Here is a 140,693-nt window from a genome sequence, read left to right on the forward strand (position 1 = left end):
TTAGAATCAAGATTGCATTGATCAAGCAAAATGTTCAAGCACACTAAATGTAAGGATAGAATCTAATTTCAAAAGTTCTTCACGCAGTCTCGAAGGTGATGATCCAACAATTAACATTTGAGCGCATAATTATGAGGTTGTGGGTTCCAATCATGTTTGGGGTGTTCTTGTAAGTTTGGCCTTTTGCCCACTCGAGCACTCGGTTGGGACTTCCTCCTTGATTGGGTTATTGAGGAGGCCAGTCTAGTGTGATTAAGCTTTGCGATTCGTCTGCTGGGAAAAAGCAAAAAGGATCCCCCTTGTGGGCATTCGGAGACGTGTCTTATCCAAGGTTTAAAAAAGCGATGTACACCGAGTAGGATAGGCAGCGAATTGCAAACAGAGATAACCACTTTAGTGTGAAAAAGGTGTGGATTTTCACCTTTTGTCACTCTAGCAGCGTTCAGATGAAAATGACAATCCATGTGATCCTTCTGATCTGCACAAGATAGAGAAGCGTGAGTAGTAACATAAGTCACATCAACTCAAAGCCCACGTTGGGCATGGAATTTGCCCGACAAGAACATGCACATGCATGCTGCAGAGAAGGGCATGGGGTTCCTGAGAGTGTTGGAATACAGTACACAACACTCAACAGACTGATACTGATCTCACTGTGCTATCACAAAAAGGTCAACCGCCCTACACCGATGATTGATGGGCGGTGAAAGATTCTTAATTTGTTCATCAATCTCTCTCTCTCTCATGCGGCAGCAGCAGATTACGTAAAATTGTGTGCTCCCGTGGTCCGGGTTCAGCAAGGAGGGTATCACACATACACACAGAGGCTCTCTCTCTCTCTCTCTCTCTCTCTCATATGCGGCAGCAGCAGCAGCTTACGTATATTTGTGTCCGTGGCCAGCCGGGCCCAGCAAGGAGGTTATCACACACACACACACACACACACAGAGGCTCTCTCTCTCTCTCTCTCTCTCTCTCTCGGACTGTGCTTTTCATTTGCTCAAGTGGGTCTCGCATGTGCGTCAACCACCAACCCCCTTCAACCAAAACAAACCATGATCAGCTGCACGATGCCGCAGCTACCCACAGTTGCCTGAGCTGCGTACTATCCTTTGAAACTTCTCAATGGAGTGACCAGCTGACCAGAAGCAGTGACCAGAGCAGTCATTTGTTGTGAAGACATCTCTCTGATTTGCAGGCAACAGCAGGAGCAGCACAACTCAGGAAAAGAATATCATTAATAGGACTGACATCAGTGTTAAGAGGTACAATTTCTGAGAATATAGCAGTAGCAGAGCAGAGCTGACGTATTGTTTTGAACAACTAACGGAACAACACTCCAGCAAGCCAGCAAAACATGGCCTGGAAGGCTTTGGATCGTGCATTTCAAGGGGTTGGTCACAGGACGTATCCTTTCTTTGGAATTAACTATAATCGGTTTTTGCTTAATGTGAGCTTCAGCGGTAGGTGTGCTTGATTACAGTAACATTTAGGCTTTCCTTAGCGTTTTCATTATCAGTGGCATAGACGTCTGGAGAATCGAAAATTCAAAAGCAGTGGCAACGACACAATCTGGCTGCTTCAATTCCAAGCATTCATACGTTGTTTTGCATGTACACCTCTCAACAACAAACTAGTTTTGAAATACCAGTCTCTTTACTAAGCAACAATTTGTTCTGTATTTTATTTATTTTGTGATTCTCCTCTCTCTTCAACAAGGCTAACTTTTAATAAATCCACTCATAATTAGTAGTTTGCAGTATGTGGCAGCCCTTTTAATGCATTCATTACTTCATTATTATGCCAAAGGGTTTCTGCTGGTTCACCTTGTAACAAAAGCCATCCAACCTTTAAAAACTTAGCCCATTTAGCTATCTACCTTCCTACAATTTTCTTATTACATTGGCTTGCGACAGCTTGGTTATACAGTGTCATCGTGTGACAGCATCCTGGCATCCTAACTTAACTTCAGCCTTCATTGTCTTTTGTGGCTTGTCCAGACTCAAACAACAAAGAATGGTGTCTTCCAATACCATATCCACTACTGGCTCGGAAAAAGGACTCCTCAGGTGAGTGCTTCACCACACAGGTCGTACTGGTAACGTGGGATGTGAACATTACAAACTTCATTAGATTACTTCATTTGCTACTCATTAATGATCCTCTCAAACTTGCAAGTTTGTGTTTGTTTGAGTAAAGTATTGAATATGTTGATGCATCAGAAAGAGGCAACAGCAGCAGCTGTCAAGGCTGTGGAATTATGCATGAGCCTTGGAGCTCAAGGATTGCAATATAAAGAAGTGCAAGGCTTTGAAACAGACAGGTTTCTCTCTTATTTCTATCCTTGCTTCGTTGCATTCGAGGAAAATGACCTTCCATTGACTGTCAGAGGTCCACATGATGCACGGTTGTTCATGTGCAAAGGGCGACATGTGGTCCGCGTCAAAGAGGTAGGATGATAGCCTGCAGTGCAATGGCTCACTAATCCTTAACATGGATCTGTGTTCATTCTACTCAAGGCACTTTTGAATGTGTTCTGCAGGTTCTATTTGCTCGATCTTCACTTACACATGACAGTGTGTTTATACTTGTTACTCTTTCTAAGATCTTCCAATTCAATGGTTCCAACACAGACGACTATGAGCGGGCAAAAGCTTTGGATGTTGTCCAGTACTTGAACATGAATATTCTTAGAGAGAAGCGTCCCATTGCGATAGTTGGTAATTATAACCTTCAAAAGTAGCCTTTGCCATGTTATACATTCACACATTGAGTAGACATGCAACTTTCTGTGCGTTGGGTTCTTCAGAGGATGGCAGATTGGTGTCTGATGATAATGGAGATTTCTGGGGTCTTTTTGGTGGATATGCTCCTCTTTTCCGGAGAATGGATGATGATCAAGGCAGCTTTGAAACTGAAACTAGTGAACCAATGCTCTTTTGGTAAGAAGTTTCCATTGTAGCAAACAGATTTGTTTATGCAAGTTACTGCTTTTCAAACGGCTTTAAACATAAGAACATGCAGAAACAGAGTTCCAAAAACTTGTTTTATCAATTTTAAAACCTTTGCCCTACGATGCAATTGTCAAGTATCCATGAAACCCAGGCAAAAGAAGTGGGAAGAAAGTCTTTGCAGAAGCAAAAACTGTGTTCAAACAAATGTTATGTGCTCCAAAGTGGTGATGAATGGTTTACATGGGCTGGCCTGGATGCATCTCTTGAAGAAAGAAAACAAGCGGTTTTAATTGCAGAGGTAAGGAGACATCTTCACAGACTAGGGTGCAAATTTCAGAAGTCATGGCAAACTCGTGGCTTCCATCCTAAATAGCTGTTCCATACAGGAGATGATTGCAAACTGCAAGCACCCACATCGAGCTCATCTTACTTGTACCATAGAGAACCTGGAGCCTCCAGAATTCAGGTCAAAATTTGAAGCTTGGCCAGCTCCTACTACTGAGCAGGCAAGGGTTGGAGGTATGTATGCAGTGAATGGTTTCATAGGGCATCGACAACTATACACAGATGCTAAAGCTCTAGTTTGGTGCACCACAGCTGTATTGAGGCACAAAGGTCTTAATGTCCAAGGCTTGACCAAGGAAAGCCAGGCAAAGAAGCAAAATCTCCTTCTAAACAACGATGGCAAGCTTCAGGTCAAGTCTAACACACATGAAACAAAATCATGTGATTGACGAGTTCACTTTATTAATCTACTCTATGCAATCCAGGTTTGGTGTGTACATGGGCTGATGAAAGACAGTATCCCTCCAAGAGAACATGGAAAATTTTACAGCAATAATGCCTACGTCATACTATACTCGTATTTAGAAGACAAAAGCAACAATCATCTTGTGTTCTCATGGTTTGGACGCCAAGTTACTATGGTAATTTCACTTTACCAAAAAATGTCTGACAAAGCCTAAAGATAACATACACAAGCAAATACCAACATGAAAATCTAATGATGAATGTGTACTAGTCCCCATAACAATCATTATTTGCAACAGGACACAAGAAAAACAACCCTGCAACATACCAATGTTATGGCAAGCTCTTTGCAAGGGAAAAAAATTGAGGTGAGATATCCTCGCTTGATCTACCTTCTACTGCATTTGAGAGAAATATTGTGTGGTGTTATACGTCCTGTGCAACAAATTTTCCCTTCAGACTCGTCCAAGACAACCCCTACCATTATTTACATGTCAAGCAGCCATCATTTCAATTTGGGATGTCTGTCTGATAACTGATGTTTGAAATGGGCTTCAGCTAGCTGAAGTGAAGTAGTCTCTCAAATCATCATCCATCTCAAAACTGAACATTCTTACCTCATCCCTGTGACAAATTATTACCTTCTTTTATCTTCAGTATTACCGAAGCTTGGTCACCTTGGCATTCATAAGGTTTCCTGAATTTACACAAGACAACTGTGATGAAGACCCTCACTTCTTAGTGTATACAACATGAAGTGTTTATCATGACAAACCAATGTCAGCTGCATAATGCACCTGTACAATGTATGTAATGCATCCCCACATGATTAACTTTTCAACAAGCTGAAAGATATTGCTAGCTTCCTATACAAGATGCATTTGAACTGCTTGCACACGATCACACATCCATAAAGATTATGACTAATTTTCTCTATAGTCAAAATGACAGGTTCATATATTTGAAGGGAAGGAACCAAATTTGTTCCTCTCGCTATTCGAGTATCTATTCATTATGAAGGTAGCCATCAATATTCAAGTGCATACCTTTTAATAAGTGCAAATGACTTTTGTGTCACTATACATCCTTGAAACATTTTTCATTTCAATTGCAATTGCAGGGTGATGAATCGACTGAAAGCACAAGGTTGTTTCAAGTACAGCAATCAGGTCCCAGCAACTGGCAGGCAATTCAAGTACCCCTGGTAACAAGAACTGGCAGATTATATGTCACAATCTGTTATCAATACTGAACAGAAACTGGGGGTTAAAAGAAAGCATATTGTGTAGTCTAATGTAGTTACAGAGATCATTCAGAATCTTTAGAATTTGCATAGACAGCATTGCCACCCAATTTACATAGAGCAAATGCCATCAGCTGCCAGACATACCTTTTACTCATCTTTGCTTTGTGTTTGTTGCATCACAACCATTTACAAATGCAAACATATGGTTAGTCTTGTTTTGAAAAAAATGATAAAACACTCACCCATGCTTTCTCCCTCCCACATTCTCCTTTTTGTCGTAATAGTAGTTGCTGTAGAATAAAATAGTCAGCTGTACCTCCTGGCAACATGTATGCCATGGACCCTTGTATGTCCCATGTGAATAACAGCAGTAAACCTCAAAACGAGGCTCCTCCATCATTTTAGTGGAACCTGAATCCATAGCACATCTTTTCTTTGGAAATCAGGCTGCTCCCAAGGAAAGAAGTTTCCATAGGAGCAATACCTAAAGACTTGCTGCATGCAAGGGCATTCCCAATGAGACTAAACAAAGGTATCCTTGTGAACTAAACGTGCCATAAATCCTCCAACAGAAAAATGAATTGGGAACCTACTTCTCTTCCAGAGGACCTCTAGGAATTTAAGTAAACATCAAATTTTTGGGCTTCACACCCTGCTGAGTTACAGCCTGAGAACAACATCATATAGGCCACTAGGTGAGACTTGAATAAGATGCAAACTAGTCTCCATTAGAGTGTTCTGTTAGATAAAAAAGCCTCCATTCAAGTATCAAATATGCAGAGTCTTCAACTAATCTTCTTTGCTAATCCTAGCAGCATCTCCCACCAAGAGTCTCCACAGAGACATTTCACCCCAGAAGGGCATCTTAGAAATCTAAGTACTCATCAATGTATAGCAAGATTCCACATGCAGGTCACCTAGACATGTAGTACTTCAAACTACCCTTAGCCAAATTTGCCTCAGTCAATTGGCAACGCATGGTGAACAAATGATATTCGAACACCAACCAAGTAAGCTACTATGCCACAATACGAGCAATAAAACACTATGATATACTCTACAGCCATTAATTTCTATTTTAAGCAGAAACGGCAAGGGGATCATGCACATTGCAAACAGATGAAGCAACTTGTCCTACTAAGTGGGATCATGCAAACAAAAAGCCTACAAAGGAACTTGTCCCAGATGACATCTGTAGGTATCATAGAAGCCACTTGTCACAACAATAAGCTACTGCGATCAGTATGACCATGAGGTGCCCTTGTCAGGAGGCCACCAATCTGACATTTTCTAGACCAACATATTTTCCCTAATAATGAATTGTGGACTCCATAACTGAAGCAATTTGTCTTGCCATTGCTATGACCACAGCTCTGCATGAGCACATCTTTGTAGCTTTCTTTATGATGCATCTTTTGTCTTCAACCAGCCTATGGTATACATTTTTATTTCTAAGAAAAGAAAATCCTATTATTAACACATTGGAGAAAATCCACCTGATTCAGTAAAATACAAATGGCAAGGAACTCTATAAAGAGTACCTAAATACATCACAAATACAATGGTTGTGTGAACAACCAATCTGGTGGGCTATAATGCCAAACCATCCAAGGGGCAATCCCAGGTCTGCAAGAAGGTCTCCCTACTCCTCATCCTCTCAAAGCCACCCTCCATCCTCTCTCAGCTCCTGCGGAGAGTGTGCATGATCTCTGTCTAAATCCTCCAAAGACTGTTTTTGAAGGTCTGTATCATGGCTTCACCTCATAGTCCAAATGTACCAAGCTATATTACCAGCAATCGCTACTACAATAGTGTTCTTCGGTCCACTTGTTAGCCTACCTACGTTAGTTATGTCAGTCTTATTGTGAACTCTTGTCAGAGTTTGACAAAGACATAGCTCTTGCAGTTTAGGTGCATTTTCTTTATTTGTCAGCTTCCTATCTGCATTCCTTTTGGAGCTCAACTGTGGATGTGCAAAAGTTCAAGGAGGAGTGAGCGTGAGAGTGTGATGGCTGGTGAGAGAGAGAGCAGAGTGAAAGTAATATCTGATATGAGTGTACCAACGATATGTTGGTACACAAAGAATAAAGTGTATTTATACTTAGGGCACGTAAGGGTGCATTCACATGTACAGCTAAATAATGTGCGTGTACTATACATGGAAGGTTAAATGGGTCTTTATCCCAACAACCTCCCACTTAAAGGTCCAAAGTGAACCTCTAACCGACTCCCACTAGTCATATGCAATGCTCATGTTGAGCTTTGCTTAGACTTTTAGTGAGAACATCTGCAGGGTTGTCTTGTGTTTTGATCTTGGTCAATGTGATTTGACCATCTTCCAAAATTTGTCTGATAAAGTGATATCGCACATCTATATGTTTTGTATGTGAATGATACATGGCATTTTTAGCTAGATACACAGCACTCTAGCTATCACATCCCAAAACTGCAGTACCCATAGACATGTTGAGTTCCTCTACAAGTCTACTCAACCATATAGCTTCCTTAGAAGCTTCAGTAGCTGATATGTATTCAGCTTCAATGGCACTCAGTGCAACGATGTTCTGCAACCTGGAACACCAAGAAATAGCCCCACCAGCAACTGTAAAGATATACCCACCAGTGGACCTCTGAGTGTCCAAGTTACATGCCATGTCTGCATCACAATAACCATGCAAACTAAGTGCACCCTACCCATAGCAAATACACTTTCTTTGTGTACCCTTGAGATATCTAAGAATACACTTGACAGTCTCCCAACGTGTTTTGCTAGGATTTGACATAAACTTGCTAACAACTCCCACTGTATGAGCAATGTCTAGATAAGTAACAATCATAGCATACATAAGAGAGCCACAAGCTGATGCATAGGGGACTCCTTTCACAGCATTTGCTTCCACGTCATCTTTTGGGCTGTTAGCTTTACTAAGCTTAAGATCAATTTCCCGATGTGTTTTGCCAGGATTTGACATAAACCTGCTAACAACTCCCACTGCATGAGCAATGTCTAGACAAGTAGCAACCATAGCATACATAAGAGAGCCACAAGTTGATGCATAGGGGACTCCCTTCACAGCATTTGCTTCCACGTCATCTTTTGGGCTATTAGCTTCACTAAGCTTAAGATAAGGAGGTAAGGGTACCCCAAAAGGCTTAGCTTCAGCCGTGTTAAATCTGTCCAATACATTTTCAATATACTTTTCTTGAGATAAAAACAGCAATTTCTGCATTCTATCTCTGCGAATCCTCATGTCCAAAATATGGTATGCATTCCCCAAATCTTTCATGGAGAAAACTAATTTCAACTGATTTTTGAGAGCATCCAAGCTAGTCTTTCTTTTCCTAGCTAGCAACATATCATCCACATACAAAAAAAATATGATGGGGCTGCAATTTGTATCCTTTTTCATGTACAAACAATGATTTGCATGGCTGCATGTAAACCCATGAGATAGCATAAAAGTGTCAAACTTTTTGTGCCACTGCCGTGGTGCTTGCTTCAGCCCATACAGGTTGCGTTTTGTTTTTTTTTTTTGTAAATAAAGTGTGGCTAATTATATTAATTCAAAAGAAACCTGAATACAAGAAAGTGCTCATGCTCAACAAACTAGCTGGAGCTGATGCAGAGTCACAGATATATCAAGTGTACAAGACTCTCAGAGTGGTCTAGGGGGGATGGGAGCAAGAAGCCATGGAGGATGTATCACCATCTGGTGCTGCCTGCCTGCATCGTGAAAAACAAGTCTTGGCTGCCCCAAGTGTGCATGGCTGCATTTTAGTTTACACACCATATGTTCTTTTCCAGGAACTACAAAGCCCTCACACTGTTTCATGTAGATTTCCTCATCAATGTCACCATGCAAGAAAGCTATTTTTACATCCATTTGGTACAACTCTAAGTCCAATACAGCAATGAGAGCAAAAAGCACACGTAGAGTAGTCATCTCCACAACAGGTGAGAAGACCTCTTGGAAGTCAATCCTTTCCTTCTGTGCATACCCTTTGGCAACCAGTCTTGCCTTGTACTTGGGTTTCCCATCAATTGTCTTTACTTTGTCCGCCCATTTGTTTGGAAGAGCCTTCCTTCCCTTGGGCAATGACACAAGATCCCAAGTATCATTTGCATATAGAGATTTAATCTCTTCCTGCATAGCTAGCTCCCACTTACTCCTGAATTTACATGACTTGGACTCTTTGTATGTAAGAGACTCGCCCTCATCTGTAAGCATCACATAATGCAAGGAGGGGTCAAACCTATGTGGTTGCTTTCTTACCCGTGGAGACCTACATACCCAATGATCAACATTTTCAGGAATTGGGTCTACATCTGGAGGTATATTATTTTCAGCATTTATTGGCTGTTGTAAACCATTTTCAGCATGGTGTTCATGCTGTACAGCACATTCATTTTCATTACCAGCACCTCCATTTTCATAATCAGCAAGTCTATCTTGTTGTCCATGACCTCCTTGTGCTCCTATTTGCTGTCCATCATCATCTGGCTCAAAAATAACCGGCTGATCATCAATTTCAGCCTATGGTGCAGCACCATGAGGCTCATTTTCTGAAGTAATAGGTGGCTGCAAACTTTGAGATTTGACCTTTTTCATATCTTCATTTGAGGCTAAAGTACCTTTCAGTAATTTTGCCTCATTAAACACAACATTACGACTGCAAATAATTTTCTTGGACTAAGGTAACCACACTTTGTAGCCAAATTCACCCTCATCACCATAGCCCATGAAGATGCCTTTGGTGGATTTTGGGTCAAGTTTGTTCCTCAGCTCATCTCTAACGTGCACAAAAGCATCACATCCAAATATGCGTAAATGGTTATATGAGGCCGATTTGCCAAACCAAACCTCCTCAGGGATGCTATTATTTAAGGACCTGTTTGGAGAGCGGTTGCAAATGTGAACCATGGTTTTGAGTGCCTCTCCCCAAAATTCATGAGGGAGATTAGCAGTGGACAGCATGCACTGCACTCTTTCACATAAAGTCCTATTATATCTCTCAGCCACCCCATTTGAAGAAGGGTTGTAAGGGGCTGTAAGCTCCCTCTTAATACCATGCAAGTCACAAAAGAACTTGAATTCAATTGATGTGAACTCACCCCCTTTATCCGTTCTCAAGCATTTCAGCTTTTCACCTGTCTGAGTGGTTACAAATACATGAAAAGTTTTAAAAACAGCAAACACTTGACTTTTCTTTTTCACAGGCATACTACATACATCAGAATGCACTTAGTCCAAGACATTGAACTTACGAGAGACACCAAAGTAAAAGGAAATTTTTCTTTGCTTTCCAAACTGACACTCATTACAAAAGTCAAGTTTAGATCCTTTTCCATCAACCCTCTTCAGAGAGGTAAGGACATCAAGTCCTTTCTGGCTCATATGGCCTAATCTCTTATGCCATAACTCCAAGTGACTGCAAATTTCAGCAATTGCAAGAAACTTGCCATTCAAGGCTTTACAGTGCAAACAATACAAAGTGCCCTTCTTGGTTCCTTTTACAATCAGCATGGAACCCTTTTTCATTTTCCACAGACCACCACTAAACAGTGTGGTGTAGCCATGCAAGTCAAGCTGACCAACAAATAGTGAACTCTTTTTAATGCCAAGCACATATCTAACATATTTCAACACAAGCTCTTGACCATTGTCTAAAGACAAGTGTACATTGCCAATTCCATCAATGCTGCAAGCATGGTTATTTCCAAGATACACCTTTCCATAACTACCTGCATTGAACATAGCAAAACACTCCAAGCAAGGAGTTACATGGAAAGAGGTACTAGAGTCTACAATCCAAGTCTGAGTGACACCATTATCAACTAACAAAAGTACATCAATCACATCAGCCTTGGTAATCTGCATATCCTACATGTGACATACAAGGGCATCATAATCAATTGCACATAATACATCAGCCTCTGTATTTGAAAGCTCCTCTATGATCACACTAGAGGCCACATTGGCCTTTTCCTTGCCTTTGGCTGCCTTAGATGCATCTGTCTTATCCTCCTTTTTATCTCCTATATTCTTCTTTCTCTCTTGTTCCTTCTTGTAATACCTGCAATCAGGTTTCTTGTGGCCCTTCCCAATCAAAGTGATAACAAGTAATGTCACTCTTTTCCTTTTCTTTGCTCTTGCTCATGTTTCTCTATCTTGCATTTGCATTTTTCTTTTCAGCCCTACCTCTTACATTATAAGCTGAGTTGTTGCCTTCTCCACTAGACACACATCTAATTTTTTCATTCAAGATTGAGCCTCTCACCCCATCATATGAGAGATTGGGATTATTGCTGAGAAAAACCACCAAGGTCTCCCAAAAGTTAGGCAATGTCATGATCAAAAAGATCGCCCTCAATTTATCATCAAAGTCCAAATTTGCATCCTTGAGCTGATTTAAAATCCTTGTAAATGCACTCAAGTGCTCAGCTACAGGCTTTGACTCATCCAATCGCATATTTACCAGCTTGCGCATTAAATGCACCTGATTAACAGGTGTGGTGATCTCATAGGTAGTTTTTAGCTTCTCCCATATTGCATAACCTGTATCTGAACCCTTAATGTCTATCAAAATGTCATCAGTGACACCCATCTTAATGCATCAGACATTAGTGTGGGTTTATCTTCCTGCAAAGCATCCTCACAATCCTTTAGGAACAAAATGCCCTGCATATGGTTTTTCCAAAGGTCAAAGCCATGACCATCAAACCGTTTGATTTCCATCAAACTCTTGATGTCTGAACTAGAAGAAGTTGCAGCCATTTTATCACGAATACAAGAGTAAATGCCCCCGAAATACAAAAGCACAAGCTGAACCAGCAAACACACTGCTGTCCTTCCTCAAACAGTAATAAATCTCTGCTATTTGTACATGAACCAGCCACCACATAAGTAAAAATGCAGAAATTTACCAAATTCTGCACAAACCCCCAAAATTCCAGGCCCAAAATTGCATAAATATAAGCCAATCTGACCCAACTGAGCAAAATTTTATCAATACATGAAAAGCCCCAATTTTTTGGAATCCAATGTCAAGAAATTTTACTCAAAAGAGCAAAATTTTGATAAATTTGGTAAACTCCCCAATTTAATTAAGGTCAACATACGCAATGTCTGCAATTTTGGACTTGAATATCACTGCCAGGCATAGACGAGGTCAAATCTGGGAAAAGCCCCAAATTTTCAGGCTCGAATTTGCACAAATCTAAGATTTGTGCCTCTAATGCGTGAACCCTCGCCAAGACAAGTGGTAATTGAAAAGATTAAAGAAAAAAAATTATTTTAAAAAAAACTAACCAGGCAGGGTTTCCGTTGACCCTGCCCCGTCATGTGACGGCTGTCATGCCTGGTCATCACCTACTGGCGCCTGGTCGCCACCTGCCAGCGCCTGGTCCTCGTGACGAATTGCCGACTAGTGACCACGATGGTCCTTGCTGCGTGCGTCGTCTGCCAACTTGTGCCCTGTCGCTCGATTGTTGCAACAACTGCTGCCCTGTTGCTTGGTCACACACAACGAACTTGGTTGGGTGGCTAACACCTATTGACTGTCATGTGCAATTCATTTGCAGCCCCGCTCTGAGCTAACAGCCCAAGACTCTTGCTCGGCTAACTTCCTTTTGCCTCGAGGTGTTTGCGAGCTACCTTTGATCACAGGAAGTGTGCACTCTATGCTCTGATACCAGTTGCTAGAGCTCAGCTGTGGATGTGCAGAAGTTCAAGGAGGAGTGAGCATGAGAGTGTGATGGCTGGTGTGAGAGAGAGTAGAGTGAAAGTACTATCTGATACGAGTGTACCAACGATATGTTGGTACACAAAGAATAAAATGTATTTATACTTAGGACATGTAAGGGTGCATTCACATGTACAGCTAAATAATGTGCGTGTACTATACACGGAAGGCTAAACGGGCCTTTATCCCAACACATTCCTAGGCTAGTTCTACTTTCCACAGTCTACCTACACCTACAAGACATTGTCATTGTCAACTAGGATTTGTCCACAGTCTCCCCTACTTTATCTAGCATTTTTCTTCAGTGACCAGCATTAAATGTTGGTTGGCCATCTTTTTTGGCACCTACTAGTGCAGGTCAGCCAGATTTAGGCATTTATTGCTATTTATAGCCAATCCCCCCCACTTGGCAGACACACACACTCTTCAATCTTCAGTCTTCTGTTTGCAAGTGCACACTCCGACACTCCAACTCTCCATGCTCGGTGCTGCCATCGTCATCAGCCTAATTTGGTACACTCATTGACGCTTTGGGCTGCATGCAAGGATTGATCAGTCCATCATCATCGTATCAACATTCTTCTTCAATCAATACAGTATTCTTCCTTCATCTTCTGATTCCTCTCTCTGTCTCTCTGTCTCTCTCTCTCTCTCTCTCTCTCTCTCTACATACATACATACATACATACATACATACATACATACATATATATGTGTGTGTGTGTGTGTGTGTGTGTGTGTGTGTTCGTGTTTCTCTTTCGTTGAGCACTCTCACATGGTATCATTGCCTAAGTGAGAACAAAATCTAGAGATTTCTTGCAAAAGAGCAAGTTTTCATTGCAAAGGAGCAACCCAATTCTTCAAAATGCAGATTTTCAGTCTACATTTATAGTGCATACAAGTGGTCCAGAGCCTAATCGACCCTTCTGGAGACCAAGTGATATCATCTAGGACTAGTCGACCTTGTCCAAACATCAGGTGGCTCTAGCTTTTTGCATTTTGCAACAAACGCAAATTTGCGTTTTGACAGCGGCACTTTCTAGTACAGACTCTAACTCTCTGGCATAGGCAACAACCCCCTAGTGCAGGCGACAACTTCCTTTGATAAACACAGCTTTTTGGGTGATTGCAGGATCAAAGATGTCTTTTACCAGTTCATGAGCTTTGATGAGTCAGAGGAGAAGATTCTTTCTAGACACTCTTTAGAGAAGCGATGCAATTATTGTGATTATAGTCGGCAAGAGGAGTCCCCTATTCACACCCGTTCCCCTTCTATTCATCTATCATAGAAGGCTCCATCTAAAGTGAAGATGCCATCCTTGATACCCTCGATGCAAGTGCCTGACTTACCTTCATTACCCAAAGAAGACCAACTCAATTGTTCGAACTATTTGTTGTGGTCATGTAAGGTGGAGTACATACTCAACACCTTCGATCTTTGGGCTCTTATTTCAAATTCCATCCCCCATCCTAAGGAGGATCCAATAGATGGGACTTCTATGGACCAAGCAGCCTTGTGGGATTGGCTCAACTCTCAAGCCCGATCCTTTCTCTTTATGAGTTTGCAGGATTCTGTCCTTATGTATGTTCACAAGTTGAAGAATGCAAGGGAAGTGTGGAAGAAGCTTGCATCTTTGTATCAACACAAGACATTTGTCCACAAGATTTTCCTTGAGAAGAAGTTGCAAATGCTCCATCTTAATGATTCCTCCTCTATGAAGGAGCACGTCACGAAGACGGAGGACATGAGAGGTGAGTTTGCCTCTCTTGGTCGAATGATATCCTTTGAAGACATGCCTATGATCCTTCTCACTCAGCTGCCATCTCCTTAGTTGGGTGTCTTCTACTCCAACCTTATCACATCAAGGACTCCGGAGACACTGTTATGGAAAGAGCTTTCATCACTTGTCTTAGAGTATGACGAGCAACTCAAAGAGGTTGGGGCCAATGGTTTTTGCTCCACCAAAGGCATTTACTACGGGTACAGGTGGAGGGAAGAAGAAGGCGGCATGGGCCAAGGACAAGAAGAAAGAGGACAAGAAGGATGAGAAGAAGGAGAAGAAGCCCAAGTGCCCACACTATGGAAAGGGCACTCATCCCAAAGCGAAGTGTTGGCAAAAGTACCCCCATTTGAAGCCAAAGGAGAAGGATTTGAAGAATATGAAGGATATCTTAGTGATGACAGTGGGACTTGGTATGTGTATTTACAGAGGAGGACACAGCCCTTGCTGCTTCCACTCAGGAGAAACCTTGGCTTACTGATAGTGAGGTCTCTTCTCACATGACCTACATACAGGATTGGCTTCAGGATTTGAGTGCTAGAGGGGGCACAATAACCATTGGTGGCAACTCTTATCATTTCCGTTCAAGGAGTGGGAACTATTCCTTTGTTGCCAGACAAGCAATCTTCTTCGGCCAAAGTTTGCTATGTCCAAAATTAAGGTTTTAAACTATTGTCTATTCATAGTCTTACACGACTTGGTATGTGTGTGGTATTTATATAGGATGCGGTGATAGTGGAGGACGCTTCTACAGGTGCCGTTCTCTGGACAAGATCTCAAGAGGGTGGGCTTTACACGCTCACAGCCTTAGCCAAGAGGTCTTCCCACAAGCTTGGACTGCTTTGGCATGCTCGTTATGGTCATCTAAATTTTAACACTTTATATCAAGCTTCCCGAAAGAAGATGGTGGAGGGACTTCCTGATTTCCCTCCTATTCACACTTTGTGTCCTAGCTCTTGCAAGGCAAGCAACGTAAACAGCCTCATCCCCAGGTTGCCACCCGAAGAGCTTTTACTCCACTTGACTTGGTTCATACTAACCTTTGCGGACGTATGGGCACAACCTCCCTTGGGAAGGCCAAGTATTTGATGTTGGTTATAGACAACTTTAGTTGTTATGTGTGGCCTTATTTTCTGGAGCACAAAAGCGAGGCATACTCCCATTTCTGCAAGTGGGAGATATTTGTGGAGACAAACTACCTTCAAAGTTCGTGGCGTATAAGCAGATCATGATGAAGAGTTTACTTCTAACCTCTTTTCTCAAATTTGCAAGGATCACAACATTCGGGTGGAGTATATCCATCCGAACACACCTTCAGAGAATGGTGTGGTGGAGTGTATGAATCGGACCATGCTAGAGATGGCGCGATCAATGTTGCAACATCAGGGTCTTCCTCATACCCTTTGGGCAGAGGCGATGACTACTACGATTCGCATATGCAATCGTTCCCCGACTTCTGCATTATAGGACATGACTCCCTACGAGGCTTTCTTTGGTTGAAAGCCCTCCCTATCTCACATCCGCATCTTTGGATGTGATGCGTTTATCCGTGTGGACAAGAAGATGAAGCTTAACTCAAAGTCTTGGAATCTCATATTCTTTGGCTATAGCACTATCATGAAGGGCTATTGACTCTACGACTCGACAACACAAAAGCTTGAGGTGAGCAAGGATGTGATCTTTGGACCTTCAAGAATCCTATTGATGGTTCTATTCCAGGTGAGTCTTCATCATCAACTGATCCTCCCCCGTTTTTTGTTCCTCTACTTCCTTTCAAGTTGCCTCTTAGCACCCCTTCTTCCTCTTCAACTCCTCCCTCCTCCTCCATCCTCTACTTCGGCTTTCCTACCACCTTTGATGGATGCGACTAATACTACTACTTCACCGCATACTTCCACCCCTTTAGCCTCCCCTCCGAAGTCTTCTAGGGCTGATCAATCATCAAAGGCGGAGGCTTCTTCAAACGAGGAGGATTTGCCTTGGTGAGAGAGAGTTCCTTTCATAGACAGGTACATTGCAAGTACCGAAGGCCACTCAATCTCCTTCGCAACAAGATGAGTCTATTTAGATTCCTCATTGGTAGCAGCAACACATGCAAGATTCAGGTGTTTCTCACTTTTTTGCTTCTCCTACAAGTCCATGCAGATCAGCTTGCTTACAGACCCAACAAACTAGTTCACTTTGTGTCAACTATTGTCTTATGTCAAATTCCCTATGCCAGTGAGCTCCACTATAGTTGAGGAGCTCTTACACAGGATATTTGGCATCACGCCATGTAGAAGAAGCTCAATTCCCCTAAGCGTATTCAAACTTGGGAATTGGTTTTGCGTCCCCCAAAGCAGAAGGTGATAGGTGTGAAGTGGGTCCATAAGACCAAGTACCTTGCAGATGATACCTTGGACAAGCACAAAGCTAGGCTTGTAGCCAAGGGTTTTGCACAAAGTGCAAAGTGCAGGTTTAGACTATTTTGAAACTTTTGCACCTACTGCTCGGATGTCTACTATTCGGCTTATTTTGGCTCTTACAGTCCTTTGCCGCCAGCTTGTTTATCAGATGGACATAAAGTCTACTCTCTTGAATGGTATCCTTGAAGAGGAGATTTATGTTTCATAGCGTCCAGGTTTCTTGTGCAAGGGAAGGAGAACCATGTCTACAGATTGCGAAAGTCACTTCATGGCCTAAAGCAGGCTCCTTGTGCTTGGTATCGGAGAATTGATCGCTTCTTTCTACACAGTGGCTTCCATCAATCAGCTCATGACCCTAACCTATACTTCAAGGTTGAGGGTGACAAGTGTGTTTCGTATCGTGAGATTTTACGACAGGAGTTTGACATGACAAATCTTGGGATCCTACATTTCTTCCTTGGCTTGGAGATCTATCAAATGGCACATGGCAATTTTATTTAGCACATGTATATTTCCGAGCTTCTCTTAGAGTTTGATATGGCCAATTGTCAGCCTATTTCTTGCCCCATGGACCCAAAGTCCAAGCTTTTGGCAGCCAAAGCTCCCCTTACCACCTGTTACAAGTGTCTTATTGGCTCCCTCATCTAGCTTATTCACACTCGGCCAAATGTTTCTTTTGTTGTGGCATTGCAATCTTCTTTCATGAAGACTCCCACTCAAGAGCATTGAAGAGCGGCTTTACACATTCTTCGTTATTTACAAAGGACTTGATCCTATGCAATCATGTATGGAGAGGGGGTTACTCTCTTTGGTTGGAGTGATTCTGACTTGGCAGGTGATATGGATTCACGTCGATCTACTACAGGTTATGCCTTCTCCCTTGGATCGGGAATTATCTTGTAGAGCAGCAAGAAGTAGCCTATTGTGGCCCGTTCTTCTATAGAGGCAAAGTATTGTGCATTATATTCTATAGCTATGGAGGCGGTTTGGCTTCACCATATGTTGGTAGAGATTGGCTTTTCTCAATCTGGACCTACGGAGCTACGTGTGGACAACCAGAGTGCTCTAGCTCTGGCAAAGGACCTTGTGTTTCATGCTCTCACGAAGCACATTGAGATTTAGTATCACTATATTCGAGAGCGGATCGTGGATTCCAAGTTAGTGATGGCCTACTGTCCCACGAAGAACAATGCTGCTTATCTCTTCACGAAGCCTTTGCCCCAAGCTTCTATGCTTTATCACGTGAGGTTGTTAGATCTTCGAACACTTCCATGGTTTAAGAGGGGACATTAGCCTACCTATGTTAGTTATGTTAGTTTGTCATCTCCTGGTTGTAAACTCCTGTCAGGGTCTCATGAAGACATAGAAGCTCTACTAGTTTAGGTGCATTTTCTTTATTTGTCAACTTCTTGTGTGCATTCCTAGGTAGTTTCTACTTTCCACAATCTACCTACACCCATCAAACATTGTCATTGCCATCTGGAATCTTTCTGAGGTCTCCTCTATTTTTTTTGGCATTTTTCTTCAGTAACCAGCGTTAAGTGTTGGTTGGCCAACTGTTTTGGCACCTAATGGTGCAAGTCGGCTACATTTGGTCACTTATGGCTATTTATAGCTAGCCCCCACTATTTGCAGATACACTCTCTCTTTAGTCTTCATTCTTTCCTTTTGCAAGTGCACACTCCGACTCTCCGTGCTTTATGCTACCATTGTCATCAACCTAATCTGGTGCCCTCACTAACACTTTGGGCTACATGCACGGACTGATCAGTCCATCATTGTATCAGCATTCTTCTTCAGTCAATGCAGTATTCTTCCTTCATCTCCTACTTCCTCTATGTGTGTGTGTGTGTGTGTCTTCTGTTGCGCACTCTCACACCACTGTGCCTGCCAAGTGGTCCGGAGTGGGGATTCTACTTAGATGTTGTCCAAATGAAGAAAGAAAGGCTACCTTGAACATCCTCATAGCCACATGCTAGTCCTCTATCTGTGACCCAAGCTACAATCCCCCATGTGACCATTGTCTGTGTTGTGTTGTGGAATATCATTCTAAGGGCTCTCCTCCATACCTCTTGAGCTCTGAGATAGTCCCATAGGCAATATCTCTGTGTCTCCTCTGGCTCCTCACATCTTGTGCATCCCACTTGGTCCCTACCATATTCAAGCCAAGTGCCAATTGCTAAGTTCCTATGGGCTAATAGCCATAAGAAAAGGGATATCTTCCTAGGCCTAAATCCATCATCTAGCTTGCTTTCAAAGTTTTGGCCAAAGAAGCAATGGCTAGTAAAAATTGGCATCTTAGTGTATTTGCACCAACTAGAATTCTAAAATACCAGTTTGAATTTTGTTATACCCTAAAAAATACTAGCAGATTTTTTGACTATTTTAGTTATAACACTAGCTTTTCATATCGAATTCGGAACATCAAAACCGATTGCTTTGGAAACTTACTTTTTATTTTTAAGGCCACACTACATGGCTTATATCCCTCCACATCCACTCTCCTCAATCCCCTTGTAATTCCTAGAGAGGCATCCTCTGATAAGCCCAATATCTCTATCCATCTAACAAGCAAATGGCTAGGTTTGGACCAATGTCCCACTTCCTCTCGCAATGTGCCACTACTCGAACCCTCAATGTGGAGCATCCTCTGAACTTTGTCTAGTCCAAGTCCTCTCACTAAAGATGGCTATCCTCCTTGATCATAAAAGTAAATATCCTATCTCACTTAGTTGCAATGGCTACTGGAAGGATGTCCCCTCTGGAGAAGATACTAACCAAGATCTAAGAAGTGTCTATATCCATCCTCCAATCAAGAGATAGTCCCTCTGTCTTACAGCCTTAATCATCATAGCTTTGGGTCCCTTATGACCTTGTAGCTTCTACCTCTAAATCACATACAATAGCTCTTGACTTGAGAACCAATCTCCCATTGAGGCAGCACTCTATATAGAGAGCCTCCCGTAGGATAGATAAGTCCTTTTGTCCAAGAGTGTGGCCTGACTCTAATCTCAAATAGTGATTGTAGAGAAAAAGCTCCCTCTTCTTCTCTTCTGCTAGAGTTGATGGTGATAAAGGACAAATAAAACATCTCCATGCTCTGATAATTGCAGCTGCAAATCTAACCGCAAAGCTCATTCCTATGTCTCTAGTTCTAATCTCCTAAAATATCTAGTGAATGTTGGGTTGCCATGGTCCTCCATGTGTAGGTGTAATAGTTTGAAGCCTCCCTATCAAAAGTTCTTCCCAAGGCTCCTCTCTTGGAAGAAGACCCCTTAAAATGATCTTAGCCAATAATGCTTTGCTTTGGCTATCTAGGTCTATGATTCCTAAGACGCTAGATTTGAGCTATATAATGACATCCAAAGCCACCTTTGCTCTAGTTGGTCTCCCATACTATGATAGTCGACTGATGTCAACCACCTCCAATGTAGAGCAAAGCTTGGACTTTATATATGCTATGGTCATAGAATTTGATTCTGTAATGAAAAGATCATCTCTACATAAAGTAGTAGATAGTTGATTCCCTCTAAAGTGTTTAACATATAAGTTCAAGTCATAAGGGGTCGAACAATAGTCATAAGTTCTAAAGAACTCATCCATCCTATGAAACCAAGATCACAATGCTTACTTCTGTGAGAGTGTGCAAATGGAAGAGGAACACAAACACGGAGAGAAAAGAAGAAGAGAAACACCATAGGAATGGAAGAGAAGTCTACATTGAATTTGGAAAGAAAGCTGAATACAATGATGGATTGATCAATCCCTGCACGTAGCCCAAAGTGTCAATGAGGGCACCGGATCAGGCTGAAGATGATGGCAGCATTGGAAATGGAGATGAAGTATGCAACCTGCAAAAGACAAAAAGAAGATGATTTGCTTCAGCCAAGTGTGGGTTATATATGGCCAGCTGCCCCCAAATCTGGCCTACTACAAACAACCAGTAAAAATATGCAGTCTGCTAGCTCAAAAACTGGTCAACCAGCCCAAATCGGAAGTGACTGGTCACAATCGATTATCTAGTACCGCATAACCTCCGGTAGGGCAAGGAAAGGTGGGTGCTTATGCATTGTGAACACACTGACTTTGACTTAGAAAGAAATTCACACAAAACTGGTGGAAAAGATAGTCAGAGCTCCAATGTCTTTGTCAGACTTTGACAAAGCTCACAACTAGGAGGCGACAAACTAACTCAATAAAATGGTAGGCTAAGACCCCCTCTCAAATCGTAGGAGTGTCTAAAGACCCAACAATCTCATATGAGAGAGCATAGAAGTGTGTGGAAGAGGCTTTATGAAGAGATCCATTGCATTGTCCTTTGTGGGATAGTAGGCCATTGCTAACTCACGATCCACAATCCGCTCCCCAATAAAGTTGTTACAACTTTATAGAAACAGAATTTATATCCTTTTTCATTAATTTGTCTATATAATGATTTATTAAATTTATTTCCTTTGCACTAATTATATATAAAGAAAAGTGCGTTGGAGTTGGCCACTGATGAGTGGTCATCACAGGTTATGGTGGACCCACGCTGTGGGTTAGAGAAAAGATAGTTCACACTTCCACCTATATGGCCCGATTGGGCGCCTGTGACCAAGGATTGATGCCTTGAAGTGTGGGCTAGATCCGCCAGAACAGACAGTTACAATCAACAAGATGGCATGATCATGAAATGCTTATACAATGTGCATGTGTGGGCTGAAAGCTTGAAATGCACATTTCTTTACATAGGAAAGTCACATGAAGATTCTGATACCGTTTTTGCGATGTACACGGAAAAAGTTTTCATATGACATCCATATTGGGGGGTCCCTAAATTTTAGGAGCCTCGAATTAGCCTAAAAATGCTAGTTCTAAAAAATAGGGATGTCATTCTAAAAATAGCAAATTCTGTACCCTGACTGTGCTTACTAAATTTGGTTGTTTCTATTCTTGACAGTATTCAGCCCAAAAAGGAAGGCCATAGAGAAGAAACAAGTGTCAAGACACTTGTCACACAAGTTTCCAAGTGTCCCACCACTTGTCACATCTCATGACATGTGGCTGGACACTTGTCTTGTACTACTCCACTTTCCCCTTTTGTACTAGCTCTTCCTTCTTCTATAAATAAGAGCTCGTTTTTCTTCATTCAGTATCATTTTTCTTTGCTGTAAACTCATATACAGCACCCACAGATAGCCAGAAACTGGCCCATCCATCCCCATCATCATCCCCCACTTCTCCATTATCAAATTCCTCCATATTCCCTCTTCTATCACTGTTGTTTTACAGGACAGCAAGCCTGTAAATTCATTACAGCACCTCTTTCTCGAGCTCTTTCTTCCATTTTAGCAACAAGAAGTAAGCCCTATCCATGTACTGCTGATCAACGATGAAGAAAGGCTGATTTCTCCTCTTTCTTCTCTCATATTGTAAAGAAATCAGTTCTTATCATTGCATAATAGATAATGCAAGTGTGTTTGTACATCTTTGCATAATCTTGTGAGAGTGAGAATTACTTCTCCTCACTCTCAGGTTGATTGTAACTGAGCTCTTCCCTAAGGGACTTGGGTTGAGCAGAAATACGTTCCTTCGGGGGGGGGGGGGAGGAGGAGAGGGGGGTTGCCCATCTTCAACTCTCAATCTTGTCTCCATTACTTTTACATTTTCATGGCTGTAATTTTGTGAGTAATTTTCATTTTTAGCTTAAGTGTTCATTCTCTTTTATATTAAATCTCGAAAACAAGCGAAAATCATAATTGTTAAGCATACTACATTGTTCGGGGCGTTTACAGTGGTATCAGAGCTTTGGCTCGGTCCTCACCCCAACACTAATAGTGCTTACAATTATAAGTTTGTTTATTTTTAGCCCTTGTATTGAGTGCTTGAGCATATTTTTCTTAGAGTCTCAATGGATCAATCGAGTGCTATCCTTCAAGCCATTCAAAGTCTTAGAGAGGAGAATCAGCAAATTCGTGAGCAACTTCTCAAACTAGAAAAAGTTGAGAATCCCAAAGAATTCAAGGAAAGAAGCCCATCTGCTTCAAGGAGACAAAGCCATACCAATAAAAGGAGCCGATCAAGAAGTCCAACTACTTCTAAGTGGCAATTCCATTCTACTTCAAGACAAAGAAAGAGATCGCGTTGAAGCTCATCCTCTTCTTCAAAGTCATCTGGCACCTACTCTGATGGACCCTCTTCTAGTGACGAAGAGTCACACCCTTCTCGTGGAAGACCTCATCATCGTCAAAGGCGTCGACATTCTTCACCCTCGTCTCCATCTTCATCCCCATCAAGCACTTCATCATCTTCAACCTCAAGATCCATGCATGGACGAAGACATAAGAAGAAGAAGAAGACTAAGTCACTATCTCAACTTGAAAAGAAGATCAAGTTCAGTATGTATGATGGTTCTCGAAATCCTGATCTTCTTCTGAAGTTTATTCATCAATTTCAAATTTTGTATGGTTGTGACAAGTATAAAGAAAAAGAAAAGATTAAGTTGGCAGCTTTACATTTGACCGGCTTAGCCCATACTTGGTGGACGGGGTTGGAATATGATCATGCTGCCCCAAAATCATGGCGGTGCTTTGTTCACATGATACAAAGCCAATTTCTTCCTGTTAATTTCAAAAGAGATGTAAAAATGGAATAGGATCGGCTTTGGCAAAGGAAAAATAAGTCACTTGGTGACTATACCAAGAGATTTTGGGATCTACTTTTGAAGGTCCAGCATTTCAAAAAGATCAACAGTTCGGAAAAGCTTAGGAAGTTTCAAGGAGGTTTGCATTTTAAACTTCGTACTGCTCTTAATCATTATCATTGTTCTAGTCTCAGGGAACTCATTGACCATGCTGAGACATGGGAAATGGAGCACAATGGCAACAAATCATTCCAAAAGAATGATAAGAAGAGAGTAGCTAATGATGAGGAGTATTCAGCCCCAAATGAAGGACAAAAACAGCAGCAAAAGCAGCCATCAAATCAAAAGAAGATGAAGCCCTATGCACCTCCTAATGCTTCTCAATTTCGCTCCAATCTATACCCACAAGCAAAGCAACTTTCCGAAGAAGAAAAGCAGTGCTTCATGAAAGAAGGGAAGTGCTTTAAATGTGGACAAACAGGCCACATAGCGAAGCAATGTCCAAACAAAGGACAAAGCAAGGTTTCTGACAACAAGCCTAAGTCGCCAGTGAAAATCAATGCTATCAGTGATGTAATTGCAAACACAACTCACACTCCAGAGATGCGCAAATTATTAAAAGCTTGGGGACAGTTGCAAGGTAAGCAAGCACTATTCTTGATAGATCCTGGGGCGAATGAAAATGTCATTTCCTGGCAATTAGCTAAAGAGCTTGGATTAAAGAATGAAGAGATGGACACTCCGGCAGAAGTTCGCCAAGCTTTAAATGCCGATGAAGGTGACATAGTGAAGACTGTGACACCCTACATTGGCAAGCTCAAGTTTCAAATTCAAGGCTACGATGTGATTCTTGGCATGCCCTGGAATCATAGAGTAGATTCAACCATCTTCTCTCAAAAAAAGAAGGTAGAACTCACCCACAAAGGCAAGAAGTACGAGATCCAAGCTGGAGTTTCTAGAGACACCATACCTATGGTAAGCCATATGCAAGTCTCTAGAGCAATTAAGGATTGTGTTCAATGTTGTTTTCTTTATGTCACTGATGTAAAAGATAATATGAATGCTAAAAACCAAGAGCGGTTTCAGCTCTTGGAAAAGTATAAAGATTGTTTTTCGGAAGATCTTCCTTATTAGCTTCCCCCAGAAAGGCCAGAAGACCATCATATTGATATTATTCCGGGCAGTTCTCCTCCTAATATAGCACCATACCGTGTGAGTCGTCCTCAACAAGAAGAAATCAGAAAGCAAGTCGAAGACCTACTCAACCGTGGGCTAATTAGGCTAAGTAGCTCACCATTTTGTTCACCGGTTCTTCTTGTTCAAAAGAAAGATGGCACATTCAGGATGCGCATTGATTATCGAGCCCTCAGCAAAATCACTGTGAAGAATCGGTTTCCTATTCCCAGAATTAACGACATTTTGGATCGTCTAGGAGGCTCAAAGGTTTTCAGCCGCATTGATCTAAAGAGTGGTTATCATCAAATTAGGGTAATACCACAAGATGTACACAAAACTGCTTTCCGCACTTCATACGGTCTTTATGAATTCTTGGTGGTTCCTTTCGGATTAACGAATGCACCAGCCATCTTTAATCGAATGATGGAGCACATCTTTAGAGAGCATCGACAATATGTCGGTACTTTCTTTGATGATATTCTTGTCTTTAGCAAGAATGAAGAGGAGCATCATCCGCACTTGGAGATTGTTCTACAATTACTTCAACAAAATCAACTCTTGGTAAATGGTAAAAAGTGTGAATTTTTCATGCATAAAATAAATTACCTTGGGCATGTCATTTCTTCTGAAGGAATTCAGATGGATCCTGAAAAGATCAAGATAATCCAAGAATGGCCTCATCTTCATGATGTGCATGAGGTGCGATCGTTTCTTGGCTTATGCTCTTATTACCGCCGCTTCATCAAGCATTTTGCACATATGGCTTCTCCACTTCATGACCTTACAAAGAAGAAGACATCTTTCCAATGGAAGGAAAAAGAGAAAGCGGCCTTCACAAGGCTGAAAACAGCTCTTACTTTTGGACCTGTTCTTATCATTCCAGATTTGGTAAAACCATTTGTGGTGGAAGCAGATGCTTGCGGTGATTGTATTGATGCAGTGCTAAATCAAGAAGGCCATGCTGTAGCCTTTGAAAGCCGCCGTCTAAATGATGTGGAGAAAAGGTATGACATTTATGAAAAGGAGCTCTTAGCAGTGGTTTATGCTTTGAAGATATGGAAACATTATCTTCTAGGCAATGAATTCCTTATTAAAACTGATCATCAGAGCTTGAAGTATTTCAAGACTCAAAAGCATTTGCAGGAGAAACATGCAAGATGGAAAAATTTATTGTCTATGTTTCATTTTCAAATTATGTACACTCCAGGAAAACAAAATGTAGTTGCTAATGCACTTTCTAGAGTGCCTCGCATTGCAACTATTACAGTGGCTCATCATGAAGATTTTTAAATGATGAAGAATACTTATGATGAAGATACTGATTTTGCAGCAATTTGGTCAAATTTACAGCAAGGAGGTTCTCATCCAGGTTATTCCATCAAAGACGGTTACCTTCTCATGAACAATCGCCTTTGTGTCACTCCTCTTGTTCGACAAAAGGTGCTTAAAGAAAGTCATGAACCCCCTTATGCAAGGCATAGGGGGAGGGCAACCACTCTAAGTGCAATTGAGCGCTACTTTTATTGGCCAACATTACGAAGAGATACACATAACTTCATTGAGGCTTGTCTAGTATGCCAAAAATCCAAGTATGATAGGTAGAAGACTCTAGGATTGTTGCAACCTCTTCCAGTGCCCAAAGATCCATGGGAATCTATCACAATGGATTTCATCTCAGGTATTCCAAGAACACCTCAAGGTCATGATATGATTTGGGCCATAATTGATCGATTCAACAAGCAATCACATTTTATTCCATGTCATAAAACATTGAAATTCGCATAAGTTGCAAGACTTTTCATTCAACATATCTTCAGATAACATGGTATGCCTTCGGAGATCATTTCAGATAGAGACTCCAAATTCACAAGTAACTTTTGGCGTGCTTTATTTGAGAATTTGAGAACCACTTTAAAGTTCTCCTCAGCTTTTCATCCTCAAACTGACGGCCAAACAGAGGTGATGAATCTCACTCTTTTGGATATGTTGAAAGCTTATGTTAGTGAACATAAGTCACAATGGGATAAATATCTTCCATTATTGGAGTTTGCTTACAACAATACAGTGCACTCATCCACAGGGAAAGCTCCAAATGAAATAGTACAGGGTAAAGTGATTCCTCCTCCAATTATTCGCACTAAAGATAAGATTTTTGCTGGCTGATGAGTTTGCTTCAGATTTAAAAACAGCAATGGATCAAGTTCGAGCCACTATCAAAGTTGCCCAAGAGTGACAAAAGAAGCAAATAGATAAACGAAGAAGACCTTTGGCTTTTGAAAAATGTCAATATGTCTTGCTAAAGTTTGATAAAAGTAGACTCAAACAAGGTTCCGGTCAAAATTCATCTTTTCCAAAGCTCTCCAGTAGATACTTTGGACCCTTCAAAGTGATTGAGAAAATAAATGAAGTTTCTTGTCGACTTGAGCTTCCTGCTCATTAGAAAATACACAATGCTTTTTATGTAAGTTTGCTAAAACCTTACATAGGACCAGAACCAAAGGAACCCATTACTGAAGATCCCCCAGAAGTTGAAGAAACAGAGCAACTCTTGGAACCTGAACAGATTTTGTTCACAAGGATCGAACCACGAGAAGTGGCCTCGTGACACGAAAATTCTTACTAAAATTCAAAAATCTACCCACAACAGATGCACAGTGGATAGATGAAAAATTCATAAAGGATTACCCAGACATTCTTCAGCCGTATCAAGAAGCTTTTCAGCTGAGGACAACTGAATAAAAGCCAGAGGACTGTTACAACTCTATAGAAACAGAATTTGTATCCTTTTTCATTAATTTGTCTATATAATGATTTATTAAATTTGTTTCCTTTGCACTAATTATATATAAAGAAAAGTGCATTGGAGCTGGCCACCACTAATGAGTGGTCACAGGTTATGGTGGACCCACGCGGTGAGTTAGAGAAAAGATAGTTCACACTTCCACCTATATGGCCCGATTGGGCACCTGTGACCAGAACTCACGCATATCAGGGTTAGACTCGCACACAGAAAGGATTGATGCCTTGAAGTGTGGGCTAGATCCGCCAGAACAGACAATTACAATCAACAAGATGGCATGATCATGAAATGCTTGTACAATGTGCATGTGTGGGCTGAAAGCTTGAAATGCACATTTCTTTGCATAGGAAAGTCACATAAAGATTCTGATACCGTTTTTGCGATATACACGGAAAAAGCTTTCATATGACATCCATATTGAGGGTCCCTAAATTTTAGGAGGTCCCCAAATTTTAGGAGCCTCGAATTAGCCTAAAAATGCTAGTCCTAAAAAATAGGGATGTCATTCTAAAAATAGCAATTTCTGTACCCTGACTGTGCTTACTAAATTTGGTTGTTTCTATTCTTGACAGTATTCAGCCCAAAAAGGAAGGCTATAGAGAAGAGACAAGTGTCAAGACACTTGTCACACAAGTTTCCAAGTATTCCACCACTTGTCACATCTCATGACATGTGGCTGGACACTTGTCTTGTGCTACTCCACTTTCCCCTTTTGTACTAGCTCTTCCCTCTCCTATAAATAAGAGCTCGTTTTTCTTCATTCAGCATCATTTGTCTTTGCTGTAAACTCATGTACAGAACCCACAGATAGCCAAAAACTGGCCCATCCATCCCCATCATCATCCCCCACTTCTCCATTATCAAATTCCTCCATATTCCTTCTTCTATCACTGCTGTTTTACAGGACAGCAAGCCTGTAAATTCATTAGAGCACCTCCTTCTCAAGCTCTTTCTTCCATTTTAGCAACAAGAAGCAAGCCCTATCCATGTACTGCTGATCAACGATGGAGAAAGGCTGATTTCTCCTCTTTCTTCTCTCATATTGTAAAGAAATCAGTTCTTATCATTGCATAATAGATAATGCATGTGTGTTTGTACATCTTTGCATGATCTTGTGAGAGTGAGAATTACTTCTCCTCACTCTCAGGTTGATTGTAACTGAGCTCTTCCCTAAGGGACTTGGATCGAGCAAAAATACGTTCCTTCGGGGGGGGATTACCCATCTTCAACCCTCAATCTTGTCTCCATTACTTTTACATTTTCATGGCTGTAATTTTATGAGTAATTTTAATTTTTAGCTTAAGTGTTCATTCTCTTTTATATTAAATCTCGAAAACAAGCGAAAATCATAATTGTTAAGCATACTACGTTGTTCGGGGCGTTTACAAAAGTGATATTGATCCTTTATGTGCTTCGTGCAAGCATGAAACACAAGGTTCTTCACCAAAGCTAAGGCACTTTGGTCATCCACATACAACTATGTGGATCCTATCTATTGAAAGTCAATCTCCGCCAATTAACAACCGGAGCCAAACTACCTCCTGAGATGTAGAACAAAGTGCACAATACTCGGCCTCTAAAGTAGTTCTCCAATGAGATTGAGGAGGAGTCTTCATAAAAGAAGACGACAATGCCACCACAAAAGAGATGTCTGGCCTAGTATGGATGAGCCAGATTAATGAGCCAAAAAGACACATGTACCTGGTAGCATCAAGAAGGGGATCTCCAATAGTAACCAACTTGGACTCATGCTCCATGGGATAAGCCATACCAAACTTCAAAAGCAGCTTGGAGATATACCTATGTTGGGAAATAAAAATACCCTATGCCATCTGATAGATCTCCAAAACCAAGAAAGAAGTGAAGGATCCCAAGGTCCATCATGTCAAACTCCTGCCACAAGACCTCTCGATTCCAAGCAACCTCTCGTGAGTCACTTCCTGTGATAATCAAGTCATTCACATACAAGATGACTAAGATACGCTTGTCATTCATCACAACCTCATAATAAAGATCGGGGTCGTGATCTGATAGATGAAAGCTGCTCTGTAAGAAGAATTGATCAATCTTCTAGTACCAAGCCCTAAGCTTACTTCACGCCATAGAAAACCTTCCCGAATTTGTAGACGTAATCCTCCTTCCCTTGCATAAGAAAGCTAGGAGACTGTGAAATATAAATCTCCTCAAATATGTGGTTCAAGAAGGCAAGCTTTACATCCATTTGAAAAATAGGAAATGGTGATGGGCTATAAGAGCCAAAATAGCCTGAATAGTAGACATGTGGACTCTAGGTGGAAAATCTCTCTGAATAATCCAAACCTACTTGTCATTGGTTGCAACAGGTCTATGACTCACATAAAGCGGTAGTTCCTTCAATCAACACCTGGACTTTACATACACACACATAAACAAAGACCTCTCTCCCTCGCTCAACACCAGATTGGCCCCGAAGACCGGCGTCCCTCTCGGTATTTCTTTATCAATTAAAATATAGAAAATTACAAAAAAATTGTAACATTTCAAAATACATAACCTGTGAACAGTTGGTTTTCATCTCTTCTAATTAAATCCCAGCCGCATAGGAATAGTACAACATGTCCAAATCAACATCCCTTATTGTCCAGCATGTGCAGAATTCACTGTTCTTGCTGTCCAGCATGTGCAGAATTCATTGTTCTTATGATTCAGCATGTGCAGAGTTCACTGTTCTTATTCAGCATGAATAGAGTTCACTGTTCTTACGATTCAGCATGTGCAGAGTTCACTATTCTTATTCAGCATGAGCAGAGTTCACTGTTTTTTCAATTCAGCATATGCAGAGTTCACTATTCTCATTCAGCATGAACAGAGTTCACTGTTCTTATTCAGCATGTACAGAGAAAAACACAGAATTGTACCTTCGATGAAATCAATCCATCATGCAAAGCATTTCTTCTGAGAATAGAGAGAGAGATGATCAGAGGGAGCAAGGTCTACCTCCGTGCTTGAGTCAGAGACGTAGAAGTACTCTCCATGGCTGGTTTTCTTGCAGCAATCTGCCCTCAGCTTCTCAAAACTTCATTCTCCCATCTGCCTCTTATGCCTATTACGTTTTTTTTAATGCTCTCTCTCTCTCTCTCTCTCTTTTGAGAATTTGTGCCACATGGCATACATGTAACAATTTTTCCGTTTAAACCTTCCGGTCTAAAATTCTCCATGATCGGTGCAAAATTTAACATTGGCACAAACCAGAGAATTAATCCTCGTGTAAAAACGAAGACAATGACATGAACAAATTCTGGGGTCCAAAAATAGTAACCCCCTAAATTTTAGGGATGGTGACCCCTGCATTCTTTTGAGTTGTTCTGTGCAACTTATATCATTGCGACCACATCAAAAGTGTAATGTGGCTCAGTTACAGTGACTTTTATTCCGTGAGCATTCTCACATGTGCATCTTCTATCTTAGCCAGGCTCATTGTCCTGCACCATCTCCAATGGCTAAGCACACAGTCCCAAACCACTAGCATTCTATTTTTCAATGCCCATTCAATATGGTACTCGTCCTAAGGCTCAGACAAACCATTAGTCCAATTTGTCCCAATGGCTGCCTCTTCTGGCCATGCAAAGATCCCGCTTATTCCAAGAAAACTCTGGGGATAAAAAGCAACGACGACAAAAGAAAAGAAAAATAAAATATTTATATAAATAAATAAGAAAAGCAACTGTAAAAAGTATCACCACTTGGTGACATTGGTTTTGGCAGCAAGCCTAACTTTACACTTGTCCAAGAAGCCATTAGCCAGATAATGAGTCTTAAAGACCCACTTCACATCAATCACTTTTTGCTCTCATAGATGCAAAACCAACTCTCAAGTCTAATTACGCTTGATCGTATCAAGCTCCTCTTACATAGTATGGCGGCAAACCTCTAATACAAGAGCCTCATCAATTATAATAGACTCATGATTCTTAAGAATCCATGACATGAAAGCATAGTTCACACAAAGTGAACTATCCCACTAGGCCTATAGCTTAGCTAAAATACGTGGGCCGAAAGGGATCACAAGAAAGTAAGTCACTCCTGCATCCTCCATGGGCTATCAATATTACTAAGGAATTGTGATAGACTATTAAGAGACCTCTAGTACTTGCAATGCATCTTTTTGACATCCCCTTAGACGATGAGGGCTCCTTGCTCAAATTTTCCAGAAGACACCTAAGGAAATGGGGAAGGAGTAGAAATACTCAATAAAGAAGAAATAGAAAAAAACATCAAGGGTAGAATAGGAGTGGAAGGAGGGAGGAGGGGATGGAGAGAATCAAAGACGAAGAAGTAGTCCCGATAGATAACCGGGAAGGGGTGGAGTGGATGGCAAGGGGATGAAACCAGCTTTTCTTTCTCGAAGAGGGTGATAATGGCCTAATTAATCAACAATTATAGAAAGCATAAAATTCACATAAACTGAAAATGAAAATATTACCAATTAATCTTAGACGATGGACAGCTAACTAACTCCAAAAACTACTATCTCATGGTATTTCTTTATCTTTTATTGCAAATGGGTGGAGTACACTAAGATTCAATCTGCTCCACTCTCCAAGTGCATCTTGCTATCATAAATGACCAGCGAGCCTTCAAACCAATTTACCACTCTTGGTTTGCCCGAAGGATTGGCCTTCAATTGTACTCCTTGGGTAACAAATTCAACAACAAATGTTTACCAGCTCAATGGCCACTTGAATCTCTTGAAATTGCATGGGTTTTAATAACTGAAATTCAAGTCTCTAAGACTTCAATTTTTAAGCTGGCTTCCTAAGGTGGCTATCAAACCCTAATTTTTGCTCTATAAATTAAGGTTTACAATAGAGATTCACCAAAATCTTCATCTCCAATAGTAATTGAATCTATTGGGATTGTTGAAAAAGGATGAGAAAAGGCTAGAGGATAAAAGAAAATGTTGAGGAGAGAAAAAATTCAAACTTCCAGAACAAGAAAATGAAAAAAATCAACTACCGTCTCTAGACAACCATGAAAGCTATCTCCATTGATGGAACACAACAAATATGATATTGCTCAGCTGAAACAACCCTCAAACTGCTATCACCGTCTACATAGTCTCTTTCGGACATGTCATTAGCTCATAAAGGGTCTTCTATTGGTGGTTGGAAACAACCTATCAACTATTGTACAAATAATGGCAGCCTCCTCTCTCTCTTACTCTCTCTTCCACAGCTTGCACAAGGCTGGAATGACTCTCTTAGCCTCCAAAAACGTTTTTCCCACTTACATGCGCAAGTTTTGCCAAGTGGCAACTTTTGGAGACAATGCTGAAGTAGGAGACTTGTTGCAGATATACACCACCATAGCAACCGTCTTACCCCAAAGACAGTAAGATAGATTTCGATGCTCCAACATTGGTTGGACAATCTCAAGCATGGTCCAATTCCACCACACCATTCTTTGATAGTGTATTCAAATTAAAACACTCCATCGAAAAGCCATGATCCTTCTAAAGCTTAGAAAAAACATTAGAAAAAAACTTATCATAGTCAACTCATACACCTCTACTAACTTCTTCCGAGAAGAAGAAGCCTTGCATATAGAGTTGAAGTTCAAGTACCCATAATAGCATTCCAAAGTATCCCAAGCTTATGTAAAGTCCATGTAACAAGGGCAGTGAGATTATAAAGCCCACCCTCCTCAGTACCTATCCAAAGAATAGAACTTGTAGAAGAATCCTCAAAGGTCACATGCTTCTGGGTAAAGACCACATGAGTACCTAGTTGTGTCCAAACCATGGACAAAAAGAAGATAAGTCCAAATCCGATACATAGAGGACTTTGCCACTAAAGCTTGACAATAGCTTTCAAATCAAGGCTTTTGTTTCTTCAAAGAGTACCTAGCTCTATTACCATGTAAAGAAAAACTCAAGTACTAAAGATAAACGCAAGTGTTCGATAAAACACAAAGTGATAACAATAGAACTCAAGGTGACGAGTACTTTAAAGACAATGATGAATGAATGAATAATGGTATGATGCTCAATCCAATAAATACACTATGTAAGAGTAAGTACGAGACCTGGAACTTCCATGTCTCATAATAGACTAGAGTAGAGACAAGTTGGACAGTGTCGTACTTTGAATGGATCCTGAATTGCAACAGGTGCCAAGAGGCCTTTGGAAGTAATTAGCAGCTGTAAGCGCATAGCTGGAGTCTAGATCGGGCTGATCGGATGTAGTGGCAGCAATGTGACCTGAACAATGATGAAAATGCCAAGGCAACAACTGAAAACGCAAGGCGGACAGCTGGCGACTGCTCCTAGACAAGCAAGACGAGCTGAGTGGTAGTAGACTGCTCTAAACACAGCTATCTGCTGCACTTCTGGTGACTGTTTGGCAATGGAGTAGTGCAGGCTGAAAAGGGCGGTAGCTGGTTGCAGCAAATGCAAGGCTCAGCAGCACATGAACAAGGTGGAGAAGATGGCGACAGGCGCTAGGAAGGATGCCTCAGATGAAGAGCTGGCTGCACCACGAACTGAAGTATCCACCAAGGGAGGGGTGTAGCCAACAGTGGAGATTGGATGCCAGCAATCTACAAAACAACGATTGGTTGACGTGGTTAGGGAGACTTCTTTTTATAGATGTCGATCCTCCCAAAGCTTGGGTGCTGGCTGGCTTACTCGACATAAACACTCTCCCGATCTCTCATAAAGTCGGACAATTTTTTTGTTTCATGGCTCTTTTAAAGAGATAATTAAGGTTTTTAAGTTTGTAATGCACCTTTGTTAATCACCTTTTTAGATTAACAATTTAGTCTCTTCTCTAGATGGGGCATCCTTCTAGTGGTCATTTTAACTATCCACAGACCAGAAATTCACTTTGAAGATTTGAGGAGGATGGTCATCTAAGGCAAGGGGACTTGGACCTGACAAAGTTTACATGATGCTCCAAGCAAAGGATAAAAGTAGTGGAACGCTACAAGAGGAAGTGATACATTGACCCAAACCTTGCCACATGTTTGTTAAATGGATGGAGATATGAAGAAGGTTCCCCCTCTATTGGCTCAATATCCCTCAAAGTGCATGAAAGGAAGGGGTAGAAGAAGAAGCCATTGGAGGAGGGGGGAGACAAAGAACAAGGAGGTGGGGTGTTGAAGAGGAAGGGGTGCTAAGAGATAACCTTGAAGGTGGAGATGGTTCCAAAGGTGGAGGATGGGGTGGAGTCAAAAAAGATCCACCTAAAGAAGAAGCATCGCCGAGGGAGAGTCAGAGGTCATATCCTTATCAAACACATCATCCTGACTCACCACCATTTTGCTAGTCTCGAGATCATAGAGCTTATAGCCTTTGGTTAAATAAATATCAACTAGCAAAGATGTGGTTCTTGGAATTGGCATCAAGTTTTGCCATGTTTCTTGTTGACATGTACATAAACATCTCATCCCAGATTCCCAAGATGCAAAAGTGGACAAGAATGGCTTCTTGGAATTAGCATCAAGTTTTGCCATGTTTCTTGTTGACATGTACATAGACATCACATCCAAAGATGCAAAAGTGGACAAGAATGGCTTCTTGCCAAAGAAAGCTTGATAGGGTGTCATATCATGCAATGCAAGGTGACCAATTGCAGATATGAACCATTGTAAAAACTATCTCTATCCAAAGAGTGTGAGAAATCCCTCAGTGCATCGTCCAATTTTGTTGCTCCACTACACCCATTTTTCAATGGTGTGATTGTATAAGAGAACTCCATCTTGATCCCATGTTGCCTACAAAACCTATCAAACTTCTTCAAGGTAAACTTACCTCTAAGATTGGCTCACCTTAAAGATAGTATGTTTCTCCACAAACACCTTCTACTCACAAAAGTTGAAAAATGCTTCATTTAAACTCTTGAAAATAAGGCCACACATATTTGGAGAAGTTATCGAGGACAAGCATAAGATACTTGGCTTTGCCCAAGGAGGCTATTCTCATAGGGTTGCACAAGTCAGCATGGACCAACTCTAAGGGTGTAGATGTGTCTAGTAGTCACCTTAGAAAAAGGCTCGTGATGTTGTTCGGCCCTCAAACACTAGGGCATAAGGTGGAAGCAATTGAAGGGAAGTCTAATAAGCCCTTGTTGATACCTCCCTCAATGCCAAGCACATGCCATCAAAGTTTATATGCTAGGGCCAAGCATGACAAAGTAACGGAAAAGCTAAAAAATAAGCTATTGCCAGGGTCATGAGCTTGTATATCCCACTCTCCTAGATACCTACCCAAATCACATCTCTAGTGGTCAAATCCTCCACAGTCACTACCTCATGGGTGAAGACCACACAAATCCCCATCTATGTAAGTCCATGAACAAAAAGTTGGTTGAAATTTAAGTCTAGAACATAAAGAACTTCAGCTATAGAAACCTGTTTGCTGGGAATAAGTGGGATCTTGCCATTCCTCGAATTGGCATCGATGAAGTGTCACCAATGGTGATATTGCACCTTTGTCATGTAGGACTTGGCTCCAATCTTAACGGTAAGTTGTATGGGATGATACATCACTATCCACAAGCCAAGGCTTCCCCATAGAGGAATAATCAAGAGCAAAGTCTTCCATCCCATAGAGATGAATGAAGATGGACTCTATAGTTGTGGCTAGTGTAGCCTTCAAGTCTTTGGCACCATTATTCGCTCCAGGCCAAAGATAAGGTACTTCTTCTAATATTTCTCTTTGTGGTGTGTCCTTTCCCACAATGTGGGCACCCTTGGACTTCTTGTCGTTAACTCTTCCTTACGTTATTGCCTTTCTACTACTTATGATCACCATCCCCTTAAGATGTCCTTAGCTACAAAAGTGTGGCTAGTGGTTCCAGCTTTGTCAATACTAGTCTCTTTACATTATGCATTCTACATCAAAATCATAGGCATGAGCTCCTTCCATGTGATGGTGTTACAAACTCCAAGGGTGAGAAGGTTGGTATAGAAAACATCATACTTCGAAGCAAAAGGTGTGTCAAGAGGCTAAGTATCTAGTCCATGTACAAATGTAGCATGACATTATCTTCTAATGGTCTATTATGAGTTAAGGCAAGGGCATGAAACAAAGTTGGAGCAATGTAACTGGTGTCATACTCAAATGTCTTTATAGAGCAATGATGTTCGATGTTGGTCATGATTTGGCAGCCCACTCATTCACACTATGTTTATGATGTAGGCCATCATTGTAAGAACAACGACTTAGATTATGCTAGATGGTTAAGATTGGCAAGATCCTCAAGTGTTGTCTCAATGCAGCTATGTTTGAAGGAGGTAATCATGTGTCATTTTAAAGCTCATTAGCAACAACAAGGCCTTAGTGAATATGAATTCAAATTTCTCCCATGAGTAAGGTAGAGATTTCACATCTTCTGCATTGCTCTCATCTATGAGGCCTTAGTGAATATGAATTCAAATTTCTCCTATGAGTAAGGTAGAGATTTCACATCTTCTACATTGCTCTCATCTAAGAGGCCTAAGTGAAGTCGTTTATAGTTATGAGCAAACAAAGTGAAGGTGTTACCAAGCCTTCGAATACCTGTGACTATGTTGGTATTAATATCCATGGCTATGTAGGCAACTAATTTTAAGAGAGATTGTATCTTATAAGAGGGTTGTAGGCATGGTTGGCTTCATTAGGCTAGTTTGGTTGATAAGAATAGCTGGTTGGATTTTGTCCATAGTTTGAGTAGGAGCAAGTATGATGTTAGAGTCATTGGGCTAGTTTGGTTGATAAGAAAGAGTAAGTATGCCATTAGAGTTAGATGAGTTTCCTGTAAACACCTTTGTGGGTTGGTTTGAGAGTTTAGACTGGACACAGCACTTGCAATTGTTGGATTTACCACACAAATAGTGGACAAATGGTGTGATTATGGGGCAATTTGAACTAAATGGGAGAGTAATCTATGGCTCCTTGCAATTCACTTGATAGAGTTTAGAGTATGGACTCTTTGTGAGATCAATCAGTTATGACAAAATCATTTCCTTCCTTTTGTAGACTAGTTGAGGTGTAGTGCTCATTCCTAGTCGTTGCGAGACTGCCCTTTCTAATTGTGAAAATTGGATTCATCTATCATTCGATGGTTGGGGTGTTGTGAATGTGGTACATGAGACCTTCGGCAATCATATCCATTTGTTACATGTATAGTAACCCTATGCCTTGAGTAGGGACTTAGGAACCCATCTAGCTTGGTTATGTCTGCGATGTTAACATCACCTTCTTGCTCAGTGGTGGAGAGCTAATTTTCATGAGTGGTTAGTATGAGGACCTCTCCCTTTTATGTGGTGCCTTGGGAGTCTACTTTTGGTGGGGTGTAAGGATGATTGGTATGCATTGGGCTACTTGAGCCTAAAGTAATCCTTTGAGGAGAATATTACTCCCCTCCATGGGAGATGCATTGAAAGATATTGAAGGCATTGGTGGTGTTGCTTTCGTGGGTGAAGCAAGATCACCCTTGCAAAAATTTGTAATAATCTTGATGTTGGGTAGCTCTAGGTGAATGTGTTACATTTTGAAATTGACGACACACTTGGTTTGTTGTTTAAATAGGTGGCCCAACAGTACCTCATCTAGAAACTCCTTCGGTGTTAGGTAGCATGTAAAAGATAGCTGTTAAAATTTCAGTCTTAATGATCGATATGATTTGGCCCAACAGTTTGTAAGGAATATCTCCATATGGATTCACCTTTGCAATTGTTGGAGTTAGCACAAGTTGCCCAATGCTCATCTAGTCAGTGTATGTCATGACGCTACAGAGGCAACACCTTCATCAATCAGGGCATTGATTGTGTGTGCCTTTTTTTCTGTCAACTTGATCCTAAGGTAAGTAGCAGAGCTAAGTGATTCTAACAACCCTTATGGTAATAAACGATAGTGCCATTGGGGGTTCATGCAGTGGATGCACCTGTGGATAGAATCTTTTGACTCGATTGTCACTGAAAAAACGTATGCCTTCTCCCTCAAGCATCTCAAGTTCCACACTTTTTGTTCTACTAATGGATTATATGTGGAAAGACCTTGGGACCCTAAACTTTAGTTTTTATTTATGGTCCTTAATGGAACAAAGTAATACTAAGTCACCCTTTTGGAAATCTCTTTGTTTGGCATACTTGTGATCAAACCAAGCCTTCTCATAGATAAGAGCATGCATTGCTAGCAATATGGTTTTGGATAATCATTTGAACTTCCCTAGGCAGTTGGTCCAACCTTCTTGACCTTCCATCTCTTGTGCACATCCGCTCTTAAACTTGGGGCAAATAATTCAACTAGCATAATGGTATTAGTGCCATATATCAACTTAAATGGAGTTTTACCAATTGCAATCTTGTAGGCTACACGATACACCCAAAATGTTGCCATAAGTTTGTTGTCCTAGTCACTTTGAGAAGCTGAGACCATCTTGGTTACCACATTGATTAGGGTCTTGTTTGTGGCCTTAGCTTGTTGGCCATTCACTTGAGGTAGTAGAGAAAAGGTTTTCGATGGATGATCATAAAGGTGGACAATAGGTGTGTGATCACCTCATTAATGAAGTGTGCCTCGATCACTCATAATCTCAATGGAGCAGCCAAATCAAGAGATCATATACTCTCATAATAATTTTGCTACATCATTTTTTTGCATGGCTTTAGCCTCAACCCACTTGGTTAGGTAATTAACTGTTGCAACAATAATAATGTATTTAGCCTATGAATATTGAGTTGCAGAACTTATAGGCCTAATGAGATCTATTCCCCATTTTTTAAAGGGTTGTTGTGCTATTATTGGTATAAGCTCCATCTTGTCCTTTCTAATTTGCACTTTCATATGTTGGCATTCATCATAGTGTTTCACAAACTTAGCAACAACACAAAAAAGGATGGGTCACCACAACTGAGATTACATGTTGGGCCATGGAATCTCTACCAAAATGACCTCCTACAACCCCTCCATGTGCTTTAGCTAAAACTTTATGCATCTCATGCTCATAGATACGCTATATCAGCAAGCCATCTTGGCCTAGCTGGTACAAGTGCCCAATACTAAAAGCTAAGAGGATTGCACTTTTATTATGAGAGGAACAAATCAAACCTTTTCAATTGGGTGATCCGATATCTCTTTTTCTAAAATCTCAATAACATCATCCATCCAATGAGCAAGGTCTACTTTAAAGAGATCGCCTTCTCTAGAAATTGTAAATAGGTGTGCATCCAAGAGATTATCTCTGATGCCTTTCCCTATAGGGTCTCCATTAGGCACTCGAGACAAATGATTGTCCATGTAGTGATGTTTTTATTTCCTCACAACAATTGAGAAATCACATTCAAGAAGGAGAAACAACCACCTAGCTATGTGTTCTGTAGTGTTGCATGGCTTGTTTACAAGGTATACTAGGGCCTAATGGTCCACGTAAAAAGTAAACAATGTTGCTAATAAATAATTGTAAATTTTATTTATGGAAAATACCATTGCCAATCGCTCCCTCTCTATGGTAGAGTAGTCCCTCTTAATATCTATGAGTTGGTGGCTAGCAAAGCTCATGGGATAGTCTAGATTGCGTTCCTCATGCTAGCACAAAACTGCCCCCAAAATAAGCTTTGAAGCACCAATGTGCACATGAAAGGTCATCTTCCTATCTAGGGTTTGTAAAATTTGTGTTGTTGTCAAAGCCTTTTCTAGTGCCCTGTAGGTGCATTAACATTCAACAATCCATTTGAAAACAATCAATAGTTTGTACAAAGGTCAAGCAATCAATACATAATTTAGCACAAACCTTTAATAATATCCCATATGGCTAAGGAAACATTGAACTCTCTTGTAAGTTCGTTGGAGGTGGCAATTTGACAATAATTTTAACTTTGAAAAGATTATTGCAGTGAGATTCTTAGAAACTATGTGCCCTAGAATAAATCATGTTTATTTAACCTATAATTGGCATCTCAAGGGGTTCATGGAGAGACTATACTACCTACAACATTCAAAGATAGCCCAAAGGTTTTCTAGGTATTCTATCCAATTTGTGTATACACAAAGATTGTCCGTGAACACCTCCAACAATTTCTGGAGCATGTCCTTGAAGATGTTGCACATGAGTCATTGGAGTATGGTAGCAACATTGATCATACCAAAGGGCATCACTATATATGCAAATACTCCCCAGTCAATTTCAAAAACCATCTTGTACCCATTGTTCGAATGAACTTGCATGGTTATAGCATGAAAATCCATCAAGGAAATTATAGGCCTCTTTTCCTGCAACTCTCTCCAACATGTGCTCAATGTACAGTAGTGGATAATTATCTCTCTTTGGTGTGGCATTAACTTTTTTATAGTTCATGGAGACTATGATTTTTCCATTCTTCTTCAGCACGATGATGATACGAGAAACTTAGTTCATGTACTCAATTTCATAAATGAATTAGGTGTTTAGGAGTTTGTCTTGCGATCTCCTCTTTGACAATGTGAGCATGCTTAGGATTCATTGCATAAGGGCATTGTTTAACTCTAGCATCGCATCTAGCACCATGGGGATGTTGTGGGTGACTATGCTAGGATCTATCCCTTTAAGCTCCTCAAGTGACCAATCAAACACATCCTTCGCATAAGGGACTTATAAGATTAGTCTTCCTAGTTGACAACCTTAGTAAGGTTGTCAACTATGAAGACTGGTCTAGGATTTTCACCTTCTTTATTTAAATGGACTTCCTTTACTTTGGCCAATCCTTTGATTGGCTTGCTGGTTTTTCCTTGCCATTTTGCACCTAGCAACACCGCCATTCGATCTCCTTTTTTAAACTTTGTGAAGCATTTATGGATGTCTTGCAGCTTTTTCTATTTCTCAACATCAGAGATCTATGTAGTCTTTTTTCTCCCTTCCTTTTGCCTTTTGCACCACAAATGGACTAGATGATCCCCTTTAGTGCCTTGAGTCTTAGATAATGAAGGAATTTTAGGGTCACTCTTAGAGCTAGTGTTTGATTCAAAGTCAAAAGTTAGAGTTTTCACTAAATAAGGATGTTTCTCTAGGTAGTCGTAGCTCAGAAGTGGTCCCAATTTCATATGACACTACTGATTTATCTTTGTTGAGTTTGGCTTGCTCATAATCTACCACTTCTAGATATTCCAGCCATGTCTTGTCACAATCCATTCTGACTACTCCATCGATGGTGGGCAATGCTTGCATTTCCTTGGGTTTGGAGTCAACAATAATTTTCTCTATTGCTTGCCCACAGTCAATGCCATAGTTGATCATTTCAAGCTCTAGCTAAGGCTTCTCCCTCTCTGATTCATAGTCAGTGTAGGTGCTCTCTCATATCTTCTACATCTGAAAACTCATCATTAGTCATTGCTTGTTTGTTTGAATCAGGACTCCTCTCAATAAGTGCCTAGTTGTAGGATAGGTTTAGATTGTGTATCTTCGTGAACTTCCAAGAGCTCCTCAAGGAGTTTTATGATTGCATTAGAAATTCCAAAATTATGATGAGTTCTGTTTTCTTTCTAGGTCATGCCATACGTTATATGCATGCTTCTTGTCATCATACAAATCAAGATTGATGATAAGTTTTCGCCCTATGTTTTTGTTGCTTCTTTTTTTCCTTCCATATTGCCTTCATCAGTTAGTCATCCAAGAAGGGCAAGTAGATAGTAGCAAGGATATGCATCCAATCTCAATCTTAGCACTTGGTATTCCTCAAGTTTTGTCCAGTGGTCATGCCTTGGCTGATCTTTAACTCTAGCGCCCCTTGGCTTTAAATGAAATGTGTCTAGCATGGAATTTCCTTTTGACCCCATGTAAGTAGGAGAAGTGGGAAAACTCATAGTTGACAAGTCATGTAGCTCCTACTTCCACTATTGGTTTAGCATCCCTAGAGATGTGCTTGTGACTCCTTCACCTAGCTTCTCATCTTGTTTATTATGTTTTAACATTGGGGTATTCTCCAACTTTGGTACTCCCCTTCTCTTTTGTTTTCAAAGTAGATATTTCCACTTTCGCTTCAAGAATGTGCTTACCTTTCATCATCATTGTGGCACTAGTGGTTTTGAGCATTAGTTTTTCTTCAGCTCTCTTCTTTCTTTTCCTCTCGTTCCTTTTGCCCAATGGATGAGGCATCTAAGTTACTAGGTCCAAGCATTAAAATACTAGCATACTTTGTTTGAGGTCTAGTCATAACATTCAGGAGAATTAGCATGGCATAATCATCGGGTGTTTTGATGCTAAAGAGTTAGAGTGGCACTGATGATATAATTACTTAGATAGTGAAGAGGGAGATTGTATCCAAAGTTGAATATGTGTTACTATGGGCCTTTTCAGTTGTCGAAGAAGATCAATGATGTTGCATATAGGTTGAAATTTCCTCCATACTGGTGGATACATAATATGAGCTTCTTGAGGCCTTTTCATGGTGATATGCCAAATGATACATCTACTATTGAAGTTTAGCCTATGTTTGAGGAGCTAGATGACATTTTGGCACCTTAGTAGATGTTGGCACATAAGGAGCAAAAGACTAGAGGTAAAGTTTCGAGGAGGCATTTGGTGAAGTTTCAATGGTGAAGTTTCAAAACTATTCATCATCGACACTAAATGGATAGAAGAGGGTGACTTGGCAAACCATCTTTAGTTGTTGCAGCCTTACCTTCTTGAGGCTTTCCAATAGAGTCAATTTTAAATCCCGCTCAGCTAGGCTCACTAGAGCAAGGGTCAAGAGCATTACCTAATGCTCAATGGAGAGGTAGCACTTCCACTCCTCCAATGATGGATAGCTCTAGTGTATAGTGGACCTCAAATGTATTCATCAAATATCCAAGGTACTGTTTGACTAATAGTATATCTGTCATGAGATCACTATTCAATGTATTAGTCATTCTTTATATATGGTATGTAGATTGATATGGTTTTTTACCTATAGCTCCGAAACCATACATTTGCATCAGCTTATAATCATTAGAGATTGATTATTAATTGTGTTGGTTTTTAGTGGATGATCATGAATTAACAATGGTATTTAGTTGGTTTTCATGGACAACATAGTGTTATTTGATGTCATTGATAATTTAATCAAGGTTACGCTTAGTTTATGCTTTACTATGGTTGATTAGTCAAAACACTTGTGATATTTTAGTGATAGATGCATTCCATGAGGTTCTGGTAGTAATGTAGATTCTCTTTATACATTATGTTTTGGTTATGCTAGATAGAAATTTTTAGCATGGTTACGCAATAGTGGCCCATGTTGTTTTATTATGATGCATTATGAAAATTCGAGTGTTGTATCTTTGCTTTTGGCACATTGAAGTACAATCAAGTATGATTGCAATGATTTCAAGGGGGAGATCTATCTCTCGGGGACGTGAATCTTTTATACTTTGCTTAGCATTTGGCTTAAACATTAATTGAATGTGCACATGTCATGTGTAAGTTAGTTGATCACATTGATGGGCCTAAGACCCCAAGACATTAGTGGATGTCAAAGGCAAAAGTTGTAATAAGTTATATTGGTTAGGTATTAGTGGTGACTTGGGATCGATTTGGGCCTAGGGTATTTAATTTGCCATTAAATATTAATGGTGAGATTAGAAACTAGGTATTAATTAATTAATGGTAATTACATAGAGCTAATTAATACCTAAGTTCACTAGCAAGTCAAATTGGCCTAACCAATTTAATTATGGATGGACACATTTAATTTTCTAGGTATGGACAAAGGCTAAATTTAATTTTCAAATTTACTATTTTTAAAAAGAAATAAAATGATTCAAGAATCCATTTGGAAGGCTATCACTTGGCAAAGTCTTCCCATACAAGTGAAGAGAAGGATGGTGGAGGCTAGTTGAGTCTCATTCTAGCATTGTGGAGGTTGAGAGAAAAAGAGGAGAGGCTCCTACTATGGTAGGGGCCTATTTGGGAGCAGAACCAAGATGTGATTTTAGCCCATGGCAACCACCAAAAGGCCTAAGGATAGTAGGCAACAGTCTATAGAACCCAAGAATAGGAATACAATCACATTTTAGCAAGAAGCAACAACATTTTGGAGTCCCTAAACTATAGGCAACTATGGTTGATCAGGAGGTAGATCATCGATAATTCAACCATTTCTTGGCAATAGAAATCTAAACTTTCTCTTTCCTCATCCTTCTATCTCATTCTCCAACCATTTTCCAAAGTTCTATAGTAAATTTTACCCATATAATAATTGGAAGTGTTGAATTGAAGAATTTATTTATCTAAACTCTAATTTATAAGTAGAAATTAGTGTTTACTAACTACCTCAATTCCCATGCTTTAGAAGATGGAATGTTTGTGCTAAAATTTGAAAAAATTCAAGGAATGCAAGAGGTCTAGCCAATCACACTTGGATTTGATGCTACATTTGTCATCTAAGTGTAAAGTGAAGGTCGATACCTTGTAAAAAAAAAAGTGGCAACTTGCTTTGAAGGCTTGTTATCCACTCTAGGCAAAGAGAAACTTTGCAAAACAAGGAAATTGGAGCCAAATATTAGTGTATGTCATCCAATTGTAATAGAAGTAAAAGAAATACCGCATGGGAAACTAGTTTTTGGGGCCAAATTAGATGTCTACTGTCCCTAATTAATCTCGATAACATTAGTACTTTAGTATATGTGAAATTTCATGATTGTTGTAATTAGTGCTTAATTAGGTTATTTATCACCCTTTTGAAGAAGGAAGGCTAGTTTTAGCCATGCACATTCATGCCTACCCTTGTCTCAATTGCATACAAGGCAAGCAACATAACCTTCCTCACATAAGATATCTTGCCAAGCCATTTTCACTTGCACACAAAGATGGCAATTAAGTTGAGCTTCTTTGAAGTACTTACCTCACCCTCGTCAATACCCGCCTCAATAAGTCGACTCATTGGGAGAATAGTACATGATGGACATGATATAACATCCACAAAGAGAAAATAAAAGCCTACCAAAAGAGTTCCAAGAAAAAAAGAAATAGATTAAAAAATTGGAGGATTCGTTTAATCATTTGCAAAAGAGAGAAGAAATCACAAACTCGACTAACCATGCACAAACTACCAAATCAAAAATATAAAGTTTAGTATAAGAAGTCATCTCTCAAACTGAAGAGAAATAGCACAATAATGGATTGCCAAGGACATCAATGTAGGAAGTCTAAAAGAGGTTTGCAATAAGGTTGAAGTCCTAGAGGAAGAGGAAATAGACAATGACATTTATGTTCCAAAACACGAAATTTTGCAAAGAAAGGTATAGCAAGAAATCCCATTCATTGATATTAAAGATCTAGTAATCATGATTAAAGAAACATAGGGTGTCTTGAGGTACATAACCATATAAGAAAAAAATAAGGTGATGAAACAAACCCACTCATTACAAGGCACTAACTAATATATGAATGGCCAATGAGCTCACACTCACAAAACTAAAGAACATGAACGATGAACTAACCACAAAGTACGTGAAATAACGAGCGAGGAAAATGGATAGTTTAAAGATGAGATAGGCCATCATTATAGAGTTCTAAACACCCAAAGTGGAAAACATTTAAGCATCTACGAGTTTCTAGGTGGAAATCCTAATATATTATAGATTTTCCATCCAAGTGATACAGGGTGAGTTTAGTTTGATGTTCTATTTTATATGCACATCTTGATTATACCTCTTAGCACATGAAAATGAAACTACAACAATGATGTATCAGATTCGTCCTTTATGTCACTTTACTCTCTCTCTCTCTCTCTCTCTCTCTCTCTCTCTCTCTCTCATGTATCAGATTCGTCCTTTATGTCACTTTACTCTCTCTCTCTCTCTCTCTCTCTCTCTCTCTCTCTCTCCATATCTATTTGTTTGTGAAAAAAATAGAATTAATGCATTGAAATATTTACATCAAGCCTCCTAGCCAACCAAGCACGATCAAAGACAAGAACCAAAAACTCATGATGCCAAAAGGCTATGAAAACACAATGCTACATGAACAAAATAAGGGGATCGTGAAGTGGAAAAAATAGGGGTGGCCACACCATTTAGCTCTACTATTACACAAGCTAAACTTTATTTGGTTTCTCAACGACCCATCTCTTATCCTCAACCATTTTATGCTAATTTTGATTGACTAACCATTATAGAAAATCCTTCAATTTTACAAAATCCCAATCCAACCACAAGGATAAGGGTTGAAAAACAAGCAACAAACAATGCCTCCAAAGCCAATCCTCTAAGGTCAAATAAAGCAACCTAACCTCAAGGCACCTTACAACATTGACGAATATGACAAAAAAATAAGCCCTAGATTGACATGAACTAACATCTTGAATAGCCTTCAAGCCCAAGCTTGCCATTTGATTGAACTTATCCCTGTGCATGTGCTTGTTAGGCCAATTGAGCAACTTGGATGTCACAAAAACCTCAACTTTTAAGGAATTAGCTTCCTTTTTAAAATCAAGAGCTACCAAACAATGAAGTAAAGAATCTCTTGCCAAAAGGCAATCAAGTGGATAAGAAGAAAAGACTTTAAAGTTTTAAATGGCCGTAACAAATTCTAAACATTCCACCATGAGACATGAAAAGCACTTCACCCTTGTGAAATGCTAGTATCCTCTAAAAACCTGGCAATGTCTATCCAAAGACGTGTAAGAGGGTAAACCGCAAGGCTATCATATGAATTTTGATATCCAATGAGGCAACACCTCCTAGTATAGTAACTTACTAACTTGTTGCCAAGATTCCCATAGTTCGCCCAACCAATTTCCTTGCTTTTTCCAAAGCATAATGTTGATGGGCTGCACTAATTCTCACAATGACAAAGAAGTAAAGGCTGATCATGATTGTTACCACAACTTTCAGTTGCACATGTAGAGGCCAACCCTAGGATTCTCACACACAAGCTTATTATAAATATATGAAGACCTCCAATCAAGCAAGCACAAGAGCCACATTCCAATGGTATAACCCAAATGCTGAGTTTTATATATATATATATATTGATTGTGTGTGTTCTTTGCTTCTATTTTAGGCACTCACACTTGAAAGCATTTCCATTTCTCTCGTTGCAATGTGGTATATAAAGCTATACAGCTCCACAGCACAACACCCAGCACAATATTAAACTAGTCCAAGTTAAAGTTAAACACCGTACATACCTTTACACCAACTCTTATTCTCATCAAACCTTTTACATATTTAATGTTGGCATATTTATGTTGATTTTGCGTTTGCATATAGATACGTCGAAGGTATGAACAAATTATTACTCAATATCTACAGGTACCAACATCTTTAAACTCAAGTGGCTGCTTTGTTTTGCAAAGGAGTAACAGCTTTTTTACATGGTATGGCAAATTCAGCACATTGGGAAACCAACAAGCAACACAAAACATGATACAACACATGAAAGTAAGCCTTCTTGCAATGATATAGCTAGCCTCTCAAAAACAGAGCAGTGATATGTGATATTTGTTAATTTAAATACTTGTAACTTTGGTGCACTGAATTAACTCTAAGACAAGCATACCATCTAACTGGTGAACAATGCAACCATTTTGAAAACTATGCAGCTTCCAGGCTAATAGTCACAGTTGTCTCCCTCACCAAAAGACCGTCCCTAAAGCAATATCAAGATGCATCCATTTTTCCGAGACCGAGGGTCCTCACAATAGTCAGTGGTCAAGCAAGCCCTGGCCTATTAGACATCCACCCAAGTCTCACACCTTCACATAGAAACAATTGCCTCGTTCAAATCAGTCTCCAAAAGCTCATCCACACATGCCCTACCTTTCTTTGAATCCCTAGTTGTCTTTCCTTCTCATGAAAGAATTGTTTCGGAAAGGTAGGGCATTTCTGTGATGACCATTCTGCAGATAAAAGGCAAGATCCATATGCCAGCTAAGAACTCATCCCATAAATAAATCAACACTTGTATTCCAAAAAGCTTTGTCCAAACTTTTATAGTCAAGAGAATGCGAATCCCAGACCTTTTCTGATGCATCTACAGATTTATTGAATGAAATTTTTATTTGCTGTCAGCCTGGTATGCCATCAACCACTTTGAAAGAGGGATCTGAATCGCAAATGTTCTGGGATGCATTAGGTGGCAACAAGTTTTACCCTAGTCATGCTGAGCCTAAAGAAACTGCCAAAGATCCACAACTTTTCTGCTGTACCATGGCCAAAGGTAACATCAATGTATGTGGCATATCTTTGATTAAACTCTGTCAATGAGTAGTTGACAGTTGTTTAGATTCACATGAACTTTTCATCAGTAAGAACATGTCACTCAACAGTGCACTTGAAATCTTCAGAGATGTCACTGGCCACTTCTTGTAAGCTGACAATTGTTGCATTTTGCATGTTCAACCTCTCGCTGGTTCCCAATAACCTGCAGGCCAAGTGAAGGTAAAGTACACAGAGATTACCGAAAATTAAGGATTTTAGACTTACAATGGGTTGGCTGGACTTTCTCTTGTAGCACTTTGCAAATTTGGTCTGACAGGCCACATGTGATAGGTGAAAGAAGTGTTCAACTTCACTCAAGAAGATTTACTCAGTGATGAAATCTTGATACTAGACTGCCACAGTGATGTTTTTGTTTGGGTTGGCAAAGATGTTACAGCGACAAACAAACTAAAGGCATTTGAATATGGGCAGGTCAAATGTGTCACCTTGACTAAAATCCTGTTTACTGTCATTAATAAGTTTAATTCGGCACTGACATCAGTTGTAAATAGCAGCAATACTTAGAACAATCTACAAAATATGCTGATCATTCAATGGAGACTCCCATATATAAAATACTGGAAGGAAGCGAGCCTCCCTTTTTCACATCACATTTCTCGTGGAATTCTTCACGCACAATGGTGAGCAACCTTCTACGCCTTGGTCTCTACCCTCTGTTTCCTGACAACTTCAGCTTCTACTCAATTTGCTTAAGACTGGCATGATATTGTATGTATATTTTATGAAGGATTCAGGTGCACCAAGCATCAATTGGGCAAAATAGGATATACTGAATACTCAACTCCCTTAGGATGCTTCTTATCAATCTATGAATAGCAAATTTTAAGTTGGTTGCATTGCAGAATGATTCATAGATACCAAGACTATTGTACTTGAAGAGCTAAAAAATGTTTAGACTCTTCAGCATGTCATGAAACCATAGCAGCGAAAATTTGATCATTAAATCATGTTTTGTCTCTATTTATCAAGCCTTTTGAGACAAATAAGAAGAAAAATATTGATTGACTAACTCATTCAGCTCACCTTGAACATGCAGTGTCACCTTAACCCTTTCCAGAGGAAGTTTCAAGCATTGGAGAAACTACCAGAAGATGCCAAAGATGTACGAATAAGTATGCCTTTGAGTTAAAATGTTCATTATCGGCTAGTGCTAACATTTCTGGAAAAAGTTACAGGAAGACAGACCAAGAAGCTGGTCACATATGTCAGAAGAAAAATGCCAACCTGTTCTGGAAAGGGTGCAGTTAAGTCTGAGTTCAAACGGAGCATTCAAGCCTCCACAACCGTTGGAAAGAATACGAACGCCTAGAAAGAAACCAGGGCACGGACATTTAAGTGGCAAATCAGCAGCCCTGTCTGCGCTATCTAAGCAATTTGAGCTTCAAAATGGAGGGGGAGCACCACCAAATACTCCCATTGTGAAGTTCTCTGCCCATCCATTGAAGAATAAAGAGACAAAGAGAGAAGGACCGCCATGTGAAACACCACTATCGTCAAGAACTCCACGTTCTGCAGTATCACCGGCTATTGCGACCTTAACTTCTGTTTTTGAATCATACAGTGACAGGTTTGCCTTTGCATGGCCAGGTAATCAGGTTCAAAAGCTCCTTGAAATAGATACTCGCACGAACTTCTAGAACCATCACATCTGTGCACTTGGTTTACTGCATAGTTTCTAATGCCTAGTTGCCCCGTTACATTAGTATCAGTAATTCATCAAGCACACCTGCTCCTCCTTCCAGCCCTACTTTGAACGATCAACCGTAATGAATACATGCCTCTGTTTTTTCCCAAAAAATCTAATGCATTAATGTGTTAATGCTGCAGTGAAAGTTACCTGATAGATATGGTGATTCCAGGTACGAAGTCACGGTATGCAGAGATGAGAAGGGACTGCGACCTCGACAGTCCTTCGAGCTTTCCAGAAATCAGTGAGGCGGAGGAGAACGAAAGCCCTGAGAAACCGGATCAGCCTGCAGGTAGAGATAATGCCGCTAGCAGCTGCAGCATTGACACAGAGGACGTGAAAAAGGACCATGTTCGTGCTGATACGATGCGCCAGGACGAAGACAGTGAGCGCAGAACTTATCCTTACGAGCGCTTGAAGGTGTCCTCTGCCGATCCCGTGCTCCATATCGACAGCACAAAGCGAGAGGTTGGCCAATGTCTTCCCTTTCTTCGTTTTTGGCAAAGTTATAATGCTCTCACCTAATGCCAAGTCTCTAGCCTACGTATGGACTTCCTCTCTAGCCTTCCTTTAGAGCAAGGACACACCTATGTCATCATGTTATGACAACTTCTATGTGTGGCTTCTGGCTAAAGCTAGTTCACCTTTGATGCACTGAGTCAATAACTTGCGAACCCTCCTTTTGAGTAAGGAGAGAGAACACATTGAGTAGTAGAGAGAATGTCCCGAGCCAAAAAGGGAAGGAGTATTGAGCTAGGAAAGAGAATGTATTGACCAATCATGTGATGCCATATGTGCAAAATACAACCCCATAACTGAGTATAACTCTTACTAGTTCTAATATTCAGGTCGACAAAGTGAAAATCAATTATCCACACAAGTGATAACTTGATTATGTGGACTTTCACAGGTAAATTTTATCTAAGCATGACTCAACTCTTAGCTTAGGGTAGAGGACCCAATAAAATGAAAGCTACTTAAAGCTGGGTCATATTTCAATCAAGATGGATAAAAGTCAAATCTCTTATGCTAGAGCTTGAGCATCCATGGCAGCCATTCTCTCCAACAAATATTTGGCCAAGCAATGCTTCAAGTCGAACACGTGAAGAAAGATATTTAAAATCATGCTATAAGAAAAGAATAAGTTTTGACAACCACCTCTAATAAGAACATTTTCTTTTTCAAGGTGACCACTATCACAAAAGAAAAAATTATCATCCTTATGGCTCCTATTTTTAAAACTAGCTCCCCTATCCTAGTGTAATTCTAGGATGAACACACACTTAGAAATACTAAATTTTCTCAGATAGAATATCTTTAATAGGATTTTGCAATCTGTGGGTGTTGGAGGTACAGGCACCTATGCCTATGCTGTCCATGTATTCACTACACATACAGTACTCGCACACATGTACACTACAGGTGGCAATGCCCATCATTGTCACTTTATTCTTTATTCTTTCAATGATAAATAGAATAAGAGAGGTCGGGTCACACATTGTAACTGTTGGAGTATCGCCTCTCTCTCTCTCTCTCTCTCTCTCTCTCTCTCTCTCTCTCTCTCTCTAGCTCACACCTCGGTGCTTCCGCTTGCTTGTGCTCTCACTTGGGCTTCTCTCTTCAACTAGCGTTAGAGCTATCATTGAGAAGCTTCACCCGCCATTGCTTCAGCGTGTGACATTACCTACAACTCACTGCCTCAAGGCAACCATGGTTTTGGTTTCCCCTTCTCAAGGTGTTAACCCTTAGACGAACAAGGTGGAAAATCCGAAAAATCTAAAGCAGAAGACAAGGCTAAGGCAAAAGTGAAACAGAAGACGAAGGCACGCCAAGAAAAATATGGAAACACAAGAAGTGCAAAAAAGTCCTAAATCAAAGAGAAAGGCACACAAAAAAAAAGCACAAGTCAATACTTTTGTAAAAGAGCGCAAGGTGCACCATGATTTATTTTAATAGCGTCGAGCTCTCACCTGTGCAAATTGTAAAAGTAGATGGCCAATAGGAAGGAAGCTAGGGAGATAGGAGGACAATGGGAAAAAGAGCCTAGTTGGCCATGTAAAAAAGGGAATAAAGGAAGGACCGCCCAAAAGGGATTTAGGGTTTTGTATATAAAGTTGAAAAGTGAATGAGAAGCTAATTCTTGTGTATGGCCAAAAGTAGCTCTATTTTTCTTCTTCTTCTTCTTCTTGCTTGCTTGCTTGAGCTTGTGCTTGTGCTTGAGAGAGGGAGTGTGAGTGTGTGAGTGTGTGAGGGTGAGGGACCATGGTGGAGAAGCTCTCCATCTTCTCCTCTCTTCTTCTCTTCTCTTCTTTTCTCTTCTCTTCTCTTCTCTTCTCTTCTCTTCTCTTGCTTGCGGTAATAGAGCTTTGAGCGTGGAGCTTGAGGATCGAGCTTGCTTGAAGCTTGCACTTGGATCGTGGAGCTACCGAAGTGCTCGGGAGAAGAGACTACTTGATCTAGCATGGAGGTAAGCTCACTACACTTGTATAGAGAGATAGCACATCGGCTATGTGAGAGGTAGCCAGTAGTGCTTTGCTTGAAACGCTTGAACAATAGGCAGTCCATGGGTCTTGGTAGTTGAGCGTGAGCTCACCCTTACATTTTCATTCTGTTTGCCGAGACCAAGGGATTCAAGCCTTGAGTGCTTGTGCACTCCGAATCGAGCATTGAAGTAGAGTTTTCCCCAAACCGATACTTGAGGTAGATAAGTAGGAAGCGAGGGAGTTTAAAGAGGTATTTGATCTTCTTAGCAAGTAAGTTTTTGGTTTTTTGGATTTGGAAAAGCATGTTGGAGTAGTGCAAGAATTTGCTTTGTGATTTGAATGTATTAGGGCAGGAAAAAACAAAGAAAAAAGAAGGAAAACAAACATTCGGGTTTTTGCTATCATAACAGGGCAAGAAGGTTTGATTTGTTTGTTGATTTGCATTTTGGAGTTTATTTGCTATTCTAGGTATCTACAACTCTTCCCCTCTACCCATAGCTTTGATTTGGAGGTGTGTGTAATAGGTCAGACCTAAATCGTGTGATTCGAGTGACTTATTGTTGCATCGACCAAAATTGCCCTGCATTCAGCCCTTCCAAGTGACGACAAGTCTGGGCCAAGTCCTAGAATCGGCCCTTAGCCCTCTTATGTTCGGCCATTCGGTCCACCGCCATTCAGATACTTAGGACTTGGCATTGGCCGAATCAACCATTTAGCCCATCTTACTCAGATACATGAAAATTCGGCCCTCGACTTGCAGACTTGGCCCAATCCCACTCGGACAATTTGACATTCAGCCCAGCTAAATTCACCATTCTAACCAACTTTGCATTCAGCCCCTGACTCGGCCTTCGGCCGTTTGACCTGAACCCAATCGGAGATGAACCACTTGGCCCTCGGCCCGATCGATTCGGCCCACTACCTTTAGCCATTCGGCCCTTGGACACCATATTCAGACTAGCCGAATTTGACATTTGGACCATTTACATTCGACCCTTTCTCATTTGGCCCTCGGCCATTCAGATGGGCCGAATCAGACATTTGGCCCCTGCAATTTAGACCTGCTAGGCCAAATTTGGATTTTTTCCAAATTTTAACATGTAGAACTTGAAACCAACCCAAAGACCATATAGAGTCAAAAGCACATCATAGATCTATCATTGGACTAAAATATGGACGGTCCTTCAAATCGCGCATGGTGTTTAACGTAATGGCCTTGTGGGCTAGGGAGACAATCCCCCTCGGACCCGCACAGAGGGGGCTCTCCCCCCTCCGCACCTCCCCCAAATAGGCTGGAGAGAAAACACGCATCGTGTTAGGTCCTCCAAATTAGATCCTAGTGTAGTAATGACTCCACACAAGCATAATTTCTCACTTGCAAAACAGCAACCAAAATCCCATACCCGAACAAAAACAAGCAGAGACCCTAGAATCTTAATGGGCCAATCTAACCAACAAGGGCAAAAAGGCCACACCATAAAAACACGTATGTGTTGCATTTGGATTGCATCTAGTCAAGGTAGAATGCAACAATATCAAGCTACAATTCTGAGGATGACTAGACATGACAGTCCTCCTGATGATAGATGCACCTTGAACAATACTGCACAAATGACCCAAAAGATTAATAGACAATCCACATCTGGTTGTGCAATTGGGGACTCGAGGACATGCATTAGAAGGCTTGAATTGATAAGCCAAGACCTAGAAGATGAAGACATAGTACCACCTGCTTATCTTAGGGTCAAACTCACCACAAAAACAAAGCATAGTGTCGATGCTCTCATTGATGAAGGAGCAGATTATAATATCTTGACCTATGAAGCATGGACTCTACTAGGCCAACTAGAGCTCACACCGACTAATGCAACTCTTAGTCCTTGTAGGGGACACCCACAAGCACTTATAGGGAAGTGCGAAATCCTTGTAACTATTGAAACGGAAAGCTTGCATATCCTATTCCATGTTCCTCCAAGTAGTGCTAATTGTGGAAAGGAAACCCTCCTAGGAAGACCCTTCAAAAGGGTGACAAAGTGTTAGGCCAATTATGTAGCACAAAGGATACACTTGACACTACCGGGTGTGAGGATAATCACAACCTTTAGTAAAGGTGACCTCATCAAACTTTGAGGGAAAGACAAGGAACATTCTGACATACCAGGCAAGCCTAGTAATGAGAGTAAGGACTTGTTGAAAGAGTTGATACAAGCGCATATTAAACTAAGAGAACTAGTGAGTGAGGCCATGCTTGAAACAAGAAGGTTAGGAGACAATGCCAAGGATAAGGCTTTGGACTTACAATATCGTAGAAGACCACAAAAGAAGCCCAAGCTTTATAGATGAAGGTACAATGGAGAGCCAGCACAACGTTGCAATGGATATCCAAAGCATTGCTACGTGCTCAAGGGTATTATGCAAGTAACCGATGGATTTGGGTACCAAAGCCCCTTGCTAAACCACCTTTGTCAGTTGAAGGCCAAACCATATCAAAAGCGAAGAAGCGTAGGAGGAAATCCAAATGAAAATCCAAGTCTCGAGTCAACAACATTGGAGTGATTAATCCCCTCACGATTGAAATCAAGAAACCAAACATGATTATTCGAAAGGTAGATCTTCAGCCTAGCATGCCTAACAAGCGGATGCCAGATATAACCGTTGAGTGTACACAAAAGCCACTAGTACCCAAGGAGCCTTTGACTTCCCAAGAGGGTAGTGAGCACCATAGGTACAATGTTGCTCATGATAAGGCTAATTTCTCAAAAAAGTAAATGGTAGAATTGTCTAATAGCCATGAGCAAATCTTTCAGCCAGTGCCAAGTCCACCTAGGAGTCCCAAATCTCCTACACCCTCTTTCCCTAAATGGACACAAGAAGCACAACAACAGTCGTCAAGTGTAGCTTCTCAATTCCAATCTCTATCTCCATCTGAGCTTCCAAATGTCCAAGATGCAAGACATGACACTAGCCTTAGCTCTCAGCCTAAGGATATGCTTGTGCAATCCACCTTAACTAGTTCTGCACAAGTGAATGTGCAAAGGGCAGCAAAAGACATAACCACTTCTAATCTGCTTAAGGACTTGACACCGCAGTTTATCAACAGTAGCTAGTCCACTGAACTGGCTGTGGCTACTTCCAATCAGGAATCACAGCAGTCACAGCCTTTGGCTGTGACCAGGCTGCCCCTTGCGGAATGTCTCCTTAGCAATTCACCTATGGAAGAGATGTCGCAACCAACATCCTTGATACCTCCAACACTTCCAAATCACCTAAAGCCTAGGCTTGAGGAGAAATCTCTCAAATATTTGGCCAAAAAGATAGCGCATTTGACTAATGAATCGGAGATGAAGTGCCTAACGAAGCTTGATCACAAGTTGACAGCCATCACACGTGCATACGTTCACGTGGACATTGGAAGACCAACACCAGAGCACACAAAGCTCATAGTCGAACCCTTGGGCAACAACATGTTTGCTCCCGCTATGTAGATGTCGCTAAAGAAGTCATAAAGGATATCCCAAAAGGCACAATTAGGGAATTGCCTTGATACCCTCACTCTATACTGCTCAATGCAAGACAAATAAGGAAAAGCTGAAAGCAATCAAACAAAAAGGTAAAGGACAAGGTAACTTTTGTGCAGAAATGGTACTCCAACCAAAGTTTGGCAACCAAAATTGGCCATCAACTAATTACACTCACTGAGCAAAGAAAAGCCCTTTGGACATCAATACATGATCCCACGTACATTGCCCCAACCTCATTAAGAGTGTTGGCAATGGTCCATGAGGTCCAGCTTTTTGCCACTATCCAAAAACATCTGTTGTATGATAAACTGCTTCTAGAAAAAGATCTATATGTGGCTAGTAGGCTAGGAGTAGGGAGCATGGTGCTTGATGTTAGTGCATATGTCTTTTGCCTCACTCAAGACCCCACAATCCTAGATCTCTATGCTTCCCATCAATACAACCCTGACTTCTTTAGTTGGTTTCATCCAAGCCTACATGATAGGAACCCTAATCCATCTCTTGGGTTCTACACTAGAGTCACTTGAACCTCTTGAGCAAGAGAAAAACAACTCTAAATGCAACACTCACTCTGATAAGAAGCAAAGGAGGCATGTTCCAATGGGTAAGGACAAGATTCTAGAGTAAATGCCCGACCAGGAGCAACTGCCAATGCAATTGGATGAGGGGCTAGACAGAGGGGAATTAGTTGAAGAGCTAGACTCTCCAAAAAGAGAGATAGTTGTATCCTCACAACCTAGCGAGGTTGTTCAGCAGGCGGTAGTTATGTCCCATGAGGACACATTAGAGCAAGAGAATATTGAGGCCCAACCAAGCACATCAACGGCTGACCTAGTTCAGGGTCCTGAGTCTTTAAAGGATACACCTCGATTGCCCAAGAAAAAGAGGAGAAAACAATGAGAATAAAGGCAATTCCAAGTGGTTGTAGACGCCAAGAAGATTGAGACCAAGAGTGCTGAAGAGTTGAGGAATAAAGCATCGATCCCACCCACGAATGAACCCATTGCCATCTCTCCTAACAACATTGAAATCTTAGATACATCTATGTGTTGTGATAAGTCAAAGCAACCACTACCATCATATGATTTCTTGCAATACTCAATCCACTAACAACAGAACTTGCATTGACAAATCAAGAGTGGATACAAAACTGTCACAACAGGTGGATAAAACTATACTAGTCACATTCAAGGAGAACCATGACACAATAGTAGCAAAGTCTCAAGAGAAACATGAAAACCTTGAGGATATAAGAAATCCTAGCATTGACTAATCTTGCTCATCTAGGCACGAGCCCCCATTTATGCTAAAGCCTAGGGAAACTCCCAGAACCTTGCATGAGATAGTAACTGAGAAAGCCTTCATAGAACATAGAAGTGTCACAGAGTGCTTGATCGAGTTAGAGGCTAAACTCAAATTATTCACGCGTGCTTCCGTCCTTGCAGACATGGGCACATTCCCTAGGGAGCATCTTGAGGAATATTTGTCATATCCGCTATCTTGGGAAGAGCAAGAACATCTTAATGAGCACTATGACAAGCTCTTATATGAACGCATGCAACTCATCTCTGACGAGGAAGTCGATGAACTATGCTTAACTGTGACATTCAATGAAGTTCTTTGCCAACCAAATCTCTTTGAGATAGAGCAGCTAAAGCGACAATCAGAGGATTGAAGTCAATTTGAAAAACATTGGTTTGAAAATTGCGCTACAATGGCTGAACTTGGAACCCAGATTATGATAGTCTCAGAGGAGCGACTGGCCAAATGGCGGTCTCAAAGAGATCCAACCTATGTACCACTAACTTCCTTTCGAGTACTAACTGCCGTTCGGGGTATGGACTTAGTCGGAACTAGCTAAGAGAACTCTCTGGTTGATAAAATTATCACTAAGGAGGAGCTACATGTTGCAAGTAGACTCAGACAAGGTACCATGCTACTCGATGTTGCAAAATATATATTATTATTGAGTAGGATAGCACGATTCCTAGATGCATGTGCCACACTCCAGTACAATCTTGAGTTTTACAATTGGCTTTTATCCTCACAAAGTGACATGGATTCATAAACATGTACATAAATAAGCAATGAGTTTTGTGACTGTGTATAGATAATACCAAAAAAGCAAAGCTAACACACACACAAGCAATGATAATCAAGCATAGGTGATATGCATCGAAGTCAACACCATGGGATTCAGATAAGTGATGTCTCTTTGAGTTGCACCTGTTCATTATGGTTGAAGCATATGACTTGCATGTACTCTCACACATGTTTCTGTACGAAAGTGTTCAATTCCAAGTCACCACAAGACCACCAACCCCACAGAGAACCATTATGGAGAAAGCGACATAAATGCTAAGAACAAAGAGCCATGATGGAAGCCCTGCTACTAGAAGAGAAAGTCGCCCCTACAGAAAGCACACATTGCATTTGAGCATGCCCCAAAGCCCATTCATTGGATACTCTCTCTTTCTTGGCCAAACTCTACATCCGGGGCAAGATTAAGGTGGCAAGCTCCTGTTCATGATGGAAGAGCAAGAAAAGTACGGCTTAACGGTGAAAACGAGGGGTTTCAGCTAGTTTACATTCAAGCTTGCCCTAAACTTAAAAGGTGCCATCATGGAGGAGCCAACCGTAAAATAACTCTTGGACCAATACAGTCTATAGAAGTATGTAAGAGAAGGTTGGGCAGGCTATCAATTACAGCAAGTGCACAAAATTTCCAAGGAGATTCGATGTCGAAAGAAATTGTGACATGGTGATGGTAAGAATGTTGAGATATCGAGCTCCATTCGTGATATGCGAGGGTGACTGTTGTGCATTTATGTCACCGACGTGTCAGTTGCAGATGCGGTTGGTACACCGCCCATGAATAATAGCTACATGATAGCTATCCTTATCTACTCTAGTTCGTGGCTTAGTTAGTATGCCACCTTAGTTAGTTGAGTTTGGTTTGAGACCCATATATAGGGTTCTTCTATTTCTTTGTATGAGAGTTCTTTTTGGCTTACACAACTAAGAAGAGGAAAATTGTTTTCAGCCTCCACCCTTGTGTGTATTCCCCCATTGTGCAAGCAAGAAAGCTACAAGTGAGACTCCTTCCTTCTCTCCCACAATCTTGACATGGTATCAGAGCCTTGTTCGTGGTAAGGAGCTCAAGAAAGCAAGCCAAGCTCGCGGTGTTCTGGTAAGAGGAGCAGTGTTCTTTCATTTTCTGTTTTGGGAGCAAATCTCTGCAGGTAGCACAATCGGAAATTGCAAGAGTGCATTGTCTCAGGTTGAGACGCCCTTCGCGGTGAAGCAAGAGGGTAGTATATGCTGCGGGAAAGGGCTTTAGCCCTGGGTGACCCTGTTTTTTTGATTTGAGGCCATTTCGGGGTCTGTTTTTGAGGCGGAACTTTTTTGCATGCACTCAGGAAAAGACCCAGTTTTATGCTGTGCGACCACTGTTCTGCAGTTTTGCAGATTTGCCCTTGTGAGGCTGAAGCTGTGTTCTGTGCAGTGATAGAATTTTTTGCAATGTTCTGTAATGGCGTCTGATTCTCTCTCACAGATTGTCACTGAAAAGCTTGACAAGAACAACTTCCAAGCATGGAAGTTTAGAATGACAAATTTCCTTATGGGAAAAGGATATTGGGAATTTGTTGTAGGAAATAAAGAAGAACCAGTTCTTCGTGATGTTTCCAATCAACAACAAATGCAGGCATTTAAAGCATGGCATGAGAGAGCCAGGAAAGTTATGTATTGGCTGTCTATCAGCATTTCAGACTCTACGATTGTGCATATTCAGGATGCAAGTACGCCAAAGGAGGCATGGGATACTTTGTCAAAAATGTATAGCACAAATACGCAAGCTAGGAAAATGCAGCTCAAGCAAGAGTTGCATAATGTGTAAAGAGAAAATATGAGCATCAATGACTACCACATGAAGGTGAAGAAGATTGCAGATGCACTTGCTTCCATTGGGTCACCAGTGGAAGATGATGATTTAGTTTCTGTGACCTTGAATGGTCTAGGAAAGGATTATGCACAGTTCCGAACATCCATTTCCATCCTTGAAAGATTTCCTGATTTTGAAGAGTTGATTGCTCTTCTAATTTCTGAGGAGCAGAGAAATGGTGGTGCATCTTCTTCAGGAGGAACTTCAAAAGAAGTTGTCTTCTACTCAAATGCTGGAAGAGGTAGAGGCAGAGGTAGAGGAGGCCAATCTGGAGGCCGTGGTAGAAATCAGAATATGCAACAAACTCAAGAAAACCAGTCCTATGGAGGAAGACGTGGTAATTCTAGAGGCAGGGGGAGCCAAAGAGGTCGTGGTGGATGGCAAAGAGGCCAAAATGCAAACAATAATGTTGAATGCTACTACTGTGGCAAAATGAGTCATATGGCTAAAGACTGCTATAAAAAGCAGAATGACATCATGAATGGAAAATTGCAACAAGGGAATTATGCATCTTCTAGTAGACAGGGTGATGATAGAAATGAGCATTTATTCATGGTGCAGCACATGAACAATTCTGTGACAAGTGCAGAAGAAAGCAACGATGTATGGTATGTTGACTCATGTGCATCAAACCACATGACAGGTCATGTAGAATGGATGGAGGATGCAAGGAAAATGGAAAAACCAAGATTTGTGGAGACTGATGATGATACTGCACATCCTATTATGCAGATTGGAAAAATTTCTTTATCTATGCAGGATGGGAAAAAGAAATACCTATCCGATGTATTTCATGTCCCAAATATCACCAAGAATCTGGTTTCTGTTGGTCAAATGGTTGAGCAGGGCTTGCAGGTCAGATTTAATCCTCATGGATGCTTTGTTGAGGATATAAAAAATAAAGGTCACTTAATAGCAAAAGGAAAGAAGAAGGGTAGAATGTTTACGTTGGATGCAGACATGCCTGAATTGAGTGCAACAATGTTTGCACATGGGACCGGTGTAGTTGCAGATATTGATATCTGGCATAAATGCATTGGTCATGTTAATGTACAACGACTTAAATCAATGCAGGCCCAAAATATTGTTGCAGGATTGCCTAAATTCAAGGTTGCAGAAATGCATAAGGTATTGAAGCCTGCCAATTTGGAAAATAGGAAAGGAAACCATTTCCTAGACATGTTCAAGAGAGTAAGAAGCCATTGGAATTAATCCACTCTGAAGTGTGGACTACTAAAGATGCATCTCTTAGAGGCTGTCATTATTTTGTCACTTTTATTGATGACTATAGCAGAAAAGTTTGGGTGTATTTTATGAAAAAGAAAAGTGAAGTGTTTGGGCATTTCAAAACTCTTAAAGCTATGGTTGAAAAAGAAACAGGCCTGCAAATAAAATGCCTAAGGTCAGATGGAGGGGGAGAGTACCTCTCAAATGAGTTTGCAAGGTTCCTGCAGGAGCATGGCATAAAGCAACAATATTCATGCAGTCATACCCCACAACAAAATGGAATTGCAGAAAGGAAAAACAGGCATATTGGAGAGGTATCTCGTGCCATGCTCAACGAAAAAGACTTGCTAGATTTTTACTGGGCTGAAGCAGTTGCTACAGCAGTCTACATAATGAACAGGACTCCCACTGCAGCAATACATGGGATGACTCCAGAGGAGAGGTATACTGGTAGGAAACCAGATATTTCTCATTTGAAGATTTTTGGTTGCATTGCCTATGTTCATGTGCCAGATGAGTTGAGATCCAAGTTGGATCCAAAAGTTGAGAAGTGCATCTTTATTGGTTATTCTCTGCAGCAAAAAGGGTATAAATGCTATAACCCTTCTACCTGTAAGTTTACAGTGAGCAGAGATGTTGTTTTTGATGAGATGAGTAGCTGGTATAAACCAGTAAATGTGATTGATAATGTAGATGCACAAAATGGTAATGCTGCACAGAATTCACAGCAGCAGTCACAAGATATTAGTGGACCTGGAGCGTCCTCTAGCAGTGGTTCACATTCTTCGCCATGGACAGGCAGATTGAGATCATGAGAATCTTCTCAATGTAATGCAGATAGTGGTATGCAGGTATCACGAAAAGGAAAAGAGAAGGTAGATCAGCCCATGTTTGATGTGAATGCAGGTCACTCTTATGTGGATGGTGAATCCAGTGGCTCAGAACAGAGCATTGATGATGAGTTGGGTATTCCTTCTATTGTTACACCTGGAGTAAGGAAGACCAGGGATGTTTTGAGAGCACCTGGGAATGAACCTACTTTGCGCACGTCTACCAGAGCTAGGTATCCTGTGGATAGGCTGAAATATGATAGATTTACAGCCATTCACTATGCATATATGGTCAAAGTGATACAGGAACCAGAACCCACTTCTTTTGAGCAAGCCATGGGAAAAGAAAAATGGGAGAAAGCCATGGATGAAGAAATGGATGCCTTGGAAGCAAATGCTACATGGGAATTGGTACCTTTGCCTAAAGGTAAGAATGCAATTGGCTGTAAGTGGGTTTATAAGGTGAAGCACAATGCAGATGGTTCTGTGAACAGATACAAGGCAAGATTAGTAGTCAAGGGGTATGCTCAAACATATGGCATTGATTATGAAGAAACATTCAGTCCGGTTGCAAGGATGACAACCGTAAGAGCAGTCATTGCTATGGTTGCATCAAAGGAATGGTCTTTACATCAGATGGATGTAAATAATACCTTCTTGCATGGTGATTTGCAAGAAGAGGTCTATATGGAGCAACCACCAGGTTATGTGCATGCTGTTCATCCTGAGTTTGTTTGCAGGTTGAAGAAAGCATTGTATGGCTTGAAGCAAGCACCTAGAGCATGGTCTGACAAGATAATATCTTGTCACTATTGGCTTTCAAATTTCCAAGGCAGACTTCTCACTTTATGTGAGAAAAACAGAGAAAGGTATTATGCTATTGGTCATTTATGTTGATGATTTGATTATGACAGGTGACAGTGATGAAGATATCCTTCATGTGAAAATGCTATTGAAGCAGAAGTTTGAGATGAAGGATTTGGAAGAGCTACGTTATTTCTTGGGCATTGAGGTGATTAGATCACCAAGTGGGATACAGCTCTTGCAGAGGCAGTATGGATTGGACATGCTGTCCAAATATGGGATGACAGGCTGTAAGCCTATTTCAGTTTCTTTGGAGCAGAATGTGAAGCTGAGCGCAAATGCAGGTGAGCTTCTGGAAGACCCTACTATGTACAGATGCATAGTAGGAAGCTTGATTTATATGACTATTACCAGGCCAGATTTGAGCTATGCTATTGGACTGGTAAGTCAGTTTATGCAGGCTCCAAGGAAACCGCATTTGGATGCGGCTAGACGCATACTCAGGTATGTGAAGTCCACATTGCAGTATGGACTACTTTATGAGACTGGGGTTCAGATACAGTTGTATGGATACACTGATGCTGATTGGGCTGGTAGTATTTCTGATAGATGATCTACCAGTGGATATGTGTTCTCTTTTGGGAGTACTGCAGTCACTTGGAGCAGCAAGAAACAGCCTACAGTTGCCTTGTCGAGCACAGAGGCTGAGTACAGGGGCGCAGCAATGGCTGCATGTGAGGTAGCTTGGTTGCATAAGCTACTTTATGATATGCATCAGCCCTACAGATGGGCCAGTTGTCATTTATTGTGACAACATGAGTAGTATACACTTGGCAAATAACCCAGTCTATCATGCTAGAACAAAGCACATTGAGGTGCATTATCACTACATGCGGGAGAGGGTTTTACTAGGTCTTATTGATCTAGTTTATGTCAGCACAGAGGATCAGGTAGCTGACATATTCACGAAGGCATTGGGCGTAAAGAAGCTGCGCAAGTTCAGAGATATGTTTGGTGTGCAAGAATTGGGATTGAGCTCGAGGGGGAGTGTTGAGATATCGAGCTCCACTCGTGATATGCCAAGGTGACCATTATGCATTTATGTCATCGATGTGTTAGTTGCAGATGCGGTTGGTACACCGCCCATGAATAATAGCTACATGATAGCTATCCTTATCTACTCTAATTCGTGGCTCAGTTAGTATGCCACCTTAGTTAGTTGAGTTTGGTTTGAGACCCATATATAGGGTTCTTCTATTTCTTTGTATGAGAGTTCTTTTTGGCTTACACAACTAAGAAGAGGAAAGCTGTTTTCAGCCTCCACTCTTGTGTGTATTCCCCCATTGTGCAAGCAAGAAAGCTACAAGTGAGACTCCTTCCTTCTCTCCCACAATCTTGACAAAGAAGAGGAGAAGAAGCTCGCCAAGTAGAGGTGGAGTTGAGCCATGTGATGGTGGAGAAGACCCTGGGTTTAGCCAATAGTAGGACTCAGAAACACCCAAGGAGCGATGTGTTGGGGGGAGCTGTCACCAATCCAAGAACAAGAGGGAGACGAAGTCCACAAGGAACATCACAACAACAAGGGGAGTGAGTTACTAATACAAAGGAGAATGACCAACCATCTCAACAACAAGAAAGCGAGAGGACAATCCATGAGCAGCAAGGCTAAAAAAATATTAAGTCAAGGGGAGAGGAAAGATCACACTCGTAAAATTCCCATATTAAGAACTCGATCCACCTCCAAAGAAAACAGAGAGCTACAAAGGGTGCAGGAGGAATCAAAGAGACTAGAAGAAGAGTGCAAGCAAATGTCACAAGAGGAGGAAGAATGACTAAGGCAAAAGGGAGAAGAAGATTACTCTAACGAAGATGGAATCAAAGATTTAGCCTACAAGCTAACACATTACTGCAACATGGACTCCATGAGATGACACCTAAGCATAACGCTAGCTAAGGAGTAGAGGAGCAATGTGCTTTCCTAATCTCAACTAGTTGAACCTCACAAGAACTCTCCTTACTAGGGGTTTGGGAAGCCAAAATAGCAAATGCAACCGCCTCAATAGGAGCCAGTGGAGCTGGTCCACGAAGAAGGGCGTGACTCTAAATCACATCAACGAAGGAAAGAACGAGTGCAGGAACCAAGTCCCCTCCGTGGCCACAACAAGTACTGTCAGAAGAGAAAAGGGATCCATGCCAAGCCATGCATTCCTTGTGGTACATCTCTTAGGCTCCCTCGAAATGTAACTACTGTAGAGTATCAAGATGATGTCTAGTGTGCCCCCTCCCAATGCATCTCCAAAATAAAAAAAAGAGAAAGAAAAAAAAAGAAATAGCAAACAAACAAAGACTCGCATAAAGAAAAAGGAAAGAAACAATGAGCTTTTCCATGTATATTAGAGTGCCACAAACACTATACCTAGGGGTCCTTAGGTTAGGCATGTTCAGTGGCCTTGGTTAGTCGGCTCTGTGCTTGGCTCCCTGCCTAACCCCCTAGCCCTTCCTACCCCCCCACTCCACACTTAGGGCACATCAAGGGAAGGACACACCTAGGGAGTTTATGCTCACCTATGGTTAGATCGGTCTCCCTAAGCAACACCCATAGCACATCCCCTATACACAAACTGGGTCCTCAAGTATGGGACAACACAATAGGCTCCCTTGAGGTTCGACCCAACTCCCAGTTTTACTAGCACATACACCATACAACACTGCACAATGAGATAGATGCACCCCCAAGTAGTGCACTTTCTTTTTCTTTTTTTAGGTATACTCAACAATGGCGATCGACCACCACTGACATTGAAGACCCCACTACCCGATCAAATCTAATCTTGGCCTCTACAATCTAATCTCGGCGTCAATGAGCTCAATTATGCTACATCGCATTGTCAAAAGCACAATTAATATCTCAAGAAGCCTTCAAGTGTACTTTTTCTCAACATCGTCAAATTTTTCCACCCCATTGAACCCTCACTTCATCCACACATTGCTACGAGGAACCTAACTAGTAGTATTCTAACTATGTACCATCTAAGTATTCACGTGCACTCACATAATATCTGCACCACAATCTATACATAGTTTGGGTCGTCAAGTACAATACAATACTCTCATCTTGCTTAGAGTTCAACGTGTCTTCCAAACTCATAAAACTACGTCTTGTGCATGTTAAGAAGACTAGCATTAATCCCTAGGGAGAGACCATGTGAGAGGTTTTCAATTGCAAGTACTGAAGACTCCAATGAAAGTACAATCAGCTCTTTATCAACACTCAACTTTGAATTCTTATCCCTTATCATCCTACAAGCCCACCAAAGAATCGTCACCCACAGAATCCCCAGAACATCAACACATGCCAACCCATGACTGCAACTCCCAACAAAAACCAGCCCTATCACCAACTTCAACAACCCTATCACCAACCAATCAGGCCAACAAAGTGCCACCAACCACCTTCATCCGCACCACCACCAAAACTCCTTCAAGGCAAACAACATCAGTGTTAAATATGCAGATCTAGAGCATGGCAGGAGCTATGGAGGATGGAAGATGAAGACAAGAATCATGTTGACATAGACAAGGAGAGACCAACTGTTACACAAGTGAATTAGGTTCCAAGATTGAGACTTGGACTCATAAACACAATCTTGTGTAGGACTGTCAAGTATAAGATTGACACTAACTGATAAAGAAAAGCATCATCATGTATTCATTCATCTATCAAAAGTGGTAGTCAAGTACAATGCTTTATAGTTGTTGGATGGCTATAGTTTTCCTCTCTGTGCATATGGGATTCAGTCTGCATGTATATCCTAAGCCTAGAACTGCCTCATACAAAGAGGCTACAATAGGTGTGATTGCAAATATCTCAACACCCCTCCTCAATCACAACTAGAAAGTATAAAGTGTATAGAGGCTTTAGTGAAAGTAACACCTGTAAAGTGTGGGCATACCATAAACATGGCAAAACACCAGAGTCTGTCGCATAAAAGGCTAAGTGTGGGTACCACAAACATGATGGTCATCTAGAGGTTGTATTACAAAGGCTACATGAGGAGTTTACAAGCTTATGATAAAGACATTTGGGCTAGCCAATACAAGGCTAAAAAAGTCAGTAAAAAATAGGATCAAGGACCGTGAGGCCCTTGCGGTTTTTAGCATTACTTTTGACATAGATCTTCGATTCATTGCAGTTCTTCTTGTCTAGCTTCCTGTACTTGTACTTCACTTTGTTTGCCACTTCAAAGTCTTCATGATCTTTATGCTTCTTCTTCTTATTATTTTTCTCTTTGATCTTTTCGTCCTCTTGATCTGCTTCTTCATTGACTTTGCTTGCACTAGTTGTATCAGTCTTTATGTCCATGTCCCCCCAAGCAAAGGTATCATCATCTTTGAGGCAGCAGAAATGTCTTCAAAATCTTCAAATAAATTCATCGATTTCTCTTCAAAACAAGTAAATCCATCTATCCCTGCAAGCTGAATAAACAAGTATTCCATGTAGTTGAATTGAGCAATAAGAGTAATGTTACTCTTCATGAGAAGCATCTTCATAAAAGACTTGATTTTTGTCATCCCCATGATGGAAATCAGCTTCAAATGGTTGAGCATAACCAGCAATGAGTTGATCTTTATATGTGTCAACAGGCACAAGCAATGGCAGTGAAGTATCAAGAGATACTAGTTTGGAATTTGATGTTTGTTGCTTGAGTTTGACTTGATGATTTTAAAAAAATATTCATAGCTTCCCCTCCTTGTTGATTTGATGGTTGAATACTTTTTGAAAACTTTAGATTAGACTTTCCTTGGCTTGGTTTAAGTGGCAGGAGAGAGAAAATGAAGGAAAAATGAGCTTGACAGTAAGTGGCTATGGCTATCTTGTTAAAACAGGGACCATCGACTAGTAAATGAACTCCTACGAGTTCCACAGGTCGGATTTGCTCAAACCCTTTGAGATGGAGGATCCTCACTAATGGATCTAACTCACCCTAAGAGGGTTTGTACTCATTTTGTCCGAGTTGAGAGATCTAACCTTCAAAGTGGTTGTTGTCAAAATTGCACCCAGATTTGGAAAAATGCAAATGCTGGGCATGGTGTGCATCAACCTCCTTGATTTTTGTGCCAAGAAGTTGCACCTTGACTTGAAGAACATCTCTTGAGAATAAATTTGGAAGAGATATGGCCTGATTGATGAGATATGGTTGCTCCAACAGAGGTAGGTAGGTGCTGTCCCACAGACACAATTATGGCAACGACTCTAAAAAGAGGCAATGCAGAAGCTATAGTTGCCCAATCTCAATGATTGAGGTGCCAAAGAGGAGATCTAGAAGTAGAGAAACACTTCTCCAGAAGGAAGTTCAAAGATATTTGGCCTGTAGAGAGAGATATGAAAGCTTCAAGCTAACAGGGTGCTGCTAGCTATGGCTGCCATGGAAGCTTCATTGAAGGTAGGAATGCGAATGAAGTTGGAGACTTGGACTCATAAACACAATTTTGTGTAGGACTGACAAGTACAAGATTGACACTAACTGATAAAGAAAAGTATCATTATGTATTCGTTCATCTATCAAAAGTGGTAGTCCAGTACAATGCTTTGTAGTTGTTGGATGGCTACAGTTTTCCTATTTGTGCATATGGGATTCAGTCTGCCTGCATGTCCTAAGCCCAGAACTGCCTCATACAAAGAGGCTGCAATAGGTGTGATTGCAAATATCTCAACGATTAGTCCCTTCCACCCATGTCTTCGGTGCATGCCAAAGCCTGCTACCTACGATGGTGAGTGCATGGGACTGGCACTCGTCTAGGAGGGGGGTAATGTTAACCCTTAGACAAACAAGGTGGAAAATCTGAAAAATCTAAAGTAAAAGACAAGGCCAAGGCAAAAGTGAAACGGAAGACGAAGGTATGCTGCCAAGAAAAATATGGAAACACAAGAAGTGGAGAAAAGTCCTAAATTAAGGAGAAAGGCGCACAAGAAAAAGCACAAGTCAATACTTTTGTAAAAGAGTGCAAGGCACACCATGATTTATTTTAAGAGGCGGACCCATGCAAATTGTAAAAGTAGATGGGTGGTAGGAAGGAAGGTAGGAAGATAGGAGGATAGTGGAAAAAAGGGTCTAGGCCATAATCGGCCATATAAAAAAGGGGATAAGGGGATGACTGCCCAAAAGGGATTTAGGGTTTTGTATATAAAGTTGAAAAGTGAACGAGAAGCTCATTCTTGTGTGTGGCCAAAAGTAGCTATCTTCTTCTTATTCTTCTTGCTTGCTTGAGCTTATGCTTGAGCTTATGCTTGAGAGAGGGAGTGTGAGAGTGTGAGGGAGCAAGTGTGTGAGGGCGAGGGACTGTGGTGGAGAAGCTCTCCATCTTCTCCTCTCTTCTTCTCTTCTTTTCTCTTCTCTTGTCTTGCTCACGGTAATGGAGCATGGAGCGTGGAGCTTGAGGATCGAGCTTGCTTGAAGCTTGCACTTGGATTGTGGAGCTACCAGAGTGCTCAGGAGAGGAGGCAACTTGATCGGGCATGGAGGTAAGCTCACTACACTTGTAGAGAGAGAAAGCGTGTTGGCTATGTGAGAGGTAGCCATTAGTGCTTGGCTTGAAACACTTGAACGATAAGCGATCCATGGGTCTTGGCGATTGCGCCTCTACACAAGGTATGCTATAATCTCAACTTGCTCCAAGGTGGTTTGATCTTACTTCAAGACCTTCTAAGGATTACATTTAGCATTGGTTTAGCTCCATTTGAGCCCAATCCAACCAGCACACACTCTAGCCCATCAAGCATAGCTTGCATGCTTTTCTAGCACCCTATCATGGACTTCTAGTAGTTGCATACTCTCTTGTGTGGCCTCTAGTACTTAGATAATACTCTTGGGCATCGGGTAAAGACTCTTGACATTGCAAACTTGGATTTAAGCACCACATTGAGGTGATATATTTTAGCCATTCCCTGTATGAGCAAGGGTAGCATGTTGTTATCAACCAAGGACAACTATATCTCTATTTGTTGTACTCATTGATGCTACTATAGCCTATGTACTAATGTTGGGTCATTGGAGTATGCTTGGATGATATCTTAAGGTCACAAGGGATTCACTAGTAGTAATAAGGAGACGTCACCTGCGTGCAAGAAATATATGAGAATACCCCTTATCTACCCCTTATTTATGGGACCTTACCTTATAAAATGTACATTCCTTCCCTTAAATAACCCCCCTCCCTTATACTCACGTGGTACCATACGGTAAACCCTAGTGGACCCCCCGGGCTTAAGGTGCTCTTGGCTTAACTTTGAGCTTGCATTGGTTCCATTTAGTAGTCATTTTCACTATTGTATACAGTTTTGGACAACAAGCTTTGACATGAAAAGCTTTATGCCTATCATATATTGATGTCATTTGGCTATGCTAAATGCTTACAGTGATGCTTAGCATTGAGCTACATGCTTGGATGTGATTATGGTTTGCTTTGGCATTTGGATTTGAGCTGGATTATATATATTTTGAGCATTAAGCTACATGCTCTAGTTGCTTTAGTGGATCACCTAGTTATATGGGCTTGAGGATTGGCTATATATATTGCTCCTAGATGTATAGTCTTGATACATATTAACTTCCGAATGCTTATGTACTTCATGTATTGAGTTTGACTACTCATCTACCATTCGGTTTTGCTTTAGTGGGAGCTACTTGACACTTGGATGTTTACATTGAGCTTTGGATTTATGCAGTTGAGCTTGAGCTCATTTCATTGAGATTGTGGGACACTTATTTCATGTCTATGCTCTTTGCATGCAATTATTGTCTAGTGGGATGATTTGATTTATGCTTTGGAGTTAGCACCTATCTTTGTCGGTGTGTTGTTAGTGATGTATTCATCTTGCTTGGCTATGTATTGAGCTTCATTACCCTTGCCCAATCTGTTATGCATTTGGAAGTTCTCTTATGGTATTCTTGAGACCTACTACATGCATGACATTTATGCCCACTAGATGTATCTCTCTCAAACACATTGAGTTTGATAGTTCTCGATATTGTTCACATGCTCAATCAACTACCAATTGTAGGATATACCTAGTAGTTGAACTTTGGATTTTCTTAGTTAATTTTTCCACACTTGGTTTTGGATTTACTACTACATTTATTTCAGCATGTTGTAATTATTGTTTTTAGCATTGTTTATGAGAGTAAGTAGTTTGTCTTGATAGTTCATTGGTTGCAATTAGTAGACAGCTCACTATTTCGATAACTTCTCTTGTGTAGCCCTTGTGTTGGCTATGATTTTGGGCCGATCTTCAGTACTTTATAGTAGCCCATCTACTTGTCATGTGCTTTCATTTCTTAGCACGATGATTGGTTGATCAAATGACAATGCTATATTTAATATTCACAAACTATATGACACTAATAACAACTATTGGGAGGCACAAATATGGTAATTTTTGGTGCGAAAATTGCAAATTAAGCCATTGAAACATGAAGGTGTAAAGCCCAAATTTTTTAATGTAGGGGATTGGCCTGAATTGGATGAGCTATGTAAATCTACAATCATTTTGTCACTCTCTAAGTAGATTTGCTATAATGTTTTCTTTGAAGAGCAAAGTACTTGGTAGCTATGGGATAAGATTTGTACTATCTATGACAAACAAAGCCCTACCTTTCATATGTATTCCCTAAAGCAACTCATGGACCTTCGTATGAAGGAGGGGACTTCAATGTTTACCCACTTAAATGAGTTTCATTTTATTTTTAGCCACTTTTATTCGCAAGAGATTGACTTCCTCCCATGTTCTTTGGTTACATTGCTAGAGTCATAGGACACATTCTGTACTGCTATGTTACAAATATACATGCTGATGGGCTGAAATTGCAAGATATAGAGGGTGCACTATTGAATGAAGAGGTTAACATAAATAATGTTGATGCTTCCTATAGCTTCCATGTTTTGATAGTCAAAGGTAATAATACTAAGAGCGATAATGACCGCCATGGGAGAGACCCTCAGAAGTCTTATTCTTCTCAGTCATGTGGATAGTCTTGTAGTAAGTCTCATGGGTGTAGCTCCACATTGACTTGTCATTATCGTGGGAAGCAGGGTCATATTTGGCTACAGTGCCATAAAATGTATGATGACAAGTGCAAGAAGAAGGGAAAGGCCAAAGTGTAAGAAAATAATGATGATTGAAGCATTTCCCACCTACAACCATGCTCTTGAGCATAACTAGGAGACCCCTATCCATCTCGCATACCTATGAGGGTGGTATCTCTCGGATCTAATTCCATGTGTGTAACTATAATATTACCATTAGGGAGTGTAATGTGTGTGTGTGTGTGTGTGTGTGTGTGTGTGTGTGTGTGCGCGCGTGCGTGCGCATGTGCGCGCGCCTACATGCATATGCATGTGTATGTGTGAAATGGGTAGAACATATACAACGAAATTGATCCCAACTATTGATTCATGATATAAACTAGCAACTATATGTGTGTTTGTGTATGTGCGCATGCAAGTGCACGGGGAAAAAAATGAAGGCTCGTAAAATGCTAGAAACTCTCTACTCTTTGTAGTATTTTTGGTACACTTACCTTTCTCAAAGAACAATTGTTAATATCTCTAGTCTTATTTTAATTTCTTAAGCAATTCAATATTCATCTTCCGTATAGCTTCTTAGTCAAAGAGGCCAAAATGCTTCACTTGAATTTCTCCCTTTTAAATTCAAGGGATGACACATTGGCATTTATAAAAACATGAGGGAAGTGGCAAGACATGCGACCTCTCACTCTCTTAGTCCCTCTCTAGTTGTATTGGTGGAATATCTATCCTAGATAGTTAAAATGCATGAGGCAAACACTACAAATGCAACTCTCTCTCACTCTCTTTCTCTCTATCTAATTCATGATTATATGTTTTTAGTAAGTTAGTCAATGCAACTTATTTAGTATAGGTATTCTAGGAGATTTAGTTACTAAATGCATGAAGTACAAGCTCTCTACTTGATTTAGTAATTATAGCCTATCTAAGTGTTACCACACCTTTATGATATGATGTTGTTAACATTAACTTTGCTAGTTTTGTGTTTGCAGACTTACTTGATAGATGAAGAGTTTCAAGATGTATTTCGCATGGATAGAGTTACTTTCTATAAACTTCCAAAGTGGAAACAAGATAGATACAAGTTATTGCATGATTTGTTTTAAAAATTAGACATTATTATTTTATATAATTCCACTCAAATGATTGTAATGGATGTGCCATTGCAAGAATCTACAATGGTGCACTCGATAGCTCACTTTGTATATTCATGATTCTATAACCTTTCTAACTAATTACTATCATGAGGTTCACATGGATTCTATAACCTTTCTAACTACTTAGTACTATTAGGGGCTGTTATTACAAACCGCTTATACAAAGTTTTCACCATGAACTTTTTAGGCCAAACATTAATTTTCTATAAATCTAACATGTTAAATGACAAATAATTTTTGGGCATGGATATTATTCTCAAATGCAAATGTGCTACATCCAAACTATTTGAAACCTCACATAGCAAAGAAAGTAGAGAGGCAATAGAGAAGCACAAGCTTCTCCTTCCCAATCCCTCACTCTCTCGTTATCTTTCTCCCATGGTACCAATGGATTTCTTAACACACCACATGTTATGGCATGATAACCACAAGAATAGAACAAGAGAAGAAAATAAAAGAAGGCTTCACAACCTTGGTCCCTCTCTCTCTCACACACACACACACACACACACACACACACACACACACACTCTCTCTCTCTCTCTCTCTCTCTCTCTCTCTCTCTCTCTCTCTCTCTCTCTCTCTCTCTCTCTCTCTCTCTCTCTCTCTCTCTCTCTCTCTCTCTCTCTCTCTCTCCTACCTAGACTCATTATCTTTGTCTCACAAGCTTTGGCTACAATGGAAGTATGCAAGAAGAGATGGAATCAAGAGCTTAAAAGTTTGCACACATGAGAGTGGCTCTCTATTCACTTTTACACATTATATACATCCTTTTGGGATGGGCACCCTAAATCCTTTGGTTGCTCTCTTATCCACTCATAATGGCTTGGCCCTTAGTAGCTTGCCTAAAATATTGAAATGCATGCATGAAATTTTATTATTTAGCTTGTGTGATATTTAGTGCATGTAGGTCTATTAGACAATATGTTTTAACTAAAGTTTCATAGAATTTGACGCTTGGATTTTTAAATAACCATTCTCCAATTGATGGGTTCATAGCAATTTATTTTTAATTGTATTCACATGGCTAGATAATATTGGGATATTATCATTACACTCTAAAAAATAATGATGGGTTGGTCTCAAGAGTAGGAATTGAATAGAGATACGATTCAAAGAGGTATTGAGACCTTAAATAACTTCTAAAATTATTTGCAATTTTTCTAGGCCCTATCTTATTCTTTTGTTATTATTTCCAACCTCCTAGTCATCACTTACTATTTTATCAGTTATTTGAGCTCAAAATGATAATACCAATCAAAATGTATGCAACCTAGCATCATCTTTCCTTCTCAACTAACATTTATGCTTCTTGAAGTCCTTGAATGCATCAAACACATCATCCTTATATTTCAGTATGTAAACCCAAGTATACTTGCTGAAATCATCAATGAAGGATATATGGTAACGAGTACCACCAAATGAAGCATTATGAGATGAACCCCATACATCTGAATGTACCAACTGCAAGGGTCATGAGCTATTCCGTACATGTCTCATAAATGGAAACTGTGCTTGCTTTCCAAACTGACATGCATCACATACATGTCCAAAGTCATGATACTTGAACTTAGGCAATCCAAGCACAATCTCCTTTTGATGCATAGATTTCAGCTTTTGTACATTCATATGGCCAATCCACTTATGCCATATCTCAACATCCCGTGTAGCACATCATCATGTGCAAACATGACTGCTTTCAATTCTGGAATTGACACATCAAGAGTAAACATTTTGCCATCTCTTCGACCTCTAGTAATCAATTTGTAGCCATTACCATATTCTTCAACAAAGCATCCATCTCAATTAAATCTCAATTGCAGATTCTGTTCTACCATTTGTCCAACTGACAAAAGACTCTTGGTTATTGTAGGTACATGTAGTACATCATGCAGGATCTTTTTCTTGCCATGGAGCATCAACAACGAAACAATTCCTATATGCTGAATGTCATCTTGGGTGCCATCCCCAATACAGACATAACCATGTGAACCTACAACCATCTCATCAAACCATTCTCCATGGGGTGTCATATGATTTGAAGCCCTTGAATCAATGTACCATCTCTCATCTCTATTCTGCCTAGATGCATTCTTAGACACATGTTGCATGGTAAACAACTTGTCACCCTGATCATCAGGAACTCCTCTAGATGAAGCATAATTTCCATGCTGTCTACCCTTGGCTTTCATGTCAACCCACTTCTTATGAAATTCTTTGGCTATATGCCCGTATCTACCGCAATAATGACAGTCCTTGTCCATGTTAGAATGATCATTTGATTGCCATGAACCAGATCCACCACCTCTACCATGGGTGATCTCCCCCTGCCTCTAAAGCCGCTAGATCCATGTTGGCCCTGTGTATTTGTGCCATGCTAGGCATTGTGCTAATGATGTCCATAAGTGTTTCGAGTGTCTCCTCGACCTCAAAAAGAGCCACGACCTCTGCCGCCTCTACCACACTGGCTAGAGTAAAGAACAATGTCTCTGCTTTGAGACGTACTAAAACCTGTATTTAGCCCAAGCTTAACTTCCTCATATAGTAGCAAAGCAATCAACTCATCCCAATTAGGGGATTTAGCTCTCACAGAAATAGACGTATCAAATGCTTTATACTCTTTGCCAAGTCCATTCAATGTCATTGCAATCATATCATCCTCAAACACTGAAGATTCAATGGTGGCAAGCTGATCCGCTATGTTCTTGATCTTTGTAGTGTAGGCCTAAATACTTTTTCCATTTCTAGACATGTTATTGAACTGTTGCTTTAGCTGAATCTGTCTTGCATGTGTTACATTTTCATAATTCTTCATGAGTATGTCCCATGCATCCCTATGTTCTTGATCTTTGTAGTGTAGACCTGAATACTTTTGCCATTTCTAGACATGTTATTGAATTGTTGCTTTAGCTGAATCTGTCTTACATGTGTTACATTTTCATAATTCTTCATGAGTATGTCCCATGCATCCTTTGGAGAACTGCATCCGGTAATCTGTATAACCATAGCATTTGATATACATAAGGAAAACCAATGTAACACCTTGCATGCTCTCTTAGTCCATAGTTTATGAGCCATTTTCTGATCATTTGTCAGATTCCTTTCATTCATTTTAGGTCTAGCCTCATCACATGTACATAAGTCCCAATAACCTCTGCTAACCAAAAAATTCTTCATACGGAACTTCCATAAAGCAATTGTCTAGCTTTTCTCCCACAATTTGAGTGATATTGTTAGTGCGTTGAGCATTTGCCATAGTTGTAGCTTAGGTATTTAGTGATGTATACAACCTGTAAGTATTTGACTCCTTTTCTTACAGTTCAGAACTAGTTTCCTACTATTTAGGACAATTTCCTACAATTCAGGACAATTTTCCTGAAAACCTGCTTGCTGTAAATTGTATTCCAACAATGAAAAAACACAGTCAAGTGAGCATAAACCAAGCTCAAATCAGTTCAAAACATTCTATGGTAGTGGCAAAACATCCCAACAACAAAGTATGTCTATACAAGTATCAATGTTTGTACTGTATGCAAGTAGCAATACCAAATACAGCAAGCCCACTGCTATAACTAGCAGTATTTTCTCTATTAAAACAAGAGTATTCAGACCTCAAAACAACCCCAAAACATCTCATTCAGTTGCCACTCTATGTAGGAGTTGATACGTGTCCAACCGATTAGATTATATTGCATGTATGTCAAGTGAAGATGATAGGTATCCTTCCTGTAGATAATAACTAGTCAATACCCTGGTATAACCAGCAACAAATCAATCCAAACTTTGGACTTTCAACACTCACAATATCCCAAAAAGCATCTACCATTCAAGTGGTATGATCCAAGCATTTGTCAATAGCAAATGAGCATCACATATACTTCAACCCTATATGTATATTGTTTCCAAATTCAGGATATCAACCAGTTCACTATTTCCAGTCTGCAAATAATCTCCAAATCTAAGCATTTAACACTCCAATATTATGCTCAAATGGATGATAATAAGGGCATATTCATTGTTAGGATGAAAGCCACCAGTGCCCTAGAATCACTTGCTGTTTATTGCAGTAAATAGCGAGTTTACACAGGTCTGTGTTGAATATCTCAAAATTTGTGAGAAATTTGAAAAAAAATTCTTCTACAAAGTTGTAGACCACGTCAAACCAGCTAGGAATGGTGGGCCATTTCCCCAAAAACCATTTATGTAGCAAGATATAGCTTCTGCAAAAAAACGGACTACAGGCACAGTCTCCTTTGATGATGTTTTCTTCAGATCTGATGCCTTGATGTCAAATGGCCAGTGCCAAGCCTCCAGGATTAGGCGTTCAAGCTCTAATGTCATGTTGGAAGAGAGAGAGAGAGATAGAGTGGAGCAAAAGATGAGCCTCAGCTCATTGTTATTCTTCTTCCATTATTCTTCCATCATACAAACTAAAAGAGACTTACACACATAGGTATGATTAACCAAGTCTAACTGTGGTTAAGTCACTGACTACAGCGACTTATTGAATGTCACACACATGTACAACTGTATCCAGCTAATGTCGGTCCCAAACATAAAGATAGATTGATTGAAGAGTAACGAGAGCTTGATATTCTAACATATTAATGGGATGAAGGTATTTATATTTCCTGCTTTTTTTTGTCACCCCTTAACCACGGTTAATGGTTAAAATGAACTTAAATCGCCCACTTTTCCGCACGCACTCGCGCCAAACACACGTTTTTCTAAATTATTAAAATGAACTAGCAGTTTACTTAGCACGTGCTTCTGCGCTACATACACATCTAAGTTTATTAAAAATGAACCCGTCATCACGAATGCACGCACTACACAAAAAGTACTAAATACGCACTTAATTTTTAATTAATGAATATGCATTTAGAGACCCGAGTCTAGGTATCAAAGTCTGGGATCCGTTAAAAGCACCGTTGCACATTAATAAATTGTAACTAACAATTTAAAAAGGAACCATATTTTTCTTGTTAAGGTTTACAACCTAGTAAAATTTCACCCATTTTTTAATAATTTATTAAAACGAACCCTTCACTAAAATCATTCCCCTCATTGCACTTTTTTTCCTTTTCAATAAATGCACTTTGTGGGATGGGCACGTGCAGTCTTTTGAGCTGTCATTGCTTACCAAAGTTCTAGTTATGTCCTGAGTGGGTTATAGAGGCATTATGATTTGATTGTATGATCCGATCTCGGGTGCATGTTTATTGCATAGCATGAAGCTTTCGGTCGCATATGTGTAGAGGTCATGCTGAATTTTTTCTAGAATGTGCATTGTTTGGGGTGGTCAGTCAGTTAGTCAAATTGTGTGTGCTTATTCTAGTCGATTTCTTTTTTATGGATATTCTATTGATTTGCAGACATTCCCTGTGATTATTTGTGTATGTGGTGTATGTGAAATCTATCTGAATGGCGCCTCAAGCTCCTCCTCCAGTCCAGTATGCTCCATTGGTCTCTCATGATTATTCTTTATTGCTAGAGTCTGAACTTATTGGCAAAGCAGGCTTAACAAAGTTCATAGCACTCTCATTACCACTCATCCCAGAGGATACTGAAACTTGTGATCAATTTCTAGCCTCTTACAACAAGAGGTCCGGTCTTGTCAGAGGAACCGTTGTCCAATTGACGCTTAAAAGTTTGGACAAGGCTTTGTTGTTACCTTATCGACAAGGAGACTCTTTCCTACTGCTAGACAACTATTCTCGAATGAGGATATCCTTAAATTGTTGCAGAAGTAGACACATGATGTGTTGGATCCCAAGAAATTTCTTACCACTTCTGGCATCAATGTCTCCATGATCTCCAATCCTGTGTGGAAGCAGCTATGTCAATTCCTTCAGGATAGGTTTATGCCTGCCAAGACACCCTCTAATTACCTTTCAAAGGAGTTGTTTATAGCTTCTAGAATCATGTTAAAAGACATAACGATTGATTGGAGTTCCTACCTTCTATCCAAAATGGATCAACACTTTGTCAGAGCTACCAGGGGTAATGTAACTAATGTTACATTTGGATCATATCTTTCTGTCTTTTTGGCATATGTTGCCCCTTCAAAGGAAGTTCCTACCTTGATAGTTGATCCACCAGATGCTCCTCCCCCTACTGAACACTCTGATGTCGTCATTGAGGATCTTGATCCTATCCCTCCTATGGTAGTTTAGAGGAAACACTTAAAACGAGTGGCTAAATCAGCTCCATCTCCTCCTCCAGTCTCCGTTCCTGATCAATCTAGCAGTCACCTACCAATTTTTCTCACAACACCGAATCTTTTTAGAGCACATCGTGAGGGTACTTTGGAGATTTCCATCCCTTTAGTGCAACACTTGGTAATTGGAGATGCAATTCCCTTCCTATGTCAAGATGTTCAGCGTTCTATTGAGCTCTCAGAGACTGCATGTATCCAGCAGCTCTATTCCTTTTGTTATGATGAAGTACAACAGACCAAAGAAGAGCTGACAAAGGCAAATGTAGAGCTCGCTTCTGCTCATGAACACTTTTCTGATCTTTGTACCCAAATGGAGCAACAAACTAAGATCATTGATGATCAGAAAATGGAAATTTCTAGTTTGCACACTCAATTGGCTGACACTAACACTCAAGTGGTTAATGTAACTAAGGAATGAGATAGATTGTTGAAAGAATCTCATGAGCTTCAAGCTTTATTAGCCACCCAAACATAGGAGCTTAAAATAGCAAAAACCAACTTAGACCAAATCAGAAACCAAATTCAACACCTTAACAAGCAACTGGTCCAATCACGTTCTTCTTCACAGAGCCCTATTGTGCAACCAGTTCATTCTTTAACCCTTGTGGACTTGGTAGTTCTCCAGAGACAGGCCACATTATATCCGTTGTTTCAAGCTAAAGTGGAAAGATTGCAGTCCAGGATGGATTTATTATAGTTTACATTTGAGCAATTTCAGGAGTATGTTTCTCACGACCATTCCTTTTTTGTCCACTATCAGCTGCAAAAGTTGGCCTTCTATATTAAGCTCTCAACGATGGATCTACCTCTTCCAGAGGATAGTTGGAGTGAAGCCTGGTCTTCTAATTTGCTGACAAAAGTTGTCTGTATGGCCTTTGAAGATTCTGTGATGTTGGATACAATGTTGATGTCTTATATGTATATACAAGGTGATCTGTTAATTCCAGATGATGTAGATCTGGCTTGGTATGTAGGGGATGTGGTCTTACAAGCTTCCCTTTATGTCAACCATTTGGAGTTGAGGATAGATGAAATGTTCGAGTGCTATTCTTCTAAAGTGACTGCTTGCCCTGACACTTTATGGCATTCAATGATTGATTATGTAGTCTTGAACCAATGGCAGAATCCAACCTCTACTCATGTGCAGAACACTAACCAACTAAGGGTGAATCTTTTAGCTTATCTTTCCAAGAACCATCCATTTGATTCATCCTTCTTTGTTGCCTACCATCGACGATCTGTTTTAGGTCCCTTTGTTCCTAGCTTATTTTATTATCAACAAATGGCCCATCGCTATGATGCTTATTTTTCCCTTTATCAATCCAACTCAGTAGCCATCTTAGCTCTCCTTTTCCAACTTCAGGGTGCTCCTCAAATTCCAATCTTTACCTATTGTTCTTTCATTGAAGATCGAGTATTTTTCCCTTCTCTACCTTGTCCTTCCCCATCTATCCATATACCTTCTACTTTTCCTGCTTATCAATTAACACCTTTCTTAACTGATTCGCCTAAATTTTTAGCTAATCCTTCTTTAGCTTATTCCTCATTTTATGATTTTGCATACCCATCTCTTCATCCTCTTTTACTCATTCCTTTTCCATCTCCTACCACTTCTATTTCTCAACCCCCTCAGCTGGTTAGTGGGTATGACGGATTTGATCAGTAGATTCCAAGAAGAAGAGGATGGAGCTCAATCGATTCTCTTACATGACCACAAATTAATTGGCCATTAATTCCAGGGGACTGGACAACTACTAGTCAAGTGTACCATTTTTTCCAACAATATTCACAATCTCTAGATCCTTCGGTAAGATTGACAACCCATTTTTCTTGGTACCTAGTATATATGCATAGGCATTCCCATAACGATCAAAAGGCCATTCCCATGCTTTGTATGAATGTCAATGTGAACATTGATTCCCAAAAATTGGATGTCCTATATTTTCATGCCCTTTGTCTGCCTAGCAGATACCTTGTTTTGCTAGAAAGGATGTGCTGCCTTCAATTCTTTCAAAATCCTCCAAAATCTTTTGTAGATGAATCCTTATCCATGGATCGTTTTCATAATCATCAAGTTTTCAAGAGGGATCATCTTCACTAATACCCCTGGATGTATCTTTTATGTTTTTTAATGCTATATCTCTCTTTTGGAGGTGCCATTTAGATGGTTGTTTTGTGTTTGTGCTGTATTAATTTTTATTTGATGAGTTCGTGCTGGTTGAATAATGGATTTGTTTGAGAGCTCTCTTTTCAACTATTGACACTAAGGGTGATGGTGGATGGAAAGCCTATGATGCAAAGCTGAAGAACCTCTTATATCCTTTACAATTTTGTTATAACTTTCTATTATTTATAAGATGTGTTAATGCATAACAGTGTTTTCCTTTAGTTGTATTTTTTCTTAGCTACAGGTTACAAAGTTGGGGTCGTGGTGGGGTGATTATTGAAGACAAAAGACCGATTTGATCTCTTTATTGAACTTATATTCTTCTTTTCCTTAGGTCACAAGGATGCTTCCTTTCTAAGTGTGGGGATATGTTGAGAGTGGAAAAAGATTGAATTTTTTATTGTTTTTTGTTGTTTTTGAAGTCTAAATGGTTGATTTTGATGGATTTTGAGTGATGATTAGTTGTTTTAGAAATGTTTGAAAGTATTTTTGGATGATATTGATTATGTTTTGCAAGCTCACGATGATTTTTAGTAGAAATATGAAGCTCTGTGATGTTCTGATATGTTCTGTTGAGGTTTTGATTGGTTCTGATACCTTCTGTTTAGCTTCTATTTTGTTCTGATTTTCTTCTGTATGAAGCATGGATTGATGATTGATGAAGGTTGAAAATTTTTGAAAGCTTTTTGAATAGTTTTTAATAGTTTGGAATGGTTTTAGTATGAGTTATGAGGATCTGTTGTTGTTTGTTGACCTTTCGTAACCCTCTCTAAGCCTTCTGTAGAGCCTCTGTCTCTGCTATATCTTTGCTATGTTCTGTTCTGTAGATCTTTTATAAGTCTTTTGTGGAATGAGGCTATGACTTTGGGAAAGTTTTCTAACTTTTAGAAAGGATGAATCTAAGTTCAAAAGAGCTAAAACAAATGGAAGAAGTAGCTATTGAAGACTGAAGATCAGTCTGAAGTGACATAGACAGAAGTGAGCTATGAAGAGACACTGTAGTGACTCTAGTGCCCTTTTATACCTCCCATGCCCCTTGGGAGGTACATCCATGCCCTAAGAAGGATTATTATGAGTGATTATTGAGTATTGTAAAAAGGAGATTATGTACTATTGATTGATTGATTGAGAGAGAGAGAGAGAGAGAGAGAGAGAGAGAGAGAGAGTTAGAGATAGCCAATTCTATCAAAACAATGTGTCTATCTATGAGATATTGAGAGAGAAATATATGAAGACCATGAAGATGAATATTATGTGATTATTTCTATTCAAAAGTGGTGTATTCTTTTGTGTTTCTTATTCTATTGATGGATTCTATGAAGATGTTGAAGATTATGGTTGATTCTATCAAATCCGTGGGAGATATCTACTATGATGTTGCGTGAAGATTTATTCTTTTCCTTGTTGTGGTTCTCCAAAGGATGAAACAAAAGCTTGTTGATGTTACAAGATCGATTTTCTTGTAGTAGAAACCCCTTTTCCTTGGTGTTCATCTTGGGGCTCCAAGCATGCAAGGAGGCTTATAGTTTTTTGAATGGCTTCTCGGGATACAATCAGGTGCAAGTGCACCCTAACGATAGGCACAAGACCGCCTTTGCCATTGAGTGGGGTGTCTTTGCCTACATAGTCATACCTTTTGGGTTGACTAATGCACCTGCTACTTTTTAGAGAGACTCATGTGTGTAATATTCAAAGACATGCTTATGAAAGAGTTAGAGGTCTTTGTTGACGACTTATGTGTTCACTCCAACTGGAAGGAACACTTAGACAAACAATCTTTAAGTGATGCAATCTATATCGTCTCTCATTGAATCCCTTAAAGTACCAAATTTGGGTAAAGCATGGATGCATCCTAGGGCACGTGTTGTCCAATAATGACATTGCCACAGACTTCTCAAAAGTCAAGGTTATTGTCGGTCTTCCACCCCCAATAGATTACAAGGGAGTTCAGTGCTTCCTAGGCCATATGGGGTACTATTGACAGTTTGTGTGAAAGTATGCATTGATTGCTAGACCCCTGTACAAGCTACTGATAATATTCAAGTGGACCAAGGAATGCTAGCATGCATATGTGGAATTGAAGAAGGCTCTAACCAACACACCAATCTTAAGAGCCCCAAACTGAAACATAACCTTTCATGTTCATATTGACGCTTTGAAATTCATAGTGGGTGCTGTGTTGTGCTAGCCTAGTGACCACAATCTCGACTATCCAGTGAGCTTTCTTAGTAGACGACTCACAAATACCAAAATGAACTACTCCACAACTGAAAGAGAGGGGTTAGCCATGGTGTTTGCCATAAAGAAATTTTGGCATTATTTTCTGGCTACGCCATTTATTTTCTTTGTTGACTATCAAGCCTTGTAGTATCTAGTAAACAAACCCTGTGCTACAGGATGCATAGTGCAATGGTTACTTCTGCTTCTCGAATTTGACTTCTCTGTTGTCGTGCGTAAGGAAAAACAATATTATATGGCTAATCATATGTCCCGGATATCCATGGGAGAAGCCATTGGATAGGGCATTGGAGATGGGCCACCATACACACATCTATTCACCCTATCCAGCAAAAGAGATTTGTTTAGGACTGACTTGATGCCATATTGGGCAAATGACATAATCCAAGTGTTGGAGTACGGACTACCTGATCAATCCATAGAGAAGGCCGACTGAGGCGGCTCATTCTCAAAATACAACCCTATCAATTAATAGCATGCCAACTCTATAGGCTAGGGCAAGACAGGTTGCTGCAAAGGGGTGTGTGTGAATACAAGATGCATGACATACTAGTTGAGATGCATGGTAAAATTTGCAGGAAGACACCTTAGTGGAGATACAATAGCCCGCAAGGTGCTGCAATCTCCTCCACACTAAGCATGGACCCTAGCTTTATTGGCTGCTCATTGTCTGGCGTACCAAGGTCTAGCTCGATAATATCTGTGTCCCTTATTCTATCTTGAGCTTCTAATGGCTCGTTCAACATTACTTGATAGACATCTTCTGTGGTGGTTGATCCCTCTTTGGATTCGTCAGTCGATGACGTCTCACTTGTAGACACATCTTCCATTGTCTCTAACTCTGTAGAAGACAGGGGAGCTTGCTCACTTTGAGGTGATTCAAGATATGCATCGATTACCACATGTCTAGCACCTCTGCCAAATATTAATCTGCCAGTGGGTATATCTACTTGACAGTCTACTTGCAAAATCCAAGGTTGACCAAGCAATACTTGGTAACTTGGATGCCCTGTAAATCAGATTACCCTAAAGTCCAACAGGCATTCTATGTTGGCAACTGTCACGTGGACTTTAGTAATGCAGTCCTTCGGCTGTCTCTCAGACTACGTTAGCCATTGTAAGGATTGTGGAGCCCATGCTTTTCCAAGATGCGGCACTATTTGTGAAACACTATGACGAGCGCCAACAAGCCAAGGTGCCAATTTGCAAGGACAAAATGAAGCTAAGCCCCATTATAGCATGACAACCATTCGAGAAATGGGGGATTGACTTCATTGGGCCTATGAGTCCCGTGCCTCAATATTCACAAGCCAAATACATCATCGTTTTGGCACTGATTATCTCATCGAGTGGATGGAAGCTTGAACCACCTGAAAGAACGATGTACGAACCAATGCTAAGTTTTATTGGGAGCAGGTAATCTCTCGATTTGGTTGCCCCATCGAACTTGTCAGTGATCAAGGCACACACTTCATCAATGAGGTGATTGCTCATCTTCTGCCCACCTTTTTGATCATCCATCGGAAATCCTCACCAAATTACCCTCATGAAAATGGCCAAGCAGAATCAACAAATAAGATTTTGGTAAATGTCCTAACCAAGGCACTCTCTGCTTCACACAACGACTAGGATAACAAGCTAATGGCAGCCTTATGGGCCTATCGGTGAGACAGCCTATAAAAGGGCTATGGGGCAAACTCCCTTCACATTGATCTACAGAGTTGAGGCAATTCTATCTATAGAATTCTTTGTTCTTAGCTTGAGAATCACTATTCAAGAAATATGGGAGGGAAAGGAAGCATGGATGAAATGTTTAGTTCAGCTAGAACGCTTGTCGGAAGCTCGACTTCTAGCCACCCATGCACTGATTTGCAAAAAGGCACAATGCAAGAGTTGGTTTGATAAGCACGTCAAGTAACAAAATTTCACATGGGGTGACTTGATACCATTGTACTTGGTCAAGGGACATAAGCAAAAAATGAAGTTTAGGGGGTTAGGACCCTTTCGAGTTTGCACCATAAGCTAGACTGGTAATGTAGAACTCAAAACCCTAGAAGATGGGGGCATAGGCTTCTTTAATGGCAACCACATCAAGAAGTACTACCCCCCACACATCCACTTCATGAACCCCTGATGCTAGAAGCCCTTGTCAATGTACGAGTAGCCACCATTATGGAGTTTGAAGATGAGGATGAGGAAGACGTAGCTCTGGCTTACCTGCGCATGACCATTATAGCCCAACAGACACATGCCATCAATGCATTGATCGATGAGGGCACTGAATTTAACGCCCTAACTTGCGATTATTGGACTCAAATTGGCAAACCACTGTTATAGGCCACTAATGGCAAACTCAGCCCATTTGGTGGCTGTGCATTTGCACTTCTGGAAAAGTGCAAAGTTGTAGTCTCTATTGAGTCTGAGATCTTGCCCATGGTCTTTTATGTGTTGCCAAAAGCGAAAGATGCAAACACGGAATCATTGTTAGGACAAACCTTTAAGAGGCAGGCTCATTGTAATGTCAACTACTAGTCACAATGTATTCACCTAGCCATCGGCAATGTACAAATCATCATAGACTTCAACAAGGGTTGCATGATCTCATCACAGACCGTAAAGCCACTGGTAGAGAAACCCACCATCAAGCCTCGGAAGGGGGTCATGATTCGTCACACCCTGCCGAGAACCTCAGCACCACCAAAAAGCCGACCACAAAGCTAAAACCCTTGAACACCAATTTAAATGGGTACCAAAATATCCAAGACTGCCACACCTAGGAGCACCCAATCATGAACTCACAAGGCTAAGAACCTTCCCTTGAAACCTAGGAGGCCCAAAAGAAACTATAGGCCTCGATGAATGGTCAAGCAGCGATGGGTCCCCAAGACCTTATTTCAAGCATAAGGTTATTACAAGGGCAATACCTAGATTTGGGTGCCTAAAGCCTCGATGACCAATCACACTACCCAAACGCCACCCTCAAGCTTAACCACGTGAAGCATCAAGATGAATCAAATATCAACACCACAGAAACCCCTGACTGGAGGGCCTATTGCCCTTCCAAAACCCAAACCCATCGCAATTCAACAAGTCTATCGACCCAAACCACAGCCCGCTACTCCTAAACTGCCTCAACCTCACCCTGCTAGTACCCCAACCACTGCCCAAGGATCTAGTAGCACACCACCCACCGCACGGGATGCCCCTAGTGCACCAATGCCAAAATTGCAAATAGAGTCACACTCGACAGCTACAGGACTATCCAGCCCCACCAAATCTCACCCACCTGCTTGCCGGCCTTAGACCCGCTTACCAGGGGAGATCCATTCTAACCCTGTCTTCTGAATTAGCTAAGAATACAAGCGATGACTTGGTTTCCTGCCTCAGATGCTTGGATGCCATGTTTACCATGCTTGCTAAGAGCTACGATTGACTGGACTTAGGTCTTTTAGATGAGCCTTTAGGAATGGAAGTGCACACACTACCCTGCTCATGGGAGGAATTTGAATTTGTATTTGTCAAAATTGCCCAGGCAACCAAGGAGCTTGTTGCCACATTGAGCTCTCCATTGAACAAGCATGGAAACAATTCCTAATCACATCTTACGTCAAGAGCAAAGTCCTTGCCATGGACCAAGAAATTGCATAGTTGAAATAGCTTGCTACCACCAATGACTCTCATTTCTTACGCAAATGGTACACTCTTCGACTCCAGTGGGAACAAGAAGGCTGCCAAATCATGACCAATGCTGAGAAATGATGCACCATTAGAACCTCTGAGTATGATCCCACTTATGTAGCTCCTATCTCTTTTAGGGTGTTGGCCATCACTCACTAAATCAATCATTAGAAGATCATGTCATGAGCCACCCTTACCTAGATTGAGTAAGAAGAGCTACACATTGCTAGTAGTAGGATCAACTCTGGTGATTTTTTCATTGATGTTCTAACCTATATTACACATGTAGGCACCAGACCTTGCCATATGGACTGCCATGCTTAGTTGGAATATAACCCACAATTCTATGCTTGGCTTCTATGAGGTCATGTCCCACTCAAATGCGCTCAAACGCCCTTAGCTCTTCGCTCTCCAATCCTAGGAAGGATTCAAATCATTCCCGGAGGGGGGTAAGGTGGAAAGGAAACAAGCATAAAAAGAAAATTGGAAAAGTAGAAAACAAACATGCCTTAAACGTCAAATTAATGTTGAAATGGCAAGACTTAGAATGTGGGAAAAAGTATCATGGATACTTTTGAATCGTGTAGATTGCTTGAAGTGGAAATTTTACTCTACACTTAAGCATTTCACATTCTCAAGAAGCTTTTCGTGTATGTTTTATCTACCTCTTCGTGGAGGCTGACTCAAGAAAACTAATGGTGGGCCATGATACATGACAGGAACCTAAAATGGTAGGGCAAGATAAAGGTGGCAAGCTCCCCTTCATGGAGGAAGAGCAAGCAAAGTATGTATTGATGATAGAAACGAGGGGTTATAGCCAGTTTACGTTCAAGCACACCCTAAACCTAGAAGATGCCATCTTAGAAGAGTCGGCCATAAAACAACTCACGGACCAGTGCATCTTATAGAAGTATGTAGAGAAGGTCGGGCATGCGATCGATTATAGCAAGTGCATAGTAGAGGTGGAATTGAGCCCTGCAATGGTGGAGAAGGCCTTGGGTTTGTTGGCTAGCAGGACAAAGAGACACCCAAAGAGGAACATGTATAGCACGCTAGGGATGAGCAAGGTTGCCATGTGCACAGTGGATGGGATAAGCTTGGTGGACATACCAAATCTTGAAATCAAATTGCAAGAAAAGATGGTTCATACCCTCTTCTCCAATCAAAGATAAATTGTGCTCATGAACAAAATTAGGGTACCATTGCTGGAAAGCATTGCAACTGGATCCCTAGATGAGGTGGATTGGAACGCCTTCGTGCAAAAGACCATTGAAAGCTCAGAAAAACAAAATCCTTGACCACAAGCATAGCAGTAACAGGAGGGGAGTCCCCAGCCTCCACAGCAAGGTCAGGCCAGAAAAAGTCCTCCTCCAAGGCATCCACCATCAGGTTCGGTGGAGTACTGATGGCCATCATCCAAGAGTCCTTGAAGGACACAAAAGGAGGTGAAGAGGAAGTAGGGGAGACCCTTGATTGATTGTAGCACCTTGAGCAGGAGTAGTCTAGTGAGAGGACTATAAGTTATAGGGAAGAGCAAGAGACACAATCTCTGGCCAAAAGAGAGCCCAAGGCACCAAAGAAGAGAACCCCATCAAAGCCATAGAAGGAAATAAAAGAAGTAATGACAAAGGAGGAACATGCTAAGCTAAAGATAGCCCAAAGAGAGTCCAAGAGGGCTAAAGAAGAGAGAAAAAGAAAAGCAGAGCAAGGGTCGAAAGAGTTAAGGAGAAAGGAAGATGAAGACATAGCTGAGGCCATGCACAGGTCAGTGGAGGAGAATTTGGGTATGGAAGAGCTAGCCACCATGAGCCCTCGAAGGGAAGGAGAGCCAAGAAGTAGCACTAGGGCCTCAAAAATTGAAGCAATCCCAATAGTATCAAGCAAGGGCAAGGCCCCAATGCACCCTCTCCCATCTATCTTCACGTCTCGCACCATGGCCACTTCGACTACCCAAGACACTACAGCTGCCATGAACATTAGCAAGTTAATGTCCATGATGTAGTTTTTGGTAATGAAGATGCAAGAGATAGCTCCAAATTGGAGAGCAGGGGTCCCCACTACACAAGCTAAAAGACTGGCCTCCATGACTACAACATCCCCCACTGCCACAACATACGATGAGTATGTCAAAGAGCTCCTAGCACAACTAGAAAAGGCCAAGGAGAAGAAGAGGGCAGTAGCAACCAAGCTGAAGGATTGAAAGAGAAGCCTCAACAGCACTCAGGTTGGAAGAAACCCGCCAAGTAGCAAAGCATCAACGAGAAATTTGAGAGCTAAAAGAGCAACTCGAAGAAAAGGAAGGAGAAGAAGGAAAGTGGGAAGCAAGGTGGGCCGAGGAGAAACATAACTTCGTAAGCATGCAGCAACTTAATGAGGAACTAGCAAAGTTGAGTGAAGAGCTCCAAGGGAATATGAAAAACATCCTAGAGGCTATGGAGGAGCTAGAGGCAACAACAAAAGAGAGGGCACAAAGATATAAAAAAGAAATAGAAGACTTGAAAAAGAGGTCTATCCTAGAGTTGGAGGAACAAGGGAGACTGGAAAGGGAAATCAAATGCTTGGAGAAAGAGAAGGAAGAAGCCATCAAAGAAGCAACCCAATGGTTGCAAGAGGAGCTAAAGAACCTAGAATAGGAGGCGGAGGAGATAAAAACCATGGATGAAACTGAAAGATAGTGGTAGAAAGGAAACCAAGAAGCCCACACGTAGAAGAATGAAGATCTGTCCAAAATGCTATCAGAGACTTCCATGCAACCCTCCGTGGTGCAACAAGCCTAGAAGATAGCTGAGGAGAAATTGAACCGCTAGAACAAGGAAAAAGCACACATGCTAGAGGTATGGAATGAATAACAACAGGTGGTAATGATGTTGTCTCAAAGCATGGAGAAGGGCATAGAGGAGTTGGAAGAGAGAGCCAAATAGTGGGAAGAGCACAACTTCGAATGAGTGTGAGAAATTTCCAAGTGCTTGGCCATAGCTGAATGCGAGTGGACAAGTTTAGAGGCACAATGACAAGCCTTCTTAAGCATAGTACTCCATGTAACGCAAGTGGACAACAAGGATTCCATGGAAAGGACAAGAAGAAAGTTAGATTTGACCACTAGAGCCCTGAAGTATGGCATGCAAGAGCATGCTCTCCCAATTGGCACTGGCCTAACAAGAAAAGAACAATGCCAGTATTTGAGGCAAGCTGGCCACTCCACTGATGAGCTGAAGGAGCTAGGTTTTGAAGAGCAGGAGCAACCCATCCACCCCCAACTCTGACCCCACAAGAGCAACCGCTAGAGGAAGGGCTAGGGAGCTAGGAGAAGAGCAACAAGACCGAGAGCTTAGCCCACCACTGCTAGATACACCCCAGGAAGATCCAGAAGGCAGTCAAGTACCAGAGCATATCATTGCAGCTAAGAGAAGAAGACAAGAATTGGTGGAGGAAGCGCAGCAAAGAGCTGGAGTGCAACCCCAACACCTTCTTGGAGAGCCCGTGCCACAACACGAGGATTGCTATCCTACTGTCAAAAATTGGCCCTAGGAACTAAGCATTTGGGAGCAAGGAGAACTCCAAACCTGGCCCTTTAAGCTATCATTCCTCTACCCATGGGCCCTGGACCGAGTCCTACCAATGGAAGTAGTGGACAACATAATTCAAATGGCCAACAACTTGACGAATCGATGGGTGGTGGAGTGGAGCATAATTATCACTCGATGGAAGTGGGAGGTCCCAGACTACTGATAGGACAAGGTGTACTAGATTCCCAAGTCGGTCCAAGGCTATGAAGCACAACCCAAGTGGTGGAGAAGAATCTAGGATACGAACCTTGATGCATGGATGACATTGTGTGGCACACTCCCTGAAGAAAGGAATGATTCTATCTACATACCCTACCCTCGTAGGCAGGGAGTGGATTACAATAGGGAGGAGCATGGTAGGTATGACTTTCCCAAGATCTACAACACCAATGCAGAGAATCCTGAGAAGTACCTAACCTTCAAGGTAGGAGACATCTGTCCTTCAATCACATACTTCCTCGAGGATTTCTTATCCTATCCAAACCCCACTTTCATCTCACAACTTGTAATTATCTTGGACTATTAGGTTTCTACTAAAGCAAAAGTCAACCGCCACGGAGGCCCACCTACCTCCACTCTTTTTTCATCTCAACCTAGGAATAGATAGTTGTGCCATGGTCTGGCTAATGATGAGGGTGATAATCCACAAATTTCTACAAATATAGGCACCAAAATGTGCTCAACATGGAAACATCTTTTATGAAATGGCATTTTGCTTTTGTACTCTCTTGTAAAAAAATCAAATATGAAGCAATGTAAAATGTGTAGTCCAAAAGGCTCACATTAAAAAATGTAGAAAGGAAAGGAAAGGTCAAACACCTTTTGTCTCATTCCAAAAATAAAGGGTCTTTAGACCTTAGCCTAAATGTATGCAACTCAAATTTTATAATATCAAGAAAAGAAAAGGAAGAGGCTTGTTGGGTGATTTGACGAGGTGGGAGGCTGAGGTGGTTACAATCTCTCTCTTCCTTTATCTTCTCATCTCACGCTTCATTTCCCTCTCTCTCATTTTGGCACAACTCTTGCTCTCTCCTTCCTTTCTTATTTTATTTCTACCATGGAAGAAGGAGAGAGTGAGGATGAAGATGATGGTCATATTTCTTGTGTGCCAGATTCTTGTGTGTGTGAGTATGGTTTCTTGATGAAGAGGAAGGGTGTTTCTTGCAGGTTTTAGAGAACACGGGCATTGTAGATGCCACCAGGAGGCCTGCTCTCTTGGTCTTTCTGGTGCTTCTTAAAGGGTTGTTCAAAGGGCTACGTTGTTACCCTCTTTTTGTATGAAGGTACTCCAACACATGAACAATAGCCGATTAACGAGGTGTGGACACCCCTTTTTGTCAACCACACCTCTAAACATCAAGGCTAATCTCAAGAGCTACATGCAAAGCCATGCCTTTTTAAGAAAATCCCTTAGGCCACCCTGTGATGCATCATCAGAAGAGGACCTGGGTTCAGCCTAAAATCACCCCTGTATCTATAATGTTAATTGTGTTTATCTATTTTTTTTAAGGAGACAAAGAAAATGAAAATGAAATAAATTTTCAAAAAAAGAAAATGAGAAAAGAAAGAAAAGGAAAAGACCAAGTCCCTGAAATTATTCGAGTGCCACAATCATTGCACCTAGGATTTTTTACCTAGCCCTATCTCCCACTTTATGCTTGGGGCACCTCAATGGTAGGACCTCTAGACATATCTCCCTAAGCCACACACCGCACCTACAATAATGTACCAACTAGGTTCTCAAGTGTGGGACAACACCGCACGCTTTCGACCTAGCTCCCAGTTCCATTAGCACGAGCACGATGCACCACGCAGCAAGGTAGTCCCTATAGGTAGCACACTTCTTTTCTTTTCAGATACAAACAAAGGCAGTAAATCACCAACTTTTGAGGCTCCATCATCCACTTTCTCGGCCTCCACCACCTCAACATTTTGACCAACGGCTAATCCCCCCGAGGCCCCATCATCATCAACTCACTAACCACCCTTCAGATCATTGAACCCTCATCAACACAGACATGTAAGTGCCATGGGACTGGCACTCTAGGAGGGGGTAATGTTAACCCCAGTTTGAGATGGAGAAAAAGAAGTCCAAGAAAACTCCAAACGCGGACACAAAGGAAGAAGCAGGAAGGGAAATGGCCAAAGGCGCAAGGGCGGCCTCAAAAGCCAAGTCAAAGAAAGTGCATTGTTAAATGCAAGGTGTCCATAAAAATTTTGTAAAAGAGTGCCAGGCTCCCTCTTGTGCAAATTGTAAAGGATAGATAGGTATAGGTAAAGAGAAAAGGCAACTAGAAGGAAATGGGAAAAGAGAACCTTGGCATAATAGCTCATCATGTAAAAAAGGGGATGGGTGCCGAAAGGGATAAGGGCTTTGTATATAAACTCAAAAAGTGAATGAGAAGCTCATTCTTTGGTGTGTGGCAAAGTGAACTTGTCTTCTTCTCTCCTTCTTGCTTACTTGTGTGTGCTTGAGAGAGGGAGTGTGAGAGTGTGAGGGTGTGAGGGTGAGGGATCAAGGAGAAGAAGCTCTCCATCATCTCCTCTCTTCTCCTCTTCTTTTCTCTTCTCTTCTCTTGTCTGGTGTGCGACTATGGAGGATGGAGCTTGAAGGTGGAGGTTTAAGGTTGCTTGAGCTTGCATCACAAATCATGGAGCTACTGATGTGCTTAAAGGAGGAGGGTTCTCAATCGGGCATCGAGGTAAGCTCACTACACTCTTAGAGAGGGATAGCGCGTCGGTTATGTGAGAGGTAGTCGTTAGTGCTCAGCTTGAAACACTTGAACAATAAGCGGTCCATGGGTCTTGGCAGGGTCGAGCGTGAGCTGTTTGTGGTTCTATGTCCTATCAATCATTAGGTGATGCTAAATACTTTGTGACATTCATTGATGATTATTCACATAAAGTTGGGCCTATTCTATTAAGTAGAAATCAAATGTGCTAGCTATATTTCAATGCTTTTTTGCTATAGTTGAGAAGCAATTTGGGCATAAGTTGAAGTGTGTATAATTTGACAATGGGGGTGAATATGTCTCTAAGAAATTTGAGTAGTTTTGTGATGAGAGCAATTTTAAGCATCAATTGACCACCCTACATGACCCACTCCAAAATGGTATCTCAAAGTGCATGAATATGACTAATTAGAAAAGAGCCCACAGTATGCTTAGTTAGGTGACTTAGCATAATACTTTTGGGATGAGGCAATTACTACTACTATTCATTTGGTAAATAGATCCCTATGCACTACTCTTGGTGGTAGACTTACAAAGGAGATATGGTTTGGTACACCTCCCTCATATGCATACTTAGGTATCTTTGGATATGAGCCTTTCTATCATATTTCCAATGAAAATTACAATAAGCTATATTCGAAGTCTGTCTCATGTATCTTTCTTGGATATGTGATGAAAGTGAGATGGGCTATTGCCTTTGGGATATCTATAGGCTCAGAGGGTTATCTATAGCCATGATGTGATATTCCACAAGGAAAAGATGAGTATGAGATCAGAGCAAGTAGTTGAGATATGTAGGGTGATCTTTCAAGAGGAGCCTCTTGTTATAGTACAATGAGTCCTAGTTATATATCCTATTGTAGCTGCTACTAATGATATAGCGGCCTAGGATCTGCCTGTTATGTAGGATCATGATGTTGGACAGAGAGAACATGCCGTATAGGCCCTATAGCTAGTTTTGAGATGCTCCACTAGAGCCTCACATCCTCTTGATTATTTTGAGTCCTCTATGCATTATGTCACGGTGCTAGATGATGGTGAACCTCTCACTTATAATAAGGAGGTGATGTGTAGAGGTGATAGCCACTCTTGGGAGAGGTCCACATAGTCTAAGTGTAATTTACTGCTAAAAAATCATACATGGGATTTGGTTCCTTTATCCAATGGAAAACATACATTGCCATGCAAGTGAGTGTACAAGTTAGAGATTACACATAGTCACCCCAAGCTAGCATATAAGGCTAGATTGGTTGCTAAGGGTTTTAAAAAGAGAAGGGAGTGGATTTTGATGAAAGATTCTCTCATATGATCAAGATGACTACCTTATGCTTGGTATTGGCCTTGGTTGTGCAGATGGATCTCTTCACTTGTACTAGATGGATATGAAGATGGATTTTTTTAATGGGGACTTGCATGAGGATATGTATATGCAGTAGCCTAAGGGCTTTGAGAAAAGGGCATAGGGAATACCTAGTGTGAAAGTTGAGGAAGGGTCTTTATGGGAGAAATAAAGAAGATGAAAACAAAGAGGAGCAGTTAAAAATTGATATTGCATGATAGAGAGGGGTGTGATGTTTATTTCCGTGAGGGAGAGAGAGATTTTGGCAAATAGGAGGTGATGAAGGAAGTCATTTCAATTGGATCACAAGGATTGATGATGAGGGAATAAGGGAGAATCTAGTGCACCTGGAGAGGGAGAGCACCAAATTTTTTAAAAATCATCTCCATCATCTTTTGATCGTTTTTGGCCCTCTTATGATCATCTCATGCCATGGAAGGATCATTGATATAGCAGAATCAACCTCATCATCATTTGATGAAGCATCATCATCATCATTCTCATTCTCTTATTATCATGTTCTCTTCTTTATTAATGTGTATCCTCTTTTCTTCCTCCTAATGATGATTTAGCTTCAGCATAGTATCAAATTTAGCATATGTAATCATTTCTAGATCAAAGCGATAACATTCTATAGCAACTCGATATGATAGTGGCCTATCGTGGTTCAATCGACAAACAAAAGCATATAACTATCTTTGCTATTAACCTTTGTAACAAAGGTAAATTAAAAAGAACCACCTCAAAAGGCTTAGTTCACATGTGAAATCTACTGTAGCCAACATACAAGGGCCAAGCTTGGAGCAAGGGTAAATCAACTATTGAACAGAATGCTAGTAGATCAACTTCCTTGTTGGATTGCGAGACGTAAACTCCAAAGATGCAAATACAAACTTGCTACATTCTGAAGTAAGTGTGGCATTTCTTTATCAATTAAGCACATGAAGAAATTTTAATTTACTATATTTAATATTTTTCATCTAGGTGCACTGAAACCTAATGGGGCATTATTTTTACTCTAAAATGATATCTAGAAATTCACATGGCTCAAGGAGGACCTTTGCAACAAACTCATTGGAGAGTGTTATCAGGATGAGAAAAACATAGTGGATGATCTAAGTGAGAAATTCTCCATTCTTGAAACCAACATCACTAATTTTGTGGAGGCCAATGACTCTTGGGCTTTGCTTGCAAAAAACATTGGAGCACTCATCATAGAAACTTCCTACTAAAAAAGAGTTTCTAGAGACACAAAGAAGATTGGACATTAAGTTTATAGGAAAGTAGTTAGAGAGAAATGCTAGTCTATAGGAACCTTAGCAAGGTTCAATTGATCTATGGGTAAAGGAAAAAGTTGAAGAATGAAAAAATCCTAGAAATGTGAATTTCATTTTTTTTTTGGTTTTGTACTATCCCTTTAATTACATGGTATCAAAGCATAGTAAGCTCCTATTGGCCTAGCATCCTCCATCATCTACAACCTTAGAGTTGGCCCTAGGTTAATAGGTTTTGCATGTATCTTAGAACTCACCTCATCTAATTGTTGCATTACCTAGTTTAGTACATACATGATAGGCTTCTCATTGAACAAGCACTAGTCTACATCTTGGTTTTCTTACTCATTGAGTTTGCATTAGATTATTGAGAGGTTTCCTTCATCACAAAGTTGCTTCTATATTAAGAGCTTTAAGGAGGAGTTTCTATTAAGCAATAACACGATTTTTATATCAAAAGAAAGTGCTTTCATCTTGGTCTTCTCACTCATTGAGTTTGCATTAGATTACTAAGAGCTTTTCTTCGTCACAAAGTTGCTTCTATATTAAGGGCTTTAAGGAGGAGTTTCTATTAAGCAATAACAAGATTTTTACATCAACAAGAAAGTTCTTTTCATTGAGAATATTCACAACAAAATTTATGTCTCAAGGATATCTACTCCAAGGAGTATTTATACATTGAGTTTCATCAATATTGGGTATGATTGCAAGCTAGATTTATCTTGGAATCACAAGGTGGTAATATTCATTGGTGGTTATATGTATTAAGAAGAGCTTCAAAAAGGCCAATATCTACACCAACATGGGAGCATCTTATTGAAGTAAAGGCTTCAATCTACATGCTAGCTTAGTGTGAAATAAAGCACCATTATCCACATCAACCCCTACTCAGCATTCTAAAGGCGTCATAGCTCACGACATCCATCTCAGCAACAAAAAGGGTGGCTAGTGCTCCAGCACAAATTGTGGCAACTTCACCTACAACTACATGTGGTCAACAAAAGAAAATCAACTCATAGTCCAATCACATTAGATTCAACCCATCTCATGCACAGAATTATTGGTCGCATCTTTCAAGTCATTAGTGATAGGATTAGCTAGCTTTCTAGGTGACATCAAGTAGGTCAATCAATGTGCATCTAGTATATACAATCATCATGCATCATCATCACCAAAAAAAACGACATTGACTTCTCCATTTTGAGCCTTTTGGGCTTGCACTCTTATTAAGGTTAAAACCTTAATATCACATAATCCCCCATTCATATCAAAGGCCTCACAACCCTTAGTTCATGTGCTATTGATATATATAGCACATTTGGCTTAGCATCAAAGCTGAAGCTCACTATTTTTACGAGCAATAAAATCTATATCAAGAAGAAGCTGCAAGAGTCCAACATGAAGTCAACATATGCCTGTTGAGATATCGAGCTCCACTCGTGATACGCCAGGGTGACCGTTGTGCATTTATGTCACCGACGTGTTAGTTGCAGATGCGGTTGGTACACCGCCCATGAATAATAGCTACATGATAGCTATCCTTATCTACTCTAGTTCGTGGCTCAGTTAGTATGCCACCTTAGTTAGTTGAGTTTGGTTTGAGACCCATATAGAGAGTTCTTCTATTTCTTTGTACTTGAGTTCTTTTGGCTTACACAACTAAGAAGAGGAAAACTGTTTTCAGCCTCCACCCTTGTGTGTCTTCCCCCATTGTGCAAGCGAGAAAGCTTCAAGCGAGACTCCTTCCTTCTCTCCCACATTCTTGACATGGTATCAGAGCCTTGTTCGTGGTAAGGAGCTCAAGAAAGCAAGCCAAGCTCGTGGTGGTCTGGTAAGAGGAGCAGTGTTGCTTTCATTTCCTGTTTTGGGAGTAGATCTCTGCAGGTAGTACAGCCGGAAATTGCAGGAGTGCATTGTCTCAGGTTGAGACGCCCTTCGCGGTGAAGCAAGAGGGCAGTATATGCTGCGGGAGAGGGCTTTAGCCCTCGGCGACCTTGTTTTTTTGATTTGAGGCCATTTCGGGGCCTGTTTTGCAGACGGAAGTTTTCTGCACGCACTCAAGAAAAGGCTCAGTTTTATGCTGTGCGACCACTGTTCTACAGGTCGGTGAAAAGTTACTGTAGAAATTGCATCATATGCTTGTGCGCAGAGACATTGGGAGTTTCAGAATCATCCTTGGTTCCTGTTTATGCAAAATCGTCACTAGGAAGTGACTGTGTGGTCAAATACCACTTTCGCCAGTTTTGCAGATTTGCCCTTGTGAGGGTGAAGCTGTGTTTTTTGCAGTGACAGAATTTCTTGCAGTATTCTGTAATGGCATCTGATTCTCTTTCACAGATTGTCACTGAAAAGCTTGACAAGAACAACTTCCAGGCATGGAAGTTTAGAATGACGAATTTCCTTATGGGAAAAGGATATTGGGAATTTGTTGCAGGAAATGAAGAAGAACCAGTTCTTCCTGATGTTCCCAATCAACAACAAATGCAGGCATTTAAAACATGGCATGAGAGAGCCAGGAAAGTTATGTATTGGCTGTCTATCAGTATTTCAGACTCTATGATTGTGCATATTCAGGATGCAAGTACGCCAAAGGAGGCATGGGATACTTTGTCAAAAATGTATAGCACAAATACGCAAGCCAGGAAAATGCAGCTCAAGCAAGAGTTGCATAATGTGCAAAGAGAAAGTATGAGCATCAACGACTACCACATGAAGGTGAAGAAGATTGCAGATGCACTTGCTTCCATTGGGTCGCCAGTGGAAGATGATGATTTAGTTTCCGTGACCTTGAATGGTCTAGGAAAGGATTATGCACAGTTTCGGACATCCATTTCAGTTCGTGAAAGATTTCCTGATTTTGAGGAGTTGATTGCTCTTCTAATTTCTGAGGAACAGAGAAATGGTGGTGCATCTTCTTCAGGAGGAACTTCAAAAGAAGCTGTCTTCTACTCAAATGCTGGAAGAGGTAGAGGCAGAGGTAGAGGAGGCCGATTTGGAGGCCGTGGCAGAAATCAGAATATGCAGCAAACTCAAGAAAACCAGTCCTATGGAGGAGGACGTGGTAACTCTAGAGGCAGGGGGAGCCAAAGAGGTCGTGGTGGATGGCAAAGAGGCCAAAATGCAAACAGCAATGTTGAATGCTACTACTGTGGTAAAATGGGTCATATGGCTAAAGACTGCTATAAAAAGCAGAATGACATCATGAATGGAAAACTGCAACAAGGGAATTATGCATCTTCTAGTAGACAGGGTGATGACAGAAATGAGCATTTGTTCATGGTGCAGCACATGAACAATTCTATGACAAGTGTAGAAGAAAGCAATGATGTATGGTATGTTGACTCAGGTGCATCAAACCACATGACAGGTCATGCAGAATGGATGGAGGATGCAAGGAAAATGGAAAAACCAGGATTTGTGGAGACTGGTGATGATACTGCACATCCTATTGTGCAGATTGGAAAAATTCCCTTGTCTATGCAGGGTGGGAAAAAGAAATACCTGTCCGATGTATTTCATGTCCCGAATATTACCAAGAATCTGGTTTCAGTTGGTCAAATGGTTGAACAGGGCTTGCAGGTCAGATTTAATCCTCATGGATGCTTTGTTGAGGATATGAAAAATAAAGGTCGCTTGATAGCAAAAGGAAAGAAGAAGGGCAGAATGTTTACATTGGATGCAGACATGTCTGAATTGAGTGCAGCAATGTTTGCACATGGGACCGGTGTAGTTGCAGATATTGATATCTGGCATAAACGCATTGGTCATGTTAATGTACAGCGACTTAAATCAATGCAGGCCCAAAATATTGTTGCAGGATTGCCCAAATTCAAGGTTGCAGAAATGCATAAGGTATGTGAAGCCTGTCAGTTTGGAAAACAGGCAAGGAAACCATTTCCTAGACACGTTCAAGAGAGTGAGAAGCCATTGGAATTAATTCACTCTGATGTGTGGACAACTAAAGCTGCATCTCTTGGAGGCTGTCATTATTTTGTCAGTTTTATTGATGACTATAGCAGAAAAGTTTGGGTGTATTTTATGAAAAAGAAAAGTGAAGTTTTTGGGCATTTCAAAACTCTTAAAGCTATGGTTGAAAAAGAAACAGGCTTGCAGATAAAATGCCTAAGGTCAGATGGAGGGGGAGAGTACCTCTCAAATGAGTTTGCAAAGTTCTTGCAGGAGCATGGCATAAAGCAGCAATATTCATGCAGTTATACCCCACAACAAAATGGAATTGCAGAAAGGAAAAACAGGCATATTGGAGAGGTATCTCGTGCCATGCTCAATGAAAAAGACTTGCCAGATTTTTATTGGGCTGAAGCAGTTGCTACAGCAGTCTACATAATGAACAGGACTCCCACTGCAGCAATACATGGAATGACTCCAGAGGAGAGGTATACTGGTAGGAAACCAGATATTTCTCATTTGAAAATTTTTGGTTGCATTGCCTATGTACATGTGCCAGATGAGCTGAGATCCAAGTTGGATCCAAAAGCTGAGAAGTGCATCTTTATTGGTTACTCTCTGCAGCAAAAAGGGTATAGATGCTATAACCCTTCTACTCGTAAGTTTACAGTGAGCAGAGATGTTGTTTTTGATGAGATGAGTAGCTGGTATAAACCAGTAAATGTGATTGATGATGTAGATGCACAAAATGGTAATGCTGCACAAAATTCACAGCAGCAGTCACAAAATATTAGTGGACCTGGAGCGTCCTCTAGCAGTGGTTCACATTCTTCGCCATGGACAGGCAGATTGAGATCAGGAGAATCTTCTCAAAGCAATGCAGATAGTGGTATGCAGGTATCACGAAAAGGAAAAGAGAAGGTTGATCAGCCCATGTTTGATGTGAATGCAGGTCACTCTTATGTGGATGGTGAATCCAGTGGCTCAGAACAGAGCATTGATGATGAGTTGGGTATTCCTTCTATTGTTACACCTGGAGTAAGGAAGACCAGGGATGTTTTGAGAGCACCTGGGAGTGAACCTACTTTGCGCAGGTCTACAAGAGCTAGGTATCCTGTGGATAGGCTGAAATATGATGGATTTACAGCCATTCACTATGCATATATGGTCAAAGTGATACAGGAACCAGAACCCACATCTTTTGAGCAAGCCATGGGAAAAGAAAAATGGGAGAAAGCCATGGATGAAGAAATGGATGCCTTGGAAGCAAATGCTACATGGGAGTTAGTACCTTTGCCTAAAGGTAAGAATGCAATTGGCTGTAAGTGGGTTTATAAGGTGAAGCACAATGCTGATGGTTCTGTGAACAGATACAAGGCAAGATTAGTAGTCAAGGGGTATGCACAAACATATGGCATTGACTATGAAGAAACATTTAGTCCGGTTGCAAGGATGGCAACCGTAAGAGCAGTCATTGCTATGGCTGCATCAAAGGGATGGTCTTTACATCAGATGGATGTAAAGAATGCCTTCTTGCATGGTGATTTGCAAGAAGAGGTCTATATGGAGCAGCCACCAGGTTATGTGCATGCTGTTCATCCTGAGTTTGTTTGCAGGTTGAAGAAAGCCTTGTATGGCTTGAAGCAAGCACCTAGAGCATGGTCTGACAAGATAGGACAGTATCTTGTCACTATTGGCTTTCAGATTTCCAAGGCAGATTTCTCACTTTATGTGAGAAAAACAGAGAAAGGTATTATGTTGCTTGTCATTTATGTTGATGATTTGATTATGACAGGTGACAGTGATGAAGATATCCTTCATGTGAAAATGCTATTGAAGCAGAAGTTTGAGATGAAGGATTTGGGAGAGCTGCGTTATTTCTTGGGCATTGAGGTGATTAGATCACCAAGTGGGATACAGCTCTTGCAGAGGCAGTATGGATTGGACATGCTGTCCAAATATGGGATGACAGGCTGTAAGCCTATTTCAGTTCCTTTGGAGCAAAATGTGAAGCTGAGCACAGATGCAGGTGAGCTTCTAGAAGACCCTACTATGTACAGACGCATAGTAGGAAGTTTGATTTATATGACTATTACCAGGCCAGATTTGAGCTATGCTGTTGGATTGGTAAGTCAGTTTATGCAGGCTCCAAGGAAACCACATTTGGATGCGGCTAGACGCATACTTAGGTATGTGAAGTCCACATTGCAGTATGGACTATTTTATGAGACTGGGGTTCAGATACAGTTGCATGGATACACTGATGCTGATTGGGCTGGTAGTAGTTCTGATAGACGATCTACCAGTGGATATGTGTTCTCTTTTGGGAGTGCTGCAGTCACTTGGAGCAGCAAGAAACAACCTACAGTTGCCTTGTCGAGCACAGAGGCTGAGTACAGGGGTGCAGCAATGGCTGCATGTGAGGTAGCTTGGTTGCATAAGCTACTTTATGATATGCATCAGTCTATAGATGGACCAGTTGTCATTTATTGTGACAACATGAGTAGTATACACTTGGCAAATAACCCAGTCTATCATGCTAGAACAAAGCACATTGAGGTGCATTATCACTATGTGCGAGAGAGGGTTTTACTAGGTCTTATTGATCTAGTTTATGTTAGCACAGAGGATCAGGTAGCTGACATATTCACGAAGGCATTGGGCGCAGAGAAGTTGCGCAAGTTCAGAGACCTGCTTGGTGTGCAGGAATTGGGATTGAGCTCGAGGGGGAGTGTTGAGATATCGAGCTCCACTCGTGATACGCCAGGGTGACCGTTGTGCATTTATGTCACCGACGTGTTAGTTGCAGATGCGGTTGGTACACCGCCCATGAATAATAGCTACATGATAGCTATCCTTATCTACTCTAGTTCGTGGCTCAGTTAGTATGCCACCTTAGTTAGTTGAGTTTGGTTTGAGACCCATATAGAGAGTTCTTCTATTTCTTTGTACTTGAGTTCTTTTGGCTTACACAACTAAGAAGAGGAAAACTGTTTTCAGCCTCCACCCTTGTGTGTCTTCCCCCATTGTGCAAGCGAGAAAGCTTCAAGCGAGACTCCTTCCTTCTCTCCCACATTCTTGACAATGCCAAGCTTCCACAACTAGAATAGCACAGGACTAAGAGAAGATTAAGTTCATAAGCTACATGCAAAGGAGAGCTACCAACACTATCATTGGCCATCAAGAGCATTCACTTTCTATATTTTTCTCTTCACAAACTCAATCTCCCCTCCCTATCACAATACCCCTTATCTTCTTCTCTATCATAATATCCACAAATCATTCCACTATCTCAATCTCTACCAATCATATTGATGTTTCTCATCTAATACCTCTCATTGCCACATGCTTACTATCTCCTCTTTCATTAAACTTTGAATGTTCTCCCTTATTTAAAGTCTTTGTTGCAATATATTTCTATCACATCATGCAAGACATATGTTCCATCCTTCTATCCTCATTAAGTCTATTGTTCACTCTCTCTTATCAACTAGTTGAATACATAGAAAATTCTTTGATGCACAACCCCAATCCTCTACCAAATGAAGGCTCCTCATACCCACATCTCTCTCACAACTCTTCCATTTTGTACTCTCATGCTCTCAATTCATCCATCCCACCATGTCATAGCTCTCTTGGTCACACTCAATACTACAATGTTTGTCACCCTTGTCAGTCTCTCCTCTTGCATCCTAAAATAGAGGACTCTATCTCAATTGGAACAACAATTGAAGAAGGGGACACCCTTCGTACTCTATATCTTGAGGCCCAAGAAGGCATTGTTTATGGCCTCTCTATTGAATTGTGTTGTTCAAGACTTTTTTATGGTACTTTAGTGGCAAGAAGATGGAAAAACCTTGTCACTCTTTCAATTGACAACATGGATATTCCTATCATTCCTTATCAACTCTTATTGGATATTTCTACCAACCTTCAAGGTCACTCCCTCACTAGGTACATTGCTTCCACTTATTTCCTTACATTTGTTACTCAACATCTAGTCTTTATCTAAACTCCAATTCAATCTCAAGATCACATCCTAGTCCTTATCTTACACTCTCTCTATTGGCTATATCCTAGTCCTTATCTTAAACTCTCTCTATTGGCTATATCCTCATTTTCTTATGGTCACACACATACTCCACTTCAACTATGTGCTACTATCTCTTGAACAAATGCAATTGCACACTCTCTTGGCTTCCTCCTACACATTTGGGATTCTCACAATGTTTCCAAGTGTACATCAAAATCCTATCTCCTTGAATTTCTCATTATCACATCACTACTTCTCAATGTGCAATCCTAAATCCCTATACATGATGTTATCCTACCATCACATTTAATCCATATTATGTTTATTTAACTCCCAATCCATCAAATCATCATTTCTATCTATCCTACCCTATCCAACCATCCACATAGTTACCTTTCTCCTACAATCATATTGTTCTAATTGTATAGCCAAATCTCAATCATCAATCTACCTTACATGGCAACTCATCAACAATCACAAGTACTCTCTCTTCCAATTTTCTCTCAGTATCCTCATGAAATGCTCTCCTCCTACCTTACCTAAATCATCATCTACAAATTTTATCTTTCTCAAATTAGCTAGCTATCTTGGCCTTTCAAAGGAGGGAAAAGAAATGGATAAAGTATAAAGAAATGCATGAGCACATTGGTATGGATAAATTGTATGGATAAAGGAGTACGCTGACATTAAGTATGCTATTACTAAAGATGTTATGCCCAAGTTTTGGAGTCCTCTCAAAGACAACATGCTTAAAATTTCTCATCAATCACTATCTATTCATGATATCTAGTCACATTGGGATCATATTTTCATCTACAAACATGCTCTCACCATTGTTCAACTCCACCACTATCAAGTTCCAATTGCAATATATCATATGTCTACATGATGAGCTCATCTCTTATCAAGTCTATCATGAAGCAAACTATGGTGATCATCTCTTCATCAAGGTATCCATCAACCAAAGCCCAAATATCTTCATCATCAACTTACATCCCTTAAATCATTGCAAGCAAAGATTGACGTATATCTTCTGCAAACAATAAGGAAAAGGTCTCATGCTATACTCATTATTGTAGTCTTACTACTCTTATAGCCAAGATGATTGGTAGGAAGTCTTTGTACTACAAAAGAAAATCCTATTTTCTTTTGAGAAGGGAAGAACAATGCTAGAAGATATTGTTCACCTTTTCTAGAGAGGGGTAAAGTTAGAATGTTAGAATGTATTCGTATGAAAATGCACTTAGAGAATATCTAGGAAGACAATATTTAGATATTAGGAGAACTAGATGAGATAGATCTAGAACATGTGGAGGATACTTTCATAAGAGAGCCTACCTTAGCCACAACTTCTTGTATATATATGTGTACTCTTAGTTATTGCAATGTAAGTGTGTACTACAAGTGAGCAATACAAAGTACGTGATTCATTTTCCATCTCATTGTCTCATTGTCACTCTCTCTTTCTCTCACTATCACTTTCACTACATTTTCTTTCATGGGATTACTAGCCACATTTGTTGTATATTTATACAATTATTTCCAACACACCCATATTGCATTTGGCTGGACTTTATCAAAGTTGGAGAGAAATCTTCTAGCCTTTGCCCCTCCTATTGATATAGTGCCCACTATATCAATGATTTTCAAGATTGCTTGAGTATTCTTTTGAAGTTACACATGGTCCCCATGAAAGCCCATCCTTGAAAGAAATTCTTCTTATTTCTTGATGTATGTGTCTAAAAGGGATGCATGCTTGATAGAGTAGGTATAATCCAAATGCAAACTTAAGAATTTATCAAGAATCCTAATCTATGTTATAATGCACAAATATATACTCTTTCTAATGGAAATTATAGAATGGAATCCCAATATGGAACTTGAATATTTGCAATGCATCTCTTCTTTGTGTTTTCCTTCTTTCTCCATTGTTCATGGTCATAACTCGACTATTCACTTTTTCTCTTGATTGTGTAGCTCCTAGGCTTCTTGTATCAAACCAACCTACGAAATTCATTCTATTTAGACCATACAAGTATGGATGCATTGTTATTGCTTTATCTAAGATCCGAACATGCATTTTAAAGCCTTCAAATTAGCATTTGGATGCCATTCCACTTTGAATGACCAAATGTCTTCTATCTCAAGTAGCTCTACCTTGTCTTATGATTTAATAATGCTTGGAATATTGGTGTGATGGAGAAGCCATTTCAAAGTCTCATGATTCTCATTTGGCACTTGTGTTACTCCTATTCACCAGAAATCATTCTCGAATTTGATAGTTGGACCTAGGATGAAAAATCCCTTGCACATCGTTAAAGCTCTATTCATAAATGCAATATCAATAGGTCTCATTTTTTGGTGCTTTAAAATTTATACCTCATATAGTTTTAATACAAAGATGATTTTTTCCTTAGTATCCTCTATGGTCACCTCTCAAGTTCCATCCATCTATTGTTGAATTCTGTATACTAAAACGTGAGCATATCTTTTTTCTTTGCCTTTGTAAAAGGAATTGAATCTATAATGTGCTTGTAGCCACTAGAAGCTTTGTGATTTCCAATTCTATTGTGTCTCTCTTGCATGTAAGGATGTATGATCTTGGAAGCAAAAGATCACTTTGATGATATTGATGAGGATTCCTCACAATCGCTTGCTTATTGATGTATACCCTTCTCTACTAACTGAAGCCTTATCACATGTCTCAAAAACTTGATGGGGATGAACTGTATTTTGATCTTCCTTACTTGATTTTGCCCCACAACTTTGCATAGAGACCTTGAAGATGAATCCTTCAACAAGTTGATATTTCAATTTGCCTATTTTTTCATTTTGCAATTTATGTTCTAGTTTAAGCTTCTCCAATTCCATCTTCATTTATTTCAACTTTGTGTCTACCTCAATCAATGTACCTGCTTGTTGAGCATGTTTTGCCTTTTACAAATAATAGTTGAGACAAAGCATTTGCCTCAAGTTATGAATTCGGTCTTCACAATAAGAATGCCAATGATTGCAGTATGCCAACGACCCATTTTTTTTCACCTCAAAGAGAGAATCACAACATTCAAATATATGTTTTCAAGTGACTTCTAAAACAATGCAAGTATAAACACGATGAAAAAATTAGGCCTTAGCATACCAATTAACTTGATAAGTTTCTTACCTCTAAGAATCCAATTGACACACCAAGATGCTCTAAATTGCACAAACTAATGCACAAAAGAAGGAAATGTGATAGTTAGAAAGAAAGGAGACAAATAATTCAAAAACATTTTTATGAGTTAATCTAATGCATGTGCAAATACAATGCAAAATTTTGAATTGCCATTTTAATTACCTTGACAAGGCACCAAGATGGTTTCAATTGTGCAAAGATAATATGCAAAAGAAGGCAATATGATAGCTCAAAAAGAAAGGAAACAAAGAATTCAAAAGCATTTTCATGACTTAAACTAATGCAAGTGCAAACTTGATGACAAATTTTTGAATTGCCATTTTATTACCTCAACAAGGTTCTTGCTTCCAATCCAACTAAAATCCAAGCTCTTTTCAATAAGGAATATAAATATGTAACAAGAACAAGAGGAATGAATAGGAAAGATAAAAGATAAACAAAAAAGCCTATACTAATGAAAAAACTTCTAAAAAATGTTTCAACTGTAAATACAAAAAAAGTGTGCTCTTCGTATACTAAAAATAGTACATGGGTAACTTTTACAATAGAAATAATGCCTCAAGCTTCTTTTAATAGCATGATCATAAGATAAAGAAAGAGAAACATTGAGAAGACTTCTTTCAATACTGATGTTGCCTCGATGGAACACAAAGAAATAGAAAAGTTGAGAAGGAAAGATATGAAAGAAGAGAAAAGAGTAAACTAAACAATAAAACAACATATGGAAGGTAAAAAAGAGGGATTTGAGGAAGTTAAGCTAAAAAACAAAAAGTAGTTAGAATTTAAGTCAACATAGCTAGTGGTCATAATCAAATTTCCCGGGAGATGGGACATTGTTTTTGAGATCCTAATCAAAATCTTCAAGAATAGGCTCATTAAACACAACAATAAAGGGAAGAGAGAGAGAAAAGAGAGATACCACTTTTATTCAATAAGAGTTTAACTCTAAAATGAGAGGAAATTAAGTAATCATTGAGGTATCTTCCCTCCTCTATTTAATGACGTGATTAAAAACATAATTTAAATCCTTAAAGAGCCATTTTGGCTCAAATTTTCCCGTGATGACTGCATAAAAATGGGGTGAGAAACTAGGAGTTAAGAATGATGGGGCACTTTGTAGTGCTATACTTCAGAAAGACTTATGAGTCACCAACCAATTCTTCCACCATTTGTTTTCTTAAATAGATCCAGTACTTACACATCTAGGATTCCCAAAGTGTTGATCTAAGGTGTGTTGATGAGCACCATAGTTAAGAAATACCTAAACTATCTATGGTTGAAGGCAATAGAAGAGGCAATCATCAAGGCCTTGAGAATACTATAAAAGCTTTAAAAAAGTAAATGTCAGTACTAAGGAGATAAAGACAAGTTATGGTGCTTTGCTCCCTACCAAAAGGTGTTGACTCCAAGAGCTCTCAAAGAAGGGTCAGTTGCTTCCAAACTTGCACTATTTCTAGGATCACATGGAGTGGTGGTTCATATAGGTCTACCCCTCCCTCTATCCAATGTTTAAATGATCTTCAAAGGTCAGGGAAATGTGTGTCAACAACCCAAGTAGTATTGTCATGTTGGTTGAGGCTAGGGTGGCAACAAGGCTAGGTTCCACATTTGTAGGGTGAAACTAATGACTTAGCTAACTACCAATGTTTTCGAGAACTATGATGCTTCGGATCATTCTAGTCTCAGGTGGGTCAAGGTTAGTTTTCTTGGTTTAGATTCTTAGGTAAGGCATGATGCTTGATAGCCCCATGCCACTCATGGAAAATGTAGATTTTAGATCTTTCTTTGCCTCTTGAGCTTCTTGTACCCACTTTTTGACTTTGTCAATTATCTACAATAGTTGCTCTTCATTGGGATATTCCTTCTCTTTAGAGGCTTTTATCTTATCGGTAGTATGAGGGGAGTAGTGATAGTGCTCTCAACAGAGTAGACATGTCTTTGTTGGTCGATTCTATCATAATCCATTTGCTTTGCAATAGAAGATTTTTGACTTCACTCTTCTTTATCTTCTTGGCATTCTTTTTCCCAATCACATATCCATTGGTGATAGATGGTCCTTGGATACTAACACCAACTTTCTTGCTTTGAGACCTCATAATGGCACGAAAAGTATGGGTATTGTGTCCTCATCCATTAATCATCTCTACCCCAAAGAGAATGAGAGGCACAAAAATGGAATGATTATCTTACTAAAAGTTGGACGTCCTCCTAGTATATTCAAGGTACATATGGGTTATCTCACATTAGAGACATCACTCATCCATTTGAATATCCTTATCAGGTTCTATTTTCTAAGTATATCTCGAGGATACATGTCCTGGTTGCTCATAGTTCCATCATTCAATGGGAACTTTATATTGGGTTGGCACTCTACCTCTTCCTTGCCCAAACAAATGACCAAAATGGATCGATAGTCTATGAGAAAATCATTTCCCTCCTTGTCATAAGTCATGTAATGATTTTTCTTCCTTGATTAGCTCCTTGATATAGTGGACAAGAGCATCACTCAAAGTGTGAGTGACAATCAAGGATGGGGATCGAGGTATTTCATATGGGTTAATTTTTGCTCTTCGAGTTGTTGGCTTCCACTCATTGGGGGTTAACAAGACTAATACCTACAACATAGGGTAATATTGTGCCCTATTCTCCTACTAGTATGAGTTACTATTGAATGGCTATGCATAAGTTAAGAACCTATGATCTTGGCAATAAGCTACATCATGTCCTTGTCTCAATTCCTTTCTCTATGTAGATTGTCTACACACATGGTTTCATTTAAAATAGTGCTCAAAGAAATCTTGCCAAGAAACGATGTTCTTGCTCATAAATCCATGAGAGATGCATTTGTCCCATGTCCCCTCGACAAATTCCTTCAAGATAGCCTTGTCATTCAATGTCTTAATAAGAGGTATTCATTTATATAATCTTTGGACCTTGGACATATGCTTTTTTCTTCCTATAAATGCAGGTTCATGAGCTATACAATGAGGCTATTCCCATATCTGGCTTTCACAAATTACATGATTAATAGGTCTTTAAGGTTAGAGAAGTGCACCTTTTCATTTGCATCAAGTCTTGTGAACCATGTTCTACCCTTGTCATTCAAGAAAAGACTAAAGTACTAGGACTTCTTGTCATTGACTATGAGGTTGTGCACCTCACACACTTGTTCAAATTGCTCTATGAAGATATATGGATCATTGGTAGTACTTATCTATTTGCTTGGCAACAAATGGGATTTTTTTCTAGTCCTTCAATCCTAGCACATCTCCAAGTCCTACCATAACTCCAAGGGCGTATGAATTATCTAACAACATTCGCTATACTAAGGCAATCACCAAATCAAGAGAGGATCCATCAATTTTTATGTTGTTCAATAATCATCTTATATAATTTATTTCTCATTGCATCCTCTCTTTCTCGTATTAAGTAGCTAGGGTCAGATCCAATAGCTTATCTAGTGTATCCTTACTCTATCTCGCCAAGGTGTTGTATTGGTCGTCTTGGTAATACTATTCTAACGTCTTTTTTTGTAGTTGTTTGGAAGTTATCTAGTGTTACCCTTAGTTCTTTGGGCACATCTCTTAGCAATACCTCTTTTTCATCATGCTAAATCTTACAAGGTTGCGAGCTATGCCAAACTAACCTACCAAGGATAGATTGATTCAAGGTGGTATATTAAGTGCACTTACCAACCACTTAACACATTGTAGCTACAATAATTTGATGAAGCATCACTCCACGATCCACGTATATTACTCTTCACTCACAATCTTGCTTTCATGGTGGCCATGCATGGGATGAGTAGTGGTATGCAAGCTTGGAAAGGAGAAGAGAAAGAAAGCTTTGTACACCTTTGTACAAAGCATCCCTCACTCTCTCAACCTCACAGACTCTTATATACACACACTCTTGCCAAGATGAATCAAAGAGAAGACAATGAGAAAAGAGAAGAGAGCTTCACTCCTTGTCCCTCACCCTCTCACACTCACAGACTTCCTCTCCTTCACTCACTCACATAGACCATAGCAAGATGATAAGGAGCAAAAGTTGCCACACACACGTATGGCCTTTTCATTCTATCTTATTTTCTTAATACAAAGGTTTAGTGTTTCTCAACCATAGCAAGATGATAAGGAGCAAAAGTTGCCACACACACGTATGGCCTTTTCATTCTATCTTATTTTCTTAATACAAAGGTTTAGTGTTTCTCACCCCCTTTGGGCATCCAACCCATATTTGTGGTCTCGTGACCAACCACAATTGCATTCACATTAGTGTTCCCATGAAACTCACTTGGGATATTACAAATAATGATTACAAGTTGCACAAGAGTGAACCTGGCCCTCGTTTTCCTTAAACAAAAACTTAATCATCATAAGGATCATTAGATGGAATGAACACAAAAAATTGTTGCACATAATTAGTGGATTCTTCCACCCTTTTAAACACTTGTTAGGGTTCACATATATCAAAGGCATAAGAACATTCCAAATTATGGATATATATCCTAAGGATGATGTACCAACTTAAATTAGGGTCAATTTTATTGCACAAAAATAGTGTACATTAGAAGCTCTCATTGATGGAGGCATAGATCGCAACACTCTTAATTTTGATGGTTGGGCAACCTAACCTTGTGTTGATCAATCCATGTAAAGGTAAAACTTTGGCATTGTTGGGAAATTGCAAGATAATCATGACTATTAAGCCTAACACGAACAAGTAGTAGAATTTTAACCAATGTGGAGTATACAAGAGACAAAAAGACATTAGAGTATGATCCTACTTACCTAGCCCCAATGTTATTAAGGTAATAGCTCGTGCACAAGACTTAATCCTCATAGATAGGCTATTGCACCACCCATATATCAATAACATCCTTATAGAGGAAGAGATGCATGTCACAAGTTGTAGCACCAATCCCTTTGTACTAATAGATGTAGACACTCACATAATCCAAACAAGCATCATGCAAACCACATTGGAAAAACTTGTAGAGCTTCAATACAATCCCCAATTCTATCAATGGTACATTTTGAAATAGCACCGTGCATATAATTAATTAACAAATGTCCTTATAAAGAAATAAAATGGCTCTCTAAAAAAACAAAAAACCATGTATATTAAGACCATAGTAAGGATGAAGGGGACATGTAGAGTAGCATATAGGCTTATCAATTCTTAGTTAATCACATACTACACTAATAGTTTGTTTTAGTGATTGCAAAGGAAAAAAATAGATGAGAAGATTGCAAATTACAAAGCTTAAAGATACCCAAATGAAAGTAAATGAAAGAGTGTTTTCAATTGTTGAAAAACTTAGTCACAATTGGGAGGGAGTAAATTGTTGTTGAATTAATACCTTGCCTCATAAGGTGTTAGTAAATATATATGGGGCTCAAAGAAGCCATGTGTGAGCTTTGATACTACCTGGGTCTTGAGTAGTATGATAAGGTTTATATGATCAAACAGTAAAAAAAGGTGACCTATCAAGATCTAGCTACATGCACAGGGGATTCACTAGTAGTAGTAAGGAGACGTCACCTGTGTGCAAGAAATATATGAAAATACCCCTTATCTACCCCCTATTTATAGGACCTTACCTTATAAAATGTACATTCATTCCCTTACATAAACCCCCTCCCTTACACTCACGTGGTACTACATGCTAGATAGAGCAATTACCTTGGCTAGACAATAAAAGAGTATTCTCTACAATCTTCATTGGCAACCCAGCAAAGGTTGATGATATGATATGTTAATCACATTTGTAGGCTATAAGAAGGAGACCCTCTCTAGATCTTGATCCATCCTTTCACCCAATCATAGTTCATTAGGCAAGCTTTAAACTCTTCACTTGGATTTTTCTAGAATCTATATAAGCTTCATTGTAAAGGTGCATTAATGGACATCATTGTATGAATTTGTTTGCAAAAAAAGAAGTCTCAATTGTTTTCTAATTTGTTGTGTGCTCCCTATTCTTTGCTTAGATTTTTTTTGTTGCATTGTGTAATTATGCCAAACTCCCTACCCATCTCTCTCCAACTTCATCAACAATCAAAACATTGTAACATTTTGTCATCATGCCATTCAAGGAAGAAGCCATTAAGACCCATGCACTTACTCTAGCCTTGCAAATCTTTAAAGCTCAATGTTTCTAAAGGAGAGACGCTACATTGCTTCATTAATAAGCTCAAAGACCTTCATTGATAGCATCCTTAGTGAGCTTGGCTCTTCTTCTTCAATGACTATATCATCCTTAAAGCTTTTCAATCCAAATCATTAACCTCTTGGCCCTTGTTCTCTTTTACATACTCATGATTCAATTTAAGGCCAAATGTACATCCCTTATTAACCTTTGTACTTACAATTTAATGAAAGCAAGGCCAAAACCTAGGCATAATGATGTTGTACAACACTTCAAAAAAAAAAGAGGGAAAAAGAAAAGGGAAATGTATATGCACACACATTCACTTGCATCGCACCTAATGGTTTTCAAGCAAGTGATGTTTAGTGGCATTATTTTGCTCACGCCATCTCTATCCCCCTAGCCCCTACTCTTTAATGGCACACATACTTAGGGCACAACATATCTAAAAAGCTATTGGTTACCTAATCTTAAACATGACCCCTTAAGTCACTTGCACCCTCCTTTACATTCTTGCAAATCTCTTCAAACACCCTAGTCAACAAATCTTTAAACTTATGTATTGGCCAATATAAGCACATATACTCATGTACTAATTTCCTACAACCTATACATCCTCAAGTGTGGAATGTATCTAGGGAGATTTGACTCACACCCATTTTCCAAATCCAACAAGACATATCTTATGCAAAATAAGGCAAGCCCTCATTTTGGGAAGTGATTACAAATGAGGTTTTAATTTGCAAGTATTGTAGCTTATGGAGAACCCTAGCTCTTCATATTTACTTTTGGTAGCAAGTTCTTTACCAATGACTCTCTTTCTGAGTTTGATAGTCACAGTTCATATACTACAGAAACTGACTCTCAAATCAGTATGGTTTATTGTTCTGATTATTCTAGTTTGGTAGAATCTACTACTCCAAGCTCTCTATCAGATTGGAATGACACCTGATTCTGATGAGGAAAGTTTTCATAGTTCTCTAAAGCTTGCCCATTCTAATGCATAAGAAGCAAAAATGCCAAAGGTATTCACTCCTATGAATGCTCATTCCATTCCACCCTATTTTTCTAATAAAGGAAATGAGAAATATATGCCTTCCACTTCTTCTTATTCCAAAGGCAAAAAGAAATCTTCTCCATTTGAAGATGCAGATCAACATTCTAAGAAAAGCTTAAGTTCAAGTACATATACATCATCTAACAAGAAGAAAGGCAAGCAAAAGATTTCTTCAAAAATCCACATGACTTGCCAAAACAAGATATGCTTAGTTTTGAAACCATGAAAAAAGTAAACTTTTTTGTTTCCCATTATTTGGAACAAATTCATCGTCCCAAGACAATGACTTAGTTCTTACAACAACTACAAAAGACTTCTGAAGATATATATAGTGAAAGTGATGCTATGACTTATGCTTTCCACCAAATGCAACAAGAGTTACACACATTGTGTAAAACTCTCAAAATGACCCTCTTTGCTCAAAAGCACATAATGACTACTACAACAACCATCTTAGCTGAGTTATCTTCTACATTACCACCATCACATCAAGAAAGTATCCTAAAACCTATTAATCAAATCAAGATGACTCCTTGCAAGCATAAAGTCAATGCTTTGACTTCTTGGGGACCCATTCCGATTATATGTGTCAAGATCAAAAATACAAAACACTTCAATATGTATCTTGATGCCTTAATTGATATTGATTCAAGTCTCACTATTACACCCTATGAATTATTTCCCCCTACTTGTATGCAGTCTCCCAAACCAATTGTGGTGGAGCTCTCCAAAAATAAAAGAGTGACTTTAACACATTTAGTGCAAGAATATTTATATCTTGGTCAAATTAAGGTTCCAATTGAAATTTAGCTAATGATACACATGCAGTATGATCTTTTACTAGGGACGGATATTCTTCAATATATTGTACCCTATACTTTCTAGCAAGATTATTCACAACATCTTATCTAGGAATCAATGTTGATAGACCTCTGCTAGCTCAAATTGGCATAAGTATCTATTTGAAAGGTGAGAAGGATCGAAGCTTGCATGGAAGAGCTATGCCAGGAGAGAGAGAGAGAGAGAGAGAGAGAGAGAGAGAGTCACAATGTGGGAACTCCAATAGTCACAATGTGTGAGTGGCCTTCCCTTTATTCATTTGTCACTAAAGGAATAAAGAATAAAGTGACGGTGATGGGCGCCTGCCGCCTGCAATGTGTAGGCGTTGGTACTGTCAGTGTAGTAATACACGAGCGGCTAGGCAGAATTGCCTTTACCCCCAACAACCTCCCACTTAAAGGCGAATATGCCCCAGTGAGGAGTGAAAAAGAAAAAGAAAAGACAGTACAACATGTACACATGCGCAATAGGATGAGGAAAGACGTCATCTCATCCCACGCCCATCAATCTCTTTAGGAAGGCAAAGCGCTCGGTAGAGAGGCTTTTGGTGAGAAAATATGTAAGATTCTGGTCAATCGAGATCTTGACAAGGTCAATAGACTTGTCCTCAATGACCCACGTATGAAGTGATACCTCACCTCAATGTGTTTCGTCTTCGTATGGAAGACCGGATTCTTGGCTAACTGAATAGCACTCATAGAATCCGAATGGAGTGTAGAGATAGATTCAATACCAAGGTCATGAACCAAACGGCCTAACCATATGGCCTCCTTCCAAGTCTTAGAGGCTGCAACATACTCGACCTCAGTGGTGGAAAGAGCCATACACTTCTACACCCTGGACATTCAAGAGACAACACCTCCAGCATAAGTGAACACATAGCTAGAAGTGGAGTTCCTACTATTTGCATGTCCTGCATAATCAGAGTTAGTGTACCCCACAACTCCTGTATCATGTCTGCCATAGCATATGCACATACCTGCAGTGCCCTTTAGATATCTCATGATACCCTTCACGGCATCCCAAAGCTTCTTGTCAGGTGTAGCCATATAACGTGCCACAACACCAACTACAAAGGCAATATCTGGACGAGTGGCTATCATGGCATACATAAGACTGTCCACTACAAATGAATAGGGAATCTTGGCCATCTCGGACCTTTGCCCATCTATCTATAGAAAATCGATGTGTGATACCTTCACATAGGAAGGCAATGGGCAACCAATAGGTTTCACTTCCTGCATGCGAAAGTGCTCAAGGACTTTATGAATGTACTCCCTATGTGACAAGTAGAGGAGTCCCTAATGCCTGTCATGTCTAATGTGCATACCAAGTATGTGAGAAGCATGTCCCAGATCCTTCATCTCAAAGCTCTTCTTGAGCTGAGATTTAAGAGCATCTAGCTCATCACGAACTTTCCATGTTAATAGCATTCATCATAAGCTTTCCTTGTTAATAGCATGTCATCCACAGAGTAGCAAAATAAGCAAAGATCCATCATGGGCTTTCTTTGTGTACAATCATGTATCCATAGCACTACAGTTGTAGCCCTATGAGTACATAAAAGCATCGAACTTATGGTACCATTCCCTAAGTGCCTGATTCAAGCCATAAAGACTTTTCTTCAACCTGCACACTAGGTGCTCCCTGCCAGGCTCTGTAAAGCCCTTATGTTGCTCCATGTAAATCTCATCATGCAAATCCCCATGTAAAAATTTTCATCTTGACATCCATCTAATACAAGTCCAAGTCAAGCTATGTGACTAAGGCCAAAACCAAGTGGAGGGTGGTCATCTAAACCACAAGAGAAAAGACTTCATCAAAGTCAACTCCATGCTCCTATTAAAAACCCTTAGCAACAAGTCTTGCCTTATAGGCCGGCTTGGGGTGTCCATGGGTACTCTTCAACTTGTACACCCATTTGCATGGCAGAGCCTTCTTGCCACTAGGCAAGGAAACCAAATCCCAAGTCTCATTCTTGTGCAAGGAGTCTATCTCAGACTACATAGCCCTCTCCTAGGAGTAATTGTCACCCCTGCGCATAGCTTCATCATAAGTGAAAGTCTCTCCTACATCTGTAACCAAGACATAATACATTGAGGGCTAAAATTTGTCAAGGGGACATCTATCTCTAGTAGAAAGCCACACTACAAGCTCTGCTTCCTGCCCAACATTCTATCCAACACCCTAGCCATGAGTATTGGCTATTGCTGCAAGCTATCTAGCTAGCTATATGGGAGCTCGTGGCTCCTCCTAAAATATAACCTTACATATCTCCACTATCTTCTCAGGCTGCCTATGCATCTTCTCTTCATGGAAGACTACATCATGGTTGTGGATGACTTTTGGCGCCTGTAGATCCCATAGGCAGTAACCCATCTCTCCTACATCTCCATAGCCAAGGAATATGCATTTAACACTCTTAAGATCCAACTGGGCACATGGCAAAATGCCTCACATCCAAAGACACATAAATGTGCATAAGAGGGAGGATTTCCTATCCATACCTCCTCTGCAACCTAGAAATCAATGGCACTATAGCACGATCTATTAATGATATGCATGGCACTTGTAATTGCCTCAGCCCAAAAGTGCTAGGGTAGGCCTGCATGGCTAAGCATATTGTGAACCCTCTCCTGGGATGGTCCTATTCATCCGTTCAACCCTACCATTCTAGGGAGGAGTGTAGGGGGAGGTTAACTAACGCTTAATACCCCTCTCATCACATAACTGCTCAAAATCGTGTGAGACATACTCACCCCCATTATTTGTCCTTAGGCATTTCAGCCTATGCCCAAACTGGTTTTTTGCCAAAGCAAGCCATCCATGAAAAACTGCCAATACATTGAACTTCTTCTTTTTATGGATAAGCCCATACTTTACGTGAAAAATCGTCTATGAAAGTAACAAAATACTTCGCACCACCCATAGATTGGCATGGCATGGGCCCACAAACATCAGAATGAACCAAAGACAAGGCTCACTCATGCATGGCATACCAGACTTCTTATGCGTAGACCTAGTCTGCCTGCCATAAAGACAATGATCACAAGAATCAAAATGAGAATAGTCAAGCGATGGTAAGTACTACAAACTAGAAAGCATTTTCATTCTCTTAATGGACATGTATCCCAAATGGGCATGCCAAAAAGATACATGAGGTAAAGACCCCACAGACATGAGGTAAAGAACCCATAGACATGTGTCCCAAATGGGCATGCCAAATAGATACATGAGGTAAAGACCCCACAGACATGAGGTAAAGACCCCATAGACATGTGTCCCAAATGGGCATGCCAAATAGATACATGAGGTAAAGACCCCACAGACAAAGCATGATCAACTGTAGATCTAGAAACAACTAAGGGGTAGAGGCTCCTAGCCTTGGCACCTCTCGTAAGCACAAGCCTGCCACGAGTAATCTTCCATGCAGAGTCTCCAAAAGATACATGATATCCTACATCATCAAGTTGTCCACCAGACATGAGACTATGTGTCAATGCATATACATCGTGCATAACAAAACTGCTGCTAGAAGGAAATTGCAGCCTAACATCACCAATACTGATAATCTCAAGAGACTTGTCATCACCCAAGCGCACAGAACCTGAAATAGAACGATATGAATGGAACCACTCTCGGCAAGGTGTCACATGAAAGGATGAACCTGAGTCCAAGAGCCAACATTGTGCATACATAGAGTGGATCTCTGTCATTTGGGAAGCACTAGATGAAGCTGCTGCAAGGATATAATCCCCATCACTATCCTTGGGCTACATAACATTGATCTATTCAATTTTAGCACTTGACTTAACACGTACTATGCTGCAGTCATAAAACTTTTCCCGAACTTTCTCTTTCCCCTTGTCTTTGCACCTTTCATTGCACAATTCATGACACTGTGGCCTTATGTGGCCTTTCTTCCCACAATGATGACAAGTCAAATGGGCATGCCAAATAGATACATGAGGTAAAGACCCCACAGACAAAGCATGATCAACTGTAGATCTAGAAACAACTAAGGGGTAGAGGCTACTAGCCTTGGCACCTCTCGCAAGCACAAGCCTGCCACGAGTAATCTTCCATGCAGAGTCTCCAAAAGGTACATGATATCCTACATCATCAAGTTGTCCACTAGACATGAGACTATGTGTCAATGCATATACATGACGTACATCGTGCATAACAAAACTGCTGCTAGAAGGAAATTGCAGCCTAACATCACCAATACCGATAATCTCAAGAGACGTGTCATCACCCAAGCGCACAGAACCTGAAACAGAACAATATGAATGGAACCACTCTTGGTAAGGTGTCACATGAAAGGATGAACCTGAGTCCAAGAGCCAACATTGTGCATACATAGAGTGGATCTCTGTCATTTGGGAAGCACTAGATGAAGGTGCTACAAGGATATAATCCCCATCACTATCCTCGGGCTACATAACATTGATCTATTCAATTTTAGCACTTGACTTAACACGTACTATGCTGCAGTCATAAAACTTTTCCCGAACTTTCTCTTTCCCCTTGTCTTTGCACCTTTCATTGCACAATTCATGACACTGTGGCCTTATGTGGCCTTTCTTCCCACAATGATGACAAGTCAAATTGGCATTTCTCCCACGAGACTTACTACTGCATGACTTGGCAAGCGACTTAGACCGAGATTTCTGTGAATCCCATCCACTGCCATTACCATAGTCATTATTTGCATTTCCATCATGTTGGACTCTAGCTGTCAAAGCATGAGACATAGAGAGGCATCCAAATTCTTATGGTTTATCTCTTCCTGCAAAAGAGAGCTCTCAACATTAGATAGCTTCAGAGTAGTGGTAGAAGCACATAACAACAGAGTGACTTTCTGTTTGAAATCAATGCCTTGTGAAACCAAGTTCTTAAGAATAGCATGAAACTAGCTCAGATGAGATGACATGGTCACATTCTCTTTTATGCGGAGATCCATAAGATGTTTTAGTCAATACATTTGACTTGCATGACTTTTCTTGTCATAGAGGTTCTTGATCGTATCCCAAAACTACCAAGCAGTCTGTGCTTCCTCAACCACATTGTAATGCACTTGTTCAGTGAGAGACAAGATGAGGGTGGACTTGCATAACCCATCAAGCTCCATCGATTCGTTATTAGTCATAGTTTTAGGCTACTCTCCACTCAACCTTAGTGGCTTTATCTATGATTTCTATACCAATACTTGCCAAACTTGGCTCTTCCAATAGGCATTATTTGTATCATCAAGCTTATGATGTTGAAGATAGCACTACCAATGGAAGAAGATGCCATATTGCAAGCTGAAACAATGCAGATAGTTCAAAACTGCTTGCTATAAACTACAAAAAATGACCAAAAAACCACAAAAACCAAGGCAAAATGGCAAGAAATGAGTATTCAATGATGCTTCCCATCAAGTACATCAAACCAAGATGATTCAACATGAAAAATACATGACAATCCGAAGATATATGATTATTGTAATTTATGACATCATTGTACAATGAGAGCCGACATTAGGCAAAATCCAATATTCAAAGTCAATCACTTATTGTCAATGCAAAACTAGCATCAAGTAGGCATAAACAAGCATCTAACAGTCAAACTGACATGAGCCAATATCCAAGCATATCAGACAAAGTGCGTTAGTAAAGTCAGTACACCCCCTAAGCAACAGGGCAAAATGTACATACCACTGCCAAGGTTTGACACAAGTTGATGTCTACTCAATGAATACAAAGCCAAATCAGCCCAAGTATATCTACACGGACCAAGATATATCAACCATACATCATCCATGAGGATATCTCGGTCTCAAAGATCCAAAAGCTCAATATGCATAACCCACACTACTCAATGTCTGATAAGCATACAAAGATGCTCCCACTAGCACAAAAGCCATAAGTGTCAAGCAAATAAGCTCAAAAAAATCATGTAAGAGCACCAGTAATGGAGTATCCAAGATCATACATCAGTAAGACATCCAGAGCATATGAGCGGTCAAGTATCCAATGATAGCATCCAATATCATGAAGACAATCCCAATCAATCTCTGAGGAGCTAAAGCAAGACCAAAATAAGCTCCAGAATATCCAAAGTCAAGCCCAAATGAAGCTCTAGTAGCATTCAAGTCCTAACAATGTAACTAGCATGTGTAGGTAACAGAAGCATCAAGCATGTACCAACGGGTCATACATAAACCATAGGTATAACCTCTGTCACAAATCATGCCAGTGTAGACCAATGTCGAGTAAATGCCAACCAATACGGAACTCAAACAAGGCTCAAAATACATTTTGGAACCATCCAAAGCGTTTGCCAACCTTCATTTGCATCCTAATAGTCATATGAAACACCTGACCAATAGGCAAAGCATAAAGTGACTAAATAAGATTCAACCCTGGAGTGAGTGATTTTCTATGTAAAATTGAATATTTTAGGCCACTAAATCAGCTCCAAATGATGGCCAATAAATAGGCATACATTCCCCTAACATTCGGGAATCATTCAGGACCCAATCAGGCATCAAATGTCAATAATATCCAAGCATAAACATAAAGTGTTGATATAACACTATTTATGGCTGCATGTGGAAGAAAAATAGTCTTGGACTTAGGTAAATCAGTCCACAAATCAATGCCAATGATAAAACACCAATGTTGAGCATCAAGGGGGTGTTCCCAAGTGCCAAATGAAGTGTTTTCAAGTTGCCAATGAGTGCCAAGGGAAGGCTGAAGTAAAAAATGAGTTTTTGCATGTCTTCAGGCTAGTGCAAATAGGGTTGAAGTTGCTGGGTATGCTGCTAGTCCGTGTGGCATTAATGGGATGGAAGGGGGGCTCAAGTAGGGCCTAAAGAAGGCCTACACAAAGCCTTGTCAAGCCCGATTAGGTAGGAACCAAGATATGAAATGTGGGAGCTCCCATGGTTGGAGCTATGGCTGCCCCTTCCTACTGTACCCTAAAAACTGAAATAAACACTCAAAAGAGTGCTTCAATACCTCTGAAGGAATGCTCTGAGGGTGCCCAAATGGGCCAGGTAGGTGCTTGGGAAGTCAGATCGGAGCTCGAAGGAGTCAGATATGGTTGCCAAGAGTGAGAACCAATGGTGTAGGGATTCGAATGAATGCTGAAGGAGTCACGGACCAAGCTTGAATGCTCAAGCAACCATGCTCTAATACCAGTTGAAAGGTAAGAAGGATCGAAGCTTGCATGAGAGAGCTATGGCAAGAGAGAGAGAGAGAGAGAGAGAGAGAGAGAGAGAGAGAGAGAGAGAGAGAGAGAGAGAGAGAGAGAGAGAGAGAGAGAGAGAGAGAGAGAGAGAGAGAGAGAGAGAGAGAGAGAGAGAGAGAGAGAGAGACCCACAATGTGGGAACTCCAACAGTCACAATGTGTGCAAGAGAGAGAGAGAGAGAGAGAGAGAGAGAGAGAGAGAGAGAGAGAGAGAGAGAGAGAGAGAGAGAGAGAGAGAGAGAGAGACCCACAATGTGGGAACTCCAACAGTCACAATGTGTGATGGTGATAGGCGCCTGCCACTTGCACTGTGCAAGCACAAGTACTATCAGTGTAGTAATACACGAGCGGCTAGGCGGAGGTGCCTTTACCCCCAACACTATTATGTTATGGAAATAGCCCCACACCAAAAGATTCAAGAAACAACACTTAGCTCAAACAAGAGATGACAAAGCATGTTGATAAGATTGCCCAAGTCAAAGCCAAAACTACAATCATTTATGCAAGAGGATCCCCTCATGTTCAAGGAAAAAAACACTTAGTTTGCCATTGGTTTACCTTTAAAAGATGGTGTAGTCCCCACAAAGGTAGTGCATACTAGAATGAGAGAGGATGAGATGGAATTATGCAAGCAAGAGATTCAACCGTTATTAGAAAAAGGCCTCATAGAACCTACCACCTCTCCTTGGTCATGCCAAGTTTTCTACATCAACAAGCATTCTGATCAAAAGCATGCTAAGAAAAGATTAGTCATCAATTACAAGCCATTAAATAAATATATTATTTCCCATAGACATCCAATTCCTCTCAAAGATGTGTTGATCAAACACATTAAAAATGCTAAAATCTTTAGTAAGTTTGATCTAAAGTCTAGTTTCTGGCAACTTCCTCTAAAGCCAAATGTCTGATACAAGTTTTGTTTTTGTGTACCTCATGGGCATTATCAGTGGACTGTACTACCTTTTGGCATCAAAACAGCCCCTACCTACTTCCAAGGTTGGATTGATTTGGTACTAGCCCAATTTCCTTTCTACCTTGTCTATATTGATGACATTCTTGTCTTCTCTGAAACATTCATAGACCATATTTCTCACCTTTATCAATTTACTGAAGTAGTAGAGCAAGCAGGTATGGTACTCTCCCCAACAACACACACACACACACACACACACACACACACACACACACACACACACACACACACACACACACACACACACACACACACACACACACACACACACACACACACACACACACACACACACACACACACACACACACACACACACACACACACACACACACACACACACACACACACACACACACACACACACACACACACACACACACACACACACACACACACACACACACACACACACACACACACACACACACACACACACACACACACACACACACACAATCCATTGTCTATCAATGGTGGTTTTGGCCCAATCAAATATATAACTCCATATGACTTCAACCCCATCCTCAAAAAAACATTATGATCTTGGGTGGCAAAAGGTGAATAAATGAGATGATTTAAGAATGAAAAAGTCATAAATGAGTTAATTTAAGGATTATAAAGGAAATGTGAAATCAAGAAAACTCTAGATCTTAGAAATGTGTCTACTAATCTTGGAATCTATAATGTCCTTTTTGCATTTTAATGTGAGTATTTTAATGTCCTTATTTGGGTTTTAGGATACCCTTGAAGAGAGATCTCTATGTAAACTATATGCCAAGGTCTAGTTGTCAAAGGTAACATTTTGAAAACTTAATTGCACTTTAATACCAAGGGAGTCCAAATATCATTGTCTAATTGGAAATATTATACCTTGTAAGCAATTTAAACATACATCTAGTGTGCAACAAGATTATCTCTAAAAAACTCTAAGGTCAAATTACATGTACATTGTATGTGAGATCTAGTTGCTAAAGTAAGCAATTGAAACTCATACCTAGTTGCACTCAAACACTATGTCCACTTGTATGTATGAAATAGGATTGTCTCTAGAATCTTTGAGCTCATACATTTCACTTTTAACAATATGTCCACTTGTATCTAAACAACATGATTGTTTTTAGAACCTTTAAGCTCAACTGTTTTCCTTTTTGTGTCATTGCTATCCTACCTTTTCCCTTTATGATAGATCCATTGTTCAAAAATATGTGAATGACCAAGTTGTAAGGCTATGAAAATAGTGCATAAAAATTGTACAAAATAATAAATCAATATAAAATAATCCATTTTCATGGAAGAAAAATGTATTTGATATAATTTAAAATGGCATGTATGAGATGATAGAATAATGACATATGTGAGATGGCAAACAATGACCTATATATAATCTCACACTTCATTGTTCTATCTCATCTTGTAGTTTGTCATCCCACAGATGTCACTATTCTATCATCTCACACATGTGACATGACATGTAAAATGCCACTCTAATGACGACACCCCCCTATTTTACTCCGTCATCATTGCCAAATTAATAACATAATATTTTTTTAAAAAAATTATGACTCCCCCTGTCAATGCCATCGGATTGGCGGCGAGAGGAGGAGTTGAACTTGATGAAGGCAAAGGTGAGGGAGGAAACGTATAGAACTTGACGGGGGAGGAGGAGATCATGACAGAGAACAGGAGCTGATGTGGCGAGGTGAGTAGAGGAGACTGAGGATCATGGAAATGACAAATGTGATGGGGGGAGCACGTGTGTGCCACCTCCAACCCCCACTATCTCACCTTCTCATTCCAAGAGGCACAGTTTGCATGGCAGGAGGGCCAGTCCGATGGCCGAAGGGAAGGCAAAGGGAAGTGTCCTTCCTTTCTCCCCTATAAAACCCCCCCCTAAACAGGGCGACGAACCCTCTCTTTTTTTTTCCTTATATTGCCACCCTTCCCTTATAATTCCCCCCCACCCCCCCCCCCCCCCCCCCCCCCCCCTTTTCCCTTTCATCAGAATCGTGATTCTTCTTTTCCTCCCCCTTGCTACCAATTAGAGAAGGAGGGGGAGGGGTAGTGAAGGAGAGGAAGAAAGAAGGAAGGAGAGGGGAGGAGAACCTAGAGTAAGGGAGGAAAAGAGAGAAAGAGAGAGAGAGAGAGGAAGGGGGTCAAGGACAACTCCTCTTGTGGGCAAAGGCTTGGGTACCCTCTTCCCCCCATCGCGATCCTCATAACCTCTCCATCGACTGCCTCAAATTGACGAGGAAACCATGAAAGGTGAGACAAGGCATAGGTAACTCCGGCACTAAGGAGTCCTTCGAAGGAAGTGAAGGCCGCCTCCAACTCCACAATGGCCCCAAAGCGTAAGCTCTCCCAGGAAACTGGTAAGGCCACGACTACAAGAGAAGGGTCGGGCAAAGACACCACCATCAACACGAACGGGTTATCAGGTGTGACGCTAACTCGACACTCCAAAACCAGGTTCCCCTCCCGTGTCTAGAAATTGAAATTTGAATATTTAAGCATGGGCATCATTACATACCTCGCATCGAGTAACTTGCATATTTTGAAATGTAGCTGAAAAAGGTTTAATAATCATGAGTTATCGAGAATTAGATTAAGTATCTACAGTTATAGCGGAAAAACAAGTCAAGTATCAGCATCAAACTTTTGTAGATGCATCATGGATTGTCAGGGTACATAAATATTCCGTCTGGGTCAATTGTGCTCCATAGACCATCGTAGAGAATTAACTTGCATTTTCAAAGAATGCATGTACACTCACATTTGAATAAATAAGTCATGCCTTTTGGGTTGCATAAATGTACTGGAAGGGAATTCTATGAATAGGGACCTTGCATCGCATTGATAACTTAGGGGGAGACTTGCGTTGGATTTGCATGACATCATGAGTAGCTTCAATTGCACTACATAATGGGGTATGCATCTAAAAAGGTAGATTAGGATGCGCACGTGAATTGTTGAGATTATTTTGAAAGGAATAGTTTGGTAAATAAGGTCCTAGACGATAAGCGACATCAAGGTTTAACTCGACCCACCTAGGACCTTGGTCGCAAGATAAATCGGTTTGTCTTTACAACCATAGTTTGACTTGTAGTCAACACGCACATTGGTCTCTACCCCAATAGCCAACCGCGATGGGCCCGAAAACATGCTTAGGTATATCATTTCCAGAATATGGAACATCCTAAAGCTAGCACAAAGAAGCTCAAATGTAGTACCCACAATGAGAATGACGATTTGCCAAGCTACATTTGGTGCTCGTAGCTATTTCAAAATGGTAAATAGACTTGGTTTATGCTAACTTGCAAAAGGGAGAAAATATAAGTTTCCATTATCTTGAAGACGAGGAGACCCTAGAGTGAACTTAGAACCCGATAGAGTTCTAAGATAGAAAAGATGATTACCAATTGACCCAACAAAACCCTAGACCAAGATCTTAAGATAGGGGGATCAAAGGATAGTAAACCAAGGAATCCATCATTTGAAACTATAGTGAAATTTCTCTACCCTAATGCATAGTAACGGGGTCGTGCAAAGGGTATTCCTCATCCCTTGGGGAAATAATGGAAAATGATGCCAAGGCAAGAATGATCAAGAAGGGCGATGTTAGAGTCAAAGATGAGGACTCCACCTTAGCAGATGTCTTGAGAGCACTCGCCTTCAATTTTTGTTTATGCTTGTAAATCTAGGTTCAATGTTTGTGAAAGGAAATGAATGACCCAAGCTCACAACAGAAAATTGAATAATGAATCAGGTTGAACTCAAGGAGGGTGGGCCAAGCTACCCCCAACTGACTGCCAACCCTAGCCAAGGGGGTTCCAAGTAACGGTGGTGGGAACGTGGACCGAACCCACCAGGAGAGGTCTCTCCATGGGTCAGTTTGAATGTAGGAGGATGCTTGGATGCCATGGGGGTTTTGGTTGTAAATTCCCTACTTTTGGGTTCTATTCAAACGATCGGTGTGACTCGAGATAGATTCTCGAGGCCCTCTTACTAGTGCTAGGGCGGATACTTGGAGGAAATAAGACGTATCCTTACGGATTGTGGAATCTGTCCTTTTTGGAGGAGACTTGTATTTCAGTTAAGATGATAATATAAGATTTACTTCCAAAGAACTTGCATGGATTGTTTTTGTGTCAGTGCCATAAGTTACGCAAACGAACCATGTTTCCTAAAGGGCTTAATTAAGGAAACTGCTTTTAAATGTTCCACATAAATTGTGATAGGACCTAATTAGGAAACTAAAGAATGCCCATTGAGAGAAGCGGGTGGGTCTTCTGACGGATCTATCCTACGACAGGGTGGTGGTCCCATAAAGTTGGAAGGCCTCTCACAAGGTTCTATAAATGAATGACCTTTAGATAATAGTAGATTAGAACCTGATTCATACCATTTTAGGGGACCGGAATGGGACTATGCCTTATGGGCAGAGAGGTTGAATGGTGCATCCCTCTCGTTTCCCATTCTCTTTGAACCACGTGCGGCATGGATCCACTTCGGCTTGGGTATCCCTGCAAAAAGTAGGATGCCCAAGATCTGATGCTAGCATGCTATCAAGAGACCTTAACCCCTAGGAACCTACATTTCAGGTCGATCCTTGTGGGTTCGGCCACAAACGTTCCATTGCGAAGCGGACTCGAGGAAACCTAGGCGACAAACCCTAGAACATTCCATGGGAATGCCGAGTAGCGACGCTTAGATTCGTTTCACGATGGACCGCTAAAAATGTGCTTGGACAACAGTTAGGCGGGCACGTTACATGACACATGAAGTGTGAATTTACACACACACATGTTGAGATGGCAAGCTCAACGTGTGCGGATATTGATGATGGACCACTTAGCTAGATGGGTCCACATGTCTATACTTAGCACATCGGTGGTCATTATGATCCTTACATGGCCACTAACTTATCACTTATTATATTTAATTTGTTGCGCCTATCTAAGTTGGCATAGTTATAGCACCAGTCAGTTATATAGTTAGTTATACACTGTTTGCCTTAGAAGGCCACTTTTCTTTATGTTGGATCTTATCTATACTTTGTGCACATTGTATTGTGTATGAAAGAAGAAGAAGAAACTAGCAAGAAAACGTTTTGGCCTCCATCTCTCTTCTTATGTTCTTGAGTAAGCTTCCTCTTGTGTGTATGGTATGCATTTGGTGCAGCAGCTCCAACAAGTCCTCCCCCACCACGTGATTTGTGATATGGTATCAAAGCAACACCATTGAGAGAGGCTATTTTTGAAGGCTAAAGTGAAGGAGAAAAAACCAAGGATTGGAGTAATCAAGCAAAGGGTAAGAAGCTCTTCCATTCCTCCACTCTTTCTCTTGGATTTGGTGTGCAAGAAAAGCACTATACATTTTGCAAATAAGCCCGTTAGCACTTTTTTGCTACTTTTTTTGCCATCTAGGACCATTTTTGGGCCCCGTTTTGTGTATAAATAAGTATGTTTTAAAAGTGAAAAACATTGTGGATACCTTATAACTACTAATGCAATGCTTGATGATGATGATGATTTGGTTTCATCTACTTTGGGTGGCCTTCATAATAAGAAGATCTAAAAATCATATTTCACTTTTGTGTATGTACGAAAGCCATTTCTAGTTTTTGATGAGTTGGTCTCTCTCATGATCACCAAAGAGATCAATACACAAGGTGAGTCATCTGAAAGAAGTGGTGAACATGTCCAAGAATTTCACTCAAGTTCAAGAAGGGAGCATGGCAGATCTTCTTCAAGAGGCCATGGTATGGGACATGCTAGTGATAAATAGCAGCAACATAGGTTAAATCAACAATTTGGTGAAATGAAGGTTTTAGGAGGCCATGGAAACTTTAGAAGTAGGGGGAGCTCTAGAGAAAGAGGTAGATGATAAAACAGAGGTTCTGGAAATTCTAGTATTGTTTGTTATTATTGTAGCAAAACATGTCATATTTCAATCCATTATTATGCTAAGAAGGATGATATCTGTAGTGGTAAATTGTAACAAGGAAATTGTGCATTGTCTTCATGACAAAATGAAGACAAAAATGAGCGTCTATTTATTATGCAGCAAATGATGAATGCTATTACAAGAAAGGAAACACGTGATGATGTATGATACATTGATTTAGGTATATCTAATCATATCACTAGTCATGCTGAATAGTTTGGAGAGATGCAAGATTTACAAAATCCGGGTTATTTGCAAACGAGTGATGATTCACTCCACCCAATTTCACACATTGAAAATTTTTCCTTGTCCTTGCATAATGGCCAACAAAGAGTCTCAAAGGTATTACATGTGCCATCAATCACAAAAAAATTAGTGTCTATTAGCCAAATGGTAGAGGAAGGGTTACATGTTCAATTTACTACAAAAGATTGCTTTGTAGAAGACTTTTATGATAAGTGCAGGTTAGTCACAAAAGGAAGTAGAGTTGGTTGCATATTCACTTTAGATATTGGAATTCCTGCTATGAATGATGTTATGTATGCTAAAGAAATAGGAGTGGTTGCAAACATTGAGATATGTAAATGTACAAAGGCTAAAATTAATACAATCCAAAGGTTTGGTTACAATGTTATTGCTTTTAGAGTTGCATAATTTCATAAAGTGTGTGAAGCATGTCAGTTTGCTAAGCAAGCAAAACAACCTTTTTTTCATGACAAAGATGTGAGCAAAAATACACTTGATGTTGTGCATATAGATGTTTGGGAGCCTACACTAAACATATCTCTTGGTGGCAACCCTAATGTCAATATTTTTTGCTAGAGAGCGTTACAAAACCTACATTGAAATGTCGTGTTCAATCTATAGGATGTGTTTGTAGCACCTAGGAGATGACATGCCATAAGTAGGAAACAAATGGAACCTCGAAGAACTGGTGTGTCATCAAGGCTCATGTGCATTCCTCCCTCTCTTTCTCTATGTGCTTGTGTTTTATACACATTCACAAACACATAGATCAATAGAGACAACCCCACCAATAGTTCTTCTCCCCCCCCCCCCCCTTTTTTTCACAAAGTTTACTTAGTTGTTTTGAATCATGACTTGAGATTTTATGATAGAAAAAAAAATGGAAGTTTTGCATTTATTTATACTCACTACTTTTTCTCATAATTGACAAGAGGAATGCATGTGTCAAATGACCTCTCTCTCTCTCTCTCTCTCTCTCTCTCTCTCTCTCTCTCTCTCTCTCTCTCTCTCTCTCTCTCTCTCTCTCTCTCTCTCTCTCTCTCTCTCTCTCTCTCTCTCTGTGGGAGGCCCAACACTAGTGACCGACCTCTCTCTCTCCCCCCCCTCTCTCTCTTTCTCTCTTAGATATTGCCTCAATAGGTAGAGGGTTGTAGCACACACATATTAATGGTTGACCATTCTCTTCATTTTATTTGTTTTATTTATGTCTTCCATGTTATTCTATTATTGTTTTCTATTCTACAATGCTAGAAAACATTAAGAAGATTCGTGACGTCCCACTTGATAAATGAGAGTAAGAGCTTTTTTAGATTTTTGAGCATGCAATTTGAGATTTGAGTTGTCACCTATATACATGAAAGAAATTGCATTTTTAAAACTTCTAACACATTATGGTTGTGTTGCATAGGAGATGTGGAATGAAAATCCACCTGACAAAATGTTGGATAGGGAAACTAGAGCTTAATGTCAAAAATATGGTGTAGCATGCAATGTGAGGTATCACCTACACACATTAGATCAAACATAAGCAACTTTGATAGCCATGAAATCAAAGCAAGACATGAAACTGTAGAGCAATACACTAACCTAGCAAGATGGGGATGAAGACTATAAGCTTGCATTGGAGAACTACTGTGGTTTCGTAGTAGCCATGACCTATCCAGTGCCCATGCTCATGTTACTAGCAATAGATGCACCTATGCCTGCTACCTTTGACATCTTTCTCTAATGGCTCTCTTGAGTGTCTGCTCTATTTGACAACCCATATTTTTTGTTAACTTTCACCACTTATAAAAGGAATAATCAAGAAAAAATACACCCATTTCCTCTATTCACTCTTGATGAGTATAACATATTTATAATTATCTCTATTAGGTGTATTATTAAGAAAAGGCATCCCTTTCCTCTTCATTTTTTATGAGTGAACTATATTTTATCATTGTAATGAAAATATTAATAGCAACATGTTTTTTAATTTTTGAAAACACTATTTCGGTGCAAAGCATTAACTTGCCCTCTATTTTCTTTTGAAATTTTATTTTACTTTTAAGGGGAAATTGAAAAATAATTTTTCATTCATGTTTTTTATGGAAAAATGTTTTCTTATTTATGATATCTAGTTTTGGAGTACTATCTATCTTCCATGTAGGATAGGTGACATGTTTTGTATTTTTGACTCTATAGTAGTATACATTCTTCTTCTTCTTGTTCTCTTCTTTCACAAGTGCCATTATTTAGCAAGCTCTTCATTTGAAGTTTTTTAGGTGCTTCTTGAAGCTTTTTGGTCATCTCTTGGATTTTTTTGGTTATTTTATGGAGCTTTTTGTTTGATTATGTTATCACTTTGAGTTTAATTATTTTTCAATTACAAACTAATTAGATCAATTATGTTAGGATGTTGAATTGCAAACTAATTGCAAACTCTTGAATGCTTTGATCTCCAACAAAAAAATAGGTATGCAACTACTTCTAAAGCATGAAATTTTAGCATAATTTTATAAGTTTATGAAGTAATCCCAATTTAAGTGAGATCCAAAATCCATAGAGTCATACATCATTCCCAAGCATCATCAAGCCCCATGGTATGCACTACCAATATAAGGCATCATATTAAAAATAATGCAACTACAAATCATGTGAAATCATCATCGTGCATCTTTGTGCATGCTCTACCAAGGTTGCCACAACCTGAAAAAAATATCTCAACACATAGTTGAGATCCTTTGTGAATGTAGCAAGGAGCCACCTACAAAAGAAACCATTTAGTAACATCCATAACAAAAGCATGACGTATCTCAATGCAAAGTATAAACCAGCCTAAGAGTATATAGTGCACTTATAAAAATCTGGTGATCTTTCTGCACCCCCTCGAACCTCTACACCATTCACATAAGTGTGCTCAAATGATGTGCCCTAGAGGTATGTCTCTTAAGGAGGAAGCTACTAGAGGCAGGAAACTTGTATGGGCTAACCCTCTCATCAGCCTCTCTATCATATGAAGGGACACACATCCCTCGATAAAACAAGCCAATAGTAAGGTCCATGACCTTAGCAATACACAATCATCTTGTTAGCTACTTAAACTTTTATTTTAAAAAGTTACAGGTTTGTCTTCAACACACTTACCACCTCTCGAGTATCAAGGTATCTATATCCACCCTCACACATGAGAGTCCATGTGTGATGGAGCTTCAATCCAATGGCACAAGCTCCTCTAAGTCACCAAGAACCCCTCATCTACCAAGAATCTATGGGCTAGGTCCATGACACCTTTGATAAACTAAACTAATGCAAGAACATATACCTTCTACCTCAAGGCCAACAACAAGAAAAGATGTAGGAAAATATGCAAACAACAATTTAGCAACCTCATATGATGGGACACCATCACGTTGGTAAGAGTTGATGGTATTTCCCTCCATGAAGCGTTGAATGCTAAAATTGAAAACATAATAACAAAGCATATGCAACATTACAATAGATGTGTATATAGAGGATGGTGAAAGATATACCCATCCAATGCAAAATTTTCGATTGATGTCACATCTACCAACAAAGCATCTACGATAGTTTGGTATTGAAATCCTATCATCAAAATAAAGTTTGCTTACAAATGTTGATGTTGGCTAAATGTTAAGCATAGAATGTAAAGCTAGAAATCTACGTACATGTCTTGCATATAGCGAGACGTCTACAAGACTCTTATATAGGCTCTAATGAGACTGAGTCATGAGTGACCCTTACTTTTTGGCTTTTCTTTCCAAATGCTATGCATGTCAAAACCATCTTTTTTTCCTAAAGTTGTAAAGAAATATAGGAAAGAAAGCAAATTATTTAGTGTTTAATGTTTAAATTTTATTATCTTCAAAAAATAGAAAAAAATACTTTTAACATGACTCTAGTAATCCAAAAAATGTTACTTGATTCACCTTCTAATTCTTCATCCAATGAAACAACTTTCTCTTTGTGTTTAGACCTTCGCTTCGCTGTACAAACCTCATTTGATTCACTTATATTACCTAGGCAATGTAAAGCCAACAAAATAATACTTTAACAAATTGACTCGTCAAATGAAAATCCTAAACTCTATCATTCATGCAAATTGGCTTAACCTTGCCATGCTCCAATGCATCATCTATCGTGGGGATATCCTTCTATTTTCTTATGGACTTTTCCTTCACTGTAGTATCAACAGTTGCATCACTAATGGTACCTACATAGTGTGAAGTCAATAAAATACAATATTGTATTCATGCAAATTAGAAACAAGGCTACTTGGATCAAACTAAAACTTTGCATTACATCTAATATACCCTTTGTCATGCTACCACCACAAGTCGCCTTTATCCCCACAACATGAGGGACCATGTCTATTGTATTGGACATTTATAATTTGCAAAAACAACAAAGTTAAGAAAATACACAAGTCTAAAAAGTTATGATAACTTTCATGTTAAACAAACACATTTTTAGAAACTACCATTTCCTTCATCCTCTTCTTTGTGCATAGAAATTACTCTATTTTGTTCCAGGAACCCTGCATATAAGGCAAGTACTACTAAAACAAATAGCTAAGAGCAAGAGTTACCACATATTTACTATGTTTGGCTCTCAAAGTACTTACTCTCTCTTAATTCAATCTCTTGCTGTGGAATGTCATCCAATGGATAGTTTATCCACCATGGACAAACATGCATTTCCCATTCCACAGGCCCCTCTCAAGCAGTGCTTTTGAGAACATACAATTTTCACATCTCAAGTCCATCCACTCCTCCATTAGAGGAGGGAGGCTTTCTAGTACCCCACTTTCACAATCATCTTTTCCAAAAACATAAGAACAAATAACAAAAGCACTCTTAAGTTAGAATACATTTGTACATATGCTATTTAGAAAATATGATTTCTTTATACTAGAAATACTTGTACACCACCCTCCTGCTTGATTCTATGAGCTCTAGAACCTTCTCAAAGTCTCCAACGTTCTTTATCTCACCAAAAATATTTTCAAATACCTTTAAAATATGTAAAAGTCTTTGGCTTTTTAAAAAAACATCAAAGCCTCCTAGAATCTCAGTGCCATCAACTTGTAAGCTCTTGATCAAATAAGGAGCATTCTCCAATCATATGAAACTAATATACCTCTTGCTTCATGTAGATGCGAAATCTCCTTACATTCGCAAAGTGTGACATAGTGGAGTCCTTTGCCTTTGTGACAATCATGAGAAGTAAAATCTCCCTTTTCCTAATATATTGGTTATTGAACAAAACATAACTTCAATATTATTGAACCAAATTAAGTTCAATTCCAAAAAATAAGAGAACATTATTCCATGAGGAAAATATACCTCTCAGTAGCAATATTAGCACTACAAATGGCATACAATTTGTCCTTGGTAATAGTCATCATGTTCTTTTCATCCCAATTCAATGCAAACAAAACAAAAAAGAAATCATCTCCATGTGTAGGATTAGCTATTCTAAGGTACTTGTATCCTTTGTCCCTCAATTTATCTTGCTCTTTGTTTATGGATTGTTTTCTTTTTACCTCATAATTTGCCTCTAGCAAGGCAAGCTCCTTGAGGCATGCCTCCTCTTTGAATATGGTAGAGTTATAGTCATCCTAAATAAAAAACCAATACATTATTCTTAGTAATGGTTAAATTCAAGATACCACAATTTATTATGCTGAAAACTAAAATACTATACCAAATTTTTTACCTTTCACACCAAAAGAGATATTAGCAAACATGGGTTCTTGTACCATGAATCATTGCCATGGTTACTTTTTCCTTCAATTTCATACTCTATTTCAGCCCACCGTCTTTGAGAAGGTCTCATTCTTTCCAAAATGCTTTGTTTATTGGCGATGCCACACTTTTGGAACATGAAAATGTCATGGCCTAGGTTGGGTTTGTTGACATGTGCTCTTATTACACTACAACATTGAAATTTGTCTTTAAATTTTAAGATTTACACATAAATAAAACCTAATCACATTCACATAACTAATAAATAAAACCTATTGACATTCACATGTAAATGAAACCTATTGGTATAAATAAAATCTCTTGAAATTCACACATAAATTGTCTTTATATTTTGAGATTCACACATAAATAAAAACTATTGGCATTCACACATCATTGATAATCTATTAACCCATTTGAAAAAGTTAATAGTGATAAGTATACTTACGCATTTGATGTATCCAATGCTAACAATAGTTTTCCTTCTTTCTTCTTCTCCACTTGAATGAATTGACATACAACTCTAACATGTCGTCAAATATCTTCACTATAAACTACATACATCAAATAATAAAATAAATAATTAGTCAAAGAATGAAGTATCATCACAATAAACAAGAGAAAGCAAGACAATGCAAAGTTACCTTCCTTTATCCTCTTCATCCATGTCTTCAACCTATGATTACCATCCCATACCAAAACTTGTGTCCTCTTAAAATAGCCCACTCATCAATCAATTCATCTTCAAACCTTTGGTTAGCTTCTCTCCAAAGAGGACTCCACTTTTCCAAATTTTGGGGAGATACATCCATTAGCTCACTAGTGGACCTTCTCAAAGAAACCAAAAATTTGCCCATTGTTTCCATATATGAAGCATTTACAAAAGATGAAATCAACCATGTAGTAGAACTAGATGCAAGCCTTATAGCCCCATAGGGCACAAGTCTACATAAAGGGATAGGAGAAGGAGAAGTAGACCTCTTACAAAAAATGAGGTTAACACATTTGACATAAGCCTAAACTTGACACACTCTCCAATGTGTCTATCATGCTCACTCACCTCTTTCTTTTCTTTATCAGCAACATCCTCATTCACCACTTCATTTTCCTCATGTACAGTTTGCAAATCTAAAGACCTCCCTTGTGTTGTTTCACCAAACTCCGTGGTGGTAGTGTGGATGCTCATAAGATGAGCATGAATGTCATTGCTTGCTTCATCCATGATGCTATCCTCAAGCACTTCATCAATGAAATGACATTTTTTCCTTGATTTTCCACCCTTGTTATTTGGAGATTCAGAGGATGCTTCTTGATCAATACTTACTAGTCTATTGCATAGACCGGATCTTAACCTTGTAATTGGAGTATCTACAAAAAGAATTTGAAAATAGAATATAGCATTTATATGGAACATTAAAAGAGTTGCTTAACCATTAAGAATAGAATATGAAAATTTAAAAGAGTGATTGAATGACTTACTCGGATTGCCCCTTTTGCTTTGACCTCTCCTACCACCACCATGTGACCTCTAGCCAAGCTCAAAAGCACTCAAACAAACCATAAATCATTTTAAAAATGAAGACAACTTAACTAAATCACATGTTTTATTAATTAATCTCCACCAAAATATGACCTTTTGATGTAGACAACACAATTTAATATCATTTGTTATTTGGTTTTAATAAATGTATTAAATGTTGTTAATCATTTGAACCTCCTTATAACATTTTCATCCCCACACCCCCAAAGAGGGGATACTCCCAACCCCTTGTTCATGTTTGCATTGACACACACAATGCTGAGTGTCTAACAATTCCCAATCCATAAAAACCAAATCATGTAACATTTATTTCTTTAGAACGATTTGCATACGATTTAAAAATGGTTTAATTTTTCATGTCTTAGACTTGTGCAGTTTACACCCACTCTATATGGAGGGGGGTGTAGGGGGGGTATCGACCCCCCTACTAGTGTTGTCAGGGGGTTTCCCCCGAAGCCAAAAATTCTATGTAACTTGGCTATATGAGAGGATTAAGGGCTGGTTTAGGGAGGAGCACTGGTTTAGGGAAGAGGGCCTGAGAGGGGGGTGGTTTAAGGAGGAGGGGTTGCTATCGCCTAGATATATGATGGTGATAGATGACCATTTTTAAACTCTCCAAAGCTGTTGCTCATATTTGTAGACAACTTCAAGAGCATACGACCTCAAAAATGCTGCCTAGGGAACATGGTAGATAGAGAATGCCGCCTACAACCATGCCATGGTCTTACTATCTTTACAAGGCCTCCAACATAGAGGTCTCAAAATAGTTGTGCCTCCTTCCGCATTTACTTCTACATGAGAGCACTGGCTTGTTTTCCCCCTCTGCCTCCTATGGCCACCACGGCCTCAAACCAACAACTCCTCGAACCACACCAACAACATCTTATGGATAGATAGCCGGGGGATGCCGAGGCTACCCCCTCCCTCTCCTCCTCCTCCCTCCAAAGGGGGATGTGCCCAATCCCCAATAGTTGTATGTGTTGACACAGACAGCCCCGAGTGTCCCGAAGGTCTCCTCCCCTCCCATTTTTTCAGTTTACTGTCTCCTTCTCTCCCCTCCCATTTTTTCCCTCTTATTGTCTACCTCCTCTTCTATTTTTTTTAGCCATGGAGGAAAAATGAAACTTGAAATATAGATTTTTAGTCGGCCATGGGGATGGAGTGTGGAGCTTACCTGGTGAATTTGATGGAGAATGTTGGTCTTGTTTGAGCTTGTTGCAGGGGCTGCTCTCCTTCTTGCTTCTTCTCTATGTCTTCCAACTTGCAATGGGAGAGAAGAAGAGGGAAACAAAAGAGAAAAGGAAGAAGAAGAAAAAGAAGGAGGAGGAGGAGGAGGAGGAGGAAGTAATAAAACATAAGAAAAAAAAGAAGATATGTTTAAATTGTTACACACAACTTACAATGGCAAGAGGTAGGTGCATATTGAACATCCATCGTGAGAGAATGTTTCTCTTGAACACCAAAAAATTATTTACTAAAATATGTAAATGATGACGATGCCTGAATATGACAAAATAAAACGTGCTAATAAAAATTTATGCTACATCATGACCTCAAAAACAATGTATAAATACTTGCCATTTTTTTTAAATACATGATTTTTTTATTTAAAAATATTTAACTAAGTCTTGTGATTTTTCAATATGTAGACTTTTTTGAATGATTTGGTTCATTAATGGACTGATTCGCAACTTCAATCGTCACTAAGAACTTGCCGATGGAGTAAGAGCTCATTTAATCCATATTTGGTAGGGGTAATGGACTATTATTTCTACGTTCAAAGAAATTGATAAACAATAGGCATGCTATTAGATATAATATTTCACCTTCATATAGCTCCATTGTTTGTTGAGTTTCAAAACGTCTTTTGTGAGAGACGATGGTAGAAGTTACTCTTCAATGGTCAATCAGCTCCCAATCATTGCAACATATTGTGCCCCTGAGGGATAGAAAGATTCTTGTAAGCTCTTATTTTCTTCAATCACTTCTATCCCCTGACTGGAAGCTAGTAGGTTTGCATGCTATTTTCCAACTTGACACTTACAGTGAAGAGATCGTAGTTCATGGCCAATCGGATATCAATGGTGCGAAGCAATTTTTTTCGATTCTTCTCTTTCATGTTGTTAGGGCTCGAATTCCACCATATATTTGTTATTTTATACCTTAGTATTTGTGTGCATGTAGGCTTGAAGGTTCAACATATGTAAAGCAACCTTTATCTTTTATGTGAGATTTCACCTAAAATACAGACACCTGTCCTGGTGATCAGGCAGTTGTGTCTTTTGAAACCCTGGATAGTGCAAAAACATGGATATATCAAGACAGCACCAGATTCTTGTCGTTGATGTCTAATTTTGATAATAAGTTTCTTGCAGCAATAGGATTGTTTTGGGAGACCGGTGTGTCCTGTGTTTCTATTATGTCTCTGCGGAGGCATAACACTTTGGCAATCCTGTTGGTTTCGTGGAACAAATTCTCATGATTTAGGCATCAGGTTTGGAACCAATTTTTTCATAACAAAAGTTTCAAGATCTTTCAAGAATTCAAGGCGTTTTTGCATTTTCAACCATTTTTGTGCACTTCTACAAGTTGCAAGTATTAGGATATCCCTGCATCAGAATTACCCTGCATTCAAATTGTTTGAAGGAGGATATCTTGAGGCTCTTGTTCTTGAAGAATTCAATCTCTTCAAAAGTTTCCAATGTTGTGGATTTGAGGCAGATTATTCAGGTTTTATCTTTCTTCTTGAAGATATTGTTTTCAATTCATGCTAAAATTTTAGATCTATGATTATTTTGGGAGTTTCAAGATGGAGTCATCATATCAAGATGTCAAGATGATATATTCATGGAGAAAGAAGGTTATGAAGTTCAAAGATGGGAAATACTGATTTGCAATTTTTAGGGCAGCATATTGTTATGAACACTTATGCTTTGTACCTAAATGGGCTATAATATTCATGACAGTGCATGACTACAGTCAATTATGATGTTTGCTGTAAGTATAAATGGCATTCCTCCAAATTATATGCAGTTTATGGTTGTTCTTTTATTCAAAAAGTGGTATGCTACATTATGGATATTTCAAGAGTCCTCAGACTCAGACTTGCTAGTGCAAGAATGGATAAATCTCAAGATGTCTTGAATTTTTGGGTATAACTAGAATTGCAAGGAGTTTCAGGCTGATAACTTGAACTACAGGAATTTCATGC

General features: G+C 40.1%; 1 protein-coding gene and 1 long non-coding RNA gene across 3 annotated transcripts; one reads left to right on the top strand and one right to left on the bottom strand.

The window, feature by feature from the left end:
- Window positions 1-710: 710 nt before the first annotated feature.
- On the top strand, window positions 711-73,565 carry LOC148008929 (villin-4-like). Of its 2 annotated transcripts, none has more exons than XM_087673904.1 (22): window positions 711-1,407; window positions 1,520-1,613; window positions 2,001-2,069; window positions 2,223-2,450; window positions 2,543-2,720; window positions 2,810-2,942; window positions 3,090-3,252; window positions 3,341-3,473; window positions 3,552-3,649; window positions 3,725-3,880; window positions 4,004-4,072; window positions 4,656-4,724; window positions 4,825-4,890; window positions 47,711-47,839; window positions 48,470-48,617; window positions 48,828-48,838; window positions 48,950-49,090; window positions 49,174-49,299; window positions 49,716-49,781; window positions 49,855-50,266; window positions 50,539-50,834; window positions 73,251-73,565. In XM_087673904.1, exons 1-22 carry the CDS (start codon window positions 1,358-1,360, stop codon window positions 73,362-73,364), a joined length of 2,949 nt encoding a protein of 982 aa, XP_087530030.1. In that variant the 5' UTR covers window positions 711-1,357; the 3' UTR covers window positions 73,365-73,565. The 2 variants fall into 2 exon arrangements, with proteins under 2 accessions (XP_087530030.1, XP_087530029.1); XM_087673903.1 differs by having other exon boundaries at window positions 712-1,407; window positions 4,825-4,908; window positions 73,251-73,564.
- LOC148008930 (uncharacterized) lies at window positions 3,875-34,081 on the bottom strand. Its single transcript, XR_015689884.1, has 3 exons — window positions 33,544-34,081; window positions 4,751-4,905; window positions 3,875-4,401 (listed from the first exon to the last, which is right to left on the bottom strand). It is a non-coding gene; the product is annotated as an uncharacterized LOC148008930 (long non-coding RNA).
- Window positions 73,566-140,693: the final 67,128 nt, after the last annotated feature.

The sequence above is a fragment of the Lygodium microphyllum genome, unplaced genomic scaffold (genome assembly GCF_053477565.2).
Source record: "Lygodium microphyllum isolate KBCC unplaced genomic scaffold, Lygodium_microphyllum_v1.1.10 scaffold_45, whole genome shotgun sequence".
NCBI lineage: Eukaryota > Viridiplantae > Streptophyta > Polypodiopsida > Schizaeales > Lygodiaceae > Lygodium > Lygodium microphyllum.

Coding starts and splice junctions, on each gene's coding strand:
- LOC148008929 (XM_087673903.1), top strand. CDS start 1,358: ATGGCCTGGAAGGCTTTGGATCGTGCATTTCAAGGGGTTGGTCACAGG. Junction 1,614..2,000: donor ATTCATACGTTGTTTTGCAT/GTACACCTCTCA, acceptor TGGCTTGTCCAG/ACTCAAACAACAAAGAATGG. Junction 2,721..2,809: donor GCGTCCCATTGCGATAGTTG/GTAATTATAACC, acceptor TGGGTTCTTCAG/AGGATGGCAGATTGGTGTCT.